The 143,585-nt window shown below is 39.7% G+C and overlaps 2 protein-coding genes across 14 annotated transcripts; both read left to right on the top strand.

Moving 5' to 3' along the window:
• Window positions 1-12,394: 12,394 nt before the first annotated feature.
• On the top strand, window positions 12,395-105,007 carry OSBPL3 (oxysterol binding protein like 3). 9 transcript variants are annotated; one of them, XM_071805027.1, is made up of 25 exons: window positions 12,395-12,590; window positions 31,302-31,427; window positions 32,782-32,861; window positions 55,288-55,530; window positions 65,110-65,229; window positions 65,434-65,487; window positions 65,693-65,806; window positions 66,287-66,457; window positions 70,262-70,388; window positions 71,193-71,296; window positions 71,445-71,537; window positions 72,134-72,290; window positions 74,777-74,907; window positions 77,570-77,677; window positions 80,515-80,649; window positions 81,356-81,449; window positions 84,431-84,681; window positions 86,603-86,740; window positions 89,450-89,513; window positions 92,466-92,544; window positions 94,644-94,788; window positions 96,087-96,231; window positions 97,112-97,238; window positions 97,802-97,924; window positions 99,435-105,007. In XM_071805027.1, the coding sequence occupies exons 4-25, from the start codon at window positions 55,438-55,440 to the stop codon at window positions 99,529-99,531; spliced, it is 2,670 nt and encodes an 889-aa protein (XP_071661128.1). In that variant the 5' UTR covers window positions 12,395-12,590; window positions 31,302-31,427; window positions 32,782-32,861; window positions 55,288-55,437; the 3' UTR covers window positions 99,532-105,007. The 9 variants fall into 9 exon arrangements, with proteins under 9 accessions (XP_071661128.1, XP_071661126.1, XP_071661125.1 ...); XM_071805025.1 differs by lacking the exon at window positions 32,782-32,861 and having other exon boundaries at window positions 12,395-12,603; XM_071805024.1 differs by lacking the exon at window positions 32,782-32,861.
• A 10,233-nt stretch (window positions 105,008-115,240) lies between these two features.
• Window positions 115,241-141,826, top strand: GSDME (gasdermin E). Of its 5 annotated transcripts, none has more exons than XM_065832085.2 (11): window positions 115,241-115,497; window positions 115,962-116,074; window positions 118,543-118,773; window positions 119,912-120,104; window positions 128,718-128,889; window positions 130,030-130,150; window positions 135,131-135,319; window positions 137,288-137,415; window positions 137,531-137,717; window positions 139,229-139,302; window positions 140,108-141,826. In XM_065832085.2, the coding sequence occupies exons 3-11, from the start codon at window positions 118,563-118,565 to the stop codon at window positions 140,336-140,338; spliced, it is 1,506 nt and encodes a 501-aa protein (XP_065688157.1). In that variant the 5' UTR covers window positions 115,241-115,497; window positions 115,962-116,074; window positions 118,543-118,562; the 3' UTR covers window positions 140,339-141,826. The 5 variants fall into 5 exon arrangements, with proteins under 5 accessions (XP_065688157.1, XP_065688155.1, XP_071661133.1 ...); XM_065832083.2 differs by having other exon boundaries at window positions 115,241-115,475; XM_071805032.1 differs by lacking the exon at window positions 115,962-116,074.
• The last annotated feature ends 1,759 nt before the right edge of the window (window positions 141,827-143,585 follow it).

Here is a 143,585-nt window from a genome sequence, read left to right on the forward strand (position 1 = left end):
TAAGAAATCTTTGGAGGAAAACAGTATTTATATGACCATGTTCTTTTTAATCTTTTGTGTCCTAACAGCAAAGGAATGTACAAAAGTCACACAAGCCAACACCATCTGTAGCCCAGGCAGTGCAGGTCACTTTAAAAAGGGCAGTGTCATGGGCAAGGCAGAGTAAATGACAACCCATGGTGGATCTGGGAAGTGGGGTTTACTTAACAACCAGCAAGATTAGAACTTTTACCTTTCTTGATTATTTCAGAGACTAACCCACTCCTGCCACCACCCCACAGTTATGTCCACTAGGTCTCAACTTCCCAGCAGGGACATCACCGTGCATCCAGAAAGGCTGAGCAGAAAGCTGTGTCAGTTTGTGCTGTGCTGCCTCTAGCAGATACCAGTCTCAGATGTTAGTGGCCAAGGTCCCTGGGCATTTGCCAGCATCCACCTCCACACATCCCTCTGGCCTCCAGGATCTCTCCCCACTTACAGGATCTTTCCTCTAGCCAAAATCTTCACTTTCCTTTATCCAGGACATCTTCTTTTGATTGAGACCAGCACTTTTCAAGAACCCCTCATTTTACCACTCTCCAGAATGCCAGGGCCCCATTTTCCCCAATATAAACAGTCAATAGGCAGAAGCAAAATGCTCATGTTCATGCACATGGTGGTTCTGTCTCATGTCTCTTCATTAATAGCAGCACTCAGGATATTTCACTTCTGTTTTGTCCAGGTGTTGCCAAAATTTACCACCAGCTAGTACCAGTTGCAGTTAGTAAGCGGCAGGCTTCTTTCAGAAGTTCAGCTTCAAACATTCATCCACACACACATACACCCAACTGTTAGATTTCACAATTTCAGATATCTGTTTTCCCTGGGGCAGAAGCTTTTCAGATTCCTCACCCACTGCATTAACTGGGACTGGGATTAAAGGGCTTGGGGCGAATGCTTGAGGACAACTAGATTTTAAATTATAACTGCTGAATTTTGCCCAGGCCCTACTGGAAGAAAGAATCTAGTTGGGAATAACTTGTCATTTCTGTCTTCCCTGGCAGAGTCCACAAAGGCCACCCATAGGTTGCTGAGCCAGAGTCAGGAGCACAGTCCTACCAAGGTAGTCATTTGGGAGTTGTTAGGATAAGATGGACAAGACAATAATAACATTACTACGAAACACCAGTAACACTTGGCATCAGCACATACAGAGATTTAACAGTAGACAACTCTGCAGTACAAGGTTCTCTAAACTAGCACAAGCTCAACTCAGTAAGTCCTAGAATCCATCCCCATGAGAACACAGGTATATTGCGTCCAGATTCAAGCTGGCTCACCTGGAGCCCATCCATCTCTGCACTGTGAGCGCAGTTATCATGCCACTCAGTCAACTCTCCCCCAGCTAACCAGGACACTGTCATTGTTTCTGCTCTGGATGGGTTGATACCAACTAAAAACCGCTTGCCTGTATTTCATACAAGCTAAAAAAGACAAGAATGACTGGATCTGGTGGCTAGGATGACAGTATTTTACCAGAAGCCTGCTCCGTACTTGCAATGATTCAACCCAACTTTTATTAGAGATTCCTTTGCCTTTTTCTTCTTTTGTATTTCTAGGAGCTAATTTCAATTTAGAAATTTATTCCAGCTGGATCAGATAACTAGGCTTTCCTTCTTTTAAAACGCCTGAAAATTATTTAAGTCTATTCACTGTGAAAAGAGCCCCTAGAGTGTTAGGCATTCACAATGGAAAACTATTTTTAGTCTGTTTTCTTAAGGAAACAATGCCTACTCAGCCAGGCTGTTTGTTCATCCATCTATCAATTTAATTCTAGTAACTATGAACCTGCAGACTGATTTCAGCCAGATTTGGCAAATTTGCAAAGTTCCTGCAAAACATGTAAAAAATAAGTGGTTAGATGGAAAAAGCCTATTATTTCTTTCATGATGCAGGAAAAGGAGTTAAAATTCAGTGATTGTTCTTTTGGGTGAGAACAGGCTGGCTTGTTAGTCTGTGCTAGTAACTGACCAGGTGCAGAGCCCTAATTCAGCTACAGCATATCTGCTCTCTTCCCTGCCTGGTAATTAGAGGACCTAGAGTGAGGTGAGACTATTGTAGGATACATAGGAAAAGGTGAGGGAAAAACTGGGTTATTGAGTGGGGCTTTGTAGGAAATGTGTAGAGAAACAAATCTGTAGGAGGTCAGACTTCATTAGTTCTGCTACCCATGAAACATGGTCTTCTTTTTCCCTCTGGAGTTTCTTTCTCTGAACTTTTTTTTTTGCTATTTATATTCATAAATCTCACCTGAATGACTCAGATCTTTTCAGCTGGCAGTTTGAAGATGTCACTGCCATTCAGCCTACATTTGCAGGAGAAAAACGACAGCCACCTTTCCAAGCACCTCCTCTCTGAGCTACTTTGAGAGCACAGAAGCCCAAGCAGCACACTTCATTTCTCCTCACCCCATATTGTGTCACTCTTCTGCCTTTTCTTATTTTTGAGAGTGAATATACACCTCACATTAACACTGGGCAACTTTTATGATGACAGTCATGACTTGTGAAAGTGTCAGCTGGTTATGTCTGGAACATTTTCTTTTAAGTGTGAGATCTCAAGGACGGAAAGTATAGTAAGTTTTAGTATGTAACTGCTATCAACAAGGTGCTTTTCAAATTCAGGTTATTCTCAATCTCAAATATTAATAGGTATAGAAGTAACAGGATGGCCACCTGAGGAGGTGAGAGGGGAAAAATACAGGAAAAACAGTAGAGGGAATGCTTGGGTCTGCACTTGGGGTACATCTGAGTCTGGTGAAGGAATGAAGGAGAAAAGAAGTGAAACAAGGGATTGAGAATGCAAAAAGCTGCACTAGAAAGCAATGTGGGTTGACTTTGAAAAATGCCTTTAAGTTTCAAGCCTCCTCTGTAGCAGCCTTTTGTTAACTGACAAAGTGAAGACCAGAGGAACACTGCATGGTGCTATATTGTTTTCTTTATTACCTTTAATTATCTTCTTACAAATGATAATACTCTACTCACTTTTCACCATCTGCTGAGCACTTCGATGAGCTGTCAGCAAGCACTTGCAGTTTGAGCACCACAAACTGATTTGACATTTTAAACAAAAATTGGTTACAGTCAAGACTGAAGTCTATCTTCTCCTTGCCAAAATAAAAACCTGAAAAACACTGTTCATTTGACACAAATATTCCATTCTGCCTCAGAGAAGGCTTTGCTTAGAGGAAAAGTGGAGGAACATATAATCTAATCCTCCAACAGTACTGTCCCTTCTTTTTCAGTGAGTAAGTGCTTACCCAGGATGTGGGAGCCATTACTACCCATCTAAAGCATTTTCTGGGATAGTTGAAAGGAGTCAAGGGGGGGTTGGCATACAATTAATCAAACACACTAGGTCAGGTAGAGGCATTAAAGAACTGCCCCTTCTTGAGAACAGTTCAATCACTGCCAAAGTCAGGGATTCATGTACTTTTTTTTTTTCTTTCTCCGAGTAAATGAAACCCCTCAAAACACACTCGCCTTCCTCACAGGGCAGAAAGGGGAACCAGGTCTCCCCCATCTTTGCTAAGTGTTCCAGTTGTTACTTCACATTTTTGAATCTGGCCCTCAAACATTTATGGGTCTTTTCTTGCTGAAATTATTTGGCAAAGTCAGTTCATATTTGCAAACAGTCTTGAGATGACTGCAATCACACTGGCAGTTCTACTGGTGGTTTTTTACTGGTCTTCTTGCCAGTTCTCCTTAGAGCTGTCCTTGGAGGTTACAGTTCATTCAGACCCCTCTGCACACAAGTGTGCCGCAGCCTATGTTCCTTCCAACAAGCCTTATCTTAAACTTCCTCTGCTGGCATTTCGTTTACAATTATATTACTTCCAAATGTTTATAGTAGCTTTATTAGATCCATCTGGTATTCTTCATAATCCTCCCAAACTGTGCCAAATCCAAATAATCTGTATCACAAGCAAATTTTACTACCAGATCGTTCATCCTCCCAGACTCTGAATAATATATGGAACACTGGCTCCAGCTGGGGTCCTTGGGGCATGCAGCTATTAACCTTTTTCCATTTTAAGAGGTAGTAATTTATTCAAGCTCTTCGTAGTCTCTCTCTCTCAGCTAGTTCTTAATTCATGACAGAACTTTACCTTTCACTTCTGATTCTCAAGTTCCTTTAAAGCCTCTTTCAAAAAGACTTTATTGACAGTGTTCCAAGGCTCTGAATTAATTGCATCCCCTCATCCTTCATTAGTCATTATTTTAATATTGAAATAATGTTTATGTCTTAGAAAGTAAATGCTCTTCCCAGTGTTACAAGTGACTTTATTTTGGCTTATCGAAACCAGTGCATGGGAGGCATATTTGTTTGCTTTTCTCCCCCTATTGTTATGACTGTTTGCTTACACCCTGTAATAGTCCCCCAGTTGCATCAGAAATCTACCTTTAATTCCTTACCTCAGTACTCAGCTAAAACTTTATAACCTGTATGATTCCTAAAATCAACATGAGTTCCACTTTAAAGACCAAATGCTATGTTTTTCATTTTCTCCTTGCAAAGTAAATGTTTGCCATAACACATTGCATTAGCTCTTTGAGGTCAGATAAACAGCTCATTTAATTCACAGTGCATTTTTCATTTTGCGGCATGGGTTTTCCTGCATTCAGCTGCTTCTTATTTTAGTTCTCACTAGGTATTCTTATGTCACCTGCTCCCAGTTATGTAATATGATTTAATTTCATCTTTTTAAAGATGTCTCCAGGAATCTTTGCCTTTATTACTTCTAAAAACCAAGATAAAACTCTGAATTCCCCACAGGTAATTTCCTGCCATTCCATAATACTAACTAGTGTGATAATGAGTGTACATAAACAGCTCCATGTCTATGCCAAATATTTTTCTTCTTTGGTTATGAATGGAGGACTTTCCCTTTTTAAAGACTTTACACTTGCTGATTCTTGGTCCTACATATGTACAGGCCAATGACCTCCAAATTTTTCCTTTTTTTTTTTTTTTGCTTAACTTTTCAACAGTACTTTTTAAAGTTTAATTTAAAAATAGCAGCTTACTAAAATAAAAAAAAAATCTCAATAACTGGTAAATCCATATCTATTTGTATTCCAAAGGACATTTTTAAAGTGTTTGGCTTTAAAGCCTTGTAGCAATATCCCTTTTCCACACCTCTTCTGGAGGCAGAGAAGTGGAAAGGCAGCTGCACATCTCTGTCATGGTTGAAGGCATTGTTAATTGAATTCGTGCCAAGTGACTATTTGCTTGATTAGAAGCTGACTGGATTGAGGTGACCGTGATGAACTGGCTATACCTGAGCTGTAGGTGAGTAAACTCCATTTCGTGCCTTTTGCTAGTGACCTCTATATTTGTGTTTGCCCAAGGCAGGCTGGGTGGGAGGTTTGCTTTTCCCCTATTTTACTTTGTTAGTCAGTCGTGTCAGACTGCGGCACTTATGCCATAAATGCTTTTGTTCTACTCTTTCTCAGCAATCACCTTCAAGTTCAACTGAAGGCTTTCATTGCTTTATCATTGTCAAAACTTTCTTAACACAGAGACCCATCCCTCATTAGCAAACCCTGAGAAAAACGGCACAGATGAAAGGATGCATTGAGCAATGGACTGGGTACCCTGTCTTGCCTCAGTTGTCATGGGGTAACAGCGAGGTGAGGCGGTTGTCCTCCCAACAGCTGCCTGGATTCTCACCAATGTCTTGAGACGTGAGGGAAAATCCCAGCCACTCGACATTTGATCTGTTGGGTGAGGCATCTGACCCAAAGCTCGTTGAACTTGAAGGATGATTTTTCCGTTGATTTCAACAGCACTAGATCTGGTCTGACGCAGCCACCTGGAACTGTAATGCTACTTCAAATAAAGGTGAAGATTTCATTTCTTGGACATCCTTTCTGTCTGAAACTACTGCTAGCTTCTGGGGGAAAAAAAAATAAATAAAAGAAAGAAAAAAGAAAAAAAAAAGAAGCAAATCTGTCTGGACTTACTGTCTTGTTTTGTGTGTAGTCAGGGTTACAATGTCTGGGAGGTTGTATTTTTCTGTCAGATAAGGTTTGCTGGTAGCGTCGAAAATTGTGATTAAGCCATACTAGCGTGGTTCTGAACTCTTTTAAAACACTGTCCACGACACTAATGGCTGTGGTACAGAGAGAGGAGAGGCTACTACTGTAGGTCAGCAGAACTCAACCTACCTGTATTAGCTTTTCCCCATTTTTTTCCCACTGCAGCTTGGCAGCCAGACTGAACAGTTTTCCTGTTGGAAACCTCCTGATGCAAAACAAACAGTTAATCCACACCAACAACAGGCACACTTTCTGCTCTCCCCTAGTGAAATTCTGAGCTAAATGTGTACATCTAAGAGCTGTGGCAGTGGATAGGTCTGGTACAGTAACTTTTTACTGAGGTGCAGGTTTGCGGGTGCAAAGCATCACTAGGCACAAACTGGCTGTAACTGTGCCTCATCTGAGGACTGGAGACTGTCGGATCACTGGAGCAGGACGGCTCTGGAACAGCTCTTCGGCTGGAGGCCAGAAGCCCAACTTTCAAGTCAGTGCGAGGAGAGTCGGTTCTCTGCTCTTTCATTCTGATTTCAGTCAGGAATAACTGTTTGCTAACAAGTTTAATGTCTGTAGCTGGACTTGCACATGTTGTCAGGGTCATGCTTGTTATTGCCATTCTTGACCCGTGTTGAGTATCACATGCACTCAAGTGAAGCACTAGCAACTTCAAGGACTTCAGACAACAGAAAACTCCCACCCATGCTGGCAGGAAATGTACCTTGAAGGCACAATTTACAATGTTTGAGCAATATTATTTATTTTTACTTTGAAGTGGAATGCAAAGGCATCAATCCCATATCCCTCCATAAAATACTTTCCAGATATAAATTCAGTGCCTTATCTTACCTTGTACTTTCATGGTCCCGAAAGAATGAAATAACTTGACGTCAGCAGTTTTTGTGCATTAACGTTTCCACATTTTTTTCCTATTGTGTGCATTCAAAGGAAAAGAATACCCAATCTAGCCCTAATAAGAGAAATCTGGATCCTATTTTCACTGCAGAAAATATGACACTCTTCAGATAATACAGAATCTATGGGTAGTTCCTCTGAGAAAAGCAGAGCAGGGATCTAACCTCAGTACTTGCAGAGCTCCACGCTGTATGCAACAGTTACAGAAAAAGAATAACACAAGAGATACGCCTGGGCCTTGCCCAGAGCTCAGTGAATTAAGTAGAAACTTTGGTTGTGATGGACAATATATTAAGTCTTCCAGCTGCAACTACATAATACCTTAGAAAGGCAAAAGACCCGTGGGTGTGGAGTATCTCTGCTAATCCTTGTGCCCCACAGGAGGTTTATCTCTCTCCTGCTCCAGAAAAAAACCCTCACTAGCAACCCCAACGACCAGGATTGAATCAGCAGGGAAGGATAATCTGGCTCACAGTGCACTGAATTACACTGTTTCCTAACAGCTGCATTGCCCTCTGCCAACTGAAGAGTATCTGGATGCCAGATTCTGCAAAGACCGGTCTCGCATTGCTATAAACACGCTTTCTGAATATAATAAACTTCCATGTACTTTGATACTTTCTGCCTTAAGTAATGTGGAAAAAATATGACTATTTTTTTTTCCATCTGACTGCATTTTAGATAAACACCAAAATCCCAGAATACTTGGGAGAATGAGTAATAGTCACCAATGAGGAGGAGGGGGGTGAATGTTATAAAACAGCGTCTGGTGTGTACGAAACCAGCACTAGACTGACAAATACAGAAGCTTCAACTGCCATTTTGTTTAGCGTTTCTTCTTAAAGGAAAATGCTACTACTTTTAAAAAATCAGAATAATTTTATCTTGAAAACTTTGGAGTTGCCTTTCATTTCCAAGTCAGTATTAAAGTTACTGCTTGGAGCATGCCCTTGCCTGTATGAGGCAGAAGCCCAGTGATTCTTAAATCCCTGTTTCTCCAGCAGTCTGGACATTGGATTTGCTCATTCACCACATGGTGATCACTTTAAATTCACCAGTTCGCCTTCAAATGGAGTAAGCCTGGGAGTCAGACCTAATACAGCTGGGCCCTCGAAGTTCCCCTGTAGCTAAATGGAAGAGATAAATGCAAGTCAAATTAATAGCAAGAAAAGTACTTTTAGTACCAGTGATGAATTTGGAACTCAGCTATTTCTAAGGTGCTGCACAAACACACACACACAAAAAGACTGGATTCTCCAGAGTCTGCATTTTTGGCTTATGTTGCCCTCCTTCTCTATTTCTTTGGTGTGCATTGGTGATTTTCAGAATGGATCAGCAGTACTGTGGAAAGAGGCTGTAAAGCTATCATGTGTCATGTTTACCCACCAGGTATACATTATGCACAGTCATGGCACCCACAGTAAATCTGTGCATCTTATTGATGTTTGCTGCCTGGTATATTGTATTCCAGCTTTGAAAGTCTTGGGCCAGAGTGAACTTCTTTTCATTATTTGACAGAGGGACTTTCTTGAAGAGCAATTTGGGTATTGGAAAAGGAATGACTGCTTACTTTCTTCACTGTGGTACACTCCACAGGGATAATTCCTTGCTGAGTGTCAAGCTGGTGGATGTTAACTCCTTTTCAGTTTTTTGCTTTCCCATTTTGACTAACTTCTGGCAACACATCTGCTTTGCCAACATGGAAAGACTGTAGGACTTCCTGCTCTGCCCTCATCTGAATGAGTGAACTACAGCCAGTTAAGCAGTTTGTAAGGAGAAGAAGAGTAAAGGTTGCTGTGTCAGCAGATTTACTTCCCCCTACAGCTGCAGAGCTCTGATCAGCATACAAGTGAAGGGCAAAATAGAGACTGCTAAAAGTATTTGCAGCAATTAATTAATTTTACAACACATATGAGATGCTTTCACATGGGCATCACAGCATGAAGCACTTCAGAGGTAAACTTGGTAGCTCAGGGGTATTCAGAAGGGCTCCAAAGGGAATTTAACAAGGCTAATTCTAGCTGGGAAGCCAGACAAGCCACAGAAGAAGGTCAAGTCACTACAATGATGTGAAAAGAGGCCTTGGCAGATTAGGGAGACAGGCAAGCATTTAGAAACAGCAGCAAGAAAGACACAGGAAAGGCAGTGACAGTAGCTTATGCAATACGAGCCTATACATGCAACAGGACAGCAGCAACATTTGCCAAAGTATTGTTGATGAGATAGAAGACTTCTCACCAGTGACCGAGAATAAAATAAAAGGTACTGGCATAAGGACAGAAAAGATATGATGGGGAGGGCTGGTAGAAAGAGGAAAGCAACCAAGGACAGATACATTTTGGTGCACAGGGAAAGATGTTGCTGAATTTCAAGACAGATAACTCCTGCCCAGGACTAAAGATATATGTGCATAGTCATCAGAAGAGAAAGATAGATTAATCCAATAAATTTGCAACGTACACCACTCTGCTGCTGCTCCCACCTTCTCAGCCACAAGGACACTGATAGACACATTCCTGTACTCTAAATGTAGGAGCTCTTCACAAGTCTTATTTGTGTTAGTTGTTCAACTCAAACCACAGGACGTAACTTCTGTCTCATAATGAGGCTTTCTCTGTCTGGTCCATGTACCTGGTATGGAAGCTTGCTCACTCATACAAGACTAAGATTGCTTAAACATGAAACATCATTGCATGTCTTTGAGTTCAACAGAGGTGCAGTAATTATTTTCACCTAATAATTAAAACAAAACAAACAAACAAAAAGCTTGAAATCAAAAGACAATTCCTTTCATTGCTCCACTGGAAACATTATTGTCAACTGTCTTTACAAAGCCACAGGAAAGAGTAAGCTAAAAGGACACAGAGTGGTAGAGTTGTAATTCAGGCCATGTAATTTAATTCTGAATTATATTAGATCAAAGAGAAACTGAATTAAAAAAAATACATGTTGCATTATGCAGAATGGAGTTCCTCTTCTTAATAGCTCTAGAAAGATTACAGTGTCACGAGGCTCCATCAATCAGAACAGAAAAACCAAAGAGCAAGGATAAATTGAAGGTTAAGTGCATGGCGCTGAGGAACACCCTAACCGCCTTCCTTTTACTATTATGAACCGGATGGATTTGTGTTGATGGATCTATTAAGGAGGGAAAACAGCAATCTATATTCAGACAGAGGCTTTCTGCCTATATATTTACCTTGCGGTACACAAGCATCTTGTATTTTGCCATCCCAGTTAACAATGTCACTATTTCTTAATGTGTTGATTTTCTAACAGAAAGGATGATCTTATTCTCAAAGGGCTGCCTATTAATTTATTTCTAAACTTTTCTTTAGCCCAGAAAAAGAGAGCACTCCAATATTTTTTTTCATTTTTTCTATTCAACAGAAAAGCAGAACAAAAGGAAAAGAAACAAAGCCCCAAATCCATAGAAAGATAAAACTCCTTCCTACTGTAACTACAGTGAAATAATTTAACACAGACTAGAGATGTCCTCAGTCCATGTTTCTTTTCTGTGATGAATACAGGAACAGTAAATGTTCTAAATGTTTCAGGAACCTCAAGTATAACGATGTCTATAGGGCAGGATTCAAGATGGAGATTTTGGTCTGGAAGAGAAGTTTAATTTTGTTTTGTTCATTTCCTTTTCGTTGCAGGCCTTGGAGACTGTATATCCTCAGGGAGACACCCAGTGCCTTTCTAAAACAAGAGGTGATCCAAGTTTGGTTTCAGTGGGAGCTGGAACAGGCCACACATGCATGGGAAACATACTGTTACCTAACAGTATGTTATTACATCATGTGATCACTGGAAAGATGAACCATCAACATATTCCAGTTGCCTAATATTTTCCTTAACTGATTTGCTACTGCAAGCTATTTGGTGCATTCAGTTAAACAATTGTGGTTTTTAAAAGAACAGTGCTAATTTTGTCCTAAAACTTGTATTTATAAAACTTCACTTTTATAAAACTTGAAACCTAAGGAACTGCTGTATGCTATTTTTAAATTCCAGTTGCTTGCAAACTGATAAATACCTCCTGGCAATACCTGAATTCCCACACAGCAGCAACTTAAAGCTGTACTAAATAACATAATCAAAACTAAAACTGCTTCTGTTGCTTTTCCTTGACTTCGTTGCTTGACTCTGACCAAAACATCACTGCTTTAGTTTTCATTGTGTAGGCAGCATCTCCTTAAGCTGTCATTGGGCTTCTTGGCTACAGGCAGCAGCAGAGACAACGGAAGGCCTCTTTGATGTAGTAGCACTTAGGCCAGCTCTGAAAGCAGCATTCAAGGTGTTTGGGTCACTTTGGCGCTTACGGTTTGGGAAGCCTTTGCTGGATAGCGTTCCTAATAAAAGTGATACTCTGGTGTCTCTCACACACTTACAAGATTTCATCCCAAGTACAAGGTCCTAGTCTACTCCCAGGTTATGCTACCGCAAGTTCCCATCCATGAATACCCTTCTTAGCTTTTGGGACGTCACTTGAACTTTTCCAAGTGCTTCTGCTCTTTTCTAATGCAGGATAGATGGTATAAATGAAGAAAAGGGTTTCTGTTTTCTATAATCACTCCAGCTGGGAAAAGCAGAGAGTTCTGAATGGAACGGAAAAGCAGCTGATCAGTTTTGAGCACATGAGGCTGAGTAGGGAAACCAGGGTGGTTCTTCCCACCCCCCTTCCTTTCTCCTAAGTAGGGATTAAATCGCACTTCGTAAATAAGAACTGTATGCCAGGTCACATCCCATCTGCATCCTCAGAAGAGGTAATAATTTTGGAAAGATTTAGCACACACACTAAAGGGTTCGTGGAAGCAGTCCAGAGCACTTCTCATGGCTTGGACCTAATTAGTCATTCAAGTTGTTTCTTTTTAAATAAGACTCGGAGTAACACGCTAGTTTTAGGATGCCGGGAGGAGACGGAGAGGTGTTTCTCTCACACCGGAGGAGTCCTCCCAAAGGCAAGGCGGGGCGCGGGGAGCGCTTCTCGGTCGCCGATCACCTCAGGCCGCTGTGGGTGCGGCGTCGCCCCCGACCAGCCCTCCCTGTGGGCACCACCTCGCACTTCTCCCCGAGGGCGCGGCTGAGGAAACCATCGCTCCTCGGCCCCGAGGCTTCCGCTGCGGGATTAGCCCCCAGAACACCGCCTGCCCTGCCCTGTCCCGGCCGCTTAAGGCGGGCTCAGCGCCGGCTTAGCCCGCGGCTTCTGTGCCCGCGGCTCCTGTCCCCGCGTCCCCTCCGGGACCGCGCCCCACCTGTCCGCCGGGTGCCGCCAGTGACGTCATGGAAACACCCCTTCCCCCGCCTCAACGGCCGGGCGGGAATCACGCCCCTCGGCACGGCGGAGGGGCGGGCGGGTGCTTCCCGTTGGTAACGCCGGCTGCCACTCGAGCGCGACGGCAGCTGGAGCCATCGGAGGTGTCGCCCCGCGCGCCTCCGCCTTCCCCGCCGGCACCGGCGCAGGTAGCGCGGTTCTTCATGGTGGCGGCTGCCGCTCTCGCCCGACTCCTTCCGCCCTCCGTCCTGCTGGCTGTGGGGCGCCGCTGCCCGGGGGCCATGGCGGGGGCGCTCGGCGGGCGGTAATTCGACCAGCGGCAGGTGAGGAGCTCAGGTGTGTGTCCGGGCGGGGTCGGCGCCCACGGGGCCGCTTCCCCGCCGCGCCGTAGGGACGGGACAGTGGGGTGGCGGGGCGTAGCCCCCCTTGCTGAAGCGCTGCTGCGTGTCGGTGATCGGCGGGGCGGGCTCGGGGGGTAGCGGCCGCCGGCGAACTCGGCGTGCGAGAAAAGTGGCCTTCCAACCTCAAGAAAAGCAGCTTTCTGGCCGGGCTCGCAGCGAGAGCCCTGAGGGCTGCGGGCGGGCGGCTGCTGCCGGCACAGCTCCTCAGCCCCCGCGCCGCCCGCCCGCCCCGCCGGGCCCCTCTCCGGTCACCTCCCGCGGTGTCTCTGGCCGCATTGTGACAGCCCGGCAAGGCTGTTCCGGAGCGGCAGCCAACTAACACCCCTCTCCCTGCAAAGGGAGGTGCTGTGGGGGCTGCTCGGCATTTATTTAACTCGCGGTGCGCTCCGTGTGGCACCGAGACGGGGAGGATTCCAGATCAGCCGTGATGCACCGGGCAGCTGTTGCCCAAGGGCGGCCCCGCCAGGGAGAGGCGGCTCTCCCGGAGCGGTGGGCAGGGGCGGCTATCCCCCCTTGCTGCTTGCTCTGCTTAGGGAGTCGAGCTGGCAGCCAGCGGGCTCTTAAATGTAACTTCAGAAATCTTGGGCATGTTTGCAAAGCCGTCACTCGTCTAAATCTGCGGTTTTCTGTACTCGTGTAAAATAAAATATGCCACTTCTTTTTTTTTTTTTTGGCCACATCTTCAAGAAAATAGGTTAATTAAATCCAGCCACTTAAGTTTCTAGGTTTATTTAATTTTCCTTTAAGGACAAATTAGGCAATATGAACATTTAAATACTCCATTGCTTAAAAACTGTTTGGTACAGTTCACTGACAGTGAAGTACTCTTCACTGACAATTGCTGTTTTAGTTTTACTAGGGGGATACCTGGAACGGCTAGAGAGAAGGGTGTTTAATAAATTAACTTCTTCCTTGTAAAGTAATTTGTCTGCCTTACACTTTTGTCCTAGGCCTCTAATGGTGGTAACCGTGTTCTTCCTTCTCTGCCTTCTTGAGAAGGGACACAGGGAACAGTTGGTTGCTAGTTGGTTGTTGCTTCATCCCTTGACTTTCATCAATTAATCATAGAGTTCAGAATGTTTCACTCTACTTAATTTCAGCTTGTAAGTGTGGGTTGGGTATTTAAAGCAGGTTTTTTAATGGACGTGTTCTGTAAAGCCACAGCTAACAAGTTTTAATTTCAATGAGCTTTGTTTTCATTATTAAAAATATTTTAAATAAAGGTTTAAGTAATATTCCCTAGCCTGTACCCCAGCAGATTAAGCTAAAGATTTTCCACTGTGGCTTCTAGTCCATTGACAAAACAATAATGTTCACAATTCTTTGTTCTCTTTTTCTTTACCCTGATATTGCCCCACATACTGTGTTAGGCCCATTTGTGTCCTCTCTTATCATTTTGTATAATATCTGGGTTTGCATGCAGGAAAGGTGGGAGGGGAATTTTAGTGATTGGAGGTGTTCTCTTTGCATGTGTGTGCACCAAACAGTTGTGGTTGGGCTGAAATTACTGGCATGTTCACCAAGGACAGGAAATGATGGTGAGACTCAGCTGAAGCCTGGTTGTTGCAACACTGCATGCGTAGCTGGATTGTTCGCTTTTGCAAATGTAAGTGTGCTATATTTTATACAAACCCGTAGTTTTTTAGTAGCTGTGTGTATGTCATTGTAAAGAATTTGGTCTATTTCAAACTGCATCTATTACAAACAGATGCATGTCCGTCTAACAGCCCTTCTTTCATTTGTTGTATTCCGTAGGTCTTGCTATATGCTGTGTAGAAGCTAGAGTGTAATATGGCATTATTCTGGCACTCTTGGATTTTATGCTTTTTAATCTAAAACTGAGTTTTCAGTTGTTACAAACTGTACTCTAGGCTACAAAATCAGAAAAGCCTTCCTATTGACAAGGTAATTCACATGTAAGTTGCTACTATATTTTAGGCTTAAATTTGATTTGCTGTAATGTGCATTTCAAAAAAATGCTTTGATGAATGAGGCAGAATGAGTATGTTACTGTAGTCATGGGGTACTTTTATATGTTAGAAGAAGCACAGTGTTTATATTGGTGTATTTAGATGTTATTTAAGTAAATCTCAATCGATTTCAGTTATGTTAAGATTTGACTCACTAAAGGTGCAAAGTTTTGCTGGTAAAAGGCCAGGGGATGGATACTGTGATACACCACTGCTAAGGCAGCCAAAGAAAATTAGATTCTCCTGCAAGTTTCTTTTCCTGTGCCAAGTTTCAGATAACAGGGTGCAGATATTGTGAGAACTGAGAAACAACTCTCCAGACTGGGACTAATGTGTTTTTGTTATCAAGTTTACCCTGCTCTGCTCTTTGAGGTGCTGTATTTTCATATCTGCCCTCTGCTCCTGTGGTTGTGTTCAAGCAGCATACTTTGGGGGACAAGCATTGTTTTTAGTCTTCTGCAGCTGCCACTTGAGGTATAAGTACATAAATCCTTGAATATTGTGCCTGGAAATACATGTTTAATTGCTTTAGTTTCTCATTTATCTGAGAGACAAGGAGGTTTTGTGTATGTAACATTGTCCTGTTGTGTGTACTCATCTTTATTCTGCTAACGTAAAATATATCAAGGTTAACTAATTACCTTAAAGCAAAGCTTGCTGTCTGCCTTCAGAGCTGAGTGATGTAGGGTGTTGATGCTAATGAATAGAACAACCTCCGTGAAGTTGGAAACGTAATAGGGAGGCACAGCTGTGGGTCTGATCCTGGGAGGCAGGATATCCCCAACTCCTCCTCCTTTCAGTCTGTTTTAGCTTGTTGCTCATGCAAAGTTTTTGAAGCTGCTTGTGGCTTTCACATAGTCCGTGTGTTCAGAAATAGCAGATTCTATTATATATGAAGTTATGGCATGAATTAACACAGTGGTGGAATAGTTTTGGAACTCACGGAACATTGTTGCAGGTTGCTTGAAACATTAGAAAAAAAAAAAAAGAAAGTTGGGGGCTGCCTCAGCAGAGGAAGAAAACAGAAAACTTGCACAAATTCTTTCTGATTTTCTCTATTCAGGTGTCCCAACTGAGATATTTGTTAGATGATCAGAGGGTTTTTGTTTGGTTGGTTTTGTGTTTTTGTTTGTTTGTTTTTTATTATTATTTAAAAAAAAAAATTGTAAATGCAATTCTGGTACCTGCCTTGTTAGCAAAAGCAGTGAGCACTCCAAGAAGTGCCAATTGAGCCTGAGAAACGTGTTTGCTCAGCTCAGGCCAGCGCAGCTCGGCCTCCCCCGTCGTGTCCGTCTGCTGTGCCGGAGCCTCACTGACTCAGTGCAGGCTCCTTAGGGTAGAAATCACGTGTCAATGTGCAGCGCTGAGCACGGCAGCGCTTAATCCTATTTCAGTGTCTGATGATGCTGACCACGAAAGTACGGAAGTACAGTTGAGCTGCTTTTGATGTGGAAGGTACTAAGCAATTTTTGCAATGTGTGTTTGCTAATGATTCAGTCTTTGGATGAAGGCTGTTCTAGACATGGCTCCTGAATCTTTTTCTGTGGAAAGTAATTACTGATAAGCATGACTTGACAGGAATCCCTGTTCTGTGCAACAAGAGGGAGGAATAAGCATGAGAACTGACTTTCATTGACCTCTAAGCCCTAAGCTGATGTAGTGCATTGACAATTGCGATGAGTTTCTGGCTCTGAAAGAGGTCTTCAAACTTACTAACTGTATATCTGGCTGTAAGACAGCTTGACATACAGATAGTGGCTGCCTAATAGCTTCTGGTAAGTCACAGAAGGAAGGCTGCAGATATGATTCTTTATCTGCCTCTGTGTGTTGCTTTTCAGATTTCTAACACTGTAGACTGAATTTGAAAAATTCTTTCTTTGAAGTGATTGAATAGTATATCTGCCAAGCTCTGCCTTCCTTGTCTGACCAAGAGGTGTGTATTTATCTATCTGTGTTTCTAGGTTACTCATTTTCAGGTCCAGTTGTTAAATTACAAGTACTTGAACTGGAGATTCCCTCTTCGGTTGTTGAGTTGTGGGGTTTTGATGGCTGAATCATATTTAGATTGCCAAACACAGCTGCTGCCATGTCAACACTTAATTATTTCCCTCTGGACGTTTTCTTTGGCACTTATGTTAACATGGGTTTGCACACAAATCTCCCTTTCTTCTGCCTTCCAATGCAATGCATGAACTGGGAATTAAGGACATTTTTCTTTTCTGCTTTTCAGAAGAGCAACTTTTTAAGCAATCCTTCAGATTCTGCCCACATGTTGGCTGAGCTGACACCTAAAAAAACCATCATGGCAAAAACGTGTAGTATGTGGTGCTGCAGTTGTCATGCAGAGCATGTATTTAACCTCTGTTCTTAGAATGAAGGCAGTAACAATACAAAATAGTAAGGGTGAGAAACTAATCCTTGTTTGTACCAGTGTTTATGACTATTCTGTGTTTACTGTAATTATACCTGTTGGATTTCAGTAATGACTTTGTGTTGCCATTAGGAAAACCTGAAACATTGGCTTTCTGACCATTCGTTGCATCCTCTGATTAATACTTTTAGGGTAGAAGTCTGAAACGTCTCCCTGGCTGAATGTAGTCATGCTCTTTCCTCATCTTAATTTCTGCCAGTTCTGCTGTAACTGCTTACAATGATGCTGCAAAGATTTTACTCTCACAAGTGTTATCTGTTGTGACCATCACTTAGGTAATTTTTAGGTCACCTCTCTCTGATCTGACTTATACCAGTTTTGTGATTCTGAAGGCTTTTCCTAGTCACAGTGTATGCATTTTTACTGTTCTAATTTTAGTCTCTTCCATTTTCTTATAGTTGCTGGTGAAAATGAATGAAGTTTCTGGTCTTAATGGTTCCCATAAAGAACAACTTACATGTTTACTTCTTTCTGCACAGAGAGTAGCTGAAACCACAGACAAGACAACTTCTGAACAGCTTGTCAATCACCAACAGAACTGTCTATGCAGGAGACTTTATCCTTCTCAGTGCACAAGACCATCTGTGTCACTGTTAATTCTGTGTTACAGTTTAAGTCCTGCCCTTCAAGTTTTTACATGAGCAGAGTAAGATAGAGGTCTTTGGCACTACTTCCATCTTGCCAACCACCCATGTTAAAAACATTCTGTTTCAATGATTCCCTCTTCGTCAGTGTGTCTAGAGAAATAGCCTTGAGAAGGGATAGAGAGAGTTTCTTCATACTCTTATCTAGCCAGGTGAAATGTACAATTCTGTTTTTTACAGAACTTTTGCTGTCCTGTCTGCGGTGGCAACAGATGTTGAAACCAGCCTCAATAAGTTTTGTTTTCCAAAGGTCTCTGCCGCTGCCTCAGGCTGCGAGGCATGATAGCAGCTCTTCCCCTGAGTATGATGCAGAACACGTCTTGCTCATCCTGGCACCTGGGACTGTGCTGGTTGCAACTGCATTGTTAGAAAAGAAGCTTTTTAAATAATAGTCTTATAAAACACTGTATTCTGAAGGACAGCGAATGGTTCTATAATTTATTTCTATATCCCTTGCTCTTGACAAATGCACAGTTTATGCTCTCAAAGCTTTGTCCAGGGGATCTTGGCGCTTGTATTTAAGTGCAGCTTATAATGTAGAAGGGGAGGAGGTTTCGCTATGAATGTGATTCAGTCACTGACCGTCTCACATACCTTAAAAAAAAAAAATCAGCACGTGTCTGCTGGTCTTCTGTGGTACTGCTTGAGCGCTTTAAAATGAAGTGTAAATCACCAGTAGCAATGGGGATCCCGAAGACATGCTAGTGATGATTGTCTGCACGCTGGGGAGCTGAGGAAGCTAACTCCAAAGGATGTGGGCTACTGAGTCTTTGCTGATTTAAGATGACTGCAGTAGGAGTTTGTGGTGGCTTTTTCAGGTTTCCTCCCTCGTCCCTTGCTGCTTGCCAAAGGTTGGCAGGCTGCTACTTGTTGAGAGAGATCTTCCTACAATCTGGTAACTGTGTGGGGTGTCCCCCGCGCAATCGGATGTGTCTGTGCAGCTCAGTGACTTCTCGTTTTTTGGTTTTTTGTTTTTTTTCTTTTTTTTTTTTTTTTTTTGGAAGCTATGCAGCCATTTAGGTAGCAGATATTCTAAAAACTTGCTAGTCTTTTTGTCTTTTTTTTTGGTGATGATTTCACCACCTCAAAAGGAGCAGGCCATCTAGCATGCATCAGGCTATTTAGAGCTGGCATTATTGCTAAAAGATTGTAGGTCTTTGCTTTTTACATAAGTGATAATGGAACAAAGAAACAAAAAATAATAAGCAAAAGGTGTTATTGAGACTATGCCTGGAGATTAGATTTCTCCCTGATTATTTTTTTTTTTGCTAGCAACTAAGAGTAATTTATAAAGGGTTCTGTGATCTACCCTGGTGCTGTGATGTTCTGCAGACTTCTCAGAACTGCATCTTTCTTGCAGTTAGTCTTAAACAGGGTTAGTTGAATCACTTGGAACAGCCATGTTTAGCTTCCTTCAAAGATAACGTTCTGATAATGGTTTTGTCACCTCTTGAAATACGTTAACAGGACAGGACCAGAGGCAATGGGGACTGAAACACAGGGGGTTGCCTCTGAACATCAGGAAGTATTTTTTTTCTACTGTGAGGGTGACTGGGCACTGGCACAGATTGCCTGCACATGTTGTGGAGTCTCTCTCTTGGAGATATTCCAAAGCCATCTGGATGTGGTCCTGGGCAACAGGCTCCAGGTGACCCTGCTTGAACAGGTGGGATGGACCAGATGACATCCAGAGGTACATTCCAACCTCAACCATTCTGTGATAATTCTGCTAGTGTATTTTGAAGTTTAGCACAGTGCCACTCTGCCCTTCAAACTCTGTTAGATCTAGAAATTATTTTGGAAAAGCCAGTCAGCATCCTGGTGTTATTTTCCAGTCTTGCCTGGGGCTTAACTGAGCCAATAAGCACCCTTGTGGTTGGGATACAGGTCAACTTTCATGCAGCAGGGTGCAACCATTGTTGGAATAGGCTTCTTATGGAGGACTGGTGGTATATGTCTGACAGAATTGGACTTCTAGAAAAAGAAGAGAACTAAAACTAATGGGGTTTAATAATTTACTGAGACTAAGATTGGATAACAAGCAATTTGTATATGAAAAGAAGAAAATCTAGGCTAAATCTAGTCCTGTTATTGAACTCTAGTAACAACCATGTTGGGAAAGAAGAGTTGATATTTCTTGTTTGTTTTCTGATTGAGGTCAAACAATGGAAGGAAAATAATTTAGGTGTTGGTCTACAGGACTGCGTTATGTCTTGGCAAGAAGGCTACTGTTTTTTAAGAAGTTAATTCAGTAGGTGTGCCCTTACTAGCATCAACAAATACATCTTATTCATGTTATTCAGTAAATAGTATCATGGGCCCTCATTTGCTTACTGCTGTGGTGTCTGTACCACTGCAAGGCTGAGCAGGCACCCACCTGGGTTTAGATTACTGTGCTGGCTATTGGGCTGTTTGGTCATGTCCAGGAAAAAAAAAAAAAAAAGCCCAGATCTAAAGGGAAATTAAATCTTAAGTTTGGGTATTGAGCGAAACACTGGGCCAAAGTATTATGATTGCTTCTTGTCTTCCTTAACTGAATGGTACTGATTATTTTTTACTGAGTGACCTAGCTAGGAAGTAACAGTTCAAAGCTCTTACGCTGCTACCATAGCTGCCGAAATTCAGGAAGTGTAAAACCCATTCATTCTTTCCTCTGTGTGTGGGTTTGGTGTGGTGGTGTGTTTTTCTAAGTGGCATCACAGAGTTCATTTGCAGATTTGTTACTGTCTTTCAAACCCACCTATCTCATCTGCAAAGCATTAAAACCAAAAGCACTCAATATTATGATAACCTCATAAAACTAAGGCTGACTTATTGAAAATCTCCAAGTGCTTGGAGAATCACAAATTGTTGAGAAAGTAGAACTTACTGAGGTAGGGAGCTGCCATTGTGAATAAATAAGGTTTTTGCCTTTTAGCTGATGTCCAGTTTATTTTGTTGAAACAAGCTTTTTAACATCCTGTTTCTTAGAATAAGAATAAAACTACATTGCTGAAATCATGTTTTTTTCATGCAGTTCACTGAAGAAATACAGAACTTCATTTCAGATTTGCCAATAAGATGTTAGAATTTTCCACAGGATAGCTGAATCATAGGCTTCTCTCTCCCTCCCCACTTCATGTCACAGCTTATTTTCCTATGTATTATGCTATATTGTTCTCTACTCTTTGAAATTCAGCAGGAACAACATTTCCACTTGAAAACTAACAGCAGAGCCATTCACAGGATGTCATTTTGGCAGATGACTTGCTACTTGTTTGATTCATGGGGGTTTTTTTAGTTTTGTTTGTTTTTTTAAGAGAAAGGAGACAAAGTGTCAGGCTTTCATGAAATGGAGTATTTGATAAGGATGACTTTTTTTTTCCTTTATTGCAAGAACACTTAAGTATACAAGGTCATTTTATTCTACCATGTCATCTGCATGCAATCGCTGGTGTACTGAAGATCCCTTACTGGTGATAATATTACATTTTAAAAGATCAAATTTAAAGTAATGGGACACCATTGAGTATTTTTAATTCTGTACATGGTCATTGTTTTCATCAGACAGTATATAATAATTTGCTTTTAGTTCTAATTGATTAGTTTGAAAAGCTAAGCAGATAAGATACAACTTGCCATTTATTGCTATCTGTATTGTCAGCCATCTCTTTACTTTTAAAGAAGTGGCTTGTTTAATTCCCAGGTAATTCAGTGGTGTAGAATACTGACTGCATCTGAGTATAATCAAGTGACTGAGCATTCTCACTTTTGGAGACATTTGTGGGACTTGTCTGTGGTGGTCACCGCTTCCTCCTGCAGAGGCTTAGGCGATCTTGGTTTCCAAGACAGGGCTCAGCATTTGAAAACAGCCATGTTTTCCTAGCTCTGGATGCCATTTCAATCTTGATAATCCAGACATAGTGACAGTTTACATTGACCTACCATATGCTCCTCACTAAATGAGCCTGCGTTATTGACTTCAATATGACTAGAATGCATGGGTAACATGAACACACCCTCTATTCAGTGCAGGATGAGAGCTGTTTGCTTCTGTTTTTCTCAAATAAAACTTTTAAATAGTAGGTCAGTGTGCAAGGCACTTCTGCAAAAGGATCATCTTTGCTTGCTGTTAAGTGAATTTTATGTTCTAAACAACAACAACAAAAGTTTATCCCCTGAATATTAGGAAGATGTAATGCCTTTCTCACTGTGGTTTTTTTCCCAGCACTCACATCTTGCAGAACTTGAATTCTTGAGGAAATTTCATTCTTAATAATTGCTGAGCAGTCCACAAGTGCATTACCACTTGATCCACCTGGTGATGGGTTACTTAGGGGAGAAGGAGGTATAGACTGTGCATCTGTTGTGCATTACTTTAGGCTAGGCTCACATAGATTTTATTCACAATGCACTTACAGCTAGAGGAAGGGTGGTATTGGTAAGGGAACCTAGGGATAAAGAGCAGGAAAACAGGTTTTTATTTATCAGTGTATGTAACTTCAATTCTCACTTCTTATTCTGGTTGACCAAACTGCATTTTTACTTTCCTGTGGTTCTTTTTGGCCCTTGAAAATAGTGGGGATGTTCTGAGTAAATACAGGCAAGTTATCTTACAAAACTTTTTTGTGCAGTCTTTGAATGCCACTGAAACATTTGCATGCAAGAATGTTTTGTAGAATGTAGGAGGAGTGCAAACAAAAATCACACGGCATAGGTTGGCTTAGACTTGTGTTTGAATTGGCTTTGTTGAAGAAGGGAATTGAAGAAAACTGTTCTGATCCCCTTAATTCCTGCTTGTACTGATATTCTGAAACACTTGTTTCTGTGTGTCTGAGTCCTAGAAGTCTGGAAACTGCAGTCATTATCTTAGAAAAGGCATGGGCATGCTGAGTATTGACATCAAATGAAGAAAATGAAAAATTTTATTGTCAGAATTTATGTAGTAGAAGCTACATGTGTCTGGTAGCCAAAATATAGATTCTAAAAAGTACAGTTTCCTTGATCTACCACTTTTTGAAATCAATATTCATTTAAAAAAATGCCACACCAAACCTTCGTTCATAAAATATGTGCATATAAGTGAGTAAAGGTGAAGTATTTTTTTGTTATTAATGGAAACTGTAGAGTATTAAGGCAACGTCAATTTGCAGCCAGGTTGACTGAGCAATAGTAATGTTGATAAATGGTATATGAAGACTTCCTTGCTGAAATGTTGGCTGTACTGACGCATCACAGGACTGGAAGAGAGTTCCTGAATACTCCTGTTCTATATTTGCTGCATTTAACACATATGTATATTCCCTGTTGTAAAGTGACCAAGTGTCATCTTAAAATAGTCAGAGATTTGTCCCTAGGCATCCTGTTAACAAATTATTTCAAAGCTTCTCTTCTTTGACTAAAACTGTGTTCCAGGATTCTGGCTAAATGTATCTATGACCAGTTTATACACCTAGCTCATATTTTTCTCTGTGTTTATAAAAGAATCTACATTCCCTCTGAGTCTTTGTAAAGTGGTGAACTTTTTGCTCCATTCAAATTGGGGTGACTCCCCATTTCCTCCTGTCATTCTAGGAGACATGTATTTATAATTTGAAGAGATGCAGAGAATCTTGTGATGTGGCTGACTAGGTACACTTGTGGTGTTCACTTCAGGAAAATATTCTGCTGTCAGTCTTTCTTGCATAAGCTTACATTGGTCTCAGGTGTGTCTTAGGTGCTATTTTTTGTTTCCTCAGCAGATTAGATGCTGGCAGTGCCTTGCACAGTGAGTTTTTTAATGCTTCCCTATATGTGTGTGTAGGAAATACCTTTATGTCAAGGGATAGTTTTGTTCTCTATTCAGACCTTCATCAAGTTGGCAATGGAAGGAATATGTAATTGGCTCGTACATGCAAGTACCTTCCCCTCCTTGGTTGCTTCCAGCTGTCATAGCAGAACTGCGTTTCTTACTTCTGAGGTCCTGACCTTGCCTTCAGGGCTGATGAGCTGCATTCCTTGTCACTGCTTTTGTTCATGTGGTTCCTCTCTACTGGCGTTCTAGTCATTTGGTGCATTAGAGGTGCCTCTATTTGTTAGCAGCAATTTTTATTAGGCACCTCAATTCCCTTGCCACTAGTAGGACTGTTAAATAGAACTAGCCCCAAGATAATTTTTGGCAACCTCTTCTGCTGGTCTGTGTCCAGCCTGATATCTTTCATGGCCAGTTACTTAGTCACTTTGCAATTCTTCTACTAAATAAGATCATTGCCAGCTGTATTAATTTTTTTTAATGCAGCTGTTGTAAGGTCCAGGTGAGATCTACATATTTGCCTTGTCTTTAAGTTTTTGAAAGAAAGTTAACTGTTACCATTAACTTTGGTATTTCCTTCTGACTCTCTGACTTAATCTGGAATCTTGCATGTTCCTGATGGTGGTAGGGCTGATTTTCTTTTCCCTCTTCTCTCCTCACTTCCAACTCTAAAGATGGGTATTATGTCTGCTCTCCTGACATCATGAAGTACCTCCCACTGGTTTGTGTATCTTTCTTTGTGTTTGGGGTTTTGCTTTGGTTTGTTTTTTTGCCTGCTTAAAAAGTATAGATTGTGGTTTTTAAATGTTTATGTTGGCTAGAGGACAAGTTGGTACAATAACTTGGGAATGTACGAAAGTTTTATTTGCAGATATAGTTACAGCTTAATCCATGTTTTCTTTCAGAAATCTGTAGCAGTATCTCGTTTCCTCAGCTCATGCTCAGGAAGCTGTTACTTGTGATTCCATGCTGGTTGTGGTAGTTCCAAGGCTTGTTTCATAGTAGACATCCTGTCTTTGTTTCTTTACTAAGAAATTTTCACTGCCAAGTTACTTCTTCACTTAGTTTCAATGTGTTGTTGAAGAACTTTGTTTAATATCTTTATAATTTTTTTTTTTGAGAGTTTTAGCTTTATTCCACACTTTAAAGAAGTTGTACCTCCTATGTTGATAAACTCCTTCCCTGGCTGTTTAGGAGAACCGGGGAAGCTGTTTATCTATAATAGTTATGCCTGTTTCATCTTGCAAGTTGTCTACAGAACACTGCATCCCATGAGGCATTTCCAGATTAGTTTCTGCACATTTAATGAAACAGCAGGTCAGCATTATCAATTTAGAGAGTCTGAATTCCTCAATCTACCTGGCTACTTAAACTAGTTCCTTTTACTTGTTACTCGAGTCAGAGAATGAAGTAAAATCTCCTACCAAAGCTGGTTCTTGAAACCTACTGCAGACTCTCAGCACTCTTTTTTTTTTTTTTTTTTTTTTTTTTTTTAAAAAAAAGGCTTTTTTTGGACCCAGACAGATTCCATTCATTCTTTTGAAGTGGTGTGTTTGGGTTTTTTTATCTGTCACAGTTCTAAGTGGTGTAAATATGGAACACCCCACCTCGACTGGCTTTTATGAATAAATAGCATGTACGTTTCAATATGTGTTTTAGCCAGTAAAACTCTGTCCCTATGAATCTAGCCTTGTGTTTAATACCTAATTCAAATTCATCTGTCTTGTAGTATAGACCTCGTACTCTTACTTCAAAATGTTTTATCTGGTCATGCCTGTTTGCTAGGGCAGATTACTTATCTGCTTGATCCGTGTTCTCATCTGTGTTAGGACTTTCAGTCCTTTATCAGAAAATCACAGATAAGAGTACTTCTTGGCCACATCCTCATTTTCCTTGCGAGTGCAGTGAGGTTAGATGTGGAGATTGCGTGGGTGCCCGGCAACTTTCACTTCTCATTTTGATCTTTAGATCCCTTCTTGGGTGTGTCACATTGTCCTAGAGTGTCCTTGTCTCATGAATGAGTCTGAATACTCTGTTTCACCCATCTCTTTTTTTCTTTTTTTTTTTGGGGGGGTCAATTGTTTGAAGTCCCACCATATAAATATTCTTTAGATTCTGCACCCCATCTCTGTTCTTTGACCGTAACTTAAGTAATCTTGAACACCCAGGAAGAACATATTAATAGTTTCAGATCAGCAGGGAAATACCTAAAGTGCAAGGAGGAAGAGGAAAGGCCAATATATGTGGAACATTTGATCAGATTCTGAAAGCGTTCACTTAAATGTGACTTCATTTATATCTATGTCAAAACAAAAAAAAAATCAAGTTGCATTTCAGTTAATATATATTTAACTGAAAATGTTTATATATAATTTCCCCATAAAGTCACAGATAAAGTAGTAGCTGTTGCTGGAGTTTTTCAGCAGTTATTACTACAGCTGGGGCAATTTTGCAGGTCACTGGATGTAGAGAAAAGCATCTGGTAAATAAATAGATTCTGGAATCTGTAGACATCATAACTGGCCACATCTATTTCTTTTTTTTTTTTTTTTTTTTGCGGGGAAAAAATTCTCAATCAGAGAAGATTGAAAACTTACTGTGAATGGGCTGCAGCTTCTGCAGGATGGTCTGTATTTATCCTGAAGGATGGTATATATTTACTCTGATGGATGTTGTTGCTTTAACATAATTGCTTTTTAATTAATGCTTCCATGGAAGTTTTGTGAACAGTTTGATCTTAACAGTCTTGACCTGAGGTGACTGATGTGCTTTTTTTTTTGCCTTTTTTGGTGGGTTTCTGTGTGACACTAAGAGGAAAAGAAGACAGGGTTATACTTACGTAGGTGCTCCAGATTTGGATAGGAGAGTAAAATCTCTCCAGTATTACTGGTGGCAAGAAAACAAATAATCTTTTTCTGGTATCTTTTTTTTCCTGCTGATCCCCAGATCCAGATTTAGTGGACAGTCATGTAATGCTACTGTAGCCGCACGCTTGCTTTGTCAGACTAATGCTGGGGTGGCTTTGGCTGATCTCCACTGTTCCTCCATCCTTCTGCTTGTGTGAGTTTTGTCGCTACTAATTTCTTAAAGGACAGCATGCGGTATGTCCCTACTGACTGCACCTTACATGATGGATTTAGACGTGGGGAGAGTGTGAGAGGTGGTTTGATGCTCAAGACCAGTGCAGCCACACCTGGCAGCTGCCTGTGTCTGGTGCCGCTGCCGCAGAGCGGGACAACCGAACTAGAGCTCTGGGTCACTCAGCTCTGATTCACGACAGTGAACACAAAGCATTGACAGTGTATTTATCTGTAGCGGATGCATGATGTTGTGTATTTTTTTTTTTAATTCATCTCTACCATCTAGGCTGTTGTGGTTTTTTTAAAAACAAAAATGCCTCCTGTAAGAGGGACACATGTAATATACAAAGTGCCTCTGGTGTTGAACCCTGTTTTTGATGCTGTTTATCTGCATTTTGGTGTGTTCAGAAGGAAAAATTTCAATGGCAATGAGTGTCATGATTTTTGTGCCTTATCAGAAGTGGATCCATGCGGTCTGTCTAACACCTGCACTGACAGTGGGGAGCTTGTCTGTTCTCTGGCAGCTCAGCTCGTGGTACAGCATGGATGTTCCAGGGCAGATCTGTCTTAAACAAAAAAAAGACGTATTTCCTTTAACTTGTTTTATCCAGCCTGGTCTGCACCTCAGAAAACAGTAGGTCAGAAGACAGAGAAAAGCTGTGGCATTACTCTTGGTCTTACTTGGTGTAGTAGGTACTTTCTGGCAGACCTCTAGCTGGTGCTCCTGACAGTGCACACACAGCTCTAACACAGGCAAACCTCGGGTCTTAGCTGGTCTGTCTCTTTAGCCTCAATGTCACATTCAGTAATTCAAGTGGTAGGGGGCAAAAGCCAGGTGATGGTTTGAGGGTGGAGAGAAAGGGGTTTGCAGTCATGGCTAGAGGGAAAGTAAAAAGTCTGTCATTGTAGCAGTGGCTTGGGTTTTGTGGTGGTGGTTTGTGCTTTTTGTTTTTTTGTTTTGTTTTGTTTTTTTAATTTAACTCCCTGACTTGTAGAAAAATTGGAGGCACTTCAATTATGTAATGACCTCTAAAATGAAGGTGAACACAAGCGCTGAATCTGTAGAACAACATTTCTAGCTGTCAGCCAAATTTTCTGCCTGCAAGCCTTTATCAGCTCAGAGAGGGAAACTGAAGCCTGCTATGTGAAACTCTTAATTAAAACTTTCTGAAATCCTTATTGTATATAAGAAGGCAGAAGAGAGAACTTGTTTGCCTTTATCAGGGTGCTGCCATAGCAGATTTTGGACCCCTTCTTGTATGTTGTGACATTAGAAGGGTGGCAGGGAAGGCTCAGGCTGCATGTGTGTGCAGGAGACTCACTGCTCCTCTTCCTCCCCTGTGGTGCCTCGCTGGGTGGCACAGGGACAAGCATTTGGGTACCAGGGCAGCTTACTGGTGAAGGGAATGACTTGACTGGAAACATGGGCTAAGCAAGATTCAGTACACTCTGCTAATAAAGCAATGAAATGGCTTAGTTTGAAAAAGGTGCAGGTATGTGTGCTTTTGTCACCTGTTGCAACTGGAATCAGAGTGGTGGGATAGGAAAGCAATTGGTCTCTTGAAAATAGGAGTTCTGAACGAATGTTGGAGCCTCAAACAACCATCTCACTGGTTTGCTGCCTGCTTCTCTGTGGTAACATGCAACTGTGTGTGCCTGTGTGCTTTTTCTGACGAGAAGATTTTTCTCTCCTTGCAAGACATAAAAGCTGAGGGGGAGCTATTAAATTCTGAAAGCTATATTTAGCTTGGAGCAATTAAAGCTAGCACTATATAATGACACTTGTAACTAGCTTATCCATCATGCAAACTATAGGGGTTTTTAAATGTTTTCTTTTGATCAGACTTGACATTACTGACAACTTTCACTCACATGCATCAAACTCTGACTTTTAGAAGGCACGTGTGTTGCAGGTTGTTTCAAGCAAGTCACTTGCTTTCTTACTGTTTCCCTGTCACTGTGTACCTGTTTCAGTTTTCAGTGCAAACCAGTATAATCCTGTCTTACTTCCAAAAGGAGCAGTTCAGCTCTACCCTTCTTTCTGCAGCTGCCTGATTTGCTCATTTCATCTCCAATATCCTGGTAGCACATTCATGCAGTGAACTGGTTCAGAAAACTGTGTGGCTAAAAAATCTGGTTTTTTTTCCTGTTTGGTTATTTACTGGATTAATTTTTCACTCCCATTCCACTGCATAGTTGTGTTGCAACTGGTTTTAGTAGGAGCTGCAGCAGCAATTAAAGGCTAACTTTGAGAAGGGAGAAAATTGTCTGGTTCTTCCCAGGGGCCCAGTTCTGCTTGCTGCAGATTTATACAAAATTACACTCTATTGCCAGATTAGGTATTGGTTACACTCCTGGTAGCTTCTTCCAGAAATACTTAGAAATGTGTAGCTTCTTTGGGAATAATACAGTACAAAACAGCTTAATGAATTGCTGTAGAGTTGTTAAAAAGGTCAATTATTGCATGTTCTTTTTTTTTCCGTGGGTACCAAATAATTAATTTCCTGTGTTCTGCATTAAATGAGCATCCCTTTATGAATCTCCTATGAGCTGTAGTCACCAACTGTGAGATGTTTATTGTTCAACTTATCCTTCTATTCCAATGCATCAGGCTCCAGAATTTTTTTAGTATCTGTTTGCAAGTATGTCTGTACAAGTGTGGATTACATTTTATTTCACAGGCACAAAAAAAAAGTTATAAATCAATCAGCACTTCTCTTGCATTGTTCATGTAAATAACACAAAGAATTGAAGGCACTATTTTTCAAAGCTAGTTTTTTTAATTCATTTTTTCAAAGGTGTATCATAAGGTGATTTTGTTGCCTTAACCACAAGAAGCTTTTAGTATATGATTAGTTGGAAGTTTTAAATGTAGAACAGCTTAATTCCTGAGTTACTGGGAAAAATGCCAGCCATAGATTTGGGAAAGTCTGAGTAATAAAATGGTAAAGCTGGTTCATCACTCAAATATGTTATTACTTCAGCTGTGTCTGCCCACTGCATGCTCCTACAGGCTAAAAATGTCAATAGGCTCTTACTTTAGTAGCTATTTTGGGTCTCTAATCTTAAAAGACAGCACAAATGAAGGAACCTTAGATTAATATAAAATATCAAAGTTAACACATCAGGTGTTATTTCTTACTCTAGTTTTAAAAGCTTCCACCCTTAATATTTGGATTATCATTAAAAATACACAAGTTCATACATTTAAAAAAATCCATTCCTAAAATTAGATCACAGATGTTTAGACTCCAAACCAGCTGGTGGTGATGGTATTTTCAGGAATGTAACAAGTAGAAGCAGCAAGCAGTTGAGTGTAAACATGAAATTATGAGTTATTAACTGCAGATAACTGATAAGTGAAGGCAAAAGTATTGCTTAAAACTGAGTTGAAAACAGGGAAAAATATTTCCTTTTTCCTTGGAAAATATGCTAACACTTTAAGAATAATACTAAATAAGGGAAGTAATCTCAATAATCAAAGAAATTCAGAAGAATTTAGTTCTGTTACTGACATGAAGCTGTGTGGTCTGTTGACAGCATATAGAAATAATAACAAATAAAAATGTTACATTATAACTGCTGAAGCTATTATTTAAAATAAAACCTGCAAAATACACAGTGGGTAACAGTTTTGAATCTAGGGTGCAAATAGTTAGAGGAATTCTTTGTTTCTCATTTTGATCTCAAAGATCAGGAAAGCCTCGGACCACTGGGAGAAGCTTAATGATGTGCTAGTTTTTATAAACAGTAAATTACATGTGGTACCAAGACACTGGCTCATCTGGTGCTGATTACAGACTTCTGGAAAGATTGTCAGGCTGATATGGGAACTGACTCAGTGCAACAGAAATGCAAATCTAATAGTTGGAATGAAGAACCGTGCAGTCTGTGAATATAGAGGCTAAACTATAGAGCCTTTTTAGCTCAAATTGAGCATATTAAGCTTTGTTATAATCCACTTCTCTTTGCACCATCCCTGGAGACATCCAAGGCTGGGCTGGATGGGGCTCTGAGCAACCTGGTCTGGTTAAAGATGTCCCTGCTCAGAGGGGTTGGACTAGGTGAGCTTTGATGGTCCCTCCCAACTCAAGCTGTTCTATGATTTTACAATTGGTAGCATTCATGTTGTACGGAGAAGTCCTGCAGGCTTCTAAGACTGTTAAATTGGATTGTCGTCAGAAAAAGTGCTTTTGACCAAATGTCAAAACTGCATGTTGGTTGCTTCAAGCAACAATTGAATAGTGATACAAGTTTGTCAAAGAGTAGTATGCACTGGCATCTCTTTCTATGCAGGCTTCTTCATTCTTTGTGGTTTTGCTTTTTTTTTTTTTTGTGCTGACAAGATGTTTGATTGGGTTCCCCACACCCTCAGAGTTACACACTTGTGCAGAATTTTTGGGGCAAGAAAGATTTCTGTCACAAAATACATTGCTCTGTTAGTGTGTTAATAGGCTAAAACTTTGTTGCTTACTAACATAGGAGAATGTTACTAACCTGAACTTCTAACACATCTTTCAGGAGAGGAAGATGTAGTTGTACATGCTGTGTTTTAGGGAAAGACTGGGGAGAGGCAGGGAACGAGCAGGGGAACCCACAAAAAAGGTAGTAAACTTTCCAAACATTAATATATTGTATTCTTTACCTCCCTTGTGCTTCCCAGGTATGGAAGGACAATGCAGCATGAAGTCTTATTTTTCATCTGATTTTTTTTTTTCTTTTTAAATTTGTTTTTCAGAACTGACACCAGACTCATGTGAGCTTGCCACATCTTGCCTCATGGAATTGCTCAGACTCTCACTGCTGTAAAAGAGGAGGAGATTTGGATTCTTCCTAGTTAGCACTGAGAGACTACCCACTCACTGTAAGTCAGTCTTCCTTATATCATGGTTGTGGTGCCCTCTCTACAGGAAAGCAGAAATCAAATTGATCTGGAGCCCGTTTCATCCTAGAGGGGACATGATAAAAGAAGCTGTCTAAGAAGCTTCTTGCTGTGAAGAATCACTCCATCAATGGACAATGGGAGATGACTGTAGTATAGCTGGCATAGAGCAAGGACTTTGAGGATGACACATTGTGCTTAACTTTATGTCTAGAAAAAGAATTGAAGGATGTAACAAAGAAATAGACTAGGTAAACCTGAAGTTGTGGAAATGTAACCATATATTCTGCTGAGATGAAGATACTTGTTCAAAAATACCTCAGAGCTTGAGGTAACTGGAAAAAATACTATTTGTTGGGTTGCACTGTGTTTAGGCTCCCTTTAATCTTAGGCTTTTGGGTTTCCACTGGTTACCTACCATGCCAGGAAGGGACTCTGTTGTACACAGAAGTCCTGCAACCCTGCCATTGGACTCCTTGTGGTTTGTGTCTCATTATGAAATGCTCTCCACAGACTGCAGCCAAAGACAGGACTTTAGCAAGGTTGAGATTATGTTACCGGTGATATTGAAAAACTTATTGAGTAGCTGGTGGGTGTGTTTTTTGCCTGAGTGTTCGTGGATTATGAATTTTATCATTAGGAGGAACTTCTATCCTAAGTCTTATTGCCAGTCATGGCACTTGTGGTGTTTTACCTTCTCCACTAGCATGTAAATGTACCCACAGTGTATCCTGAATACTTAAAAATTTCTGTTTTGAGGTACAGATGGTGATAATGCACTTGAGCTTTCTGGCTAGTTGCTTATGCTGCACTGTAGCGTTTTTAAAAAATATTTTCTTGGCCTTTTTAACCTGTAGGTATTAAATTAGTATTATAGGGCACATAGGACAGGTAAGATATTGTAAGTCTTACATGCAACTTACATATTTGCTTGTGGTTGTGGAAGGTTGGATGTTCTGAACTGTGCAGTTCTTACAGTCCTGCAATTGTATATGAACTAATGTTTTGAATTTAGTGTTAACAGGCTCACATGAATCTTTTACATGTAAAGCAGAATATAGCACTGCTATTCTGCAATAATTTCCCATATTTGCATCTGTGTTTGTGTAGGCTTAGTCACTGCTTTAAGCTTGATGAATTCTTTTAGGTTAAATCTCTCTGTTTCTATTGTGATTGTGTAGAAGGTATTGCCAGCTGTTTATTGCCCAGTAGGACTGACTTTCCTCAGGGAAGCTGGAGATGTGTCATGAAAACTGAATTATGTAGCAGGCACAAGGGTTGAATTTTTGCTAGTGTGGCTGCTATCAAGTACATTAACACTGATGTGTGTTTTCAGTTTCTACAAACTAGAAGCTGAAGAAGACTGAGGAGGAGAGCAAGGAGTGGAAAATACTTCTACTTGTTTAGTTTGTGTTGGTAGGTACTGCCATACTGCTGCAACAGGCTCTCTCTAGGAGGTGCCCAGTTGCTATAGGATTCTTTTACCTATGCATACAACAGAGTTTGTCAAATATTATTACAAAATAGTTAGCTGATTATGTTGGGAAGTTTTATGTTTAAGTAGCAAAGCAGTGTTGTTGTGATTGTCAAATGACTTTCAGTTTCAGTGTACTTGGCAGAAATGAGCACAGAGCTGTCCCACCCCTGTGTCCAATGTGTGGCTATTTTATTTGCAGAGCTGGCTGCTGTGGAACAGGTATGTTCATGGCTTCATGTGGAATTGTGCAGGAAACCTCACTTTGCTGATCCTTTCCAGGGCGAGAATATTTGCTATTGAAAATTTTGATAGCTGGTGAAAGGAAGGGTGGTAGGTCTACAGGGATATGAAACTAGCATACTATGAACAGTTACTAGATAGGAAATTTTCATTGCTCTTCTAACAGCTGTAGCAGAAGGCCACAATGAGAACTCACATTAATCTCAACAATATTGTTGTTTTCATACTGACATAGAACATATGCCAACAGGATTGCAACTTAGAATGCATTAATACTTTGTAACACGTTTAAGTTATATTAAATCTCACACTAAGACATGATGTAATTGCAATGTATACTTCTATGCCTTTGAAAAAGGAAAGAAACCGTACTTAATGCTCGAAGTGACTTCACCTTGAAATGAAGTTATCTGAATTCATTTTCACAAAGTCAAAAACTGAATCTATGGCTGTTAGAGAATCAGTTTCCATATGCTGCTGAGCCTTTAGAGGAATTCATTAATGCTTTTTTGAATGCAGTAAAATTCAGTGAAAGAAGTGATCCTCATTCCTTATCCTCATAAATTTCATTTAAGAAACTTAATGGAAGCCCTGTGTATTCTTTTGTTGGCATTTCCTCTCAGTTTTGCCAACTTAAAATTCCAAGCTTTGTTCTTCAGTGGAAATATTAAGTACGTTGAATTTTTGTTTTTTCTTTTACTTGGAGCACTGACATAGTAAATCTTGTGGAAGGTATTTAATTTTACTTTGTAAGCTGTATATTGACAGAAATGTTAAGAATATTGACAATTCAACATTGTCTGCTGGCTCTTTACTAACTGTCTTACATGAGAAACTCTTTGTACAGAACTAAAATCTGTGCTAAAATGTCATGTAGTGCTTCCTTCAAAGGAAAAGGAAGTAATTTTTAGCCTGCTTGTACTCACAAATGCAAAAAATAACCAATGTGCACAACCCTAGCTTTTCTTTGTGAACAAGTGCATGTCTATGAACTGAAGCTATTTCTCTCAGATGAATTCAGAAGCGTTTCTTGTGGATTTAGTTATGGATACTTGCGCTAATGTACCTGATGGCTAGTAGCATAGGCAGATGTTCCTGCAAAAAGCTAAATTGGAGAAAAGGAGGAAAGGGATGTTTGTTAACCTGCTGTCTTACTAGTTGCTGTTGAAACAAATTAATTTTGTTACCGTTTGACTAAAATAAACTATAACTTTGTGCGTCATGGATGTTATCTATGGAAGTGGAGGGGTGAAGAAGCAGGATAATTTTACCTCCTAAGAGCATAATTTGTATTTTTTAGTTTTAGTCATACGTACTTTGATCTTAAACAGGTAATACCTGATCAGACAGAAGAACTGTTTGAAACAGCTGGACTGCTAATTTAGTATCATTACAGAAAAAGTAATTTCTAGAATTTGTGTCAGTAGAAATCAAATGTTTGTGAAATTATGAAAAGGTGGATCAAATGTACATGCACAGTTCCGTCTATACAGCCTTGTAAACCAGTTGTAGCTTAAATGCATCTTTTAGGGCAAATTGTCACTTATAAATGTCAGATGTATGTCAGGCTGATGTTGGGTTTGAAGTGATGTGAAAAGGTTGTGAATTCCTTGGTCCTGCACTGTCAAGGGCACAGACAGTTCCCCTGCAGTAGTGATGCAGTATATCTCAGACATGAAAATTCAGATATTTTTAATAGTTACTGCTTCCTACCTTGGGAGACACTATGAATTTAAGTGCTTGAAACAGGCAATTAGCATAGCCAAAAGTGACTTATAAGAGAGGATCGTGAATCCTGTCTCCTGTTACTCAAACTTTTGATTCCTTATGCTTATATGCGGAGAAAAGTAGCAACTGCTGTGTGTCTCACCGTTCCAGAAACAATCAGGTTTGTCTGCCTTCATTTTGGCAAAAGAAACAAATTGCCTTCTTACTGGCATTGCAAGGAGGATTTTACAAAGCGAGATTCTGCATTTTGCTTCCAGACAGTGATACAGATAGCCCAGATTCTTGTCACTGAAAATGTTTTCATCACCCTCTGGCTGAGCAGAAGCACACATTTTCATCTGGAGGTTGTGAACTATAAATCAGTCTTGTGCTTGGAGAAGCCATGGAAACTTGCACCTCATTTTAAAAGTAGCTCTAAGATACCATCTCTGTCTTTCAGTATATGTTTGAACATGTGTTTCCATCAGTTTTATCATCTTTTTAGAAAGACTGGGTAACTTTTTCCTGTCTTTGTTTATGTAAAACATGATAAGTTGCTTATTTGTGCACCAGGTGAAGAATGAAAGTAATGCTTTGAATACATCAGAAACCAGAATATTTGTCACATTTCAAGGGTGGCCTTAGAAATTTATTTATGCAGAGCCACTGTTGTAAAGCTTCAGGGCCCCTTGCTTTCCAGTAGTGCAACAGCAGAAGTTTTGCCTGCAAGCTAATTGCATGGAGGGGAAGAGAAGGTTGCGGTTGTTGGTGGACTCCTTTAGGAACATGGTAATGAGGATGTGGGACTGAATCTCCAATCCTGGCATGTGTAGTAGTGAATAAGGTATGCTTTTGGCCTATAGTGACCGCTCACTTGCTGACTCCTAGTTTAAATGCCTTATACGCCCATTTGCTTTTGGGAAAAGGTCATATCTTTATTTTAATTCATAAGTTCTTGTAGCAAGAGATATTTGAAGAAGAAACGAAAAATACATTGTTCCTTTAGGTTTGAAGAAGCTTCCTACACTAAGTAGAAAAATATAAGGATTATTGAAGTAGGTATGTTTCAAGGAGAAATAAAGTTTACTTTATAGACTGAATAAAATGATAAAAGTAATTTTTTAAAGCCAGCTGTGTAAAGTCTGCAATCAATGTGCTTCTATAGTAACATGTTTTAATCTTGTTTTATCCTCACATGTTGGTCCAAGCATGTAATCTGTTGTGAATTTTTTTTTTTTTTTGTTGCACATTTTGTCAAAGCATATATATGAAGGATAAAAAAAGGTCAAACCTGACCAAGGATAATTATCAGCATTGATTAATAAACAGGAATGTATTTATGAAAATGTAACGTTTGCAATATTTGTTTAATGAGGTTTTTATAGCTTACTGACTTTATGCGTGTGCCACACACTTAACAAAAGAAAATGTCTACTGTGGAGACACATGCTTTTTAGTTACAAAACCACAGCGAGAACTTTTGAGAACAAAAATATATTTTCCTGTCAGCTGAAGTTATGTTGAAAGAACATTAAGACTCTGGCAGAAAACCAGGCAAGGTCTTATCTGGTAGGGAGTAAAACATGCTGCCTGGTAGCCTGCAGACACAATAATGAGCATCAGAGTGATACAGTATAAAATGATTTTGAAAAGCTTTAAGAAGACTTCAATGCAGCAAGATGTTCTACTGTACCTTTCAGTGGTCTTCCCTTCTGTCCAGGTGACTTCTGTGCTTCCATATTTCCTGGAGGAGACATGGGTTCTGCTGCTGTATTTTTAGAGAATGGCAAGTCACTAAAGAAAAGGACAAGCTCTTGATCTAATACCAGATTTCATATGCCTTACCTTACAATGTACCAAAAATTTTCCTTCTTCCCCCCCACCCTCCCAAGTTTTGTCAATGTGTATGTTTATCCCCAGGAGTTTTTTTACTCCCAGTACCTTAAACCAACTGTCCACGAGTGTGTTTGAATGCACTGCAAATAGTAGCTTATTTTAAACAGTAGGAGTCATGCTTTCAGAAAAATCAAAGAAATTTCAATTATTATTCTACTTTAGAAGCCTAATACTAAGGGATTAATGAAAATGTTGATAGTAGAAAATTGTCCTTCTGTAGCGCAGCAAGTGTTTGGAACTGCTAACAATCTGCCAGGTGCTACAAAATGAAATAACTTTAATTCTTGGGGGCTCATAGGTTAGCTAAAAGGTAGATGCTGTCAGCTCCAGTCATAGTCAGAGACAGCAGTGCTTGCTGTGGCGTCAGGGAAAAAGCCGAGTGTGTTTCTGCTTGAGAGGCATCAAGAGAATCTGGTGTAGCTGTTGAGAAGGATAAGGGGGACTTCAAAAGTGGCCTGTCCCTTTATGTGTGATTTTAACGGCATCTTTTAGTGGGCAGCCACTCTGCTTCTAAAGGTTGAAACTGTTCGTTAATGCAGTTTTTAACACTTTAATGATCCACCAATCCCTACCTGCTGATTTTATTTTTGTTGTCACTGGACGAAATGATATTAACAAGTGGTTGGCGAGGTAAAAGGTACCCTAAGATAAGCTAGTTTGTAGTTTTACCTGCCATACCTTCCAGCGTCAGGCTCAGCAGCTTTTGAAAGGAAACGATTGGTTTGGCGAAGAGGAAAAAACATTCATCGTTTGGCTCGAGCTTTGGGACTCTGGAGGAAACTGGGTTCTCCACTGTATGGAGGGAGAACGGGCTGCAAAATTCAGAACCAAAAGGTTCAGTGGACTTTGACTTGTCATGAGGGTAGTATAAATTTGCAAATTTTCTATGCCTGTAGATGGCTTTTATAGCTAGTAAACTTCTGACTAAATTTAGTGTGTTGTAATGAAATGGGATGTAAAAATATAAACAGAGCAGACTGTGTTCTCTGCCCATAAAGAGGAAACATGCTACATATCTCTGTGGTCATGTAAATTAACATGATACTGGAAAACTACAGAAGTGGCCCTTAAATCCAGAAGAATTTTTTTTTTTTTTAGTTGACTTTAATCTTTCTGTACATTTGCTTTTTATGAAGATATGGAAAGAATGATTCTCATTAAAACCTAATGAACTGTATGTGGATATTTGGTAGTGAATTTAGCTTAGCAAAACAAAGTATATTCACAGACAGCTGTACCTATTTGCTTAATAAAGTAATAATTTATATAGCCTCACCTATTTCTAATTCAGATTCTTAGCTTGACACTCTTTATTGCTCTTGGAATGGTAACTAAGATATTCTGTGTGTGATCTGTGGGAAACTGCATTTCCATGGAAAATGGTTAATATACTGAAAAAGTAATTTTTAAAATTCAAATTTTAAAATGTGCAACATTCCTAGAACTAATTTACCAAACCAGAAATATACAATTGTACCTGTGTACTGATTTATTTCTGATTGTACTTCAGAAGCGTAAAAGCTGTTCCCTTGCATAGTTTGTTGGTATTTTGTCAATTTATTAGGTGACAAATAAGCATTTTTTTCAGTTCCCATTTGTCTTCCCCGTTTTGAGTGAGCAATATACAACACTTGAGACTAGGCAGCATATATTTTCTGAGGAAGATGTCGCTACATAGAAATTCACATTAACTTTCCAGAGCAGCCTTGATTCCAAGTGAGTGATTAACAACTCTTCCTAAAACGATGGTTAGAGACCCGTTAAAACCTTCAATTTAAGCATATGCAGCTTTGATTTACTTTTTCAATTTAATTAATGTTTACTAGACTATTGTCAGGGAGTGTAAGCATAACTTTAGGAATAAAATTTCAAAGCTAAACATTTTGACAAGATTATTTTTTGCTGGTCCTTCAGGCTGTCCGTAATGGCCACAGTTTCAGTTTTGCTGATGTTCTGTCCTCATCTGGGGTGACAGAATCCACCCGTCCTCTGAGAAACAGAGGACACAGCTGTCCTGTCTTCTTCCATTCTGTTCTTTTAATGGGAAAGACAACAGGACACAAAATATGCAAAAGTTCAAATTGCCATGCTCTAAATAACAATCAGTCATTTCCTTCCAATAATACATTTTACAAGGAGTAACTACCATAGACTCTTAAGTCAGTGCTAGTTAAACTTGGGGTTTATGATCTGTAGTGTTATAGTTTGGGAAATATATTAATGAATACAATGGTTCACTTTTCTTTTTTAATTTAGTAAATATAAATTAATGAAAATGTAAATAAAAGTGAGAGATTTTTCTACAGCAGACCCCTGAGCCTGGAGAATCTCTTGCACATGCTGTATTTTTGCTGTATGACCCACTATAGAAGTGTACACATCTGTGTCTGAAATGTTGATAGACTTCTTGGTCTGGTTTTCTTACCAAACCAGTCCTTGACAGCATGCATTTTTATTTTTATTTCACTTTTTATTTCACTCGTTGTTGTTGGAAGATGTATTTAAGAGAAGAAAATGAAGATGAGCAGTGAGCAAGGGAGGACTGTGGCTGGCTGACTGTAGGGAATATGGGGAGTTTACTGTTCTAGTTAAATCCTCTTGGCTCTGTGCAGCACAGGTTCTTGTACAGAAGCTGTCTTGGGCAATTTTCCAGAGAAATGCTTGGATGTATCTAATTTAAAGACAAGGTTTCTTTCCTTACAGGCCAAATCCTGGTGGGGGGTAGTTGAAAGCAGGCAAGTGAACTCCCTCACTCTTCAAAGTCATCCCATGACCAGAAATTCCAAATTTCTTGAAAGTGCAAAATTATTCTTCCCTCAGAGCATGACTCATGCTTTCACTTAGACACCGAGTCTAGAATGCTGTTTGTTCCGCCTGGCCAAACTGCAGTTTATATGTAACTTCTTAATATTTTTTTTCCCCAATGCCATACAGTTATCGAGGAAATCTGAGAGAAACCATTAATTCAGAGGTGGTGATAGCTAAGGAACAGCTGTTAAGGGCATGATTCATTATCTGCTCCTGCAAGTTGTGAGATTTCAATCTGCCCTGTATTCGCAAACTCTGTGGTGAAGGAGTGCTGGTGACCCAGGTGCAGGGGCTGCCACGATAGGTGTCCTCTGTGCTGCTCTGACTGTCTCTGGCACTGGCTGGTACCAGATGCTTTAGAGGAAAAGTGTGTCAGTCCTTATCCTGAGTAGTTATAAAACATTTGCGCTTTTCTCAGACTCTTCTTATAATCTTCATCAGGTAGACTTATGATCTAGCATGAAAAAAGGCTGTCTTTATTTTTTTCAAGTTTACAGAAATTGCACATCCTGTTCTAATAAGCATATACCTTGACGGTATGCACAGAGCTAAATAAATTTATGTTATAGGGGATGACTTGGTCTCTTTTCAAGGGTGGTGTATATTACTTCTACCAGCAACAATTGCCATGACCTACTGTATCACGTTGAAAAATAATGCGCGTTTCATTTAAATAAAGAAGTGACGCTACAAGAAAGAAAATGCCCAAACACTGAGCTAAAGAAAGCAACGACTGTAATGAACTGTAACAGCTGCAATAACAAACAAATGAAGCTGGCCCTTGAAATGAAAAGTGGGGGGGGGGAATAAACACTTCGCTTGCCAATGAAGTAGCTTTACACTGTATCATTAAATTTCACTTGGCAAAATTGAGATGTTTTCTTCAAGACACAAGAAACTTCATTTTTCATTGGAGGCTTTTTTTTCAGCACCAGAAATGCCTGCAAGATCTCACTGGGTTTGGCTGTGCTCTTAAGTTTTTCTTCTTGCAGTCCTATTTCAGATGGAAGTTGTGGTTTCTTTGTTTGTTTGGTTTTTTTTTTAACAATATCACAGAAGTATTTATGGAAAGAAGAAACACATAACATTCTTAAATACTGAGTATCTTTCAAATTGTCAGTATGTAAAAATGATACCTCTGAAATGAGCTGTACTTTAGTATAAGCGGATGTGTTGGTAGGACAGCAGCAGCAGGCATCAGGAGTCACCACCTCTGTATGGAGGTGGGAAGTACAGAGGACAGTATGGCTGAAAGACATAGAGGACAGTGACTATAGAGGCTTTAGAGAAATATAAGGAGGAAAGAAATGAGCGATAAGGATTTCTTACAGCTTTGCATTTCTGCACTTAAAATCTGATATTGGGCTTTGTATAACACATGTAACTCTCAAAGCAGAAGCAGCAAAACATTTTCAAATCATAAACAGGTTTCGGGGTTCTGTAGAACATAACCAGGCTAAGATCTTATTTTTAAATGTATTTAATTTTATTCCTGCCAGTGTTGTCTTACCTCTCTTTGAAATAGAAACTTTAAAGGTTTTGAAAACACCCATTAAGACTAAAATGCAATTCACTGTACATGACTATCACTGTTTTCTTCTTTTCATGAAGTCATAATGGAAGAGGATATAAATAACCTCTGCAAAGTTCAGTTGGTCAAGCCACAGGTTATGTACATGCATTCAGGCAGATTTGAATATTTTGGGATTTATCTTGTTAGCATGTTCAGACTTGGTTAATTCATGACTAGCAGCACAAAATTTGAGGAACGCTTCTGAAGTGGGATCTTTAGCTATGAACTAGAGGCCCTTTTAATAGTGGCTTGTGAAGAATAAGAAACCACTAACGGTGTCTTTTGCCTGGATGTCTGCCTGTGTGAGGGATGCTCCAGCTGTGCTGTTGGGATGATAAATTCAACTATGACTATGACTATGCATCATATTTTAACTTACAGCCCAGAAGTATGATCACAACATACTAGATACAATGTATGCATTTAAAACACAATGGTGTTGTCATAGAAAAAATAAATCTGCACAGTAAGACTTGATTAATAAAGGATCATTAGCAGTTGAACCAGGTGATAGCATCACTGTAGATAGAAAGCATGTAAATAAATGTGTATATACTTTGTGTAGGTGTTGGAAATAAAGCAGCTTTATGACCAGTGAGAATTGTAGGTTTTGGCATGGAAGGTGCTGCAGAAGTTCTCAGCTTGACAAATGGAGCCCAGCAGCTGAAGGTGTATTTGGCAGAGGGGAAGGCTGTGGCCACCTGAGCCTCTCAGGCAGGTGGCATAGTGAAGGATCTGAGTATAGTGGCCAGCTCAGAAAGCCCAAGTGATGCAGGTCTGGAGTGAAATGTCCAGATCTGTGTGGACTGTGCGGTGACTCAGGGTTGGGCGGCTTCTGCCTTGGCATCCAAGTATGCTCTGTCATGGGGCCAGTGTAATTGCATAGACAGTGACCTGTAATTGTCCTTCAGCCTTGCAGCATCAGGCTGCAACTGCCACAATTGAGTATTAGTCAGTAGAATTCATGTTGTTAAGCTGGAGTCTGAGAAGAACAAGCCTTCGTTCTCTCTTTTTTTTAGGGATAGCTTTATTTGAGGTCTAAGTGTCCTTTGCAAGGTATTTGCTTATTTAGCTGGTGTGAAATGAAGTTATGTTACAAAGTGTGGGGTAAGGAAGATGTACCTTCCTTTATAAAGAATATTTTATTTCTGTTACAAAGGTACTGATATTTCTGCAGACTTTTGTATTTCAGAGTACTCTGAAATGATTGTGAAAACCAGCTTTTCTGATATTTATTTATTTTTGTTACCTCTGGTGAACAAGTCCTGATTCAATGCATTACAGGCGAACAGAAGGTTGCTTAGTAGTTTTGGATAAATTGTGGAAACCCAATTTGAACTGTTTGTGTTCACACTATTTATTTAATTTGCTACCTGTGAAAGATCCTGTTTCCGTGCATGTGGACATGAAGGCTGATTACTCTAAGTGGATGTTGTTCATATAGTATATTGCTGCTTGCTCAGCTGAAGAAAAGTCAGGCCTGCAGCATCCCTGGAGTTGGTTCTGAATATAAAAAGGCCAGTGGTTGACTGGGTACAAAATGTTAATTATTGTTCTGCTCTGTTCAGACATAACTAATGTGTGACTTAATTTAGATAAATTATCTGAGAATCATTACATTCACATGGGAAGAAATGCATTTGTCACATGTATTTACTTTCTCATGCTTAAGGCAGAATGTCCAACTTGACAATTCCTGCACTCGGTGGTGAGTTTAAGCCTCTTAAATTTGCTGTATACCGTGGTTAAGCTGCTGGTTTTAACTAATGCTTTGTGCTTTTTCCACATCCTTGCCTAGCTCTGGAGAAGTATTCTGGGCACAGGGAATGGGGTAAAGAAGACAGAGAGAGATGGAGCTGTGATTGTGTGAACTGGCAACGGGAGATGTGAGCTCTGTTTGAGCAGTTTGTGGAGCCCACAGGCAAAATAAATACAAAATCAGATCCCTCTGTACAAGGCAGCAAAAACAGTGCATTGCAGCCTTTACTGGAAGCTCTAATTACTTTAAAGCACTCTATGCTGGAATTGTATAAACAACCCACAGAACAAATTACAGACTTTTCAAAATGAGTTGCTGGACACCATAGGGAGTAAAGGCAAATTTACATCCCATCTTTGGGAAGGATCTTTAGTTTTTGAATAGGTCTGCGATAAGTCAGAATTTGTATGGCTGGGTATGCTATCGCTTAGGTGAAAGCAAAACGTGAAGTGTGAAAGTTTAATGCGGTTCCAGGTCAGTCTAAATGAACTGCACTTTAAGGTGGGTGTTTTGGGAAGCATGAAGACACAATCAGCTTTCGCTGGATGCTATTCAGAGCCTGGCATGTGGCTCCGCATTTGCCCCACTTTCAAAATCTTTGCTGAAAAACCTAATGATGCTGAAAGGAGTGAAAGAGAGAGATCAGAATCTTTAAGTAATGCAATAACTTTTTTGTACTTGACACAAATATAAATTATTTGGATTTTGATGTGTGGGCTTCCTAAATAAACTGGCATGCAGCTCTAAAAGCATTTAAATTTACCAATTTGAAGACACAGAATACAACACCAGGTGACTGAGGCATGTGTTGTACTGCTCTCTGTATTTCTTGATTTTCACCTTTAAAAGTCTGATGCCTATTCAGCATGTTAAGTGATCTGTTCATAAAATCATTTCTCTAGGTGATGCAAATGATACTGGAGTGTTACAGGAGAACTTGCTTGCTTGGTGGCAGTATTTTATTTTATCGTTTGGTTACTGACTTGAAGCAATTATCACCTTCACTGTTTGTCTGCCTAACAGGTGATGTAAAATCACTCTAGAGAACAACCTTTCAATTGTCTCACTGGGCACAATGTAGGAACAGTTTTAACAACAACTATATTATTCTCTAAATTAGTGCAAGTTTTCTACTTTAGAAGATCGCTATAATGAGGGACATCAAGGTGCTGGTCCTAAGTCAAAATAAGAACTGTTTGTCCTTTTGATTCACTGTTTGTATGTGCAGGCTTTCAGTTTTGTTGGGCAGTCAGGTATATGTGGTACTTTTCTTGATATCTGTATGTTGGTAACTACAAAATGCAGCTCATAAATTTCATCCATAAAGAATCTGTTAATAGAAGCTCCATCTTCTACTCTAGGAAAGGCTGTAAGTCTTTCCAAAGGGATATTTATGCAGCAGTCTTTCCACAGCACATGAAGTGAAAATATGTTCAAACTACCTTGCTCTCTTCCCCAGAGGCTGACGAGCAGCTGGGTGAGTCCGTGTGCCTGAGAATGACAGCGTGAAGCAGGAGCTGGGGGACTGCCAGCTCCTGCAGCCACCTTGTTTATCTGCTGTTGACATGTTTTTGTATTTTTGAGTACAGAAAACTAGAAAACTGCAAATGCTGATGATGTAATTTCTCCAAATGTAATCCTTCCATTTGCCATTGGTCATTTCCAGATTTATCTTTCATGTGATGTTCCATGTAAATCCTTGTCATTTTGGAGTGACTACAGTACAAGATTTGAATGTTTTTGACGTATTTTATGATGTGTTCTCAAAACCAGTATACAATAAAGCTTAGAAAAGATTGGATACATTTAAATGGAAATTTTAAATTTTCTTGACTTAAGTTATCAACACAGTAATTTATTTTCACATTCTTCCTCCAGCTCTTCACTTTTTACAGGCATTTAATTATTCTACCTTTTCACAATTAAATGCATAGAATAAAATAATGAAATTGAGTTCAGTGGTTGTTTACTCTGTATGTATTTTCTGTAGAAGAAAGTGTGAGTTATGAAAAGGCTTCAATGCCTGCAAACTCCAAGTTTTGTGGCCAAGACTTGATGAAAACTTTGAAAGTAGAGTTCAAGTCTTGACCAGCCTTTTTATGTCAAAAGGGCAATTTTATGGCATAAACTTTATAACAGTGTTTTCCTGCTTTGTGTGCTCTATATTTTATCATGTAAAAAAGACATACTTGAATGAGTTTCTCAGACTTTTTATCTTAAAAGTACCACTTGCTGGCAAAATGCTGGAAAACACGGTCAGTGAAAGATGGTAAATAAAATTTAAGGAAATATATGTGGATCATCATGGGGAAAGTGGGCATGACTGCCATCTCATAAGAAATTAGCATAGGAAATAATATTTCATACAACTTCATATGTTATTATTATTTTAGACATATTTTTACTTAAATCCTTTAGCACCTTCATCTAAGAAGTTGTGGTGTGTTTGGTTTTATGTTGTGAGTTTTTGCTTGTTTGGTTTTGTTGTTCTTTTTCAGAAATCTATCAAGTGTAGTATATGAAAAATTGTGGAAAATGTATTTTTAAGTATGTCAGAATGCACCTTACGCTTCCCTACTTATAATTAACCACAGGTTTAATTTGGTTCTGTCTTGTAAGTCCTGATGGTCTAGAAAAGCCAGTACCATCCATATGCCAGCATTTTAGAAACAAACAGAAAAATGACAAGAAGTGGAGAGGAGAGAGATAGAAGGCTAAGACCAAGAATAGTGGCACTCTTCTAATATCAAGCAATTTAAGGGGAATCTCATCACTTGTAAATATTTCTGCTTATTGCTACTTTTATAGCCTGTAATTAAAATCAAAGCTGTTAGTTGCTGTTCAAGTATAACCAACCTCAAAAATGCTGTGAAACAACCAAGACGTGAGACTGCACATACTGTAAAACGCTTCCCGCTGTTGTCTGCTGTCTCTATAGCCCGTTTACAACCACTGGAACTGAAGTGCAAAATGAGGGTACTCATTAGAAATAACAAATACGGATTGTTAAGTTGTGGCACCCTTTCACTGGGCTCAAGTCAAGTTCTTTGTAAATTATTCATTCTTACGTATTGCTGAGGCATCCTAATTAAACACTTCTGTCTTTTAAACTTCTAAAAATGCTTGAGAATCGGAGTGTAGCTGAAATGGGTTTTTTTAATAATGCAGAATTTCTTTTGTTTTTAATTAATTTCAAATAAATAGCTGGTAGCTTGCACTAACCTGAATCTAAATGTAAGATGAGGGACAGAGTATCTTTTTTGAGGTCCGTCTGGATCAGTTCACAATGATACTGCTGCTGCTTTCTTCCCTGAAAGTTGGTGCTGACCACCCCTGCATTTTTGCCAAAACAAAGTATGTGGACTACCCCCTGTAACAAATGACTCTCCACTGCAGTGGATTAGGAAGGGCTCCTGTGATTATTTGTTTGTTTGTTTGTTTGTTTGTTTGTTTAAAATGAGGGAACTACTGATCTCCAGAAAAGGGACAGTAAAGAATTCCTTGAGAGCAATAATTTCTTGTTTTGGTGGTTCTAGAAGTGGGTATGAATTTGAGCTCTAACCTGCCAGCAGGGCCACTGGGCTGCTACTGAGACCCATATCAGTTCTCAGCAGCTTTGCATTGACTCCGAGCCCCACTCACTGCTGCAGGCAGGCCATGTTTTACATTGGGATGTCATACTATGGTAGCCTTATACGAACAAACTTACTGCATTAGAACTCTATACATCTTCCTTGTTCTGTGCTGTCTGTAAATGTGTTACATTATTCACAAAGTCTTAAATGAAGCCTTCCTTTTTGGCCGGTCTCCTAACTTGCTTTTAGATTTTGTTCCGCTGCAGTTAGGCAGCAACAGGACAAGATCTGACACGAAAGCACTCACTCTGAAATGGACCTTCTGTCCTTCCCAAGCATGGTTGCTGCTTCTACAGCTTCGTGTTCACTTTCTTCCTTTTTCAAGGTCAAAAGTTCTCTCACCAGCCCTGTGCAAGTAGGGCCTCTAAGGTAACCCTAGCCTAATTCAGGTTCTCCTCCGGCATTTCAGAACTTGAGGAGGTGGTGGTGGGGCTCTATCATTTGAGAAGGGGAGAAGATCCCTTTTATGGTCTCTTTCCTGCTCAAGAGCAACCCTGTTAACCTGATTGGAGACCCTCATCTCCAGCCTGCTGCTGCTTTTGCTGACCAAGCTATTGTGATAGATATTTTCTCATTCTGTGTTACTTAAGCAAAACATTGCATGTAATTATTCAGATTCATTATCTAGTTTCCCATATCTTGCATTTCTCTGCTTCTAGGTCTCTTTGAGGTTGTCTTTATCCTATGCCATCAGGATAATGTTGCACAAAACCTGATCCATGGAACCTCTTTCCTGGTTCCCATTGTCAAGGTGTTCATCACAGTCATAAATATGAATGGATTTAAGACCAGCTGTGATGCAGAATCTGCCAAGAGCGTGGTTCACTCCATCCACGTCTGCTTCTCACAGTTCTTGTCAACTGTGTATGTGATACATGTTTCTAAGCAAAAGGACATTGCAGGCATTGTCCTGTCTCTCCTTGAGGAGCTCCAGCCTAGGCCTTAAAAACTTTAATTTTTATTTAAAATAAACCCATTCCTCTGTACACTTTTTAAAATTTATATTTGCATTTTTAATTGAAAGCTGAGAGTTCACAAACTCTTACCTTTTGGCATTAATAACAAAGATACTTAGCATTTGTAGTACTAATTGTCCTCAGTAGACTTTAATTGTGTTAATTGATTCCTACAACACATCTCTAAAGTATCAAGATTTATTCTCATATTTCATGTTCAGAAACACCATATTGGGCAGTTGGTGGCCCATAGCCTAAGATGATGTTAGAAAGGATTAACAATGATGCGCTAACACTGCCTGCCATTGTTCAGAATACTACATACCTCTTCTGATGTTTCAGGCTCTCTTAATATGAAAAAACTTCTGTGAAGAAATAATTGCATAATACATAAAAGCTGTAGCTCTGTCTGCATTCATAAATACTAATGTTGTGAAGTATGCTGAAAAAGGTGTACTGGAATGGACTTAGAGACAGAAGCCTCTGAAGCTGATCAAGAAGAAATGTGACATTTTCATAACTCCTGGTCATTAGACTTTATAAGGTGTGTAAATGAATTTCTGTGTATCATAGAAGAAATGAATCTTGTAACCACAGTCATTAAAGTTAATGATATTTAAATTTTGAGCTAATAGGCCTGCTTATAAAGGAGAAACACTAATCATTCTCAGAGGGAAATGCTGTTTCCTTTGTAACTTTTATCTTTTTAGAACAGGGGCGTAAATTTCATTTTCACCAGGGACCACATCAGCCTGCTTTAGAAATTAAGTGATATACACAAGACATACAGGACAAATCCAGTGTATTATAGAAAAACAGGTATCTGGGAAGGGGACCATAGGTTTTTGTGGGGTTTGTTGTGGTTTTGTTTTGTGGTGGGGGTTTGTTGTTGGTTTTTGTTTGTGTTTTTTTGTTGTTGTTGTTGGTTGGTTTGGGGTTTTTTTGGAAGGCAGATGATGCCAAAGTGTGAAAAGGAAAACTCTGAATCAAAGAGGACAAAACAGGCTTATTGGATTATGCCACTCTTTAATGAACATCTAGTTTTCCTGAATGAGATAAACAGTCTCTGCATTGTGTTTGCTGTTCATAGATAACCTATGATGTTTTTCTTCAGACTTTGGTAAAGATCATCCCTGGGTCACCAAAACTCTTCCAATAGTCTTATTTGCTGTTCTACTTGAAACCAAAGGTGGTTGGGTTTGGGTTTGTTTCTCCATAGTTAAACCAACCATGTCAGCTGGTTTAATAAAATACATTGCTTGATGTCAACCTTGGTAGATTTATACATCTTACAGCATTATGCAGCTTATCAGGTCATAAAGAGGCAGTCTGATTCAAAGTTCCTTGGATGCCTTCAATGATTTGACAGGAAAGTGATGTCTCTTTCTTGATGTACAGACAGGGCTGTCTTAAGATCTTGAATTACTACATGCTGGCAGACTGACAGATACTTCCACAAGAAGGCATTGGCTTCCAGAACTAACACTGTGACTATCAAAACTGATCTAGGAGAAAAAACAGTCTGTATCTCAGCAATGTTTTGGTAATAATGAGTGTAGTTATAAAAAGGAATAAGCCTTGGGGTGCCAGTAGAATATCTTTGTTTTAGCAAACAAAGCAAAGCTTTAAATAGTAACAGCAGAAAAATTAAAGGCAACCAAGCTCGTACCAAAGTTCTGATGGTGATGTTTCCCCTCGTACCACCTCTCGGACATTATCATTAACAGATGGGCCTCTCTAAGGTTTTTAGTACAGGCTGTAAAATGGTACCATGTGCCTGTTACTTCTCTTACTGCAAATGATAATAAGCCTGAGCATTCTTTGTCTTTTCACTTTTAAGTTCTTCGCTAGATTAATGGCATTTCCAGTGCAAACAGACCCACTGCTTTTTTAATTGAGCAATTCCATTAGCACTGCTGCATACAGTGTGTGTGCTCCTAGCACAGGCTTTGGTCACAGATCTGAATCTCTTATTTTTGGCTCTGTCCTCTTGACAGGGAGACTGTGGACTCCTCTGTTACTGGGTCACAAACTGGTTCCTATGGTCCCCCAGCTTCTGGCTTCTCAGTTGTGTGTGTGCGCGAGGGTCTTGCAAAGAGCTGGAGGGGGCACGTGGGTCGCCCCTCAATCTGGTGGCTCCTGCTGGAGAGCTCTGAGCTGCTGGGCTGTAGTTAGAATCACAGAATCATTTCAGCTGGAAGAGACCCTCACGATTGAGTCCGACCATAACCTAACTCTGGCACTAAACCATATCCCTAAGACCCTTGAACCTTAGTCAAATCTTTTTCTGAAAGGGGTGGGGGAGCAAGGACAATTATTCATTATTTAGGACCTGCCTGTGAGCTAGGTTAGTCTTGTTAGTTATGTTTCTCAACTGCGATTAAAAGTTGAGTGGAAAAGTTGGTTTGACAGCTAACTAATTACCATAATAATACAGACATTACTGCATGTGTTTTCCTTATTACTAGTCACCAAGATTTTTAACATATCTGTCTAGAATATATGCGCAGCAAATTATTTTTATAGAAGTGTTTTCTATTGCAGACCTCCTGGGGAGGTAGAGATATTGTCAAGATTATGCATTTAAAGTGAATCATGTTGCATGCAGTATTACAGTCAGTTTCTATGGATGTAAGTGAAAAGTGGTATTTTTATATAGACTTATATTTCAGGATACTAATTGACCTATTTCTAAATTTATATACAATTTTTATAATGTAAGGATTGGATTATTTGCCTTAAAGGCTACTAAAACAGCAGATATTTGCTTTGCTTCAGGAGTCTGACTAGACTTGATATGGAAGCATGGTGCTCTTTGATGTCTTCCTTGGGATGTATTCTGCTGGATTGTTTCTGGTTTTTTGGTTTGGATGTTTGCTTTCTCTACATTGGAACATGCAAGATTTTTCTTCATCATGAAATGAACATTATATATGAAATATAATCAGGTGTTAAATGGAGTATATTTGTAATTTTTCTACCTTTTTCCCTTTCCCACTCTGTGTAGCTCTTGATGAGGCAATTCAGAGAGTTTAGTTTGAACTAGGTTTTCCTCTTCTGGGTCAGTGTGATTTAATTACTACAACAGCCTCCCTAAGGAGGTGGGCTAGATGGAAATAACTCTTTCTTTGCATCACAGACCACTTCAGAGAGCAGCATGTTTCTATGGCTAATGGAAGCATCTGCTCAGCAAAGGTTGTGATTTGGTCGATGTCTGGAGATGGCGCCGGTCTGATGGTAGGCAATTCTGAAATACTTCCTGTTGTTTGAATGTTTGCTTTCAAAGATAATTTAATAACTTAGTTGTTTTAAACCATTTTATGCTTGTTCCTGCAAGTTTTCTTCTGCAACACTACAGCATTTGTGCACTTTGCCCTTCAATAATATGAATCTTATGGTAAGTCAGGAACAGCTAATACCCTCCTCAGAAATACACATCCAGTAGTTATACATAGCATATCTGTAGTCTGTAAATAATTCTTGCCTTTTTTCAGCTAGATAAGATACTAGGAGAGATTAAAGCTGACAATTTGAAGTATAACAGAGAAAGCCATGGAAGCGTTAGTTAGAAAAGGCTATTGTTTTGTTGATTCAGGTGGGCATGAGTGAATGTAACTCAGTCATTTAATAATAGCTACAGAGCAAATGTTTCAATACAGATTCTTTTTCAATTCAGTGACAGTCACTCAGTGTTGCTGGCAAGTCTGATTTGGATTGCTCGGTCCTGTGCTTGCCGTGTCCACATGACTCTCATCAGGCTTTCTGTTGTTCCCATTCTTTTATCCACAAAACCTTAATTGACTACAGTTATAGAATGAGATGTACGCTTCCAGTTTTGGTGCTCACAATCTCTCTTCAGTGTTCTTTCACTGCTGAATCAGCTCTGAAGCAGCTGTTAAGGCTTTTTCTTCCAGAGCTGTAATAAGAACTGCATAATGTTGCCTTTTTTTTTTTTTGTGCAGTTTTCCATTTTTTTTTTCTGAATTTCTGCTTTTCTTCTTTTGTGTGAGATATGGAAAAGCTTGGATTTTGCTGTAATCTTATTGCTTTGAGAGTTGCAAGAGATCAATTGTGATACTGAGAAGCTGCCTTGAATTAGTGCAGTTTTAAAGGTTTGAGGACAATTTAGGACGGTACTTTTTTTTTAAAAAAAAAATAGGTTTTCCTGTTGTACATAGCATCATGTTTGCATTAGCTTTAATTGATGTAGAATGATAAGGTTCTTAGTACCAGATGATAAGTAGAGATAAGTGCTGTTTATAAGTTTAGGCTGTAGTTGCTGTAAATAACACTTGCTATTCATGTATTCTTAATTCTTTAAAATGTACCTGGAGAGGTCATTTGTGAAAGTACTCTCTTGGCCTACTTTTGCTGCTGTTGACTTAATAATGAACAGTTAAGCCAATACGTAGCACCTGTGAAAATTTCCTGCCCTAAATTTATTTGGATTTGCCTCAGTCTCATACCTTTGCTTCGTCTTTTTGGAATAGACCAGAGGAAGTGGTGCTGTGTGCTCTGCAGGAAAGGTGGCCACAAGCACGGTGTGGCTTGGGGGGGAGCAAAATGTATTGCACCTGGATTATAATGGCCTCAAAACATTAATTTTAGCTGCAATCTTAGCTTAGTTAGCATAATACTGATTTTTTATGTCTGCTTTACAGTTGTAATTGCGCTTGTACCTGGTAGCCTTAAGTTCCACCAGTAATGTAAAGCACCAGTTGCCCTAGAGAGGCCCAGTCACTGCTGCTGGCAGTCAGAGTATGAGAGTCAGTTTGGGATGTGAGATCAGTGTTTTCGCACCTTTCAGGAAGAATAAATGGGTTATTGTTGAAGGGCAACCACGGTTTTTCTTTTTTTTTCCTCTCTCTTTTTTTTTTTTCCCTTCCCCTGAACTTGAAGAGATTTTTTTTTTTTAGAAAAGGCACAAAGTAGTTGCTGGAGCGTGCAGCAGTTTTCACAGATAAGCTGGGGCTGTGTTAATTTTTCATATGCACTTGCACATTCAAATCTGGAAATCTCAAGGTAGTAGGTTAAATTACTGGGAAACACAAATAAAATAATAAAACAGTTTGAAGAGAGGGCATACTTCACTCCTGACTTCTTCAGGGCTGGTACTAAAAGCTTTTTCTTCAGCCCATGTAGTAGGTAATTTGAAGGAATAAAGGGAAATTCCAAAGCCCCATTTTGGAAGCAGACTGACAAAATACTTGAGGTGCTCTCTGTCAGATTTACCCTACCTGTCTTTTGCTGCTCATTTAAGCACCTCTGGTTAGGTGGCTGAGTCACCTTCAGCTTACTTGAGCTCTGGAGAAGTGCCCATCTCTCTTTCTAATTTGAGAAAGACAAATGACGCTCCCCAGGAGATGTTAAATACTTAGGTGGTATAAGTCTGTGTCTAGTTGATGTCAGTGTAAGCAAGTAGAGCAGTGCAGTAAAAGTGAACCTTTGTAGGGAATCAGTTAAAGGTGAGGACCCAGCATCTACACCAGGATGAGACTAGTCAGGACTAGCTCTAGTCTGGTGCTGTGGACTCAACGCTATGAGCACTGGATGTGCTCCTAAAGCACGGTTCATCCAAAAGGGATTTGCTTTTCATGTTCCAAGGCTGTCCTGTGGTACAAACCTCAGTGTTGCAAGACTAGGGGCACCAGGAGATTCGCAGCAGAAGTTCCCTTCTGCTCTGTCCTAAAATGCTAATACAGCCGCACCTTAACTTCCTTTAGACTCCACACCACAAATGTGATGATAGAAATACTCTTCTGATTATATGGATTGCTTTTGTGTTAAAGTCCATGAGACCTCATTTTTTTTCAGTTGCCTGACACTTCCAGGACATCACAACCACTGTGTTGTGTGTTCAAACAGGCACACAGTGTGTCCTGAAGATACACCCTCAAGGTACCGATGATAACAACTTTCAGTGCATTTTACTGCAAGTTAGAGCCTGTTTCTTGCCGTACACTCTGCCAAGCTTTTCCAAAAAGCCAGATAGTCACCAATGAAAGCCAAGCGATGAAGTGGTCATTTTGGATGTGGAGCAGTGGAGAGGACAGGCGGTTATCTGAACAAACAGAGTGCCAAAAAAGTAAAGCACTTGCTGCATGGTACGTGCAAGGGGGTATCTGAACGATGAGTTTGCAGGAAGTGTGTTTCCATTCCTGTGGTGAATATTTGACCTCTGCTTGTTAACAGAGATGTTATCATTAAACTCTTTTACTAAATGCAGCTTGAGACTAAGCAAGAAAGTTTTACTTTATGCTTACTCTAAGGTTCAAAACCTGCATAAACTGAGAGAAATCTAAACCTGTTAAAAGTGCTAGTTCTTAATGAAATGCCACACAAATTTATCTTTTAGATAGGAAGTGACTATACCTTCTCCTAAACTCACTATTCCTAATCTCAGTAGTAATTTCAGTGTAAAACCTGTGAGAGTAACTGAGTATTTCTAACTAGATAAGGTAAATGCTGTGAAGAAGGACCTTGTTGCAGGTGAAAAGAGGGCATGTTGGTTGAAATGTTACAGCAAACTATATTGCCAAAGAGGCAGTGTGGGTTGGAAAAGGTCTTTGTTTGGAATTTGGGTGCTTCAGACTATATCATTATGGAGAGAAGTTTTCCGCAGCGTACTGTTTTCTTCATTTTAAGTCTAGCACCTGGGGTTTGTTGGTTGGTTGGGTGTTTTTGTGTGTTTTGTTGTTTTTTTAAGAGAAGCGAATTCTGAAAATACATAAAGTGCTTTACTAGAGATCTTAAAATGCTGCTTCTGTTAGAATAGGTTTCTGAGCCTCTTCAAGAAAAGGTGAATGGCAACTCCAGTAACCAGTGAGCTCAGTTCAGGACTGTTCTGATACTACAAGCAAGAGGACTGTGAAATATTTGCCTCCCTGTTTCAGCAAGGAAATTTCTCCTCTCTGTGTGGAAACTTCCTTATCTTCCTTGGTGGTGGTTTTTACACTTTTCCTAATGTGCGAATTCCTTGCCTAAGAGAAAATCTGAAGTAACACGCAATTCACAAAGCCGCTCTGCCACTCCAGGTTTTGGAGAGCATCACCCTTGTGTTATGTCCTCTGTTTGGTTTTCAAAAAAATATGCAGTTACCATGACAACTCCTGCCCGCACTAGAAATCCGTTCTTGGGAGTTTCTGGCTTGGCTTTTATTTGCACATGCTGCAAACAGCACTGTTATTAAACAGACTGTTAATTATTCTTCCAGTCACTGACTGAGACAACTGATGTGACAATAGTTAAAACTTTCTGATTCTAGCTAAGAGCGGTCATGCAAAGTGAGCTGAGTTTGCATGCTCACTGCTTTTATGTATTGCTCGTTTATATAGAGAGATTTATTGTTTTTTCTTTACGAGTTGAAGCCATGCTCACTTGATTAATTTATCGAGAAACTGGGGAAAAAGAGGGTTTTTTTTGATTACTCATAATCTTTGTTTGGGAGGTATTTTCTTAGATGCTTTCTTTACATTTTGAGGATGTTTTGTTCCATTTTATATAGATATTTATTGTACTCTGCGTCTTTATTTCTTAAATAATTTAATATTTTAAAATATGCTTGATACTGTACTTTGTCCTCTGAATAAATAATGACAATTGAAGCATGTGTTTAGGATCCAAAATTCATGTTGTTCCTGTTTGAGACTTAATTGCTAGATGTGTTTCTAATAATGTACAGTGGTGCAGTCAGCTTGCATTACTGAAGGCTTTATTATGATTCATGCTACAGAATGACAGGAAGAGACAGTATCTGATAACTTGACTTTTTGTTTTTCTTTTCCCTTTTAGGAATTTCCCTGGGATGCAGATCATGCCACTGGACTGCATTTGGGTGAAGGATGAGTTCTGCGTTTCTCTCAGGAGTCTTCCAACACATTTTCTTAATTACCTTTTAATGGTGTTCTAAGTGAGCTTATGTGAAACAAACGGTATTGCATCATGAGTGAAGAAAAAAGCCTTGGTGCATCCCAGAAAATGATGTCTCCTTCAAGAAGTACTAGCAGCTGCTCCTCCAAGCAGGGAAGTCGACAGGTAATACGAACTTTTTTTAACCAAACTGAAAGCATTACTAAGTCTGGCTGTTACTTTTGCTCTTGAATATCAGCAAAACTCTAAACTCTCTTTTTCTGTTGCTTGCTTGTTTTATTTCATCACTTCTTTGTTCTCATTACACTCTTTTCGTAGTTGGTAGCTCTGTCTTATTTTGAGTCAGGTGCATTAAACACGTTACTGAAGAGCAGGCACTTGTACAACTGGAATGACAACAGTGACTTTGAATTTCTGCCACGTTGTACGTGTGGTGTCTCTATAGTGAAATACTGCTGGTGTAAAGGCTTAGTCTCAGTGATTTGATCCTAAAATCCCAAATCTTCCATGTAGGATACCACTTTTGTGGTAGGATATTGCATACTTGCTCTGCTTATCTCAGGTTTCCAGGGAAAGGTGTGCCTGCGTGCCTGAAAGAGAAGGCATTTTTCTGGAACTTGAACTAGGGCCTCTTTGACAATGAAAAAGTGCCTGTGAATGCCTGTGTGTGCTGGTTGTTGCTGTAGAACTCTAGTTAGGAAAATAAGTATATTTGTAATGTGGTGCATCTGGGTGACTCATGCAAAGGATGCTTTGTTTTTTGCAGAGCTGATGCTGTACTTTAAACCTCACAGTTTTAAAAGACATGTTTACGAGTGTTTGCACCAGACTGCTGAAGACAGTTTTTGTTGGTGGGCAAGAAACATTGACCTGCAGCCACATTGAGAATTAAGCTTAAACACACTCAATTCATGCTTGCGAAATCATGAGCAATGTGCTCGACATAAACTTTTTTTATTTGTACAGTTTCTGGCTTAGTGGAGCTCTTGAAGCTGGCTCAGGTTGAAATATTAATTGGAATTGAGCATCCAAATCCCCCTAAAGCTTTGGAGACCTCAGCTGTGTTTTGAAATAGCACCTGCTTTTCTGGGACTTCTGGCCCTCTACATAAAATTGGCAAGGCAGACAAATCTCTGAACAATTTATGCCTTTTAAAGTGCTCTGCTTATAAGAAATGCTGTGCATGTCTAGTATACTGGGCAAAGAAATACTTGCTTTTGGCATGCCTTTTTTTGTTTTCCTGCAACATTATTTTTTGTATCCTCAGTATGAGATTACCTTTAAAAAGTGTAATTTGAAACATTTGTTATTTTCTGTTTCAACAGTTTGTGTCTACTGAGTGTCATCATGTAGTATTTTAGTAATAAGATTTGCATGAGCATGACTAAATCCACTGATGTGTTAAGCAGCCTGTATAAGGAACCATATTTCTGCAGAAGCAATTTCTGCAAGAACCTCGCTTATTGCCATTTAACATGATCAAATCTGTTGGCTAGCTCAGGTTTTTGATACTATTATAGTGGGTTCCATTTCTTGTCCATTTTGTCGTCACCTGCTCTCTTTGGAGAAAATGAATAATTCAGTAAGGTTTAATGTTATCTTGTCAATCCTGAATTTCTTTAGTCTTTGATCCTTGTACAAAAATGTGAAGTGTACCCGGTCAAGGTGAGAGCTGCACCTTGGTGTTTTGCTTGTGTTCCTGGTACATCCATGACCATGCGTTGTAGCCAGACAGATGGTAAATTGCCTCATACACCTGTCAGATGAAGCTAAATGGATATAAAGTAGGTTGTTTCCTGATGTATATCGAAGAGTGATACAGTTGATATTTCTTTGTGATATTATAAAATGGGGCATCATGATAAGTATCCCCACTTTGATCAGTGTTTCAATGTTACTCTTTTCATTGTCAGTCATTGCAATACCAATAGTATACTTTTGCATCTAGGGAACATAAACTGGTTGACTGGCTGTCCAGGTTTTCAGGGGCTGGTAATGACAGAGGCAAGACCACGGAATTGGGGAGTTTGTGTGACTTGTTATGTGCTGGGAAATGATCACTAAGCAGGGGTAGAAGCTCTGCTTGGTTGCTTTTTCTACATAGTCTGAAAATTTACAAACATGTTTTTCAGAAATTACATGTGCTTTTTAAGGTTCAACTGGTCTATTATTTTTATTTTTAATTAGGAACTTCTAATATTTGTAAGGAATACTTTAATACTTTATTTCCTTCTTTACCAAGTGCAGGAACTTCCTAGCTTATCCTATAACTTTGTTTGCATCTGCTAAAGTGACCTATTTCAAATTAGTAAAATGTAGAAAGAAAAAAAAAAATTGGAAGTTACAGTTTCTTTCATCATTATCAGTGTTTATGTGCATGGTTGCGTATTGCTGTTCCTTTGTTAATTCCCTGGTGTTTTTCACGTGGCTGGTTTTTCACACTAAAGTTGTCTTGTAGTTTACAGAACAAACTGTTTTGCTCGGGAAAACAAAGATTTAAATATCCTGTGCAGTATACACTCTGGATATTTACTTAAAAATAACATGTGTGTAATTTTCCCTTGATTTTTTTTAAATTTATTTGTTAATTCCAGTTTTTGACGATAGCATGTTTCAGTGGATGTTTTGTTAGGTGTACTCTTCTGTGCTGCATGTGGAAAGAGGGACGCTTAGGTCTAACAGAGGCAGTACTCTGCAAGCCATACTGGCCTGGACGCAGCAGTGCTTTGAGTGAGGAATGGATATCTTCTCCCTGTTCCTGCTCCCCAAAAGGCTCTGGGCTTGCAGATTATAAAGATCTTTACCTTGCTAGATAAGACCTCTCTTTAGTGGTGTAAACCACACAGTATAGTATATTTTTTAAAATCTAAATTGTCGGTCTGGGCAGTGAGGAGGTTGAGATTTCTTGTGTCCTGTTCCTTTGCTTCCCCCTTCCCACACAGGATTTGTCACACCTGATCGAGCAGTTTTGTTTATTCTGTTAATTGCTTCTTTTCTCACTCAGCCTCCTGTATTGGTAAATTGCAGCTTCACAGTCCATCCCTGCTAATACCCACCTGCTCAGGGCTGACAAAACTGGGCATGAGTGATACCACTGTCTGAGAGTTATTTAATTTGTTTTCCATCTGTGTGTTAGTTTAAATGACAGCACTTTAGGTGCTCTATTAAGTTAAAAGCAACAATCTAAAGTTCTATAAATCTGTTAAAAAAATCCCCTAATTTAAAAAGTACCACAGAGATTTTTTAATTTTTTTTTTTTTTTTGCAAAGCCCTAGTAGAAAATACTTTTACTAATACTTTCTTATGAATAGTACCATGAAAGTTTAAATCATTTTGCCATATGCTGTGCAGATTGAGGAGTGAAGTGCTATGATTTTGATATTTTTTCCTTCATCTTCCAGCTCCACAGAGGGCATCTTGTTCCTCCTTCAAACACTTGTGCCTCTCTCAGGGACCTTCAGAGCTGGGCTTGCTGCTTGAAGGTTAACAACAGGTCTTCCTGACAGGTCCTTTTCTCCGTGCTGCTGATGTGACACAGCAGTTCTTTTAATCTGATAAAGTAGGAAGAAATTCTGAGACATGCAAGGGAAGGGATCTGGACAGTTCATTTGTTTTTCTCCCCAAAATAGTGAGATCTGAGTTTTGAGTCTCTCTGATTTCCTAGGCACAGACTGTGTTGTGGGTACACACTGGCATGAAATAATAAGCAGCTACCCTAGACTGGGATATGGAACCCCAATAGGACAAAGTACAAGTGCACCTGTCAGTGGTGTAGAGTATAAGTCAAGTCCTGTGATGCAGAAGATAGGCCATTGTGCCAAAAATGAACTGACTTAAGCAGAGCTGCAGACCTGGAGGGGCCTGCTCCTTCCTTTGCTAAACTTGGTGCCCTTTTTCCGCCAGATGCAACACATTTGCAATGTGAACTGAAGATGTTAACAGTTAATCCTGTTCCACTAAGTTCAACTTCACCTTGAAGGCCCATAGCAGGTTGGAGGCAACTGCCACATCCCACCTCTGCTTTCCTCTGCTTTTCTACTTCAGTCATTGAATGGGATCTGTTACACAAACCCATAATTCAAACTCTGTTTTGTGAGGAAGGAAAACTGATATTGATCTTCTTTAAATTTAAATTGACCTGTAAGCAGAAGAAGATATATTCTGGTAGGTTTTTTTAAGTCTAATTTGTTAACTAACTTTTAAAATAGATTCAGTAGGGAAAAGCTCTATGTCAGGAGAACTGCTTAAAAAAGCTTGTGTTCTAAAAAAGAAAATTAAATCATTTCTGCCAGTTTTATGAACCGTAACGAATGCTGTAGTTGCAGCTGATGCCAACCCTTATCCTCCACAAAGTGGGCTTCTATTTTTGGCACTTTAAAATATTCGGTACAACTGACTGCATTTTACACTGGAGAAAATCTGGCGCTGTCATCTGTTTCGTTCAGGGAGCTGCAAGCACAAGCATCGGTCTGAGAGCTGTTCAAACTCATAACTTTGTCCTGTCTCCTGAAATAATTTGCTTTGAGGAGCTGTATGGTACAGAATATTGCAAAAAATGAGGAGGCATTTGTTTTATTAAATAAAGAAAATGACTACTGTTACCTAATGGTAGACTTATCTCTGTAGACCAAAGTGTATGGTTTTTGTTTTGTTTTATTTTGTTTTTTCTCAGCCACAGAGCAGGTATAGCCAAGTAGCAACTACTGCAGGATGAATTTCCAGTGCTGCAAGGGGCACCTCTGGACCTGAGAAAAGTAAGGAGTGTGTTCCTCCCTCAGCCTCGAGTGAAACTTCTGCCCGGGCAGCAAATGCAGTGTTGATCGTTTTGTGCATATATTGGCCCCTAATGATAAAAAAAATCTTTTGTAGTGTCATAACCTTGACACTACCAATCTGGATATCAGGCTTATGCTGGAATTGTTAATGCCATTCAGCTGGGAGTTTGTTGTGTGTTTTTTTTTTCCTTTTTTTTTTTTGGGGTGGGGAGGTGGTGGTGGTGGTTTTTGGTTTGGCTTGTTTGTTTAATTTAGCACTGTGGTTTGAAGTACCTCTTCCAGTTCCCTGTTGCGGGATAACAACCAGCAAAATAGAGCATAACCTGAATTCTTCCAGTAGCTTTTAGGAAATCCTGTGTCTCCAGTTCGTTCCTCTGCTGTTTCAGACAGATGAGAGCAGTTGATAACCAACCAGCCTGATTAATTTGCCTTCATTTTACAGAGTAAGCAGTTTTCTTTTGCTTCTGCAGCTGCTCCCAGCAACAGCCAACTGACGCTTTTTCCTCATTAAATGAGATGTCAGATCTCTCGCTGAACAAAATACTGATCAAGACCCTGTAGGGTTTGGATCAAAAGTGAATGGATCCAAAACGAGTTGCAACAGCGGTGTTTTGAAAAGTGTGTGAGTTTGGGGGTTCAAGTGGGAAAGGTTGGACTTTTTTTGAGAGACATATGTGGAAGAGGACCAAATGCTGTTACTGCACTGTTGTACCATGCATATATCCAGCAGATCCCCAAAATGTTAATTCTCTGAACTATTCCTTGCTTTTCCTTGGGCAGCTTAGTTGATTGAATAGTCTAGTGCTTTTAAAAGGATTAATTTCTAATCCAACTAAAGCTACGTTTACATAAAGTTTGCAGTTGAAGTGTGAGGTTCCCAGGGCAGAAATGTGGGTAAGAGACTTGCCTTCAGCTGAGACTTGGCAGGACATTGGGCCTGCTTGATGGGAAGAAGTGCTCTCTCTTGCTTTTCTTCCCGCTTTCACGCTTTTTAATGGTGGAGGCACTTTCTTGGCCACTTCACTGACCTGAAAAACAGTGAGAAATGTGGTTCTTCTGCAGGAACGTGGGAGACACCTGGTGCCTGACTGCAGGAGTGGCCCAGACAAAATTTGAGTTGGAACGCAGGCCAGAATGTACTCTGTATTTTAAAGTTTTACCAAAACTATTTGACCCCATGTATATTCCAAATGGGTGCAAGTGGCTGAGTAATTTCTCAGCTGCTTCCTTCTGTTCACCTCTGCGAGCAGACCACTCTTATCAACCTTCAGTTGTTCAAGCTTAACTAGAGTCTCTGAGAACTTGATCCAAAGTTCAAGAAAGTTGCTTCACTGGATGTAACACTGGAATATTGAAAAGTATCTGCTGTTCACTAGTCTTGACTGCTGTCAGGTTAGTTCTCAGTGGAAAAGTTATGTGTTTGGGTACTGTAGTTTAATGTATTTCAGCTGAGGCAAGGGGAATAACTTGCTCAGTAATCAGACAAAACAGCTTTTAAGCTCTTCTGGCTGATTTCAAGAAGAAAGAAACAAAAACATAAACACAGCATTTTTCTCGAGCTTGCAGATTGTCCTGGTAGTCCTTAATTAGAATTATCTTCACTACTTCCATCAGGTTTCTCACTTTGTGAACCATGTACCTTTTTCTAAGTCTCCAGTTTGAAACCGGCTAATGTCAAGATTAATTTTTATAGTGGTTCATTTAGTGGATAATGTTTTCTGAGGAAAAGAGATTTCATCCACATGTGGACATCTAAGCAGCAGTAAGTTCAGCTGTTACAAGTAAATGGTAGCATTATACTATATTCAATGATATTTAAAGAGGCTGCTCTCTGTCGTCATGACAGTCCCAATCCTTGTTATCATATAAGGCTTCATCAGTAATCTTTAACAGGAAAAAGAAATCCAAGCCCACTATGGAAAGCACTTAGTGTCACAAAACTTTATGGCAAAAGAGGTGGTGGAACGTCATTTTTCTTTGCCTTTCAAGGTTTTGGACTGGAATGTTCTGTCAAAAAAAAAAAAAAAAGAGGGGGGAAAAGTCCTTAATACTGGAGGCTTAGAGCTGCCTTTGTACTTGAGTATCTGTCAAACTGCAGCTGGCGAGCTCTACCCGCTGTGTCTGGTGTTAGGCTGATGTACTGGACACAGCCTGGGAGGCTTTCTCCTCTTCCTTCAGCCCAATAAAGTAGTGGTATCCATGAGTAACTTCTCTGTTCCCTCATCTGATATTATAGTAATTTACCCCAAAGCAGAACAGGATTCATGATTATCGAGCATTTTAAGTAAGTCCCAAAGTAGTAAAAATACAAAGAATATGAAGTGTAACTTACGGTTTTCAACAGGAAAAAGATGATTTCCAGATCATTGTTTCAAAATAATGGTATCTAATGTGCTGTCAAAACACCGTTAAAACTGGAGCGAATAAAGAAGCTATTTGTTACAAAACTGACAAGGATAAAATCCCAACGTGCAGGGACAAAAAATGAAGTGTGCCATGATAACAATTTCAGTTAGAATAACTGCAGTTTTAACTTACCTTCAGGTAGTAGGACATCATTGGGTGGCCTATAGGGTGTTGAATGACAGGAGCTGCTCAGCGCCACATTTCTGCTGCTTACAGCCTGTTGTGTAGTGCTGGCAGGGAAGCAGAGCAGCTTTCCAGTTTGTTCCATGAAGTGCAGTGCAAGGAAAATAATAACAATAAAGGGGAATGCTGCCAGGAATGTGGTAGAAAGGAGATCAGATTCCTTAGGCTGTTTAGTGAATGTCTTTTCAAAGAAGGTTTACTGTTATGCCTTGTTACTCAAGTAATCAGTATATTACCTACTGTAGTTTGGGGTTTTTTTGTTTTGTTTTTTTCCCTAGGTTTATAGGGGTGAATTTTAATGATTCTGGAGATAGATAAATGAGCACATGTGGTGGGTTGAGCCTGGCTGGACACCAGGTGCCCACCAAAGCTCCTCTATCATTCTCTCTCGTCAGCTGGACAGGGAAGAGAAAATAAAATGAAAGGCTTGGAGTTGAGATAAGGACAGGGAGAGATCGCTCCTGCTCAGAGTACGATAATGAGAAATAAAACCAAATCTTAAAACACCTTTCACCCACACCTGCCTTCTTTCCAGGCGTAACTTTTTTCCTGAATTCACTACCTCCTCCACCCCCGCAGTGGTGCAAGGGGACAGGGAATGGCGGTTATGGTCAGTTCATCCCACGTTTTCTCTGCCACTCCTTCTTCCTCACACTCTTCCCCTGCTCCAGCGTGGAATCCCTTCAATGGGAGACAGTCCTCCATGAACTCAAACATGAGTTCTTCCCACAGGCTGCAGTTCTTCATGAACTGCTGCAGTCTGGGTCTCCCATAGAGTCACAAGTCCTGCCAGCAAAGCTGCTCCAGCCTGGGCTCCTCTCTCCATGGGTCTGCACATCCTGCCAGGAACCTGCTCCAGCTTGGGCTTCCCATGGGGTCACAGCCTGCTTCAGGCATCCACCTGCTCCAATGTGAGGTCCTCCATTACAGGTAGATTTCTGCTCCACTGTGGACCTCCATGGGCTGCAGAAGGACAGCTCAGCCAGGCTCGCCATGGGCTGCAGGGGAACCTCTGCTCCAGCACCTGGAGCACCTCCTGCCCTCCTCCTTCCCTGATCTGGGTATCTGCAGAGCTGTTTTGCTCACATATTCCCACTTGTCTCTCTGACTACAGTTGCTGCGCATGTGTTTTTTGCCCCCTTCTTGACTGTGTTATCCCAGAGCTGCTACCACCATTGCTGACAGGCTCAGCCTTGGCCAGTGGTGGGCCCATCTTGGAGCTGGCTGGCATTGGGTTTGTCATACAGAAGCTTCCACACCTGTAGCCTCCCAGCTACCATAACCTTGCCACACAAACCCAATACAGCCAACTAGCACTCTTGCTGACTTTTCTTTCATTTTTGTTTTAAAGTTTTTTTGAGTCAGTCAACTTTTTGGAGGGCAATACTTTCTTATGTATCTTACAGGGAAGACCACAAGTACTTACCTACCTGGGATAGTTCTGTTTTCCCCAAAGTGTTTCTTGCAAGTCCTTTTTCGTCATTAAATTCTATACGTTAAAGTATTCTTTGTATTTTTCAAATATATGGGGATGATACTAGCACATGCCATTTCCTGTCAGTTGTTTGTAATTCTAGATCTGTCAAATCCTACGGTTGCTGGCAATAAATAATTTGTGAGATCTTTGATCAGAAACCTTGAAACTCATGTTACATTTTCATTAGAGTTGATCCATAAATAAGAACTATAAAAATGTTATGAGATATATTCTGTTATGTTGCTGCAGGGTCTTTCTTTTAAGAGTTCCTGATGGCAAAAAAGAGACATCCTCTTTTAATTAGAGGTGTATCTGATGAAGAGGTTTTTTTTATTGTACTCTCCCTTTGTTATGTTCCTCATAGTACTCCCTAAACAGAGTTATTTCTCTGGCTTTTTCATTATTTCTACTTTAGGGAGGCTGCAAGTCACACTGAGCACAAAACCTTGAGTTACTGAATGTGAGCAGAGGAGTTTTATATAAATGGTGTCTTTTATTTCCGCTTCATAGCGTACAAAGCATGTCCTTTTAGCATAGGCTTTTTGTGCTTGTGATGGCAGAATGCTTCGTATGCTAAATTGTGACTAGGCTGTGGCTATACACTGTGTGTATGTATGTACGTACAGAAAAATATGCATATAAAATTCTGGTAAGCATGTATATTCAACAAAGCGTGATGTCATGAAAGTAGTGTTTTATTTCATTTGTATTATTTTTCTCAAAATTTAAAAAAAAGAATCTTGTCTCTTGGAAGATACATAACAAAGTGTAAAGATGGATCTAAGCTTAGATTTCAACGTTATTTGGGTTTTTTGCATATATAGCCTTCATCCTTTTGAATGTCTCTTAACAATTCTGTTCTTTTGAAGAAACAAGATCTAGATTTGGATTATCTTTTTTAAGCAGGACAGCTGGGAAATTGTAGAAGGACTCCGGGGAGCAATGAATTGTACTCAGGAGCCTCAGAAGCAGGAGGGCTGCTTGCTGAAAAAGAGGAAATGGCCTTTGAAGGGCTGGCACAAGGTAGGAAAGGAATGTTTGCCTGAAAGCTCAATGTCGTGTGAGTGGGACTTGCTTGGTGTGGTTTTGTGGCAAAAATGTTACTTAAGAACAGATAAAGTGTTTTCCAAATAAATATGGGGGGGGGGGATGTTGTGGTTGCTGTTTGTTTTTTTGTTGGTTTTGTTAGTTTGGTTGTTTTTTAATTCTCCACATTTCTGGTTACAGAGATACTTCTTTTTGGACAGAGGGATTTTGAAGTATTCCAAATGCCAAGGTGATGTAAGTGATCAGAAACTCTTTAAGGCCATTTTAAGGTAACAGCACTGTTTTGTTCAAAATGACAATAAATCTGTATTGTTGACAATGGGATGTAGAATTTCAGCAGTTGTAAATGGTAGGTTGAAGGAAGGGAAATTACTTCAGTAGGTAATATCTATCCTTTTGCTTTATTCTGGAGTGATTGTATTCTTTTTACTTTTTCCAGATAGAGAGAGGGAAGCTTCATGGCTGTATTGATGTTGGACTTTCTGTCATGTCTGTAAAGAAATCAACAAAATGTATAGATTTGGATACAGAAGAGCAGATATACCATCTGAAGGTAGGTCTTCAAGATTGTTATAACCTTGCTTCCAAAATAACAACATTAAGTACAGTGTAGTGAGAGGTCTGTTAGTTACAGTAATAACTTACTTGTTAGTCTCAGCAGACTAGTTTACGCTTTATAACTTCAGAGGCCTTAATGTACGGTTCCAGAGTCAGTAACCCTGTTCCAAATAGAAATTTCAAAGATGCCTCATGTTTAGCAGCACTCTTTTCACTCAGCACTCTTTTTGGAAAAGGCTATGCACTTGTTGCACAAGTGCTTTTGTTTTCAGTAGTTGTAGTTTGCTCTTTGTCTTACCTATAGAGGAAGTATTTTCCACAGTCAAATGTGTATGTAGAAGCATAGTGAGAAAAACTTTTCCAGTATTTTGCCAATAAAGGTCAGACAAGCTAGCTGTCTGATCAGCACAAAATACCTTAGTTTCTTTTTTCTGATTTTGAATGTGAATGTTAAAAACCCTGATATTTTGTGTAGGTGAAATCTCAGGAGCTGTTTGATGAATGGGTAGCGAAACTTCGTCACCACAGAATGTACCGTCAGAACGAAATCTCCATGTTTCCTCATGACGTCAATAATATTTTCTTCCCCGTGTCTACTACTGCGGACTCTTTCCCTGGTTTCTGTGATTCTACTCTGGGCAGAAAGGTAATAGTTATGATTTATAAATAATCAGCTTTCATCAGGAATTAAATTAGTCTGATTTGTGTTTATTAAGTAAAGGCCATAATGGAAGTTTGTGGTGGGACTTAAGTTATGATCTAAAATGTCAGGAGGAAAATTATATTATTTATTGATCTACTCCCAGCAGTTTTCTCTATGGTGCTGTAAAACTTTATAATATTGTTTTAATGCAGTAAATTATATTTTGTGATGACTTTTAAAACTGGATATTGAGTTAGAATTCTCATAACATTTGAGACGTATCAGTATTTGTCTGATATGTGCTGGTGAATATTGGTTTGGGTCCCAGAAGAGCACTTGTCTACTTTTTTTTTTTCCCTTTAGCATTTTTTCATTTACACGTTAGCTAATAAAACCTTTACCCTTTTACATTAATCAATCTGACTGTGCTTACCTGAGGACTATATAGGAATTATCCAAGAACCACCACCTGTGGCCACTATTTTTATTTTGAACTGAGGTAGAAGAATTATTCAAACCAATCCAAGGACCATTCTGTAGGTGGGTATGGCGTCTGGATGGGCCCGGTTGGCAGTGTACGTCTCTTTAGGTAAATTCTGTGACTTAGTTTCACAGATGACCTGACAAATGATCAGTCCAACATTATGACTTAATCTCTCAGATGCAGTCTCAAGAAAGAGTGATTGTGCCTGAAAACAACCTCTGTGCCTTCAGCAGTCTTGCTGATGTTCACCTAAAGAAGCTCTTCTGTTCCAGTCTAGAACCAATGATCTCTTCTGAGAATAATGACTATTTTGGTAATACTGTGTTACTTAGTATAACTCAAACAGCTGTTTCTGCCAAGTCCAGAAGAAGTGTCTCCTAAGCAGCAATCACCTCTTTCTCATCCTCCTACCTAAGTCTTTTTTTCCCTGGCTCTGTTGCTGTAGGATCTGAGTGGGCTTGTTCCCTGATACTGGTGGTTCATCACTTTGGTAGGACTATCCTTTCACCAAACAGAAATATGAAGGGCAACGAAGCTGGTGATGGGCCTGGAGCACAAGTCTGATGAGGAGCAGCTGAGGGAACTGGGGCTGTTTAGCCTGGAGAAAAGGAGGCTGAGGGGAGACCTTATCACTGTCTACAACTACCTGAAAGGAGGTTGTAGCATGGAGCGTGTTGGTCTCTTCTCCTGAGTAACAAGTGACAGGACAAGAAGAAATGGTCTCAAGTTGTGCCAGGGGAGGTTTAGTTTGGATATTAGGAAACGTTTCTTCACAGAAAGGGTTGTCAGGCACTGGAACAGGCTGCCCAGGGAAGTGGTGGAGTCACCATCCCTAGAGGTGTTTAAAAGACATGTAGGCATAGCACTTAGGGACATGGTTTAGAGGTGGACTTGACAATGTTAGGTTAACAGTTGGACTCAATCTTAAAGGTCTTTTCCAGCCAAAGTGTTTCCATGTGCCTGCACAGCTCTTTGCTGGTGGCTGAGAGTCAGAGGATCTGTGTGAGTGGGTGGCTGAGCAAACAGTAACTCACCGTGTGTCAGTAACGGGGCTGCTGTGCAAAGAGCTGCTGGCGAGCTCTCTGCTGTGCCAGCACCTCTGTGGCTCTGCCATCCTGCTCTTCCCAGGCTGTGTCTGCAAGGAAATGGCATACATCTTGTGGCCATTAGGTTATTTTCTCACAAAAAACAACTGGGATAGAGGAGGAGAAGAATACTGAGGACAAAAGTGGAACATTGCAAAGCCCCTGATATCTCTATGCCTGTGCAATCTCTCTCTCAAAAACAAACCAAAAACAAACCAAAACAAAACAAAAAACAAACCAAAACACAAGAAAAGAAAAATCCACGTGGCCAGCATATCTAAAATCTATGTTCCTTGTCAAGAAACTAACCGTTTCTTCTTTGGCATGAAATACTTTAATTCACTTATAATTTATTAATCCAGATTTGCACTGCAAAGAAGCCCTACTTATTTTCATGTGAAAAATAGAACGGGATAGTTCTTAAGCTGCAGTTAATCACCTTAGCTCAGCTGAAGCTAAATGGAAGTTTGCCAATTTACACTAGCCCTAGCTTGATGTTAGTTGATATCAATCCAGCAGTTAGGTTATTTTGAGAAAAATGTATCAAGTGAACTTTGCATTACATTTTATTTGCCTTTAAAAACACATGATCAGTTTTCACTTTTTTTTTAATTTTGTTTTTTTCAGTTGTTGTTGAGAGGTAGGTTTATCTATCTACATACGTTTATGTGGAATGCTTGGATTCTAAAGCTTGGCCATGCTGATCAAAACCAAAACTGTGCTAGCTGGAGCTACACGAACTCTATTTTACCTGTTTCTTGGTAATGCCTACTTCCTTCTGCCCTCCTGCTTGTGTGCCCTTCATGTATATGAATTCTGGAAAAGCTGATTATATGAGCTCCATTTCTGGAGAGATAAATGTGGGATTTGTTCACAAAGTGCCACTACAATTGCTTATCTTTGAATTCAGTTTACTTGTGCTTTTAAAGGTGCTGGTGTTATTATATGAGTATACATATATAGATAACTAGAGCTCATACAACTTCATGTATGAATAAAACAGCTAAGCTACCTAGATTAATTTAAAAAGTGTGCTTATTGCATACTGAATATGTATGAATTGACACCATACTGAATGACATCACGTGGATAGGGCATTTTATTTTATTCTGCAACTCAAGTTGGAGCTTGTACTGTAAATTTTAAAAGACCAACTAAGAAAATGGCAACTGACTGAGATGTAGATGATGTTTCCTATGAACAGATTTAAAATCAGTACTACCTAAGCTACCTGAGTTTTGACATAAAGTGAGCAAGGGGTAACAAAGTTTGTGTTTGCTTTAGAGAAGAGCCAAACACCTTAGTCAGCTTTTCTTATAACCAGTAGAACAGTCATGTAATAGTAGTTTAGATGGAACATTGTAAAACTGATTTTAAACAAGATGTTGACAAAGCATGTCATTTGTGCGACTTCCTGACACAGACGTTATTAAAGATGAAAGGTTTAGTAAGGTCTAAAATTAATTAGGCATTTGAATTGCTATTATTTGTAGTTACATTAGAGAAGAAGACATCATTATAGGCCACAATGAACTGAGAGTATTGAGTAGAAATTTCTTCCCACTGGAAACTTAATTGTACTGCTCAATGAGCTCTTACACAGAATTTCCAGCATCTCCTGAAGCACCTGGTAGGGGTACTGCTGAAAATGAGGTAAGTTTGAAAACGGTCACTGAGACGTTGTAAAAGGGTAGTATTTACCCAGATGAGCTGCATAGTCACACATGTATTAAGGCCTGTCAAGCCAAATCACATACTACAGTCATATAACCTTGAGTAAATTTTTTAAATAACATCTAGTAGGTCTTGCTATCTTCACTGGAAAATAGCATGAACAAATACGTGCCTGTTACATTTAAGCTACTATGGAGGCTTCTTTGGGGAGCATGGAGAGGAAAAGAATGTCCAGCTTTGATCCTGTTCAGATATGTTTTTTTAATTGTATAAAGTTTACTTAATTGATGCAGAATTTTGCTCTTCCTCAAAATTCAGTTTTCAGCAATTTTTTTGGTTCCTTTAGTATTTCCACTGTTCATGGACAGCAGTTATGTTAGATATCCTGACGTTATGCTCAATGACTGTACACCTAGTCTTGTTCACACACTCTTTTTCTTCCATGTTATTGATGCCTTCAGTCCTTGTCCCCGATTGTGGACCTCAGCAGTTGGTTGTCAAAATTTGTGCATACAACACTAAAATATCATTTGTTACTTATTCACTTGTTCTTATTTGGAACAGATGGGCGGCTTGACCAAACAGAATTCGTTGTCAGCTGGAGGTAACTTGTCATTTTCCTTTTCGAGTAATGAGTCCAGGATTTCATCTTGGCTACAGTCTTCTGAAGACATGGAAAAATGTTCAAGAGGTAATGATATTTGAAGGAAATTGAAAATAGGCTAATATTTACCCTAGTTTTTATTGATAATGAGAGTACTACACTGTAAGAAGTCATTATAGTTACAAGTTTTGTCTGCAACTGGAGGGAGCAAAGGGGTGGTTGTCGATTAATTGGCAAGTCACTTGATTTCAAAAGGACTAGTGATTTTTGGATGTTGGGGTATCAATTGTGGGCACCTCTTCAAGGAAGCAATATATTTCAGTACATTTTCTTTTATATACAAACATCACCTTCAGTAGTAAGTTTTGAACTTTCTTAAGCCAAGCATTCACAAAAGGGAAGCACCCAAAATCTAGTCATTTAAAAATCACTAACTGTAATTCAAAGTCACTTTCTGCTTTCACACTTTCCCAAGAGCAGGAAGATCTTTCTCTTGTTGGTAGTGTCTGTGTGATACTTATCTGGGAAAGTTCTAACCACCGGTGAGTTTCAGCTCTAATACAGAAGAGCCTCATCTTTAGCTCTGACTGTACAGTTCAGTCTTGATGCCACGAGGAGCTCTGACTAGTCCCAAACTGCAGTAATGATCACATTATTATTACTTTTCTGCAACCAACTAGGATAAAATATAGTGATCATTATACACACCATGTGGATGCATTTCATATTTTGAATTTGAACTTGAAGATAGAAGGATACAAGCTTTTCATCCAGCCATCTAATGAATAGCTTATATTACCTATAATCAAAATAAAGCTAACCTATGAAGAAAAAACTTCCAGTGTGTTTGTTACTTTAGAGCAACTGAAAATATTCTCTTGTTCAAAACAGACCTCTCGAACTGTCACACATATTTACTGGAAATGAACCAACTGTTACAGAGCATGGATGTTCTTCACAGGACATATTCAGCGCCTGCTATAAATGCTATGCAGGTTTGTTGTTCAAAAAACAAAACCAAAAAAGGTTTTCCCTTGCAATTCCAAAAAACAGCCCCAAATCCTTAAGTGTCAATATATTTCTTCTTAGCTCTGCTAGTTTTATGGCAATCTGTAAAATCTTTGTCCTGCATGTTGTTAAAAGGTTGGACCTTTTGAAAGCCCGAAGAAGGAAAAGAGAACACACAGGAGGTGGCGGTCCAGAGTTGTTGGGAAAGAGGCTAAAGGAATGCTACAGGTAATTTAAGTCCTTTCAGTTCCCATCTTTCTCCAAATCTTAGTTACTGATCACTTCTTGGTGTAACCAGTTTAGGAAATATGAATCTTTCCAAGCAGTGTCCTGTGCTACCTCATTCTAAGTGATGAGACGAAACACAAAAATGTTGTCATTGGTATCTGCAATAGTATCTGCCCTGTTACCTTCAGGAAACCAGCCATGTGTTTTACCCATTTTTTTCAGTCTGTCTCCAGTTTGGGGTGTTGTGGTGTTTTTTCTCATCAATATAGTTTTTTGCAAATTCTCCAGATAGTTTTGTACACATTTGCATCCAGAGACCATGTGATAAGTTACCTATAAGAGGGGCAGAATAGTATAGTGATATGCTACAGCTCCCTATGACTTATTTCTTGGAGTTTTGCCAAATCTTCAATTGTGACATCTTGAGCAAAGTTGTATGTATGGTTTCATTTGACAAGTGTCATTTCAAGCCTTTTGGTAACTATCAGTAGTTTTTCCATTTTTGGTGTCTCCAACATGTAACCCAGGTGGGTACAATAAAACATAATCGTCTTTACAGTTTATAAAAACGTCACAAATGGCCATCCTCCTTACAGGTGCCTTCAGTATTTTCTGCCCCTATGAGACTGCATGCTTCCAATCCTAACTTATCAACAATAGATTTTGTAGAGGAGAAAAATTACTCTGATGGCTCTGAAACATCATCAGAATTTACTAAAATGCAAGAGGACTTATTTCACATTGCACATAAAGGTAAATGAAATTGTCTTTTGTGTGTGGTTTTATATCGTCACAATTTAAATTTATGATGTGAATTCTGAGAATGCTTCCTGTTTGATGTTTAGGAAAAGCAGAAAATGCCCTCCCTTCCTTTAATTCTCTTGAGGAATTGCAAATGTTGAGATCTTGACTAATTTGAAAAAAGTGACTTTAACATGTTGGTTTTTTGTGTGTGTTTGTTTGTTTGTTTTGGGGTTTTGTTTTTGTGTTTTAAATTTTGTCTGGTAAAGGACAGCCCTTTGTTTTATGTTCTAAACCTAGGTTGGATTTTTTGCCAAAAGATAAAAATCTTAAACTCAGTTGCTATAAATACAACAGTAGATTTATACTCTTGTCTTTGCATGCATGTGTGTATGTGAGCACATGTATGTTTGTGTATTTGGCGTGCTTCACTGTGTTTCGGAGTCAACATTTGTTGGTGATGCAAGGGTTGCTATGGCAGTAACCTATTTTTAGTGAATACAGAAGAGTAAAATGATGTAAAGCAGCCAGAGGGGCAGCTTGACTAGAAATGTTTTCTTCTCAGAATCATTTTTCATTAGCAGCCCTTTGCTCCATCATCCTCGCACCAGAAACGTTTTTTTTGTTTAAGTGATCTCTGTGAAGAAGGCACTTAAGCATTCATAGACTTTTGGGAGTATTGGCTTTGTCCTCTTTTACAGAAGAAAATGATTGATGTTATCAATAAGCATTCTTTGCTTGTTTTCCCCCCTCTAGTGCTGATATATCTTGATTCTTTTATGTAAGAAAAGTATCTAAGTAGTAAACTTTATTAAGTCAATTATAGTCAAAACTGATGTATGTTTTCCAAAACAAGAAAACAAGTGGGGGTGGGGTGCAGTCAGGAAACTTGCTATTAAGCAGAGCAAAGAAATTGCCTGCTCGAGATTGTCTTACCTAAAACGTCTGTGCTGGAAATTTTGGTTAGACTGGCCCATGCATCGAGGGGACAATTGACTTGGTGCTATTTAATACAGTATTGCTTTATTAAGAGTACAAAGACTTTTTTTTTTTCCCCAAAGGGACTTTATAACACACCCCTTCTAACAAAGAGTAGCGAAGACAACTTTTGCTTTAGCTTTTGATACAAGTTAAATAAAATGTAACATTAGTACTTTAGTATGTGATAATTATTGAAAATTTAACTACTATACAACTTATTAAATTACCTTTAAGGTCACTGAAGATTTTGACACGAAAGGCTAAGATAATAAAATAGATCATAAGATAATAAAAGATAATAAAATAGATCATGGTGGATACATCTTCCTCTCCACTCCCTGCAATACTGTTAAAGACTTCTTCAAATAGGTTGAAGCATGAGAATTAGCTTGGGTAATGGTTTGCACTGTTGGAATACACCTAAGAAGATTTTCTTATAAGAGTAAATTAGGTTACATTAAATAATGAAGTGGTGATGATTCAGGTTAGCTCCGAGTGGATGATTAGAAGAGGTATCAGACATTCCTTGCTCTTTGCCCTTTCCATGCATCCGTGCTCAGATTTCATGTTGTTTCCCTGTAGGTGAATAGATTTTTACATTGCCCATTCTCATGACTATATTACAAGGCTTAATTAGACCTCCAGAAATCCTCTAATTCTCCAATTGAATATGAATGTTGAAATCCTGCATAAACAAATATTACTCGAATACATTTTTGGTCCTTGTGGTTAAAGAAAAGATTAAAAGCCTTAGAAGTAAACAAAAAAAAACAAAAAAAACCAAACCAAAACAAACAACAAAAAAAAAACCAACAAAACAAAACAAAACAACACACAAACAAGGAAAGTGCATTTCCCCTTTAAAAATCTAGTAATTTTAAAATTGCGTGATCTGTTGTCTGATTTGAATGTTTCAGGCTGGTGATACTGACTCAGGAAGGAGTAGAAATAGCGTAATGTGCACAACATTCAGGATCTGACCCTTTGAGTCACTAAATCATCTAACAAGCTGAAATTTCTTTATCCCAAAGAGATAACAAAACTCAACACCACAGTTGGCTTGCTTGTGGGGAAACTACTAACCCTATAGCTGTGGCACAGTATGTGTTATAGCTGCTTTTTGATTTTTTTTCTATTTCACTTTTTTCTTCCCTCTCTTCTTCTCCCCCACTGGAATTCTTAAAGGAATGTGGAATAGAGTCATGACCATCTGAAGATTCAAGCTAATTGGGGAACAAAAGAAAGTGAAGAGCAGATGTGGTTAGTTAGCTTTGTTGCCATCTGTCACAAATAATCGGAGTAATTTTGACTGTGGCTAATATAGTCAACACGGTAGCATTCACCATAAACATTTCTTCTACTAAAAAATCTACCCTATAACCTTGATTAATATGACTTGTTTTTAGTAACCCACCCTGGATCTCTCAAACTAAATTCTTGTTTCTGTCCTCATAAATGATGTTTTGTTGAAGTTTTGTAGCTGTTTTTAACTGTCACTTTTTATGAAATGGTTCTAGTTTACTTCACCTTGAGGTCAGCGTTCAGCACCATATCTACAGAGAGAGAAAAGCTGAAGCAGATGCTGGAGCACGATGCATCTTCCTCTCCATCTGCACAAATAGTTGGCTTGAAGAATGCCTTAACATCTGTAAGTGACATGCCAAAGCCTGGCAAGCTTCATTGTCATCAGATACTACTTCTGTATTTCATACTAGTTAATTTCTGTTTCTTTAGTGACTATTCTGTGCTAATATTTGCAGTATTGAAGCATACTAAGTCATTATAGATGGCGTTTTTCAAAGACTCTTTCCTAAATGTTAAAGGTATTGTGAAGTCAGTGAAGTTGATAGATTGATTTAGGTATATAATATAATCTGTATCATTTAATGTTAAGAATCAAAGGGCTGCTCTGTGACAATGAATCTACTTTCTCTCAAAACATAAAATGTTCAGTCACTCAGTTCTGGTAGACTGCAGGTTTTCCTTTCCTTTTCCTAAACAGCACTCAAGAATTCACACTGTGACTTGGCATAAAATAAAGATGATAGTGGCTGAAAGCACTCGGCTGCCCTTTGTAATGCCCTAGAGCTTAATCACGCTGCACCAAGACACCACAAAGCAAATTCAAGCACAACTTGTTTATATTGACTTCCAACCTTAATTATCTGTAGTCACCTAAAAGCAGCAATGGAGCTGTTAGGGAAGAGTTCTATTATAAATGACAGAAGATTGTGTTCTTTAAAAAGGCAGGGGGTTTTGTTTGGTGTGCTTTTTGTAATTGCTTGAGACCAGAACTTCCAGCTTGGTCATGTTGAAACATGTCAACCAAACAGTGATCTGATTTCAGAGCAACAAGGGCCATCATTACCATGGTCTTAAAATTTTGGTGTTTGTTGCAAATTCCTAGTCAGAGGCAGGGGAGACTCCTTGGCATTGATAAATGTGATATAGGTCATCTTAGAATCATTTCAGTATGCAAACTTCTTTTTGCTTTAAAAAAGCTATATATGATTATAGCTTTTTAGGCAGACACTATGCCTCTTTGCCTAAATCCTTAGAGGCCATGATGTCTTCAGAGTATTTAGAGAAAGCTGAAACCTGTTGCATGATAATGATACTCACTCACTTGCACTTCTTTGTTTTTGGCTTTCAGATGTTCTACTCATTGTAGTTGAATAGATGACTTTTGTTTTTCCAGTCTTATTTGTCTACCATTTTATATCAAAAATTCTGTTTTAAGATTTCTGAACTCCATGAACACTCAGCATGATTTTTTTTTCCTGAGCAGTGAAATTCTGTTGACCATCTTCAACCTCTAAATGTTGTTTTAAAAGTCATGCTTTTAGGTCTTATCTGATACTTAATAAGCCTTTTGTAGCCAATCCAGAAGTCACCTGTGAACCCTGGCAGTTTCAGCAGAGGTTAACAGCTGTGAAAGCTCTTTGTAGCCTACAGATCTGTAAAGCCATGATGCCAACAGAAAAGTTTCACACCTTGTACAGCAGAGCATCCTGCAGGAGAAAGGAATAAGCTTCTCTGAAGATGTATGGAAGCACAGATCTGATAAACTTGACATATTTCTAGGACTTCCTTGCAAGAGTCCTGTGTTGATGACTTTGACTTTGTTTGTTGTTGTTTATGTCACTTTGTTTTCTGTACATAAAGAACAAAAAAATCAAACATAACTGTTTTGCTTTCGTTAGCCTGGCAGGGGAAGAAAAGTGAACAGATTTAAAGTGGATAAAACACCACAAATGTGGCATCCCTGCCTTTGCTTCTCCCTCATTAAGACAGGATCCTTGACCTATACACAGTCTAAGCAAAGCAAAGACAGAATGAGAAAAAGTACAATGTTTTTATTTCTGGGTGAGGAAGAAGACAATAGAAGAAGAACACACTATGTAGCAAACATGAAAATTGGAGAATACTACTATAGGAAAGCTGTGTTAATTCTTTTTTGCACTCATTTGTTGTTGTGAGTGTAATGCAATGCTGTCCACTTAAATACTTGACAGAGCAGTGATTTTTGGCCTGTATGGCGAATTCAGACCACACTCATGTAAAGCCAGAAATTACGTTCTCCCATCACCACTTTGAGCTTATTGTCTTCCCTGCCCTCCAGACTATTTCCAACAAAAATTACTGTTGAAATCAGAAGCATCTGTGGGACAAAGCGGATGTGTGAACAGCAGGGTTCTCCACATCCTGGTATTGATTCAGGTCACTAAAATGGGCAGTAAGTCTTTAGTATTGTTCCAAAGTTAGTAACTCCATCTTTTTTTTTTTTTACAGATATATTTTCATTGCAGAGAGGGTTGCATTCTCTTCCTATAAATATAATCTGACACCTGTCCATCAGATGCACCCAGCAGGAGAAAATAACGTGAAACAAACATGACTTTGCAGTAGAGGCTTTTTATTCTGATCACTGCTGTTATAAGCTGATAGGACACAAATTGTGCTTCTACCTGTCTGAATTTAAGTTGTGTTTCTCTGCCAGTGGAGGGAAAAAGGAACTGTCTGTAAACGAGGCTATTGGCAAAATCAAATGGTTTGGGATGTGACCATCTTTGGCTTTTTTTTCTCCATTTATGTGTTTTTTCCCTCACACTGAACAAAAATAGTTTTGAGAGCTAAGGAACAAGGTTTGAAGCATTTATAGTAAATGATTTGCTGAGCCAGTAAAAAAATCACGTGGTGGTGTTTTATGCTGCACTTTAAATACTCTTCACGCCTTTTTACACAACAAAGCCCCATTCCAGTTAGTTGAGAGAACTTTATATCCCCAATATTTTTGTTAAATATTCCAGGCAATAGCACAAAACACAGATCTTAAAGACCGGTTACGCAGAATACATACCGAATCTATGATCCTTGATTCAGCATCTAATGCAAAATCAAGTCCAGATTTGGTGAAGGTGGGTATGGATTTCCTCTTTCAGTGGTGTCTCTTCCTCAAGCCCCCACATCTAGACAGTGCTGCGTTAGCTGCGCCTTGTCCTGTTCTTCGTGTCCTCCCTATGGTGTGTCGTGTTAGTAAAACGAGTCTGCTTTCGTGGTCATGAGTCGTTTCTGATGATGCATTGTGAAATATGTGATTTGAAAGACTTTCCTTGTGAGCAGTTTTCCTGAGCACATTTTCATTGCTTTGTGCTGCCGGTTCCCAGTGTTCTCCCCCACCTTCCATCTGCTTCCTATTCAGCATGAACAGACCTGCCACCTTGATGCCCTCGTGCTGCTGTTTCTCTCCCCCTTATTCCCTTGTTAACTTTCAAGTTCTGCAGTTCTTTCTGTTGCCTGTCTAAATATCGCTAGCTCAGAATGCTGGTTACCGCTGTGACTCTCGTAAGGTTTAGAACAACTACCAGACATTTCTATGAAGGGATCAAAGAAGCAAGTCATACAATAGCCCTTTCAGCTGTTTCCCTGTTTTCACACAAAGAAAACCAGTCTTCCACATATCCAGTTAGACATTTGGGACATGCTGATGTTCAAACAGTTTTTTGGCTTGCTGTAGAATGCATGCGAGTCTGGTATTTGTATACGATCTGGGTGTTAACGGTGCTAGTGAGGGAAGCAAGAACGAGGTTATTTCTGATGGGTTTTCCTAAATGCTAACTCATATAGAAACTTCTGCTGTGCTTGTAGGATAAATCTTTCATTAGAACTTGAGTGGATGTTGATACTGGGAGTTTTATATAACTTATTATTTCCCTTTAAGGACAGTTTAAGTGTTTTGGCTGTTCACTTCTGATTTAGTTTTGTTCTAGTAGAACTGTTCTTTGGTCCTATTTATATGTTTGAGATCATTTGGTGTGGGTTTTGTTGTTGTTATTTGTTTGTTTGGGGTTTTTTAAGGTATTTAATCATTCTAATGTCTTTTGCTTTTAATCTCAGGAGAATTTGAACAGCACTTAAACTGCTCTCCAGACAAGCATTAATGTATTGGTTTTTAATGTCAGGAGTTCTTTATTTTCTTATTTAGTGGAGGTCCTTGCAATGACAATGGATTATTTCTGAAACTTGTTCTATGCACTATATATATAAACACACACAGATGAGACGAAAATAGCTTCCAAAATGTCCTTGAGAGGTTTCATTCACAAATTCTTTCTGGCATGGTTTGGAAAGGAACTTAAGGATGAAATCACTTACACTGCAGAAGTTTAGTTTTAGATTTTTCTGAGGACTATGACAGAGTAGTGCTGCTGTGAGGAAGGTGGGGCCACTGCACAAAGTGCTGCTCTAAATGATACATCAGGTGCTATGATAGACCTGTGAAAATTGGAACAATATGAACTAGTACCTCAAGCCTTTGCATAAGGTAAAAGCTTGGTTTGTCTATTGGGCAGTTTATTTTGTAGTTTAGCATGTCAGGGTGGGAACGTGGAAGAAGACAACCTGAAACTTTCATGTGATAAATATAAAAACCTGCTGTTCTTTTATGAGTCTTTCCTGCTCACTTTCCTTCTCAGATTCAAAATAGTATTGGAAAGAATCCCAGTAGCAATGCTCACATGTTTAAGATTTTTTTTTTAATTTGTAAGCTCCTGTAGCTGTCTTCCCACACACAGAAAATGTTGAAGTTTCCTCTTTTCTTGCTGCTATATCAGAAGTATTTTTTTAAAGTCTATTGTATGATAACAGTTTGGTTTGTTACCATGTCACCAATATCAGCCCGTACTGAATAACATTCCATACTATCACAGAATCTATCAGCAGAAAAGCTCTGAAAGACTTGTCAGCTTGATTATAGACTTGTCAGATTGTTCATTATGTTGTTTTCAAAGTAAAACACTACGATTCCGGCAACATTATGATAGGGCAGTCACAGTTACAGGTTAGTAAAGCATCTCATGCAGAAAAGGTTGAGAGCAGCTAATACACTCCTTCGGGGCAGCCAGCCCTTTTCCGTAGTTTTGGTGGAGTTATCACGGAAAACAATTGTGCACAGTGTTCTCCAACTTTTTTTACTGCATTCACAGAATGAACCAAGTCTCACTGGTCACCCCATCTTTGCTAGGCCACCTCTTGGAACTCTGCTTGCGCCAAACATCTGTAGAGCTTCCATGGGATGAGTTACTGAGATGTCCGTGACAGTCAAATGTGCCTGCAGCAGCAAAAGCAATGTCACTTATATGGCTTTGATAATGTGCTGGTTTTGGTAATCACAGAGCTATCTCAGGCGTGGATATGAGAGAAAACTGCCCAAAGAACAGCGTAGAAAATTATCTGGTGATAAGACAGAGAGCTAGGAAAGTATTGCTATTATAAAGGAAGCAACTTTGCCCCTCTGAATTTTTTATGCCACTGCATCACAGGCTTTCCATTAAGCAAGGCTGGGGAGGAAAAGACGAATTCATTTGCTAAGGTCAGAAAGGAATGTGAATCTAAGATGTAATATAAAGGGATGGGAGTTTTGTCCTTTTGGGGGCTTTTTGATGATACATTTGTGTATATCTGGGTGAATCCCTCAAATATCAAGCATTTTTTCATCCTTTTTTTTTTTGTTTTTTTTTTTTAAACTGATTTACTGAATAAGCTTTGCTCTTTTCCTTCTTTTTTGTTCTCTTTGATCTGTTTTACTCTGGTTTTAAATCCCTCTTTGAAAGACATGCTACCTTTTACTAAATAGGAGGGGAGCATGTGCAATCTTCTCCCAGTGTTTTGCAGCCCTTTAAACTATGTGACTGTGGAACTGCATGCATGAATGCTATTTGTGGTACTTCTCTCAAAACTTATTTCTTTTAAACAGGAAAATTCAAGAGAAGAAAGCAGAGGTCTGGTTCACCAGGTCTCCAATGAAAGCAGACTGTCTCTTGCTGACTCTCTCACAGAATTTTTTGATGCACAGGAAGTCCTGTTGTCTGCTAGTTCTTCAGAGAATGAGGTCTGAGCATTAAGATTGACATCATTCTGATGTAGTTTCTTATTTGCCACTTAACGTGCCGTCTTTCTGAGTGCTAACTGTGCATCAGATGACTGCTAGAAAATGCATATTTTCAAAACGTTTAGAAGCCAACATCCTGCATGTATTTACTTGTTGACATTGTCTCTTCACAGTAAAATGTAGCAATTATTATGGAGAACACTTATATGCACATTAATGCACATGGCAATTAGGTAGCTAGTATGCAGTTACTCCGTATAGTGTACTGTCTGCCTTGAGTCATTATAGAGGTGCTTAAGAAATTGTGCTATAGAAATATATCTTCATACTTGCCCTTGTGGTATTTGTAGGTACCTTGGGGCTCATGTCATGCATATTGAAACTTAATAACTCATTTTGCCACCTCTTCCTGGACTCCATAAAAACCTTGGCTTTGATATAAGGAAAGGCTTCTTAGCTGTGAGGCCAAGAAGACGAAGAATGTCTCCACTAAAAGAATAGTTGAATTTTCAGTGATGGTGATCTCTCCCAAACTCAATTGTTTCTTCTTAGGACTTCTTAGTACTTTCCCATAGTACCGAAACAGAGCTTAAATAGTTCAAATCTATTAAAATAATAATTTCAGAGGAAAGTAACAATTTTCGTGTGCATATGGGGTTATTTTCACGAGTGGTGTATCTTGCTTATTTCTCCACCCCACACTCAGGTATCAGATGATGACTCATACGTAAGTGATATCAGTGATAATGTCTCAGAAGATAACCTAAGCAATGACATAGAGAATGAACGACAAACTTTAGGTAAGTTCAATGTTGTTTTGTATTTGTTTCTTTTTTTGGGGAATTTTTTTCCTTCTCTTACTAGAAATAATTTGATATTACAGGTTTTGAGATGTAAACAGCCAGCTATTTTCTGTTACAGCCTCAGTTTGGTTTTGAACAGCACATTCTGGCTAATCTGATTAACAGCGCCCAGGCACCATTGATGCAGCAGGATGGTCGTTCTGTATCAGCAGAGAAACCTATTTTCTTGGCTGCTTTGGTGCAGCTCCCACTTCTTTTTAGTTCTTTTCATGGTCACATGATTTTTCAAAGTAGCAAAGCCTAGCTACTTTTTTTTTTTTTTTTCAAAAAGTAATTTTCCATTTGTCATTTGTTTTTTCCAGTTTGCAATTTAACAACCACATTCAGAATTCTGTTGCTTTTAGCAGAACTCAGTGTTTAAAGGAAAACACTGGGAGGCCTGATGTATGACTGTAAGGATTTTTTTCCTTGTGTTTTTTAATCATGAGAGTCTTGTTAGCACAAATGCTTGTTTAATTGTCTTGCTAATTAGAAACAGAACAAAAAGAAAAGAGGGAGAAGAATTTGTCATAACAAGCTAATTGCCTTCAACTCCTTTCAGTAATCTCAATGTTCTTCCCCCTCTATCAATATATTTTTAACTTCAAAAAGGCTGAACTATGGTTTCTCACTAGCAGCTGTTTCCTGGTCATCTCCAGGGACCAGTGGATCCCTGTGAACTTGGGTAGTTTGAAATGCCTGGAGATCTGTTGTATTCTCTAACTGTTTACAAATGAAGATTTTATTGAAAGAGAGGAAAGAATACATATCAATTTATCTGTTATCTGGACCTTAGAAAACTGTGCTAACTTGACTGTTCATATTCTCATAACGAAGACCATCACTGAAGCTCTTCCATGTTAGCAGCACCTCCACATGCTTCTGGTACCTGCTCTCTGTGTGCTTTGAGCAGCCTGCCATTCCCACTAGTAGCAAACTGGAGGCCTTTTTCCTACAGGGTATTAGCTTAATCATTAATTGTGGGTTTACTATCAAATGCTCTGGCCACTGTAATGTAAAAGGTTAGACCAGATGATGATAATGGTCCAGTCTGGCCTTGAAAGTCATTGAGTCTAGGTGGAGGTCAGATGTCTAAATCTCTTTCAGTATTGTTGCTGGCCATTGCAAACCAGATCTACATGGGCTTCTCTTTTCTTGGAGAGATGGGAAAACTTGACTATATAGAAAATATGGTATCTGAATATCTTAGTTTTTTATCATATCTATTTTGTCACCAGATTACCCCAATTAATGGGCTGGCCCAGAATATGTAGTTCAGTCAATTAGTATTCTACTTTTAATCAGAAACTGTCAAGGGATGTAACCAAATCCCATTACAGAGAGCTCTTTTGAACAAGGATGAATTTTTAGCATTTACCTTCTTCCTCTCCAGATATCTCCCCGTTCCTGAGGTATCTAAGGGAGCATCCTTCTTTTTGGCCTCTTCTTATTTTCAACAATCTATTCCAGGATGGAAGTATAGCAGCCAACCTCTTAACAGTATATTTTTTTCAGGTAGATTTTTTGATTCTTAGTACCCATGCCATTTTTATGCAAAAAGAAAGGGTAACAGCAACTCGGTCACATGAGTTATTAGGACTTCTAGTTTGTGAGTGGCAGGGAAGATGGAAACTTCTTCCTCAAAACTCTGGGGCTGCTGATTACACTTGAAAACCTCCATGTGAGGCATGGGCTAGCATACATGGCAGTGATGGAGGAGAAATTAGCCCTGGTGGTTATTTGTACTTTGTCACTGTTGGAAACTCTTCTGGTATCATGTTCATGTCAGTGGAACAACAGAGGAAATACTGCTTGGAATTCTGCATTTAGGGGCAGTGATTCACAGGAAAGATGTGCTGCCCAGTGCTGGTTTAATTCTTCCAAGACAAATCTCTGTGAGGAAAGCCAGATGAGGACAAGGGTTGACAGACTAGCGCTCTACATGAATGCCTCTGAATGGCAGCTGATTCTGGGGCAGGAGCTTCCTAGGTGCTTCTAAGGACGTTTAAAGATAAAGTATGTTCTTGTAGCAGCAACTATATTCCTCTCTGAAGTGAGACTGATGTACAGATAAGCCAACATAATCACTTGAGACTAGTTCCTGTTGCAGAAGCTTGTAGCTCTATTTTAATCATGCCACAAATCATTTCATGGCACACTTAGAACTATTTATCCTGTTCCAATTGCTTTGACATAGCAACACAGACCTCAGATATTCATGTCAAGGACTCTCCACATGAATCCTTTATTATAATCTTCAGCAAACCCATTAGCTCCACAGTTGCTTCAATTTTTCCACCTTTAAAACAGGCCATTTCTTCGCTAATGTATGGCAGTCTCTAAAAGCTAACATCACTCAATTTTTTTTAAATGCTAAGCACTATAGGGAGCACTGTGGAAAAGCCTGAATGTAAATCTATGGTGTAGTACATTTCCCTGGTAGGACTATTCAAAAACGTCAGAAAAAGTAGGTAGGAGTTTGTTATTATGCTTGGATCTCTAAGTTATGCTTTGCCTTCTGAGAAGTGTCAGCTTAATTGAAGCTCTGTCAAGGAGGGAGGTTTTATGTCACTTTAACAGATAGGAATCTGTCTCTGTTAGAAATAAAATATAATATTTACTCTTTCAAACTCAATGGAAAGCCTGAGCCTTTCTTATAGCTTTTAAGGGGAAGGAAGGTCATTTTTAATGCATCTTTTGTATCTGGCATTTACCTCAGTCAACATACAGAAATTAAAATCTTGTTCTTAATTTTATCGTTTTTATAACAGGCTATCTTCAATCACAAGTGAAATACTTGCATGAATTGTGAGGAAGGAAGTTTTGCCAGAGGAAGGAAGTTTTGCCAGAGGAAAGATGGTTGCATTTCAGTGTATGTTTGCAAAGGGGATGAAATTAAGTAAACAGTGAATTGATTTGTTCTGCCACTTCTATTTCAGACTGTATTTCTGAAAGTGGAATGGGATGCAATTCTAAACGGAGAACATGTTTACCAGCTCCATGTCCTAATACGAGCAACATCAGCCTGTGGAATATCCTGAGAAACAACATAGGAAAGGATCTCTCCAAAGTGGCCATGCCTGTTGAATTAAATGAGCCACTTAACACCCTTCAGCGTCTCTGCGAGGAGCTGGAGTACAGTGAACTACTAGATAAAGCAGCGCATACGCCTAACCCATTTGAACGGATGGTAAATATTTTATTCCAAGTACCTAGTAACATTCAACATGATTAGAATAGAATAAATATAAAAACAGTCTACCAAAGTAGTGAAGATGTTCTGTTCTATTATTATTTTCACCCAGCTGAGAGAGGCAGACTCTCTGAATGTGTGTCTGCATATACTTACATACTCACTATTTTTGACTCTTCTGCATAATTTGTGTTGCTTTATCAGCAAGTCTCTCTCCTCGAGTGCCTCGCTGTCCTGCAAGGTTAAACAAAGTAGTTTAGTTCTGTTTTGCAGCTCTTACTCTGTAAAATTAACATTTTACAGCAAAAAGGGAGGAGTGTTGAATTGATGTACTTCCGTCTTGAGTATGAAAGCTACAGTATGTCTTTTTTAAGGGTGTCTAATCCGGTAATGCATTTGTGCATAGAGGATGGTGGATCTTCCAGCCCTACACCACTGTGATGTCTTTATATTAACTAAAAGAGCTCCATTTGTTTTATTAACTGGTTTTGTGAAGTTTTGGGGTTGATACAGAATGTTCAGGACCTCAAAACTAGGCCATATGAATGCATGTTCAGTACAATAATGGTGTCATCTTCTGCCAGGGCAGAACGCTGAATTCAGCATTTGGCAAAAGAATACGAGAAAAATGCATTTCAGTTCTTCTGCTTCCAGGTGCACAAAAGCTACTTAATATGTGACCTTGTAAATAAAGGATTAAGAACTCTCTAAATTCTCGTAAATGGAAGCTATAGATTGTCCCTTAAACTGAATTAAGCCTTTGTAATTCAATATATCTTATATTAAAATGAGGTTATTAATGGATGTAAATAGTCATGTAATAGACACTGTTTGAAAAGCCTCCTGCTCCATTCTGACACTCTGCAAGGGTGACAATTTAGTGTGAGCTCTCAGGACAGAGGGTCTGGCTATTAACTGAGGGGTTGGTACAGAGCTTTTTTTGTTTTCTTGAGAACATACGTTAAAATGAAAAGGAAATGAGCAGCAGTTGTTCATATGGGAGTGAAAATAAGCCTTTTCCCTCTGTCTCACACTTAAGCATCTGGAAATTACCTCAGAATGGAGTATTCTTTGAGAAATCCTGAGGCAAAATTCTTGCTAGCTGTTGTGAAGTAATTGCAGTAGTTCATGAAACAGCCATTCTGAAGTGGATTCAGTTTCTGAAGTTGTGAAAGGAGAGCATCTACTTTTTCACAAGATGAGGAAAGGGAGAAAAAATGTACAAAAGAGACCTGAACAGACAACCCCAAATTCTAATTCCTCAGGTTTAGGAGAAATATGCTTGAGTTGACCACAAACATTTGGAAGGGTTACCCGTGTCTCAGTCATACTCAGGAACAGTTTCATTATCAGGTAATAGCACACAGCAGGTAAAATGCAATTCAGTTTGAACTGCATTAGAAATACAATAGCAACTTGGTGAAAACTCATCCAGTGCTGCCTGTGCCATGTTTAGGGAAAGAATAGTTCGTAGATCCTTAGAATCACAGACCACAACTATAAAAGCCAATTATAATACAAAATCTAATAGTGATTTTTGAGGGTACTGTTTTGAACTGTGTTGCGGAATGCTAAGCTGTTTCAAACTTCAGAAATGCTGTTTTCAGTTGATGAAATTTGCAGTGTTTGACCCTAATAACTCCATCCTGGAATGACTCTCTGAAAAGTGAATAATTCTCTAATATGTGAGCTAGTGCTTAACTTGCAGGAAAAAGGTGTGTTTATAGCCTGCAAATGATGGGAAAAATAGCAGAATTTGATGTCAGGATAGAAACCATATTTTGTTGTGGTGGTATTTTTGGTTTTGGGGGGCTTTTGGTGTGTGTTTGTTTTTCCCCATTAAATCAGAATGTATAGCAAAAATTGTGCATAGCTGTGGCAAATTAATTAATCAGAATTCCACATATGTTATTCCCAGGTGTATATAGCTGCATTTGCAGTATCTGCATATGCATCCAGTTACTACCGAGCTGGAAGTAAACCATTTAATCCTGTGCTTGGAGAAACCTATGAATGTATTCGTGAAGATAAGGGTTTCCAGTTCTTTGCGGAACAGGTATTGTATGCTGCAGCCCTTAGATTTGCTACTTGACACACTGTTTAATTCTAGATGTATGGCCGGAGTCCTCTGGAATCAGTAGCAAAATACAAAATTACTTCACATATAACCTGGGCCAAACACAACTCAAGGGATGTTTCAGAATTATAAATGAAGGAAATTGTTTTTGAGGGAAGTCCAGTAACTCTGGGATTGAACATGACAACCAACAGCTGACACTCGAGAAGCCAAGGCTGGCAAGCCGCCCTCTCCGGTAACTAGATAACCTGGTTAAGCAGAGTGCAATTCCCCATGCGGAAATCTGATCACGACTGCAACAAGCATTCACATTCTTGTCACTTTCTTTTGTGTGTGATCATTAAAAATAATGTATATTCAGCCATTTAATGTTTGTTTTTTTAAAAGAAATATATACCTCGTGTGAGTCAATCAATGACTAGTATTTTCCATGGCACCATAAATATTTCTACTTTCTGTCGAAATACTTGGTGAGCTAAGCCTTTCAGATCTGCTGCCACAGTTTAGTAGATGAAGAATGTCTACAACACACCAAGGTCTGAGTGTTTATGAAAATAATTCCCCAATAGGAGAATAATTCCATAAGTATGGGTGAAAATTATTAAGTTTAAACCAGCCAAGTTACCAAAATTGCCAAGCTTGAGATGTATGTTAGAAAGAGATAAAACTTAAATCATTTGGTGCCTAGCAGAGTAAGAATGATTGAAAGCTGTTTCATTCTGTCCAGACAAAACAAAACAAAACAAAACTACAAAAAGTGCAGTGGGCAAGGGTGTAAGAGGCTTCTTTTAGGAAAAGTGTTTTTACCACTTCTGAAGATACAACATTTTGTACATTATGTTTTAGAACTGACAAAAAGAAGTGCTATAATCTTCCCTTAGTCTCAGGAAATGTCACAGGCAAGAGTTAAAATGAGGAAAAAAAAAAGGCACAAAACAATCAAAGCAAGAATAAAATTTAAAGGTGAAGTAAGATATCTGGTTCTTCATTGTGTTACTTCAGTTCTAAGGTGATGTATACACTGCAGTTACCAGTGTAACGTCAAGCTGGAGTAACAAAGTGGTGAATAAAGGTTGGTACTGAGCTTAATGTTAGACTGAATTAAAGGAAGTGAATGTTGGATAAATCAATACAAAGACTACTTTTTCTAAAGAATTTTAATACATGAGGGGGCTTGGACTGTTAACAACTATTATTCTAATATGTGCAGTAAGCGATGTGAGTTTATAGAGTGGTAAAGTTACTGTAATAGTATGGGGTGGAGGAATATTAGGAAGGGAGGGCAGTATAGGAGGAAAGATACTTCATGTAGCTTGCGAGCATTGAATATTTCTCTTTGCATCAGCAGTTGTTGCTTCTTGCCTGTTTTCGCAAGCGTTTTGATGCTTACTCTAGGTAACTTGTTAGTGCAGATAGTATGCAATCCATGGCATAGACAGGCAAAATGTATAAAATAACAGACATTCTGCTCTATTACTGAAGTGAGTTTAGAATAACTCCACTTAGCACCATGACCTTAGGCTGGAATTATAACAGTTTAAGTGAGAGCTAAGTTTAACCCATGAATTATAGTGACATCTGGGGTTAATCTGGGTGCAGTATGTGAGAGAGAGTGTGTTGCTCCTGGTGGATTAGGGCACAGCTGAGAGTAATTAGTACTTTTTTTCTCTCTTTTTTTTTACACCAAGATGTTCAGTAAATAACTGGATGCCTGCACAATAAATGCTTGATAACAGATTTGCAAAATGAGTGACAAAGAAAAATCTAAAACTGCATATGAGCCACGTGTTGGTGGTCAAGAAATTAAATTCATAGTGGGAAGTAGTAATTTGACTTGAAAATGAAGTTGTCTTTGTCAAAAGAACAGACATTACACATCAAAGAGTTGGTCATGGTCAGGTGTTAGTTGTGTTCGCCCAGAAGGGAGAATTTACAGCGGAGGAGGAGTGGCTGCTTTCACTTTGTGCAGTTACTATATTATTTACTATTTTCTTTTAATAGTCTGCATTGTGTATTTGTTTATTTACTCACAGTCCTTGTTTCGCTGTTTTGGTGGTTGCCCTAATTCATGTATGTGCTGTTGCCCAAAGCTGATAAAACACTGTGGATGTGATTAGAGTTTTGCACTAGAAACGCCGGGGGTGTCACTACTGCAGCAGTAAGGGTTGCTGGATGGAATTTCATGGCTTGATTTTTACTGCCCGTGGAACCCTCAGAGACACTGATCATTGTCTCCTCCCTCACAGTCAGGTTTTTGTTGGTATTTTATGTACAGAAGAATTTGGCCCTTTGTGGGGTTTTGTTTGGTTGATTTTGTTTTTTTTAAATTTTTGTGTGTGTACTCGAAGTGCAGCTTCGGTTACTCTGTGAAGGGGTCCTAAAGGTAAATGTAATTATAATCTTAGAGACAATGTACACATATGTAGTTAGATTTTCACTCGAGGAACAAATTCAGTGGCCTTTTAAGTGCTTCCCATTTCTTTGAAGGCTTCTTAGGTCTCTGTACCTTATTAATCTCACTGGCTCCCTCTTCAGGAAACAGCTGCAAAAGGAAAGTAAATGGAATTTGAAATGCCAGATATGAATGAAAAATTAAGGGGAAAAAAAAATAAGAACCCAAATCAAAATGCCCGTTCAAGTGTTAATATGTCCATCTTTTTTTTTTCCCCTTTCATGTCTTGCTATTAGGTCAGTCACCATCCACCTATTTCTGCATGCCATGCTGAATCTGTGAACTTTGCTTTTTGGCAAGGTAACTCTTCAGTCTATCATATTCTTTTACAATGTTCATAATATTTTCAATGTATGTCTAACATGAAATATCCAGAAATTGGGAAAAGTTGAAATTCCGTGCTTAAATTGTACTAGAATGGCTTTAAGAAATGCTGGCCTATGCTTACTTGCACACTTCTTACTTAGATATTCTGCCATTATAGAAATGTTGAAGTTTTTTCTTATAACATTAATTGATTTTTCTTTTAATGTAAAAATATCTGCATTTCTTTAAAATGAGGTTTGTTTGGAGTGGGGTTCTTTAATAAAGAAGAGTTGTACCTCAAGCTTGTTTATAAAACAAACAAGCTGGAACACAGCTTGAAAAACTACAAGTTAAATGTTGAGCCTTGGCAAATCTTGTAAACCTGTTCTGAAAATAATTTCTAAAAATGAGCATAACAGCAAGGATGAATATAATTACCTTTCTCTGCTGGCATTATTACAGTATGTAAGATTTTGTGCTATTTGACTACTAACATTGTGTTTCAAAAGAAACGTGTTGGAGCTTTGTTTGCTCTGTAATGCTGGTGAAGATGTCAGCCAGTCACAGTACCTGTGTGGTTAGATATTTTTGGAGTGTACACAGGACATAACTATGTCTTTTAACTCAGTTAAAATCCTTCACCCAGAGGTTTGTCAATTCATATTGTAGCCATATTATAACCTTTAATTCTGTTAGGATTGACTCTGCTGCCTTGATTATAGTTATTACAGATGAAGCCATACTGAACAGAAATGGAACTCTGTCATTAGTCTGGGTTTCATTATTCAATATAATTCTTTGCTTTGTAAACAAATACAGGGACAAGAGTTCTTTTGTTCTCAGCCAAATAGCAGAGATGACCGAAAATTTATTCAGTCACTGAAAACTATAAATAAGACTAGAGAGCACCCTTTCTTAATAAAAACGGGTGAGACTGATTTCTTCAACAGATCATGACAATGGTTATCACTCAAATATTTTAACACTTGCGTTTAGAGAGCAAAGCTCTTCCGTAAAGATGAGAGCTGAGAATTTGATCAATGAGAAAGAGTACGAGATTTGGTCTGGATGAGCACAGCAGACTGAGTGAAGGTACTGCAGTGTTGTTGGGGCTGTTTTGCTTTGTTTTGTTTTTAAGTGTGGCTAGCTGAGCTTATGGGAGACCTAGACAATGATTTTTTTTTTCCAATGCAAAGGCAGTTTGTAAATGCTATGGCCTCTTGTTGTGGGGCTATATTAACTTACATGGAAAGATTAACTTGAAGTTAATCATAAAGGCAGCTCGTCAATGAGGTAAGTTTTTTCTGGGTGCAAAGATCTTTTCATTTACCATATTAGCTCCTCAGCCAAAAAAGGAGAGAGTCCTCAGCAGCATTGCCAGAGTAGTGCTGTCATTCCACCAGACACTGACCTTAGTTCAACTGTTTCAATGTCAAGAAATCTCTTGATCATCTCTAGTGAGCCAGAAGGCTGGGTTCTGACAGGGACAGTTCTTTTGGAAATCATTTTCCCTGACTTATGAAGCTGACTCTGCTTTTGCAAAGAGTGTGAACACATCAACAATGGAAATTCAAAGACAGTTCCAGCTATTAAAGCATCTGTGCACTTTTCTTAGCTGTCCTAAAATGTTTGCATGATCAAGTTACACATTGCTTCCCAAGATGTTTCCCATGTACTGATTTCCGTGGCACAGCTTTGCCATTTATGAGAACAGAGAATGTAGCAGATTTTAGCTGTTAAACTCAGCAGGGTGTGCCTTTGCCCTTTCTCTTCCATCCCCCTGCAGAAGAGAGGAAGCTAGTACAGAATTGAGCTCAACAATGTCAACACCTTTGTAGTACAGGAATCACAACAGAATTGCTGCCACTAAGGAGGCTGGGCCAGCATCTAGCTTCAAATTTATTTTGTTTTTCTAAGTCCTTTTCTCAGGTGATAAGAAGAGGGTTACTTCGTCCATGAGGAATTCTGCCCTATGTCCCATTCCAGCTGTTGCGATGGTAGGCAGCTTGGTGTGACTCAGTCCTGTCACCTGCACATATATACTCACGAGATGTGTAATCTCCTAATTACAGTTTGAGCATCCATCTCACAGCCAGTGTAACAGCTGCCCCAGACAACTGCATCAGGAACAGTGTTTTTGTTTTCCTTGTGCTAGTACAAGCATCTTTGTGAGACTGGAGATTAATTTTTCCCTCTTTTTCAGATTGTGCAGGGAATGGGGGGTTCCTAGTGTCCAATACAGCAGGGATACTATTCCCCTGAGCCCTGAAGTTACTATGAAAGCTACTGCCTGATTATCTAACCAAATTTAACTCTATACCCCTTCTGCCATGCTTTTCTGTCCTTATTCTTTCTCTTCCAGGTGTTTTTGCTCAATAAATTTGTCTAAACTTGAACTGAGATTTTTAATCTTTTTTGGAGAAATGGTATGAGGCTTTGACATGTCTCTGTGATTCAGACAAGATTTTAAAAGGGCCAGTTAAACTTACAGAAAAAAATGGACTAACTCCCTCTGTAATTTTGTGCCTTTTGAAACATTCTCTTGCTTCTGCACTGTGGATGCTCTTATTTGCTAATTTTTTTGTGTTTTAAATTCTGCTTTTCTTTTTGGAAATGTCTGCATTCATTCACTAGCAACTGCGTTGCAGATAAATATACACTGTCTATAGCTTACTCAAATTCATCTGTTTCGGAAAAGGTTTTGAGAAAGGACTTTTAAACCTCTTGTGCTCTGCTATTTAAATAATCAATAATGTAAAGAGGTTGGGGGGGAAGGAAAAACAAAACCATGTTTGAAGGTCCACAGCATTCTTTGAACACTTTTAGTATGTTGCAGTTCGTTATTTTGCATTTCTTGACAATAAAATAGAACCCAAAAATAGATTGGTTCACCCATGCCTATGACTAAACCTGTCTCTCTCTTTTATTTTCCTCTTCCTGTTTCAGATGTAAGATGGAAAAACAAATTCTGGGGAAAGTCCATGGAAATTGTTCCAGTTGGTACAACACACGTAACCCTTCCAGCGTAAGTGCTGCAGTTGTGCATTGCTGTTCACACACAGGCACAGACATGCCTGCACACACAGGAACCACGATCATGTGGATAAGAACAAGCTGTGCTGTATTAAACCTGTGGAAGAATTGGTGATTATGTTTTAGTTAAAAAACAAACAAACAAACAAACAACTGTGGTGGGGGAGGAAAAAACCCACCAAACCCAAACCAGAAGCATAAAACAGAAGCACTAACTCTTATAAAGGTTATAAAAAATGAAAGATGAGATTAAAAAAAAACATCCCTCGTGTGTATATTGAAAAAAGCAAAGTTGGTGTTTTCATACTTCAGATGAATTTCATACTTCATGCATTTTAAACTCACAGGAAAAAACTGCATGGTAGAGGAAGCTATGAATTCTTTTGTCTGAAATATGGACTTGGGGGAAGGGGTGTTGTTTTTGTCTTCTGTACCTATATTTGTATGGACCTTAACACCATGGGGTCCTGGTCTGTAGGTGAGGCTGATAACCATCATCACTGCATAAATAATTATGGTAAGTGATTAAAAAAACCCAGTTGCATATCTGGTGTTTATTATCCAAGGAAGTAAGCAGCTATTGTGGGTCAGTGTTGACTATGGTTTAATATTTTTTTAAAAATAAAAATCTGCAGTGTTCCTATGCTAGCTTGTCGGAGTGCCCATTATAGATCAACAGTTAAAATCCCTTAAAATTTGGCATGTATCCATCATGTTTGCAGAACCAGAGGTCTAAAGGTTAAGCAGCGTTCTAATTAAATCTGTTTTCCAAAGAGAGTCTACAAAATTAATTACTCTGCCATCTGAAAAAAGAAAAATGACCCAAGAACCTAGCACTTGTCAGACTAAGCATGCTTTTTTCTTAAGTGGGTAAAATTGTGATATAGAAAGATAGTATCCAAAAGGTAAGGTATAAAACACATTGTGTTCATAGCAGCTGGCCTGAGCAGTGGAGTGAAAAGGCTTTAGGATGTGAGGGTTCAGAGACAAGGTAACTAATGGATTAGGGCCCCTGGTTGGCTGATGACCTGGAAAATAATCTGATTCATATGTGTTCTCCACATGCTGGTTTGTATCCCTGTGTATCTGATAAAGAATTGGGTACAAAAAAGGTACTGAGGCTATAGGCAAAAATGAAGCATTAGTATTAAGGTTATTCTTGGAGCAAATACAGTATTTTTAGCATGCATAAAAGAGCATGTGACCTGCAAGTAGGGGCAGGAAAACAAACTACTGTGGGGTAAATTGGCTGCATATCTGCTAGTCTGTAAAAACTCTCCTTGTGCATGCTCTTACAAAGCAGCAAGTGGAAGGAAGTGGTAAAGAAGAGGTAAGGAAAGATTCTAATATCCTCACAGGACCTGTGTGTGAGGCAGTTGCTGTGGGGAAACTGGTGCTTTATAAGCTTACCTTTTCAGTAGCACCGTAGCTATTGATGTCCAGAACAAATTGTAGAATAGATGTCTTCACAAGACTCTCCTTTTCCTGAGGATTTATAAAACTGTTTTATAAGAACATCTACTATTTCAATAAAAGGTAAAATGTTGTATTACCTATTGGTATTTGTTCATCTCTCCCTGTCTGCTGTCTTCCAGTTTTCAACTGCATCTTGAACTACCTGGTGCAAACTTCTGCTCTTGCCTGAAGCACACACATAGGCTCAGTCTTGAGAGCTTGAGCCAAGCTCATTCTAGTCAATAAAGAGTCTTCTGACAACTCCAGTGGCCCATCTCCTTGTGTTTTTCAGTTGTCACTGTGTTACAACCTGTGAAATAGGCATTCCAGCCAGTAGAAGATACTAGAATGATTACTTTTGGAAACTTAAAACTGGTAAAGAGGGGCGAGTAAATTGAGAGAGAACTGAATTCAAGAGCAAAGTTTATAGCAGAAGTGAAAAGCATTTTCTGGGAGACAGGATTGTTGTCACAAGGTTTGTTTTTGAGAAGGTGTGGGACATGAACATGAGGCATTCCAGAAAAAAATTGTTTTGTGGGGTTTTTCTAATCAAGTTCTCTGCAGTTTTTTTTCCGCAAATTTATGAGTTTGTTTGAACACAGTATGAGATTTTCCCTGTGTGTATTTTTCTTACAGTTTTAAAGACCATTTTGCATGGAACAAGGTGACATCTTGCATCCATAACATCTTAAGTGGGCAAAGATGGATTGAACACTATGGAGAGATCATCATCAAAAACCTTAATGATGATACTTGCCACTGCAAACTGACTTTCATAAAGGTAACTGCAGCAGTGAGCACAGCAATGCTGGCAGTGCCTGTTCTAACAGACACAGCAGCAGGTGGATGCTATCAGCAGAAGCTCAGTAAGACAAGCTTTATCTATCTATAGTTCTGTAATTACCTGTGATTTTTTGGGAAACTTAACTCTGAAGGGACTCCCACTCACTAGGCAGAGCCAGACAACAAAGAGAAGCAACTGCTTTCTTAGGTGATTCCACTTGAGACACAGGCAAGCATGGGGAAAGGAAGGGAAGAAATACGATGAAAAACCTCTTCTGTGTTTTATGAGAGAGGTGCACACAAGGTGTCTACTAACTGGTTTACCACATGCCTTCATTCTGCAACTGTAGAACCAGTGCTTACATGGGGTGCTTCACCCAACACTCTGTTCTAGCCCTTTGCAGGTACTTGGAGGAGCTTCTGGGAGAGATTGTGGTGTTACTCATAGCTTTTCCTTTGGTACAAGGCATCAAGATATGACTTCCTCAGGAAATGCCCTTATAACTGAAATTAAAATCAGGTTTTGGCAACAGATGACTTCTTCCTGGAAAAGGAAAGTCATTGAAAACCTAAAATGATGCCAAAATTTCTAACCTGGGAAATAGTTTTGCAAAGCATGCTAGGAGACTTGCCTTCTCCTGCATTTTCTGTATCATTTGATTGCTGGAGAAACGCTGTGCTTTGCATAGAAACAGACTGTACAGATACAAGCCAAGTACTTCACTGTACCTATGCAGCAGGGCATGCTCAGCAGCAGAAAGAAAGTTTCCTTTTCTGATTTGTTTTCCTGAATACTTTGTGCTTTCTAAGAAAAATTAGGATGATTTTTTTTTCTTCAAGTACTTACTTGAAAGTAATGTATTTACTGAGTTGCAGTGGGTGTTTAGAGTTCAAATTTTAAAGACTAAGAGCCCGCAAATCTTACACCTTTGATATTGTACATTGCCTGAACTGGAGATTACTGTATTGGTTCTTTTTCTTCCTTTTCTGCAAATTTGGGAAAGATGCAGATAGCTTAGGACTCAGTGTTATCTGTCACTGAGCAAAATTCAGGGTCAGCTATGCTTCACCTAGTACTGCCCCTAAAAAAGGCAAACCAAAATAAATATGATTCTTAACATTAGTGTTTTAATAAGCTGATTAACAGTACTGGCACCTGTTGTTTGCATATGATATTGTAACGTGCAGCTAAATGAATGGTTCTCATTTCAGAAAAGCACTCTACAGCATGGTGCTACTGACACAGCAAAGTCACACTTTTCTCCTTGTTTTTCCCCTTGTTCCTTCTAATTCTAGGCAAAGTATTGGAATCCAAATGCACATGAGATTGAAGGCAGCGTCATGGATAAAGCCGGGAAAGTTGTGCATCGACTCTTTGGGAAGTGGCATGAAAGCTTATACTGTGGGACAACTTCATCTTCAAACTGCATATGGAGAGCAAGTTAGTGATCAGAATGGCTAACGTGCAGAACTTATAATTTGTTTGAGAATAAGCTTATTATTTTCATCTCTTTATTAGGACCCAACTTCTTGTTATTTCTATGTGAAATACTAGATTCTTGTCAAGCATTTACAATTTAGACTAGAATAATACATTATTTAATTGAAATAATATAATCGAATCATTTCAGTTAGAAGAGACCCTCAAGATATCGAGTCCAACCATAACCTAACACTAAACCATGTGCCTAAGAACCTCATCTAAACACCTTTTAAACACCTCCAGGAATGGTGACTCAACCACTTCCCTGGGCAGCCTGTTCCAATGCCTGACAACAGTTTCCATGAAGGCTTTTTCATAACATCCAAGCTGAACCTTATGGAGAACTTAATCTCATGGCTTCTTTCATTTTCTCCATTCTCCCTCATTTTCAAGTTTGGGCATGAAGTGGATATTGAGGACTCTAAAAGGAAGAGCAAACCAAAGCCCCCACTGTTTTTGTGTGGAGAAGTGTGGTGTATTTTATGTATTATCCATTGGAGGATAGCCCACAAAACTCAGTTCTGTAATGACAGCTATATCTGAACTTCTCCCAAACTCGTGAGTTTTAGTCTACTGTAGTTTGAAAAAGCACTATGATAATGGCATGGTCTTCATCACAGTTGTGCTCTGATCCAGCTGAGAGAACAGAGATCTGTTTTGCTGCAGTGCAATTATCAAGGGGAATGTTCTCTTTTGTCACACTATTAAAAACCTCTCATTCCCCTGGAACTGAGACCGTGGTTCAGATATGAACAAATGACTGTAGGGAGCTTGGAATTTTACTTCTAAAGATGAGAACATTTAACTGGAATTCCGAATGTACTCTTTTCTTCTGTAGATCCAATGCCTAAAGGTTATGAACAGTGGTATGGATTTACGCAATTTGCACTGGAGTTAAATGAGCTGGACCCGCAAACCAGGTCATTACTCCCATCCACTGATACACGTTTTAGGCCAGACCAAAGGTAAGAAGTGTTAACTCTTGAATGTCTTCCTCAAATAGTTCTTAATCTTCTGTATGCTTACTTTGCCCTAAGATCAGGCTATTTTGTGTAGATACCTGCAGTATGTTTCTATTTCTGCATTAACGTGCATCTGAAACAGACATTTCAATCACTTATCAAGAGATGGTCTAGTTATTATGGACCAATGTTTCCTAAAATTGGCTCATGGATGCTTCTAGATAACTGCTTTTCCAAATATGTTAAACTTCAGTACTTCAGGTACTGGATGTTGAGCGTACTGTGTTTGAATAGCCAAAAACTAAGACACTATAAATTTATTTCTGCAGTGGAATTTCTACTGTTGCCAGCTTCCAACTAAAAGAATATAATATAACGATGACTCTGAGCTTGTTATCAGTTACTTTTCTTTAAGTGCTTTTGGATAGTACAGTTGTCTACAGATGTAGCTGTTTACCTTTCAAACACTATGAACTATAAAGATTAAATTCTGGAGCTCTAGAGGACCTGGGAAAGATGGGGGACAGGAGGATCAGTTGTGTCTCTTACCACTGCTGGTGCTACAGGTTTCTAGAAGAAGGGAATATTGAGGGAGCTGAAATGCAAAAGCAGAGAATCGAGCAGCTACAGAGAGAACGACGGAAGGTGCTGGAAGAAAACAATCTGGAGCATCAGCCTAGATTTTTCAGGTACTATATAATAATTAGCATACGCTATCCTTTATTGAAATTCTTATTATAGATCTGCTTCTAAACTGCCGTAGAGTGGGCTCCAGTTTTTTCCAGATTTCTTCTCTATTCCTGATTTTTGTACTTTGGCAATGTAGAACACTCCAGACTTAGTTAAATCTCAAGATTATATATTGCTTTTTCATTAGTGCATCCCTGAATTTCTTTCTGATTTTTGTTGCCTTGATGGTGATTGGTATTTATCCTATGTTTGAATTTGCGTGAGTGAATGAAGCATCTTTGATTCTTTCAAGCAAGGTGAAATAGCTGGATTTAGCTTAATTGCCTCTGCTGAACTTCTGCTGAAGTGTGCAAAGTTGGAGCCTTTCATTTTAAGGGGTGTTTTTGAACATTTCCCCTGTTTCATGGAGAATTATCATTCAGAGGGCACTTTATTTCTTCTTGTTGTAAATCAATTAATGGGAGACTTCAGCCATTGAAAAACAAAACTGAACGCTGGTGAGGACATGGCCTTTTGCCCTCCAGCTTCTCTGTTCTCCTGCAATGAAAGAGGTGGAGCCCAGGTGAATGTTGTATGGGCCTGTGTGTCACAGTTAACAGATGTGGGATCCTAATTTTTTGCTGGATAGATAGGTACTGTACTTCTGAGGAACACAGAAACGTTCAAAATAAGTGCAAATAGGTGCAGAAAAGGAATGGCTCAGATCACTACATGTTTAATGAGCTGGTGAGCTAACTCATCACATGTCAATCACACCTACTAAAGAGAAGCAAATGTTGCTTCCAGTAGGATAGAGGCAAAGTCTAACACTTCTTAATTAGACATTCACAATGAGAATAGTGAATAAGGATGAGAATTTGAGTCCTCACAATGAGGATTTGAAAACTGAGATTTGTGCTGTAGATTTAAATACCAGAATAAAGAATTTAATTACTATATAGCAAAGTGTTACACAGTGTCAGAGTAGATATGAATTATCCATTTGGCTTTTCAATAGTGATTTCTCTCTTCAACAAATCACAGGCCTGGATTTACTTAAAATAGTAATTAGATGTTGTGCCAAAAATGTTGCACACTAGATTAAAAGCAGGCTGATTCCTTCAGGGTACGATACCAAGTGCAATGAATCTTGCCTCTTGACTGAGAGCTATAGGCTCTCTTTCTGTAATAACTGTGGTGAGCCATGTCTGGAGGGGTAAAAAGTTTCCACTTCCCACTCAAAACTGCCTTTGAGACTCTGAAATAAACCTGGACTGTAATTTTAAGTGCTAAGCCTTGGCATGTGAAGTGGAATAAGTGTGTTGATCTCAGCTGAACCCAAGGCCCAGTGCAGACACACCAGTTCCACTCTCCAAGATCTATCGCTTTGTTTGAAGGATGAACTGAGTTGCACTGCACCTGGTTCATGGGCTGGATTGGGTACCTCTGCACAGCACCACATGGCATTACACAGCACATGTACGGCGAATATAAGCTTTATGTTTAAGGCATTTGTTTTATCTTTGATAGGAAATCCAGTGATGACTCCTGGGTGAGCAACGGAACCTACATGGACCTTAGAAAAGAACCTGGTTTTTCCAAACTGGACAATCCTGTCCTCTGGTGAAAGAGGAGCTACATGAGGATATTCTGTGCTGTATTCTCAGATCTGATTTAAAAGAAGTATATGTAAAATGTATCTATATATATATAAACCTATATACATATATATACACACACGCGCATATATGTGTGGGGCGTGTGTATGTGTGCAAGTGTGCATATCTCCAGAATTGTGCTTAATTTAGAATCTGATAATTCTTTTCTTTATTCTGACTATCGCCGTGATTGTTTGAATGTATAAATACACTGACTTCTTTTTATAAAATATTTAATAAATAGGACTGAATGTTATCAGCGAGAGGGAAACGAGGAGCTTTTACACTACTTTTCCAATGTGTAATAATGTCAGTTCTGAGTTAACTTATGCCTTACTGAATTGCATTGGAGAGAGTAGCATCAGCATCTCCTAAGCTGTGCTGAGAAATCAGAGTGCAAGCCTTAGTAACTCAAACTGTAAGTAGGCTTCCACAGTTCGAGTAGTTCAGCTGACTCTAGGCTGGTATAAATTGCTAAAACAGATTTATCAGCTGGTGCTGGAATCTGAGTATGATCTTTTGCTGCCTGTAGAAAAGATTTAAATAAGCTTTTGTTTCTTTGGCTTTCTTTTTAGCATTATGGAAGAGGTAGTTCTGAGCTCACATCAGTGGTTCTGCTGCCTTATACATAAATTGTACCCAGCTAAATGTAGTGCTAGAAATTCAGGAATCGCCAAAATCTTCTGCTGGGAATCTTCAGATTTATAGCCCCCAACAGGGCAAGAGGAGGGAGGAGATCCTTTGTATATACTGCTTGAGCACTGACTAGCTGAAGATGCTCTCTCTTTTCCCAGTAAGTAAAACCTATACAGAGCACGAAATCCTGTGCTTCCACAGCTTCATTTGTCTTTATTAACCTAAAAATTGCAACAGTAAGACTTTTTAAAAAGTAAGCAAACTGATTGTTTTAAGCTAGAAATTTTTTCTTAGTATTTTGATATTTTCTACCTCTTAAGAAATAAACAGCATATTTAAGATCTTATATTTAAAAAAAGACCATCTGCCTTATGGAGAAATGTATGGAGTCTTTGATCTTCCTCTGTTGGTTTGTTATGTTCAGATAAATATTCAAGTGTCTTGCACTAAATCAATTGCATCTCTTTCCTCTAATTTTATACATATGTCTAGATTTGTGAAACTACTAAACTGTAGGTCAGAAATTTAGCAGAAAACAAATGTAGCACTTTTGAATGAAGATTATAGAGGTGTGCAGTATTTTTTTTCCATCAAATCATAATGTCATGATCATTAACAGAATAATTTGCGTTCTTACCTATTTGCAACTCAAGCCTGACCCATGATTCTTCAAGTCTGTTCCATGTGTCTGTGACACTGGCAACAATATGGTTTCCAAGTTACAGATCTGTATGTCACCACCACACTGCCCCCCCACTTGTTTTTTTCTTACATGCCACTTTAATGGCACAAAATAAACCCACATGTTGTTGGGATGTTTAACTGGCTTATGACTGGAACGGTTGGACAGGCATGGGCAAGGGAGACTCCTAGAGGGACTAGTAGCTTAAAAAGCTTGCACTTTACTGTGTGCTGTGTTGTTCTAAACAAAACCTATTAAAACCAGATCCATGTATTATATGTAACATGAAGGAAATAACTCTGAATGCTTCCATTTTAAACCAAATCTGTCAGAATAGATGTGTATTTGAATTTTGCTTTTTGTTACCTTGAAGCCCCATTGTTGTGGAGGCAGACAGATGCTGTTTTCACCATTTTTCACTTTGCCCAGGAACTCACTATCATTTCTGTAATTTATAACCAAAGAAGTTAGCATAATTATTTCATTTAAATGTGTCTTTTAAAGACTGGACTACCACGGCAGCAGCTTACAACAAGACAAGGTTCACATCAACATGAAGACAAAATCTGGGCTTTGATTCCAAAGGAAATCTCAACCTTTGGGAGCAATTTGACTTTTCAAGGAAAGTGAGGATCTTTCATGGCTTGTTTCCATCCTGTGTTTTATTCTTGTATTAACTGGCAAAGCTTGGCACAGAAATGAGTTGATATTTGTACTTAACTTTGTTGTTGGTAATTATCATTTGTACTAAAAATAACATTCATTTAACAACAAAAGAAGGCAGGGGAAATAATTAAAAAGAAAATAAAAAGCTTTCCAGAAAGGGAGGAAAATTTGTGGAGGATGCATTAAACTTGCTTAACATCATATTTGGCAGCTACTGTGATTACTGTCTATCTGATTGCTGGGTTTGTATTTTCTGTATATGGAGAGGATTTTCCCCATACTTTGTCATATGATCTAATAGTTGATAGCATCTGAAATTTAAAGGATGGAGACCAAGAGTCGAAGTTTAAAAACTGTAATGCATTAAAATCAGCAGATATTTAATGAAACTAATCTCATTGGGGTGCAGGAGTCATGATTTTTGAGAACTCAGACTGGTAGTGTTGCCTTCCATTTTACAATCTAAAATATCTAAAATACACTTGACTAATGACAAGAAGCATTGGGCAGAAGAGTGCCTTATACAAAATTTTATTCAGCAAAATTTCCATGGACTTCAATATTTTACCATTGTCTTGAGAAAAGCGCCTGAGAATAATCCAAGGCATTTCTTAAATACATGAAGCAAAGTCTCCTTTTGTAAATCTGTGATACACACCTGCAAACCTGGTGTAACCAGTTGTGAATTATCTCATGTTTCCAACTGCAGGTATGGTTGGCCCTGCTTACTTTTGTACAAAACAATTTGGTTTAGTTGTTAAACTTCTATCAGCTGTATATTAAGAAATGGAAGAAAATTGTCTTGATGTTACTTCTGTGTATTTCTGCATACAAATATATTCATAATTCACAAATCTTAATATACCCTATACAGTTATTCTTGGTAAAATGTGAAATTTTGGTAATTTTCTTCTCCAAAACTTCAGATGTGTTAATGGGTGCAGAATGTACATTAGCTTTCTGCAATATAACTAAGACAGCTGTTGTTTATAATAACTGACATGGAGGGACTTTTTTTCCCCATTTCCACCCTGAATGGTAAAAAGAACTTATTAGGCAACTTACTGGCTCCTTTCTTGTCCAGCGGTGATCCCCAAGCTGTTGAGCTCAAAGGATCACTCTTAAAATTTCCTGATGACCATTGCCTGCTATGATGGCTCTTTATTTGATGACTCTATAAATATTACTTAATGTCATTTTGGAGGGCACTTTGAGAAACACTCATCTAGCACTGCCTTCCTTTGTGTACCCATTCACAAAGTCAGAAACTCACTATGAACTTACGTTGAGATGATGGAGGAGCTCAGGCCTTTGGGTATCAACACACTGGCTCAGTTTTCAACTTACACAGCAAAGAAAGAAAAAAAAAATCCAGGGAATTTACGTTCATAGAAACAGAAACCCACAGCTCTACTTCCAGATTTGCAGTTTCTGATTTTTGTGCAGCGTAAGTTTGGGTTTATGAAACAACATAACTTGTTTAGGAGGCTACTCTTAACAGCAAAAAGAGCCCTTCAGAGTGAGCGAAACTGGAAAGCACCATTAACCATTGTCATTCTTTCTTAATCTCTGCTCTCTGAGACGTGCTTTATATGTTAGTTTGCCAGCACATATCCACTTCTTTTAGATGCTTTTTGAAATACAGATCCAGCAAAGTACTTTATGCAGAACTTGGAAAATAAGATGCATGGAAAGAAGAATGAAAACAGCCAAAATTTTGAGAAGGAAACATCCTAGAGATCTTTTCTTCTACCGCCATGTTTTCTTTGAAGGACTGGAAGCAGGATTGCTGCTTTCTTTTAAAACTTGGCTCCTGAAGGAGGTTGTGGTTGCAGACACGGTCACCTTATCATTTGGTAGTGTAGTGTTGAGGCCAGATCACTGTACGGAAAGGAACACAAATTTGTGGGGCCAGGACATACAACTGGGGACAGCTTTGGAGTTGGATGAAGGTCCAGTGCTGGTCTCAAAACAAAAAAAACCCATCCAAAACGCAACCTAATGAAAACCTCACCCCTTCCCATGTTGCCTGCTTTCTCTCAGCTGTTTACGGTTCTGTTTATGTTTTCTCTGTGGCCCTTCATATCTGAAAGTCCTTATCCAGTGTCCCATTTTCTCTTTATTTAAAGACATTCTGAAGAACAGGAAAACAGTTCATTCTAACACACTTTTAAATGAGAAATTATGCCTAAAAGCTGCAGTTAAAACTAAAAAACCAACACATTGTGTCCTACTTCTGTGTGCTTTCCTTGTTCCTGAACAAGACTTCCTTCCCACTTGCACTCTGGAGTCAGTCAGACCACAGCCTGATAAGGATGGTTACAGAAATGTGCAGCTACATCTGCTCAGCACACTCCTAATTAATGTTCTTACATCTGCTTTTGTGGAAATCTCTACTGCCATCTCTCTAGATGACCAGCTTTACAGAGCAGGACATTTTCAGCATATCTTATTTTATTGTGTTCAATACAACTTTTATATTTTTTGTGTGTACAATTTGTACAGAGGGGGCAGGCTGAAGAGGAGTGTGAAACTCGGCCCACAGCGCATATGTAATAGAGAGAAGGATGAAATCCAGCTTCTCCGCACAGCTGAATACATCTTGCAAGGGCTAGAATCAGATGGTGCTATTCAGAGGAGTGAAGTTAAGATGGAAGGGATTTTCTTTTTTTGTTAGGTGTGTTTTCATTCATGGATTATGCCTGCTATAAATAAATTTCACAATATTCACTAACTCATCCTTTCTGTTTTCTAGCTACTGGTGGGTGCAACTTACACCAGCAGCATAAGGAACTGCACGTTACGTGGTTTATCTGTTGAAACTTAGTAAATGCTGTAACTTATCACCATATATATTATTGTACTGCTCAGTTCTTAGATACTGTTCTTGCGGCGGCTTTTGAAAGCAATAAGATACATTTTCCACATAAATAGTTGCCATATGTTAAAAAGTTATTTTAAGTTGTTCCTTTTTTATATAAATTGTGGATTTGTTTTTTTTTGCTGTCTAAAACAAAACTGTATCAAAGCTTATGAGAATGTCTGGGAGGCTGACCACAAGAGGTGACGAGCTCCTTCAGCTCCACACCTTTCGGATGGCTGCTATCCCTGAGAATCAGGCAGTTTCCTATTTATGTTAACAGTATTTTACTAGTTCCAGTATCGAAAAAACATACCACTTATATGAGGTATTACATATGCAAAGCTGCTAAATGCTGGATTTGTTTGTTTTGATAGGGCATTAGTGATTTCAGAATGAAGAAAGGTATCTTATGTGTTAGAATTATCAGTGGCTTTCAGATTTGTGAGAAAACTTTCTGTAGTCAGGATCATTCCTGTTTTCTGCTTCACTTACTCCAAAAGTTTGTAATAATGTTGAAGCACCTTGATGCACAATTTGATTTATTATCTTTGTCTCTGTAACCAATTTAGTTGGATGTTAATAAATCATACTTGCAAAAGGTCGTAGAGCACCCTGACTTTTTCCCAGGGGTTATAGGCATCTTTCTTCAAAGGTTGTTAGTGACAGCTGAAATAAGTCTAGTTGCTGTAGCGATCTGTGTTTTTTACACTTGCGAAAATGGCAAGTATGAAACAGATTCCATCTGCCAGGAGCTTTATTTATCACTTTTACAACCTGTCTGGGAGTTGTGCAATGTTCTAGTTGTTTACCAGTTATCTGTATGCACGGTACAGAAGTGTCGCATGGCCATTACACCAGACGCTGGGGCAGGGCGAGGGGTAAGTGGATGGAATTCATTTAGAGCTGGAAGCTGATTCTTGCAAGCAGTTTTTAGTAGGCAGATGTGCAGCATAAATGTTATGCTTTAGCATGAATCTGGAGACCATAAACCGTGTGTTCTCCATAAAACAACTTTAAAAACAAAGAAACATAGTATTTACTGGATTAAATAAATAACTGGAAGGAAACTGTATCAATGTGGTGTTTTCTCCCTCAGAAATGGTGATTCAGGGCAGCTCTGCTAATCACATCTCAACTATGTCTCATGATCTCACCGTATACGTGTAAGATACAATACGGATGGATTAGGGTCTTGAAAACCGTGGGAGTAGAGTGAGTGTAATTCCTGGCCAACCCATGATTCCTGATGGCAGTTCTGCAGCACTTTCCAGGCTTGGTCTGTACAGAGATTCTGTGGGAAGGAGCATGGAGGTTCCAGGAAGAGCTGGGAAAATTGGATCGATAAACCTGTTACCACACAAAATATCCTCAGCTGTTGTACATGGCACAATAAAGACAGAGGCCAAAAGAACAACAGTTTTTGTAGTGGGCAAGAATCAGGTAATGTTTTTTGAAATCCCGCCATTTTGGTTCTGTATTGGGCTAAGAACTTCGGTACTTGATCATCATGTCAGTGGGAATCACATCACTGCTGATTACGTTTGTCGAATCACAGAACAGTTTGGGTTGGAAGGGACTCTGAAAGCTCACCTAGTCCAACCCCCCTGCAATGAGCAGGGACACCTTCAACTAGACCAGGTTGCTCAGAGCCCCATCCAGCCTGGCCTTGAATCTCTCCAGAGATGGGGCATCTACCACCTCTCTGGGCAAATCTAATATGCTTTCATTGGTACCTCAATTAACTAGCATTTTGTTCAAATTGCTGGGAAAATAGCCATTTAAAGAAGCAGCAATATTATTTTCATAAGTATAAAAAGGAGAGGAAGATGGTACGGGATCCTCATTATCGATGCCCAGATGATCAGAACTTCTCTTACAGAAATCAGAATATAGGGTGGATCCCTCATGGTTACCCCTGGTGGTAATAACATGCACCAACCCATAGCGTGGTCAGCACTACCCAGGCAAAACAGCCTGTTTCTGCTCTGCAGAAGTGTAAGGTAAATTTGGCTCCTATAGACCTTGCACCCAATTTGTGTTTAAGCTCAGTTGTCTGTTCATTTACAGTAATATCCATTTTAAAGTCATTTTGCTTGTTGCAAGATGATTCAAACCACCATAGCGTGAGGAAAAACACTGACAGCTGAGCAAAGCTTGCTCTGCATAGTAGCTGTCACATCTTGGCTTCTTTTTCTTTACATTTTTTAAATGCCTCTGTTACATTTCTTTCATCTGTCAAACATTGCTCTCCATGCTCAATTTGTTGATTTTAACTTAGACCCCCCTCCCCGCCACCAGTGCAGCAGATGCATAAGAATTTGTAGGGTTACTCTCAGTTTTTTAAATAAGGTTAAAAGCTGGCCCGCTACCAAATTCTGCTGTATACTTATGAATTTGTATCTTTGCTTAGTCTGTACCAAGGAAAATATTTGAAATTGCTATGTGTAAACCCTCATTCGAGGTAAATCAACATTGCTCTACTGAGCTAACTGAGGCTTAAGTTAACCAAGAATTTGACTCTGTGGGTTCATTGATATAAGTTTTTACAGGCTCTTGAAACAATAATAAATTCCTGGAAGACAAGATGGTGTGTATGAACATCAGCTGATGTTTCTGCCCATAATTTCAGAGACTTCAGGAATTATTTGCTTTCTCAAACATATTAGGCCACTATTTCTCTTTGAGGATTTTTTTTTGAGCTGATATTTCACTTGCTGTATTACTAAGATGGGCTGTTAGAATTTGAAAACATTTTTTGCTTAGTCAACACTTTATTAAAATTACTTTAATACAAAACTGCTTTCCTAAATTACAAATTTCTTACCTTTTAACTTGTGTTAGTAAAAAAGAAGCTATGATAAAGGCTGCAGTAAATCTAGTTTGAATTACTGCAGTACGTGCCTTGAAAAATGCTTTCCCTCTTAGGTTTTATGAGGATATGTCTGGCATGCCTAGATTGCTGCCTAGAGCAAGGAAGATTATGTAGATTTATCAAGAGATGAGAACCTGTCTAATAGCTGAGGGAGATTTACTGGTTTGTTTACTCTTAGGTTTGTTATAATTTCAGCCACTGACAGACTGAAGATAGAGTGAAGTCAAGAGATCATCCTGCTTGTATTCATTGTTTGCTACTTGCAATAGTAAAGTGAAACAAATCTTGTGAAAGCAACTAGAGCTATATGTTATAATAGCAATATCGTTTTTTGGGATGGGAAAATAATTTTTCTGATTAAGTTCAAAAATAGTGCACCAAATTCCAAAGTTCTTTCATGGCAAAAACTTCCGATGAGGACTTTGCCTGAGAAAGTGCAACACAAGTAGGTCAGTTAGAAGAAGCTTGACTTTTTCTGAGTTCTCTAGTTACCAGAGGGTAGTGAGCGCAGCCCATTCTTAGCCTGTTCTTTTTTTCATTTTGGACAGAGAGTAAAACTTCAGTCAAAGTTGATGGAGGGTGGAAAGCTCAAGGATGTTATATTCTCACCTTTTGTGAATATCAGAAACTGGAAAAGAGATCTGGATGTGCCACATCACAAGAAAGGCCATAGTAGGAGCTCCATTATATTTTATTCAGCTGTAAAGCTTCCTGAAGCTCATGCTCATGTGAATATTTTGGTCTTGATACCAACAGGAATTGTTTGTTTGAAATGATGGAGGAAAGGAATGAGAGGAAAGCATATATATTGTTGAAATAAGGTTCTCAGTATTGAAGTGTGCAGTCCTGAGGCCCCAGACAAAAGAATGGCTGCAGTTCATGCTTTCCCAATACCAGTTGCTCATCGTTTCCTTTCATATTAACGCTTCCTCTCAGGACACAACTGCTCTTCCTCCTTTCTTAGGAAATGCATTGCTCACACCATGGTGTACGGGCAGTGCTGAGGCTGGGCAGGAACTGCGGAAGAGCAAAATAAGCCCCAGATCAAGCTGACTGTGGCCAGTTCTGTAAGAGGAAGCCCATTCCTGTCTCCCAGTTGCAAAGAGGGTAGTACTGGCAATAAGAAAGCCATCCACCCAAGGTCACTTGCATCACACATTACAGATGCTACTCACCCAAATCAATGTGCAATTCAGACGAACAAGGGCAGAACAAGCAGCAAGGACAGTGGTTTCAGTCCTATGATAGAACAAATAAAATTAAGTTTTTAATTGTCAGAGAACAGGACAATTTGTTTCATATGTGGGTTTTTCTTCCAGCATAATGCAGACCTGGACTGTTTGTAACTCCAGTATAACAAACAGCATCAATGACCTGGTGTTGTGTGACTCCAGCCCTTGCCACCACTTGTACAAATGTGGAGGACACCACGGGTGCTCCCTTGCTCCATGTTTCAAAAAGAACTGTGTTCTCTTCACCCTGTGTCCCTCCAGTGGGGAAAACCCAGGTATGTTCTTACCATGCTCTCTGTAAGACACTGAAAATAAAGCCCTCTGTGTGCCGAAACTAGGAGGCAGCAGCAGCAAGCTGAAATATGAAATGGCTTTAAAAAGAAACCTTAGCCTTCATACCTAATGGGGTTGAATTAGAAACAGGGTAGGTTTGGGGTTTTTTTCCTTTTGTTCCCCCTTGTGGTGTACATTTCCACTGTTGAGGATGCAGACAGTGCCTGGCAGCTCCTGCTGCAGAGAGCCTGGGGAACCCCAGGAGCCTGGACTCAACCTGTAGTAGTAATGCAGCCTCGCAGCTCCTCAGAAGCCTTTGCAGCCACTCAGTTCTTTGTTCTTTGTGGTCTTCTCCTTGGTGCATCTGCTGCTTTTGTGGGCCATGGGCTGCTTCAAAGATCTCTAAATAAAATTCTCAATTTCTGTCTTTGTGGGTACTTAAAAAGTACATTTACTTTGTTCTCCTAGAGAAAGTAATTTCAGAATGCCCTGGGACAGGAATTAGCGTTGTTCAGTTCTGAAACAGAGATGGAGCTGACAGTAAACAGGTAATGAGAACGGGGGTTAAGGAGCTGCAAAATAATTGGGAAATAAACAAAAGGATGTACACATGCACAACCCAACAACAACAAAAGACAAAATGTGTTTTAAATCATAATAAAGTTATTGCTACAAATGTTGTAGTAGATAAAAACACTTGTCAGGTGTTATTCAATGAAATATTAATGTTAGCTTCTGAACATTTTGCAAGGTTTGGCTGTGGCTGTGCTCGGCTGCCCTGCAAGGAGCTGCAATCGCACACTGTGGATTTGTTGGACAATTCCACCCAAATAATTTGCTCCCACAGTCAGACAGTGAGTGTTTTGGAGGGCACTTGTGCATACACATCCATTCAGAGGATACAAGAGGAATTGTGTGAAGCAGAATAAACCTGGAAAGCTAATCAGAGAAAATTGTTCCTTAGAGACAGTTTTCCTCTCTACAGACAGCTTCAGTCACAGGCTCTTCCCCATGGATCATTGAACTCCTCTTGTTTCGCCAATTTTGTTGTGAGCTTTCTATGTATTCCTTAGATGTGCTTTCCTTAGTTCTTCCATCCACTGTAACTTCAAGGTTATCTGTAAATAACAAAATCAATATGAACTGCCCTAATTTTAGGATCACAATTTCATCAATCTGAAAATGTAACAGTGGAACAATAATGAGTGGAGGTACCATCTACTAAATCAATGTGTATTATGTAATCATTTACAATCAGTTGCACCTAGCTGCCTGTAGTACCAGGCACTGTACAACTGTACTTGTGCTATACAGCTATATGCCTTAGTTATATTTGAAAGAACCCTGCCAGAGTGCTTACAGTCTCAAAGGTGTTTGTGTGCAGAGACGGAATGATGAAGTTCCTCATTTTTTCAAGGCTCAGTGGCAGGTATCCTCTGTCTGCAACGTTTCATCAAAGAAAAAAAAAAAACAACTAATATTTGTTATTTTAATATAATTCACCATTTGAGTTTGTAGGTCCTGTTCCAACCAGCTGAGAACTAAAGATGAAAAAAAGAAAAAAGTAAGAAGCATAGGGAATAAGCTTCATTTCAGATTTTATTACTGACACATTTTTATAGACTTTCGTAGTTTAATGTGGAATAATATGCTTTTAAAATAACTGTTTATATAGGACATAGACAAATGTTTGGGGCTCCTACATAACATTTTGATAGCCATTCCTTTTGGCTAATTTATGACGAAGTCCTATGACTGGATAGCTTGAACAAGATAGCAGCCAGATGGATTTTGATAAAACATTAATGAGAACAGATGGTTCATAATAAACTATTACAGAAGAATACTTTTGAGACACGCAAGAAACGTTATCTATTCCTAAGTCTTCATTATCATTATTGTAAAAGAAATAAAGTTCTGTGCCTGCCATCTAACCTATAACTTCAAGTTAGAAGCGCTTAGTTCATGCAGTTTCATGCAAACTGTCGTCCATAGATGACACATTAGCCAACCACAATATATCAGACACAATCCTAACCTAGTCTTTCTGACAATTTTCTTAAAATAATGTGGAAAATAATTAAATAATCACAAGGTTTTCGTAGGCGGATCTTTAGATAAAGTTTCAGGTACCCTAAACCACAGTCACTGCACCCTTGGCACCCTCCCCTAAGCAGAACGCAGTCACTTGCTCTTTGCTAAGCCTATCACCGGCTGCTGGCATGGTGGCAGGGCTGGTGACAGCCGTACCAGCGGGATTGCCGGAAAGCTGTTGTTTGCAACAGGAACTGTTCGAGAGGACTGAATGGTGTAGGCGAAAACCAGAGAGCATCCCACCAAAACAGGAGATGAATTTTAATGTGAAGCATAAATAAACCAAACCAAAAAAAAAAACTGCTCAGATCTTTTATGCTGTTAAAAGGAAATGGGACAAAAAGAAGCTCATTCTTTTGCTGGCAATTTGGCTTGTGTTGCTGGACACCTTTAAAAAGATTTGCTACCCCAAGCATCCCTCTTTTCTAAATGGGAGCCCAAAATACTTTCACACTTTTTTTCCTATTTCCTCCACAGAACTGAAGCCAGCAGACCCTTCTCCAGCCAGCAAAAGGGTTTAACAACCTCCTGACATGTCAAGATGCAGGCTGGATTTCAGTGAGCGCTTTCTAGCCAGGCTGGATGCAGCCTGAAACAAGCCACTGATGGCTACAAGGCATTATATACCATTAGTACTGCTGTTAATACTGGCTCCATTCAAGCATATAGGAAGTTTTTTAAGATAGAGACCAAAAAATACAGCCATTTAAGAAATTCACCTTTGCAGACAATTTTGGACTTGCATCTTAATGTCAGTTGCTGAAAAAAGTAACACCAGATTGTACCATCAATCAAACAAAGAAAAACAAAACAACAAACAAACAAACAAAAAATCACACACACACACACAAACCCAAACAAACAAACAAAAAAACCCGAAAAAAAAAGTCTAATGCCAAACCTTTATAGGGCTTTTTCTGTACGTGGTAGGAATAACCATTCTGCAATGCTGACACCTTGTGGTGGCCTGCTCAGTGATTTCTTATATTACTACCATGCCTGAGGAATTTCTCACAGGTGTTTAAGCAGCATACAACTATTGTGTGTTTCTTTCAGACTACTATCTTTCGTGTTATTACTCACTTATTATTTGCATTACTGTTTGTTTGCTTGCTTGTTTGTTTGTTTGTTTGTTTGAAGTCATGGCTGTGAAGTTCTCGTGTTGATTGTCTCACTTATCTATTTGAGGTAGCCAAATCTTGCCCCATACCAAAACCAGTTTGTCGCAGAGGCAAAAGTTTCTGGTTTTCTCCCTTCTGCTCTTTCTGTAAGAGGATCTTCTAATGCAGGAGGAACACAGAAGGATCTTCTAAGACAGAAGTGTTACACTTGGTGCTCCAGCTCACGAGATGGAGCATGTGCCTGACAGATCCCAAAGCAGAACATGCTCATGATGTGTATCTCTCTGACACAATGTTCTGCCAGTCCCTCCTGAAGTAACCGCCTGCTGTGACTTTGGACTGTGCAGTGCACCCAGAAAGCATTTCCATGCAGACTGAAGGCTCAAGCTGGGTGTTCAATCCTAAATGTCTCCTGTTTGTGGCTAGTTTTGATAACAGTCTTGCAAGCCTTTAATAGCAGCATAGCCCAAAAACTCTCTGCTAATACCCAGACCTATGTTTCTCTCTTCTAATTAATGAGAAGCATCTGGAAACTATGTTGGCTTGTGGGTTTCGGGTGGAGAGATTTCTGCTCCCAAGTTTTTTCTTGAAAAGATGGAAACATTCCCGGTGTGAGTACCCTTTATTTGGTGCACACACAACCACCAGTAACATCCTTAAAATGCAAGTTTCACTGTTCTTGTTTGTGTCCTCCCTCCTCAGTGAACATTTCCATGGCAATGCGGTTCAGTGCAACTTCCTGGCTTGATTTCTCAAAAGAAGCTTTAGCAGAGACTTGCATTTGAAATGAATCACGCATTGCCACTCCCTGGAAAAACACATGATGGCTGATGAAATGTGTGCTATTACTGTGGGAGGTCGCTACTGGAGTGAGCAATTCTGCAGCACAGCACTGATCCTAAAAAGACATCTCCTGAGGATGTGTGGGCACTCTTCCTCAGGACGAGGATCTACGAATGGAGCTTTATATTTCATTTTTTAATAGTCCATAAAAAGTAAATTATCACAAATGCAGCTACTTGCTTAGTTCCATTCAGGCTATTTGTTCAAATTTCTGTAAGAAAGGGAAATGTATTTATTGATTTGTTATCAAGGATGTCACCTGGGGGAATCAGAAATGGGTGATGGATTAAAATCCCCTGAAATTAATTGAGATTTTTGGATAAGGTACGTAGCTAAATAGAATGGAAGAAATTAATACTACTTCAGCTACACGCATTAACTGTTAACGTCTTACCCAGGACTGTTCATTTAAGGACATACAACTTGTTATTCTACTAAGATCTGGTGACACTTGTGACTGTACCCCACAGCCTCAAATGCCTTCTCTTCAAACCACAAGCACCTGGCCTGTGGCATGGTTCACTTGAAAAATATTTCTTTAATGTTTATTATCTTGGAAAAAACTACTCCCTGGGTTTCTGCAGACTCATCTATTTCTCGCTGGATCGATCCTTTGGTATCGTAAACAACCAAGTTGTTTTATTCTGGGTTTGCATTGTTTTCAGAGGGCTGAGCTGCAGTGACAGAGCTCAGTATTTCATAATGTGGTTCATGAACCCGCCCCTGTGCTCCATTGACCACATTTCTCATTTTTCAACTCCCTGGACAGGGAACTGGGGGCCTTGGCTTGGAGGTTCCCACTCAGACCCCTGCGACCACACAGGGCCAACAGCACCAGCCCTGAAGCTGCGACCCCGCAGCCAAAAAATGTGTTGGGGCTGTTGCTTCCAGCAGATTTTGCACCGACCCTCTGCATTTCTGACCAGATTTGAGAGGATGTCACAAAAATTTCTTTTCTAGTTGTGCCATGAACTATCACTCTCAGGCAATTACCACTAGGCAAGAGAAGCTGCCTGTGTTGTTAGACTGGAATTAACCGTGTAGGACCAGCTGTCCCAACCCCTGGATGGCAGGACCCCCAAGCTCTGCACCTCAGCCCCTTGCAGGGCTGCACTACTGAAACGAAGGAATAAACTTAACAACAGAGTCAATTATACTGTTAAGTGGAATTCTTTATCAGCACTGCAGAGCTCTGGGGATCATCCTCCTTAACTGCTCCCAAGAGTGGATGCTCTTGCATTGCTTATATTCACATAAACATTACATATGCACTACAATTTTTGAGCATTTTGACATACATCTATACTAAGAAATAATTGACGTTAGTTATAATTGTTTAGTTTGTTACTTACAATGCATCTATTAATTATTAGTTAAACATAAACTAAGCACTCTACTTCTAAACAATATTATTTTATCTTCTGTCTCCCTCTTCCTTGCAGAAGGATCTAAAACTTGAATAATATCCCCTCATTTTGCAGGTGGTCAGAAAGCATTTATCATGCCAATTGTTTACTGATGAGTACGCCTTTTGTAACTTAATCACAGTACACGTTCTCCTTCCCCTCTACTCTGCCCTGGTGAGACCACATCGAGAATATTGTGTCCAGTTCTGGGCCCCCCAGTTGAAGAAGGACAGGGAACTGCTGGAGAGTCCAGTGCAGGGCAACAAAGATGATTAAGGGAGTGGAGCATCTGCCATATGAGGAAAGGCTGAGGGAGCTGGGGCTCTTTAGTTTGAAGACGAGGAGACTGAGAGGTGATATTGTTTATAAATATGTAAAGGGTAAGTGTTGGGAGGATGGAGCCAGGCTCTTCGCGGTGACAACCAATGATAGGACAAAGGGAATAAACTGGAACACAGAAGGTTCCATTTAAATTTGAGAAGAAACTTCTTCACAGTGAGGGTAACAGAGCACTGGAACAGGCTGCCCAGAGGGGTTGTGGAGTCTCCTTCTCTGGAGACATTCAAAACCCACCTGGACACATTCCTGTGTAACCTCATCTAGATGTTCCTGCTCCAGCAGGGGGATTGGACTGGATGATCTTTTGAAGTCCCTTCCAATCCCTAACATTCTGTGATTCTGTGACCTTCCCTCTTCCTTGCAGAAGGATCTAAAACTTGAGAAGTACCCCCTCATTTTGCATGTGGTCAGAAAGCATTTATCATGCCAATTGGCTACTGATGGGTACACCTTTTGTAACTTAATCACAGCATACGTTAATTTGGCAGCTTCTCTTCACCACCTCGCAGGGCAGCACCACACGGACACCCCAGCCCAGACCGCCCACCCCATGTGCCCAGCCACTTCATGACAGGATTTGCAGCCCCCGGGGAAGGTGACGCAGCCCCGGTGCATCCCCTCCCATGTATTGGGCAGCCGCCCTGCGCAACAAAATGGCGCCGGGGCGGCCATCGCGCCCCCCCGCCGCTCCACCTCAGCACCCGGGCGGGGCTTGCGCTCCCTCAGCCGCGCCGGCAAGAAACCCTTTCGGGGTCAGGGCTTCACCCCCGGCTACTCGCACAGCTTCGTCCCCGATACCTCGCCTCGGGGCGCGGCGCGGCTGGGCACGCCCCACGGGCGGAGCTCCACGCATCCTCAGGGCACGGTGGGGTTGGCCCGGAAAGCCGTGAGTACGGGAACGGGCAGTTGTGAATATGGGAGTGGGCTTGGGGGAGGTGGAGGCCGCGTCCTTCTGGGGGGCACACGGCGCGACCAGGCCCCGCTCCGCCCGTCCGGGCGGAGCGGGGCCTGGTCGCGCCGTGTGCCCCCCGCAGCAGCCTCTTATTCATGTCGCTGTATGTGTATTTGATACTTTCCCTTTTAATTCTGTCAAACCAAGTGCAGCTCTAACAAAATTTCCAGAGAAAGGAGCTCCAGAGGCAAAGTTTTCTAGTGCTGTGCCCATAACCATTCCATATCCATTCAGTCAGAATGCTGTCAATCCTAGTAGCTCTATTAACTCCCTAATGTTGGCTGAAGGCACGTTCAGTTGTTTTATGTCTTTATGAATGGGTGAAAGAAGGTATTTGGGTGTGTTTTCCAATCTGTGTTAAAGGCACTATAGCCACAGAGACACAAACAGGAATTTGGACAGAATATTCTTGCTTCGCAGGTAAGCTGCACCAGCAAATATGCTCCTTGCAAAGACGTTTCTGGTACAGCAAAGCGTGGGAGATGCTGATGGTGTTGTTCTGAGGCTGAAGATGGTCACATCTCTCCTGCCTGGTGAGTCTCTGCAGTCCTTGGACACACTCTCTGGCCTTTCCTTTTTGCTGGTCAAAAGTGTGGTGACTGGAAGCAAAGACAAACCACCATGAATCAGAAGTTTTATAAAACGGTGTTAATGCTTCTTTTCGTGAGATTTAACGAGTGTGTAACAATACCAAGTCATAGGAACTGTGTTTTGCATTTTGGCTTATCATAAACTCCTCAGAAATTGGTGGGCCCTTTTCAGAGACTGTGCTCATGTGAGTTGGTTGTGTGGGACTGGGAGCAGAATGAGTGAACCATCATGTAAAGCATAGAAACGTTTGAGGAAGATCATGCTGGGGAAGAGCAGCTCATGCAGGCAAGAAGGATCTTCTTGATGGGCCCCTCTGTTACAAATCAGTCATGTAGTTGATTGTGAAATACAATGTAATGCAAAAGAAGTCCCAGGGAAAAGGAAGACTAGTTTTTGGGGCTGTTGGGGGTTGGTGTTGGGTTTTTTCTGTTTTTTGGTTGGTTGGTTTTGTGTGTGTGGTTTTGTCTTCTTTTTTTTTTTTTTTCCTGCTGCAGTGAAGCTGCATTGCTTATTCTGTTAAAGTGTTCTCATTGAGATTAAAACTGTCAAAATTAAGGAAGAGAAATTTAAGAATGCAAAATGAGTCTCAGTTCGGAGTCTAGGAAAAGCTCAGAGAACAAGGAAGTCAGTGGCAATGTTCCCAGTGCATGTAGCTGGGGGTGCGATGTATGTTTGTTTTAGCCACAATTACAATCGAAATCCCAGAAGACTCTTCAGTAAAATGTTACATGACTTCGATGCTGTTCAAATCGTTTCTGTGCAGGTGTTGTTGGGAAACACCTTTACTTGCTTACATAGAGAACTAAGAGTAGGCCATAGGGGTTTTGTGAGATGATAGATGCTTTAACATGAATTGGTAAATACAGTGGGAAATACCTGAAATGGGATTTGGGAAAAGCTAATGGAAGGGTAAGTTCTCAGCTGCAAAAAACTTGTGGTTTTTGTTGTTTTTTAATTTTTTTTTTCCTCTGTCCTTCATCTGATGTTAAGACATAAAGCCTGGGGTCCAACCACTGATAGTTTATTCAGTTTACCATTTTCTCTTGATAACTAATACTGCAGTGGGCACTCAGGATTTTTTTTTTCTGTTTGAGGTCTGTTCTAACTTATTCTGGCCTGTATTTGTAAATGGCAAATCTAACATCTCTGCAGAGCAAGATAAGTAACTAATTGTGAGCGTGTGGATGACTTGCTATGACATTTTACGCTCTTAATTGAACATTCTAGCCAGTGTCAACTGTGGGATTCAGCGGAATGCTACCAACTTTAAAAAAACTTATTTAATCCTGGAAATATCATTAGATGAAATAACACAGAGTGAAAAACTAAAAATAAAAAATTAGATTTATTTTAAAAATAGTGTGTCAGAATTGGTGCTTCGCACTTGCGAATGGTTGTTTTTACCATTTCTCCTGTGAGTTTAGCCAGTTTCCCTGATTGAAAAAGTTGCTTGTAAATACAGAAAAATGCATTGCTTGGGATAAAGAGAACCTGACACAGTAAGAAACACCAGTATTTTTATATTTAAGATATTTAAAAGCTAGAATAAGATAATGGATGTAGGTGTTTAGCGGATATGAATAACAGTTGCAAATAACATGTTCAGTGTAGCTGTAGTTATGCTAATGAGAAACAGAAAATGGGAAAATATTGGTATAAAGGTTCAGAAAGGCAAAAAAAAAGATTTTGGCTTTTCAGGGCATAGTTCATAAACAGAACTTAGTCACAAAGAGGCCAGCACAAGTATTCATTGCTTTTTATAGCACAGTTTTTATCATATGTGTTTACTTGGTATTAAAAATATCGAGATAATTTTTGTGACTAATACCCAATGACCTTGTTTGGAGTAAGATAATTCTGTGTTGGGTAATAAAAGGAGGATTCTGTGGGGAGGCAGGATCTTCTGCCCTTGCACTGGTGCTCTCGTCCTCCCAGCTGGTCTCTGTGGGTGCTCATTAGCAGATGCTTTTTCTTAGCACTTCAGGTAAGCTGTGTAAGTTTTTTCCTCCCTAACAGTTTAATTACCTCTGAATGTTCCTTAAAGGAACTTTTCAGCTGTAGATTGGAATATTTTATTTTCTCACACTTCTGTGTTTTCTTTGTTATCTGCATGATCATTAATTCATGCATTGTTGTAATGTTTAACCTTGCATTTTGTGTTTGCAGTGCATCCTTCTTTGCTTATTTACTGTTGCTTATTTAAAATTTTAACTAAAATCCTTTTGTCTGTTAATGTGAAAACCTTTGGGCTAAGTGGTTTGAACTGTCGTGATTCAGAGTGGAGAAGGTCGAGTGAAAACACTTGGTGTTCCTGCATTAATACCAATACTATGAAGAACTTCTTAAAGTAACAATGTAAATATTTATGCTTCCGAACTGTAGTTGTTGAAAAACAAATGTATTCTTTCAGAGTTCAATTGATTCCCTGAGATGTTTGCAAAAGCGACAAAGAATTTTGTGAGAGAAGCTGATGACGGAGGCGACTTGATCCCTGTCTCCCACCTGAACGCCTCAGACAAGCTGCAGCTTCTGGGTTTAGTTACGAAGAGGAGGAAATTCTGGTGCTGGCAGAAGCCCAAGTATCATTTCTTGACAGTCACCCTGAGTGATGTGCTTACTGAAGACAAACCGATAAAACCAGGTAAAGCCATGCTTGGGTAGCACTATTAGTGCAGATAAAAAGAATGCAAAGCCTTATCTTTTTTATTAGTATTCTCAATCATGTTACTGGAGACCTTCTTTCAGGGGAATGATCGGAAGTATTCTCCATTTGTGGAAATGAGATGGGTGGATCTTTTCTCACTTGACTATTCATTTAACTAAAACCAGTAATAATGAATGTTTGTTAAAAAAAAAAAAAAGTTTTGCTTAGATAGACTACTTCAATGGAGTGCTGAAGGCCAACAAGCTGTACAGGTTTCTTGTTTAATAAGAGTGCTGTTTGCAGGCACAGGAGCTCCCCTAGAGCATTTTTGGGTGATTCCAATATGGGATAGTAGTGTGAAACCACACTGTGCTCAAGGTCAAAAAGCTCTGGATAAACAGTGTCTTGTTGGTGATAGCAGCCCAGGGAATGCTGGCACAGGCAAGGCCAAGCAAGTTTTAACGCTGTTTCCTTTCTTCTTGCACAGACTGTTGGAAATGATTGATCCTTTTATGTCTTCCTTCATCCAGCTGCAGCAGTCCTAACCAGATTTTAGGATTAATGAACTGGAATCTCATATTTCAGGGAATGTCACAATTCCATACAGGAAGATAAAATTCAGATGTTTATTGTAGCTGACTTGGAAGACTAGCTGATTCTGAGCCGTTCTTTGGTTTATAGGTGTATAAGATTCAGAGTTGTTTTAAGCCAATTAGATGCTTCCACAGGTTTCCAGTGAGCTTTGAGACAGGCCTGTAATGAAATATGTCAAGATAATGGCAGAATATCAAATATTGCCCCTGTTGTACAGGCAGATCTGCTTTGTAGTTTTTCCTTGTAGCTGAAAAAAGTTTGTCATTATAAGCCTTCCATAGCACTTGAGTTCAGCATTTCAGTCACCTTATATTTTCCTAAAATGGCAAAATATAAAAGATAGCAGAGCAACAATGATGAAAATATGGAGGAAGCAGAAGTAAGATTTGCAGAGCTGTAAATTTCATTATTTACCTGCTCAGTACTGTTCTTTGCCTTCATTGACTTGTCATATTTGCTGTAAGTTTCTGGTTTTTAATTACTTCAAGACCATTTCAGCACTTTCCTTCACAGGTTGAAATTACTTTTATTGCTTTCCTAGTAATTGTGGAGTCTGACTTTGCAAAATATATGGGGAAATTTGAAGATTCTATTCAAGGAAGTATTGGAGCTTCATTTGGAAAGATCAGCCTGGGAGCTGGAGGGAAGGGCTATGTGGAAAATCAGTCCTCATTTGGAAACCTGAGGAAGCAGGAGATTGACTTGCAGCAGCTTATGAAAGACGTCAAGGACAGGTATGCTTTTAATGTGGGTGTTGTAATGGCCAGGAGAGATTACTGAGATGAAAATACTTTGGCCAGCTGTTATCAAGTTCTCGTTTTCAAGTGATAAGTTAAAAATACCAAAACAAAAATTTGCCAGATTTCAAAAGCTTGGGAGTCAAACCTTTCCCTTTCATTTTAAAAATGTCTCTCTGCAATTTCATCTTACACATTTGCACAAATTACAACATGGAACAAGAGCCAAATCCTTCCTTTTTTTAGTGGACTGTAGTGAGGTGAGAATCTGGAAGAAAAATGGGTTGTTTTCTCTCTGTTACTGGGGCAAATGCTATGGGAACTAAATTCAGAACTACCAGTATTCTTGTAAGCAGGCTTTATAATTTTGTGAGTGTGTGTGTCAGCGACCATACTAGAAAATCAGATTGTTTGAAGTTGAAGAAGTGGCAAAGGTGAGCAAGAGTGGTCAATGCATGTTCTAGTAGCTGAACAAAATGTAGTTTATAGATCTGTTGTTCACTGTTATTCAGCTGAGTGGCAAACCTCAGATTTTCCAAACTGTGATCTTAATTTTACAAGGTATGCAATGCCTCCTGTCCTGCCGTAAAATGGGATTGATTTAATGTTGCAATAAGACACTCATAGACCAAAGCCTATTTGGCAACCAGCTGACAAATCAGGGGGCTACTCTGTATTGCAAGTCCTGATTCATGGGAGAGGAGAGTGTTCTGTCTGTGACAGCATTGTACCCCGGGTCTGTGGGAGGTGGTGTTGTACATTTTAGTAGCCTTTTCTGATTCTCTGAAGACAAAGATGATACATTTTTGCTATCAGGGTGAAAGTTGTTGGAAGCTGTGTAAATTTTCTTTAGATAATACTGATGTTGCAGAAATAATCAATTCTCCATTTTCACAGGAACAAGTGCCTGCTGTTCTTTCTATTGTGAGCATTCACAAGTCAACAAACTTGTTCTAATAAGGCATCTTGCCATCTTTGTACTAAATGTCTTGTTGAAAACAGAAAATACTGGGGTAAATGTATGTACCAGGCCTTTAAAATTAATATGCATCTAGTATCAGAAAAATAGTGTCAGTTAAGATTTAGAATCTGGTTCTAACACTACATAGAGTCTTATGGAAAACCAAACCAGAATGACTTGTATTTAGATCAGTAAGCTCTTATGTAGTTTTCTGCAGTAAGTTACCTACTCTATTCAAACAAATAATACTCCCATAGCATATCACATTTACTTCAGAACATCTTGGGGTTATAGTCCTGAATGTAACTAAGTACTTAAAAGTATACTATTTTATTTTGAGCGTGGAAAATCAGTAGGTCTACACCAATATTAACCTCATTTACAGTTACGTTCATGTCTGTGCATCTTTATACAAGTAACTAGTTCTTAGTTCATAGAAAAGCTTCTCATAGCTTGTTAAGGCTCATGATGCAAAAAGTATAATTGATGTCCAGTCGGTCTGGCTTCTGCCAGGTCACTGAAAATGGTAAGGACAGCAGAATTTTTATTTTGGAAAAATAATAGCATAATGCTGAGGCTTAATGGCAATTGTGGCAATAGCTTACAAATGAAATTCCAGTTACTCATTCATAAATATTAGGTGATTTATGATGGATTATGTCCAAACTTCTAGCTTCCATTTAATTCATGGAGCATTGTGTGGAATTCAGGAATTCAGCATTCAAGAGTGCTGGTGCCTAGAAGCCAGTGATTTTTGGATGCAAAGCATTATGGTACCATGAAGATGTTTGCTTGTCAGTCCTGAGATGAGAGTCAGCCAATGTTCTCAATTTCATCTCATGACATACGTTGCTTGTGCTTGTTAGATCAGTTGCTGGTTTTTGTATTATTTCTATAAATAATAGCCTAAATAGTTTACTTTTTAAAACATTGTTCTTGTATTAGGCTGTTTAAGTCAAATAAATAACAGAAAATTCTAAAAAAAAAAAAAAAGTCAGAGCTGATATGGCATCTAAATTAAGTCCTCAAGGTTGAGCAAGCTGAAAGTGCTGAGTGGCAGCAAATCGGTTTCCTGTCGTTTCTCATGTGAACCTTCTGAAGGCAAATCTGACTGATCTTTTAATTAGATTCCAGATGCCACATGGGCTCTCCTTTTCTGAACAGAGATGACAGCTGAAGGATGTGAGGTGTGATCCTTCCTGATTTGCAGAAGCAGTGACACTTTAAATGCAGAACACACTCATGTGCAATATAAAATTAAAGTTAAATGGTACTTTTAGGTATATAAACTCCGCATATTTTATTTTACGTTATTCTTGCTTTCGTAGTGCATTGTGCTTGCTAATTGACAGAGTACTGTAATGTACTGGTTTTTGGTCAGAGTCGTATGCCTTTAATGCAGTGAGACTGCTATGGATTTAAGAGTATTTTCCATCTTCTATTTTAAGGCTTTCAATACTGTCTGCCATGAGATCCTCATAGAGAAGCAGATGAAGTATGGGCTGGATGAGCAGAGAGTGAGTTGGACTGAAAACTGGCTGAATGGCTGGGCCCAGAGTGTGTTGATCGGTGGTACAAAGTCTAGTTGGAGGCTGGTAACTAATGGTGTATCCCGGGGGACAATACTGGGTCCAGTCCTGTTTAACATCTTCATTAGTTGGCTGGGTGATGGGCTCAGTGAGTGTACCCTCAGCAAGTTTGCTGATGACACAAAATTGGGAAAAGTGAATGATTCACCATATAACTGTCCAGTTCTGGGCTCCCCAGTACAAGGGAGAGGAAGTCCAGTGAAGGGACACAAAGATGATGAAGGGAATCCTCATTTCCACATTTGAGGAAAGACTGAGGGAGCAGGGACTGTTCAGCCTGGAGAAGAGAAGGTGTGGGTGGGGTGGATCTTGTTAATGTATATAAATACCTGAAGGACAGATGCAAAGAGTATGGAGCTGGACTCTTTTCAGTGGTGCCCAGTGACAGAACAGGAGGCAGTGGGCACAAACTGAAATATGAGTCTCCATCGGAACATCAGGAAACACTTTTTGACTATGAGGGTGACTATGAGGATGGTCACAGGTTGCCCAGAGAGGTTGTGGAACCTCCTTCTGTGGAGACATGAACCTCAGCAGCCTGCTGTAGGTGGCCCTGCTTGAGCAGGTGGGTTGGACAAGATGACCTTCCAACATAACCATTCTGTATTCTCACCTCCAGTGAAAAAGATTAGGAGGTTATAATCACTGGAGTTCTCAAGGATTAACACAGTCACTTGAGTTTTTTGTGTTTTGTTTTGTTTTTTACCATCTCACTAAGTTGTGTTAGATAATTGAAGTTCTGAGAAGACAGTGGCAGCAGAGAGAAGGAAACAGGGCCAAATGGCAGCAGTCAGTTCACATCAGCAGAAAAGTTTGCCTATCCTACTTCCATCATTTTGTGTGAATGATTTCTACCTCTATGGTTAGCATATTAGAAAAACAGAGCAAGTGTTATTAGTGGTATACTCTGACATGATTGAAAGGTATTTTTACATTATTGAATAGTGCACTTTAATATGCACTTCAATTGATTCAATTATTGTCCTCACTGAGACAAAAAAGGTGCCTAATCCTAATCTGAGTACAGTGGAAATTCAGCCCGTTTTGTTATTTGTTCTTTGAAACTCCTTGAGCATTTCTGCATATGATGAGAAAGCCATTCATTCTTCTACCAAAGGTGCTACACGGGTAATATGAAGTCACACAGTGTTATGAGACAGGATTGAATAAAATCGTGTGTGTCTGTGATTTAAAAAAATAAGAAGGATGCTGAATAGAAAATAGAGGAATTATCTGTCACTTGCACTCTTAAAAGTCTTTGGCACTCTTGGGAAAGATGTTCTATGAAGTAATTGTCAGGTTATTCTGTAGGGAAAATGGTGAAATGCTGTCAATAAGCTGACTGTAGCAGATACTGTGTTCTGGTATGACTCTAAGAAGTAGGTCAGAGAGGTTATATTTGAAAGGGATTAACAAAAGAAATATTATGCATCTGTGCTTGGTGGAAAGTGGCAGAGTGATGTCTGGTGAATTTTCCTCCATGGCGCTGATCTAGAGGTCGCTGTTAGAGAAGGAACAAGCTGGGTGAAGGCTCTCACTGTGCAGCAAGCAGCATTTGTAGGGAAGACATCAGACTGTTGCACATTATAAATAAGTGGAGAAGACTGAACAAGCTGAGGAATTCTGGCCGAGCAGTGAGAGATGTTTTCAAGTCAGTCACGTGGATGTTATGGAAGAAGCTGCATTTGGGTGAGGCTGTGAGACACCCATGTGTCTGCAGTTGGGACAGGAGCTGTTGAGGTGGTCTTGACCAGTGCAGGACTGAAAAGGTTTTTCACTTATGTGGGTAGTTTGGACTAGTCAAAATTTGTGCAGGTAGGCAAAAGTACTGACTTCAGTGTGAGCATGAAGAGTTCTCACTGCAGTAGCCATTCTCTTTAGAATTCACAGTAAATTGGCAAGCACCTTGCCTTGAGGATTTGTGGGGCACAAGACTGAGAAGACTAGATGGGATTTGATGGAAAAATGGTCCTAGCCCCCTCCTTTGTGGATAGTCTGATCAGATTCTGCTCTTGAAGGAAAGACCCTCAGTCTCAGCTGTGGGTTTTAGAGCAGCCTCCTGCTCTCTCCTTAACTGTGAGAGCCTGCTCTCTTGCCAGGTGTTGTCTGTTTTCTCTTGCTTTCCATTACTTTGTGCCTTTCTCCTTTCTTTTCTGTTTCCATTCTGCAGCAAATTGCCTTTGTGTCTATTCTCCAGTGCTTTCCTCATAAAAGAAAAAGGTTGAATAAAAGTGAGAGAAGCCTTTGTATTATAGGAGAGTGTGAGTGTTTAATCCAATTAAATGTGGAGAGAGTGAGACCAAAACTCAAATTATTTTCTGTTCATGTTTGACCCATAGAGCTTACAGCATAGTAAATCATTGACCTCAGGAAAGTTATTTAAACAGAACAAACAATCAAAACCCCATAATCCTTATCTTTTAAATGATCTTTATTTATACGGTCTCATACTCTGTGTGTTGATAACGGGACAGCTCCTCGTATGTTGTATAGTGTTACTTTTGAGTACTTCAGTTCAGCTTCTCAAGGTGGGAAGGGATACAGTGATGTAGTGCAGGTCACACAAGATCAGCGAGGGCTCCTGTACAATAGATGGTGAAAGAGATGATAAGAGTGGTTATAGAACAGAAATAAGAGCTCTGAAATGTGACCTGTAGAACAGAAAAATGCAATTTGTGTGCCTGCATGCATGTATTCTCAGGGATTTAACTCAAACATCTCTTGTTATTCAGACACATACTTGATATTCGGGGTGTTATGCTAGCAAATGATTTCAGCTCTTGCAAAAACACACTTAGAGATTCAGTGGCCATTGCCCTGCAATACTTAAACCCTGCTCTGATTGTCAAACTTTAACCCTATTGCATTTTTCTCTTGATGACTGTTTTCAATGATAATTTAGATAAGCCTGGTATTTGCTTACCTCATGTTGTCTCCCATTTGAGTCACTGAGAACAGCACAATGCCTTGCCTTGTGCAGGCTGCGCCCCAGTGATAACTTGTGATATGCCCTCACGCAGTCCTGGAGTCAAAGGGGTTTTATGATGTTCAGTGCCAGAAGTCTACAGGAAAGCATTTAACTGTGCTGTCTTAAAATAAAAAAGGTATTTGTAGCTGTTGGTAAGGGTATGGGTGGTGTTCATGTTGCTGTGTGGCCTCTGGTGCTGCTGCAGCTCATCCAGCACTGCTGCCTCAGGAATTTCTTCGCTGCATCCCGTTGCATGCTCAGCTATGCCTTCTGATTCTTTGCTCTACCTCTCTGCAGTGAGTTCTACATCTGAACCTCAAAGCCAGGAGCCTGAGGGGGTCTGAGCCAGTCCCACCTTGGGCAGAATACTGTAGAAGTAGATGGAAGAAACAGTCTCTTGAATTATTTTGATCATTTGTATAGAATTAAATCATATTCTGTGTGCTGCTTTTGTTAGCACTCATTCAGAAACAGCAAATCTATATTTAATCTGTATTTCTCTACCTTTGATTGTTTTGTTTCATTTGCTCTAACTTTTGGGAATATCTGGTGTTTTGTCATTCCAGTAAAGCAGACAAAAAATATATCACATGAAAGCAAATGATAAATTGCTCTTATGCTGCTTCATTGTACTTCTTCCCCTGTGGCTTCTTGGGTCAGAAGTTAAAATTGCAAGTTCTTAGTGCCTTGATTTGTATTTTCAGGATGCTTAGCACACCTCTTCAGAACCATAAATAATTATTGTGAAGTATGTGATAGGCTTGGTGGTCTGTTATTGTGATAACTAATAGCTCTGCTTTGGCAGGCACTTCTAAGAGCGGCAGTGTTTGTGATTGCTTGACATTTCTTCAATTTTTGCTTAATCCAAAGATTCATTGCATTCCAAATATAAAGCATGGTTTTGCACCACAATAAAAAAGTTATATCTCAGGAATGCTTGGGGCTGCTTTTCTAGTGGCTGCTGCATTGCTTCAGAGGAATTTTCTTTCCCTTGTTTAAACAATCAACTTTAAGGATTTCAGACAGTTCATTCCAACTGATTGAACTTTCATACGAGCATGTAACTCTCCAAAGATCAAAAACTGCTTCAGGATATTTTTAATTTAACAAAGAAGCAAGCTGACTTCAGACTTAGAGGGACTGCATAAATCCAAAACTCCAGAATCTAATAAATCTGAAACTTTTTAATTAGAAGTGGAGATATGTCTGATTCCACTTTATTTAAATCAGGATGTCTTTCTGTCATATTTTTGGGGAATTGCCATTTAGCCCTATGAATAGCCATTTACATTGCAAGGGAGGAGAAAAAACTGAGCAAGTTGAGCCAGGCCTAGCAATCTTTTAATCTTCCAGCTGTCGTGCTAGAGTTATCTGTTCATAGAAAATACAACTTCTCATCTGCGGACCTCCAATGGGTATTTTGCAAAAGTGTGATATAATTGAGTGTAATATAATTGGAGTAGGGATGACTTGTGAAGTTGGAGGCATGTACTAGAGACTTGAGGTCCTTCCCACTGTTAATTTTGTTTGACTGTAACAGTCCTGGTCATTAATTGTAAATTGTGATGTTATACTGATTAATAACACAGAAGTTCATAGCAGGCGTTTTTTTTCATTAATCTGCAATCTCAAAATCCATTAAATCTCTTCTATGTTTTCTTGCCCAGCCCTTTGAAGTGCTGAGTCAGTGCTGATCCTACTCAGCCAGGTCAGGTTTGACGTGGACACTGCAGCAGATCCACAGCAAGCTGTGAGCTGTCACTGAGATGTCTTGCTCTCACTGTGCTGTTCATCCCTCAAGGAGAAATTCTGGTGACTCAGAATGTGGCAGTGGTGTGTCAGGGCACTGCTTTGCACATGGGCCTTCAGAGGCCAAACCAGCATTCCTGACGGTGGTTGCCTCAAACTGTCCTAGTCCAGGGTGAGTCTGGAGCACTTGGGCATGAAGGAGCCCATGTCACCTTTCCTGTTGAGGAGTGCCTGATGGCACACCTGCAGCAGGTGGAAGGACATACAAAGACAGGAGTCACAGGACTAAATGTTGACAAGGCGATAAATGAGACTGAGTTTCGCCAGGTGACTGGAAAGTGGTGACAATGAACTGGGAGAAGAAGTGGAGATCAAGTCTGGGAGTCATGAACAGCTGGCGTCATCTAAGGGTAGAAGACAAGCAGAGAAACCACATGAAGTGGGACTGGCAAGCTGTCGGTGAGACAAAGCTGAGCTGAATGAGAGGGAGGGGGAACAAATGGGACTTGATCTGGTCAAGTAAGAGAGAGAAAACCAAGAACTATTGTAAGGAAAAGCGAGGCTTGATTGCAAAGGGAGATAATAAGCAGACTGTGAGATTGGTTGCTATGCATTTCCTAACTTCCAGTAGCTTGACTGCAGTTTCAATCTTTCTAAGCAGAGCTTTGTGATGTATGGATTGCATTACATGCTTATTATGTATTATGAAATTAGAGGTATTTTTATTGTGTGTGTGCATGCATAATGCAGTAGTGTGCTAGGCTGCAGGAACTTCATAACATGGACCGTGAGCACAGGTCTTTTTGTAGTCTCTGATAACTTCTTTGGTTGAAATAATTATTTGACTAGAGACTGCAGGATGTGAGCTGTTGACTTATTGTAGTGTTTGTGCTGATGTGAGACCCAGAAGGGAATGGTTAACCAGCATCTCCTGCCATGGCCGTGTTAGTGTCAGCGGGAGTTCACAGTAGCAAAAGATTTGGTCCAGTGTCCACAAGCCTGGCTGGCTGTTTTCATTATACACTGGACCTTAAAATTGTCTTTAGTTCTCCCTTGTTTGTTTTTGGTTTGTGGTGTTTTGTTTTTTTTTTTGCTTAGCAGCCAGACAACCACCATTTTTGTTACAGAGTAAGAAATTAAGAATTCAATATGTGTGTTGGGACTTACTGTGGAATACAGATATTTACTGCTAGCAAATCACAGAAGAGGACATAATAATTTTGAGGAGGCTGCTTATACAGCCATCATTGTTATTTTTACAATAAAAGCTTCTTCAAGCAATTAAGAAAATGTTTTTTCTCAATTCTAATATTTATGTTGCTAATGACACTTTTCTTTTTCAGAACAATAAATCTAAACAGTAGTTTACTGCAACAAGTAATAGAAAGAAAACGTGAAGTGCTGTGCATCTTGAGAGAAAAGATAATAACAACTCAGAAGTGTACAATATCTGAACATATCCAGACAGAAGAAAAAGTCAGCGGCATGGTGGGATTCAGTACAAAAATAGTAAAGGTAAAAGTTATTATAGTCTACAAGGAATACAACATTTTGCTGATTAACTGAGAAGAAATTATGATTTCTCCAAATAGATTTCAGAGTATTTTTGCAAGAACTCACTGTACTGCTAATTGTGAATGTTTTTTTCTGTTGCCTTACTAGCAAAAGATGCCGTATTTTAGTGTGACCCTGGACTGCGGTTTCCATCAATACTGCCAAATTGTGATTCAATTTCTATGTAAATTCCCACCTAGAGCACAATGTAAACCAAATGTAACAACTGAGTGAAAGTTGAGGAGCAAAAAGCATTGCTGAAGCAAATTTGTTCAAAAAGCCAGGTAGTTGTTCATCAAAAATGTTTGCAGTGTCTACTGAGTTTTAATATTTATTAAGAAGCTATTTTTTTTTAAAAATCATGGGAGCAGACATTATCTGCATCATGAGGATGTCTGAAAAACTGCCTGTGAATTGAAAAAAAAAAATATACCAAAGTCAAAATACATGCTAATTCATTTTAAGTTGTGGGTTGTTTGATTGGTTTTGTGGGGGGGTTTTGTTTTGTTTGGGGTTTTTGTGTGTGTGTGTGTTTTGTTTGTTTGTTTCTTTTGTGTGTGTTGGTGGTTTTCTTTTTGGCTGGTGGTTTGGTTTTTTTTGTTTGTGTTTGGTTTTTTGTTTCGGGTTTTGTGTGTGTGTTTTTCCTGGGTTGTGTGTGTTTTGTTCTAAGCTGCAGAGGAATCACTTCCATTTATAGGGTGTCTCCAGTAGGAGAAATCTGGGAGTTGCAGTTCAACAACTCTCTGTGCAAGTGCCACTCTCCTGGTACCAGTCTCCAACTGGGCTGAAGGGGTGTCAGGGCAGGCTACAGAAGTGGGTGCCCATTTCCTAGTGACACAGTGTTTCACGCATGGCAAAAGCTGCACCTGGAGCTCAACTTTGTGCTAGAACAGGGTAGCTGAGACTTTGGGAACTGCCCTTGGCATTGTACTTCCACCTTGGTGTTCGTCTTGTTCCTTTCATAGATGTCAAATGTGCTTTAGTCACTATGGAGAATAAAGGACATTCTTTCTCTGTATTTTTTTTTTCCCCATAATTAAGTCTGTGCTTAGACTACACAATAGCTGAATCAGATGAACAACAAATAAATCTGTCCTCTAGGTTTCAGTGAGTGAAAATGGAAGTATGATGAAGGATTCTAGTGTGATCCTTGAAATTCCTCCAGCAACCACTATCGCCTATGGTGTAATTGAGCTGTTTATAAAGAACAGTGGCCAGTTTGGTAAGTATAAAGCTCATTTTCTGTGGCATATAGATTAGCTGTGGACAGAACTGTTTGTTGGGGAACAATTTTTGCGTTTCTGTGTGTATGAAGGTGGTGATATTGTATGGTCTCCATTCCCTTGATGGTTATTTGTGCTGTGAAATGCTGCTTGTCTGATTTAGTAATGTATTTTCACTTGTTTGAATAAATCATAAACTCAGGCTAACTTAGGTCTCAGGGGACCGCAGGAGGCTGTCTAGCTTAAGAGGCAGCTCACAGCAGGGCCCACTTTTGAAGTTTGATCTAAGTTCAGATTTATATCAGATTGGTCATATCCTTGTCTATTCAAATTTTTATTCTCTCCAGAGATGGAGATTCCATAATTCATCAGGGCAACTTGTTCTTATGTTTGACCACCATCACGGTGAACTTTCTTTTTGCTTAATATCTAATGAGAATTTTCCTTTCTCTAATTTTTCTCCTCCATTTCCTGCTATCATCATACAGAAGAGTCTGGCTCTGTCTTCATGCTTCCATTGGGTAGCTGTAGATAGGAATAAGGTTCTCCCTTAGCAATGCAAGGTGTTTTAAAAAGATGGACCAAATTTCAAAGGTATAGTGATTTCTGGATGTACCTAGTCTCTCAGCCTCTTCTCAGACATGATGTTCTCCAGCCCTCAGCCGTCTTGGTGGCTGTTTGCAAGATTGCTCCAGGATGTGAATTTCTGTTTTGTGCTGGGGGAGTCCGAAACTGGACAGAAGACTCCGAGTGCAGTCTCCCAAATAGAAAAATCACTTTCATCGATCTGCTAGCCACACTCTTACCATTGCGGCCCAGAATGCAACAAACTTCAATAGCTGCAAGGGCGTGCTGCTGATCCCCTTCAATTTGTTGTCCAGATCTTTTTCTGCAATTTTCCTTCTGGGCTGTTGCCTTCACCTCTTGGCAGGGAGAGTGAACTGAATATAAATCAGTGGTCAACTCAGGAATGTTTAAACAACAGTCATTCTAAGAAAATAATTATAAAGTGTGGCACTAGAATTTAAACTTTTCTGTCTGTTTTAACTTTAATATATAGATTGCTCTCAGAATGGTTGCATAAGTGTCCTTGTCATGTTTTCAGGTCATACTTTACTTAAGTCAAATACTTTCAGGTCTCAAGTTAAAAAAAACAAAGTTGAAATTAGCTTTGGGGGGAGTAGTAACGCTGCTCTGCAGAATCACCTGGGTTTTCTTTCCTATTTATCCTCAGTTAAACTCCCTGAGCTAGGGGAGGTTTCAGGGGATGTTATGCAAGAAGGAAGGAAATCAGATGGATTGTGTGGGACTGGAAGTTGGAAAGGACTGATGTGGAGAGAAGCAGGAGATAATTGAAGTGCAGTTGAGATTTGAATCCAGGATGCACTTTATTTGGATAAGAAATGTAGAAGTTACTCTCCATCATTCTCCTTCAGCTGACTTCTGATATTAAGGAAGCCTATAGGTTCAGGAATGTAAGTAAATATAATCTAACCTGTAAAAAAAAAAAAAAAAAAAATTGAAATGTGGAATTGCTGACATAGAATCATAGAATGTCCTGAGTTGGAAGGGACCCACAAGGATCATCGAGTCCAACTCCTGTCCCTGCATGTGACAACCCCACAGTTCACACCATGTGTCTGAGGGTGTTGTCCAGTCTCTTCTTGAACACTGTCAGGCTTGGGGCTGTGACACCTCCCTGGGGAGCCCATTCCAGTGCTCCACTGCCCTCTGGGTGAAGAACCTTTTTCTAATGTCCAACCTAAACCTCCCCTGGCACATCTTCCTGCTATTCCCTCAGGTTCTGTCATTGGTCACCAAAGAGAAGAGATCAGCACCTGCCCCTCCTTCTCCCCTTGTGAGGAAGCTGTAGCTGCCATGAGGTCTCCTCTCAGTCTCCTCCAGGCTGAACAAACCAAATGACTTTAGCTGCTCCCCATATGGCTTCCTCTCCAAACCCTTCACCAACTTTGTGGCCCCCCTCTGGACACTCCAGTAGCTTTATATCCTCTTTATCCTGTGGTGCCCAGAACTGCACACAGTGCAGTTTCAGTACATAGACCAAACACAGAGATATACCGGGGGGCATTGACTTTATGGTCGTGATAGAGCTGTAATTCAGAGTTATCGGATGCAGTTACGGCTGTCTGACTCCAAAGGTGTACAGGTGGTAGCCTGCTTAGGTGTTTTCTGGATGGGAATTCCAATGTCCTGCTAGCTGATAATGCATGGGTTTTGTTAATCTGTATTTTTTTTCCACTTCTTTTCCTTTTTTTTTTTTCTTTTTCATATTTAATGGTACATCTTTGAAGCTTCAAAACCAGCACAGCTTGTTTTGTGTTTTATTTCAAACAACCTTTTATCTCAAACAACCTGTGTCTTGTCACCTTTTTAAATAAAAAAATATTTTTGCTCTCTTCCATTGCCTGACTGTCATTGAGAAAGTAAAGTGGAGGAACTAACAACAAAATTAGGGATTTGCCAGCAAGAAGTAGTATGGTGGAGCCTGACCTTCAACTGCTTAATGTCTGAGCAGTGATCAGGGTCTTTTTATTGATATAAAAATAACCTTTGAACTTAAATCCAGAGACTAATATTGTCCTTTCACATGAGTCTGAAAGTGACCAGTAGCAGGTGTAAAATAATCGAATTCTCTTCACAGAATTACAGAATAAAGTACGTACAAGGTTTTTTGCTTGTTTCTTTTTCTTTGCCACTGATAGTGCTTGAGTTATTTATAAAGAAGAATGGTTTATAAATATTATCTAAAACATTCTGGCTAATGTGACTGGACATGCTTGGACATTTTTATAAATACATTTTAAAAAGAAAGGAAAACAAAAAAAAGGTCTAGTCCTTTTCTGATCCCTTTACAATAATGTTTTCCTGTAATCATTCTGTTTGATTTCTACAGGTTAATTTTCCTCTACATGTAAAAGATGTTCCTGTTAAAGGCTTTGCAGTTTTGTGTCTCCACACTGCAAGTCTTCTTGTTCTTGCTTTACAAAACAGGAGGTATAGTAGCACCTGACTTGATTTGCTTTGTTCTGTTCATTGCTGTGTATGTGCGACTTATTTCCTCTTAAATGTCTGTAAATTAAACAGTGTGAATCTTTTCAGCTTCTCCATGCAGAGGAGTCTCTTTGCCTTTGATTGCTTTCATTGATCATTTCTGCTTTTCTTCCATTTTTGTTAATGTTTCTGAATAACTAACAAGATCTAACTGCACTATCAGAGTTTTGTCGTTGATGGGTGTAACAGAATTCAGTAGCAAAAGTATCACAGTATTATCTATATTCTTTCATTCACTTATTTTCCATTCTCTCTTTTTTTAAAGAATATGACAAAAATACTGTTACAAAATTAATTAACAGTCCTATTAATACAAAATTTTCAGAGTTCTGTGTTTTTCTCTGAATCAAGTCTGATTATGAGATTTAACAGCAGAGTCTGTATCTCTTAAAACCTGTCACATGCTGCTGTGTATTGACTTTCCTTATTAGCATCATTCTGCCTTAGGAGCGCAGGTAGTTTATTACTAGAATCTTCTTCCTTCAGGGTTCATGTGAAAGCTGTGTTATTATCAATGGAAGGAACATGAGCGTCTTGGCCTTAAGGTGCCCGAGCTGCTATGCGGAGTCTTGTTGCTTTGGGAAGTTCTTTAATTTGTGTTAATCGCTTTCGGCTCCCCTGTAGCTCGCTCTTCTCTGTAGAGGCTTATGGAGGCATAAAGGTTGCTCTTGTATTTCTCTATGGTGGAGAGTTCTTTGTCTGCTCTCCCTTTGAAAAAGCTTTTTGCCGATGGATTGCTCTCTGTGCTTTCTCATCTACTTTGAATGTCCTTAATTTGGTGAGACAGACACTTACAACTGCAGGAAGGTTATATTTAGGTTTTGTGCCTGGTACATGTGAGCACTGTGCTTGATTATTACCTTTTCTTTTCCCTTTGCTGTCAGGTGTTACTTTAAAATTGAGATCCTCTTGCTAGCCTGCCTGCTTTCTCCTCAGACCTGCTGCAGGGTGCCAGGGGTACAGCTTCAAATCTTGCATTTGAGCCCATAAAAGGTCACCAAAATAATACACAGGGCTTTGATTATATTCTGCATCTTTGGAGCACAATATTGCACACATGAGCACAGAACCTGATAGTCCAGGTTTCTCAGCGTAACTCTTACAATGAGTTACGTAGTAGCTTCCAGGAGTCCCTTGGCTTCATCGAGTGGGAGGATTTGGGTGGCAAGAAATCTGCTGTCCTAGTTTGGGGAGTAGGTCAGTGCTTGCCATGAAAATGAGGCAAAGCAGAAAGGGTAATCCAGCTAGGGTGTGGTATTTTCTCCACAGAGTTATTGCAGCAAGTTATTGCAGGATGATTCTGTTAGTGAACGTGGCTGGGTGAAGTCCTTCAGAGACCTGGAAATGTCCTCTGCTCTCTACTCATCTGGAGATCTTGAGGATGAACGTGTGGCTTGGCTTAGAAAGAAGAGGGAGTCTGTCAGCACCATGACCAGAAGCAACTCTGTGAGGGACTGAGTCTGGATGAATCTCAGAAAGTGCTTTGCTGTGTCTTCATCGTGAGTGGATCCTGTAGCTGCCGCTACAGCACATCTCTTAATTGCTAGAAAATGTGAGGGATTCTTACCCACATCTCATGCATGCAACATTCAGATATATGGTGTTGGTGAGAAGTTTTCATGTTATTTGCTGTCTAGATTACTTTAATTCACAGGAACTGGTGTCACATTTTGTAGTTTGCAGCTGCGCCGCAGGACCTTTATCTGCACACACTGTACCAAACATCAGGGCTGCAGTAATGCTCAATAATTCGTATACGTATCAACTTTTGGCATTCTTCCCATCTGGAAGAGACGAGATATGGTGAAATCACATGCAAAACCACTAGATAATATAAGCTAGCATCTCTTTCGGTAATTGCTTATGTATTTTATTAATTTTTTTTTTAATTGATTTTCTAATTGCAGAATTCTGTCTGCTAGATGAACAGCAAGGAGGTTTTGAAAAAGAAAGCACAGAAGGCCCGACATATCACCATTCAGCACTGTTCAGAGATGGTTCATTTCTCTATCAGCCAGATGCTGTTGATAATGAGATGTACTCGGGGGCTAAAAGCCTCATTCCCAGTGATGCTTCTTTAAGTGTATTGAAACAAGGTATTACCAGCAATGCTTTACATGATTACCTTACAGTGAGTTAGGCAGCATGATAGGAGGAAATAATCTGGTACAACAGTACATTAAAAATTACGTTAGTTCACTTTAATAGCCCATATCAGGAAGTCTTGGTGGAATGCACTGAAAGAATAGAAGAATTTACTTCTGCAATGGGTATATGCAGTAGAACATTCTGAATCCCTTTGTCATAAATGTGATTTTACAAAATTGGGTTTCTACGCCAGTTCTGTTACATTCCAGATAAGCTCCAAGATCAGTGATGATTTATGCTCTCATTCAGAGACACTGAGAATATTTTTTAATGATTTGGAAAATGCTCAGTAAAGCTGTTCAGTCTAAGCTTATTTTCAGTCTCAAAAATTACAAAGATATCTCTCTTGCCTTCAATTAGTCTCATTATTTTCTGAGAAGCTTTATAGACATCTTTGGTATCAACTGCAGCTGCTGAAATTTAAATGTGATTTAAATGGAAGTTTGCAAGTTGGTATAATAAGCCAGGCACAAGTTACTTATTGTAGGGATGCAGAAGGAAGGGGCAGGATTGTCACCAGGGGAGTGAAAAAGGGGAAGACGAATTGAAGCCTCAGAAGACACTTTACTTTTCATCAGTTCTTGGTGAAGTTCTTAGAGATTGTTCTAATGAACATCACTTGTGTTAACTCGAAACTTTGCCCTTTGTCCTTGGCTCTTCAATACACTGTGACCAAAATAGGTATTTATTGTCCTGAAATAAATTCTGTCATTCTCCAATATAGACTTGTATAAAAGAAATGACCGTGTCCCCATGTGTGTATAAAAGACACTTACTTGTGAAAGAATGGTATGCCACTGTTTTGGGTTTTTTTGTTTCAGCTTGACGTATCCGTGTGCTTTTCTTGCCTAAAAGGCTCTGAGGTTTCTTTTAATGAATTAATCCAAACTGTTGGAAAAAACTGAAAACATTCTTTCTGCTGAAGCAATTTACAGTAGGTTTCCTCTTGTGTTATTTGTGTGGACAGTCATACAATTGTGTCAGGTACAAAAAATGCCCATGGCTGAGCTTGAGCTTTTTCTTTTTCTTTTTTTTTTTTTTCTATGAAATAGTTTTTAGATATAAAAGGCATCTTCAAAGAGAGCGTGTTTCTTGACAAGAGTGACATGAAGGGCAATTTATTTTAAAAAGGCTAAGAACACTTGCATGCCTAGATATTTGGAATGTGGAAAACCACATTCCAGCCTTCCAGTTGGCATTATTGACTTGAAAATTTATTTTCTTTTAGTGAAGTGGTAATCTGGTGTCTTAGATTGGGTCATAGATTGGGTCAAACTTTGCTTTGGGTCATAGTTGAGTTGTGGAGAAAGAAGTGCAGTTATGTGTATCGTAATGGACTCAGTATTTCTATCAAAAAGAGATTTTTGTCCTCATTGTTGTAATACATCTTTTTAGGTCAGGGGTGCCAGGGTGTAATTCTTGGCACCTGGTGAAATACGAGGGCAATAACAATTTAACATTGCAACAGGAACTTTTAATTCTTTGTGTGAACTCATACCATTGGCTTTGTAACTCATATTAACCGTCAGATTAAGAAGTGAGGTTATGAGCAGAACTCTTATTCTGCCTTATAAAATAACATTCTCTGGAGATGAACTTTCAAGTGAGAAACCTAATATATGGTTAATTCAGTTAAGGTTAAAATACTGACTTCTAAAATATTCAAAATACTGAACAGCAAATGTTGATCCTTGGTAGCTGTTCTTTTTTTGAATTTTCATTGATGCTTCATTGGCTCATTAGGGAAATATAATTAGATGTCTTCCAGCCTTGCATTACAACCTGTGCTAATGGAAATCTGGATGTCAAGATGTGATAAATGAGCTTGTGAAACACATAACAAAAATGTTAACTGTTTTTACTGCCATTTGTGCAGAAATACTTAAGTTCTGCTTTTTACTGCTTTCTCGGGAAAGATCTGTCACAGTTGAAGACTCAGTTCCAACCCTTTGTGAAGCTGCCGGAAGACAAGCAAAAAGCTTTATATAAAACCCTTTGTGAACTCCTGCTCCATGAAGAAATGGTAGCTGCCCTGGAGGACACGGTAAGATGAAGAAACTTTGCTTGCTTCCTAAAAGTAATTTCAGAATAGAGCAAGCATTCTCTTTTGCTCAAACTTTTCTCTTTTCAGGAAGTTTTACTTATTCTTTTCCTTGCAGTTAGATGATATCTGCACAGGAGACAAGCCAGATCTGAAGGAGTTAAAGCCTCCACAACAGCAAGACCTCCTTGGCTTCTTGCAGCTCTTAGGGTGCAGTTTACAGAGTGAGCTGCTGTTAGAGAAATACCATCCTCAGGATGAAGAACTCTTCTCAGCTGCTCACCTCCTCATCAGCGCGATCTCCGGTATGTTGTGAATGAAAAGAAGAGCTCTTTTTTCCATTTTCCTTTTAGAAGCTCCCTCTCTGATACAGCATTTGCGTCTCTTTTTGAGCAGTTGGTGAGCTGAGTGAACATGATTTGTTCTGTTCCTTTTTATGGGTTTCGTATACCATACTTAGCATTCCTGGCTGTTAATTAAATTCAGCCCTCAATCACTCACAGATTTTGCTTGTAGAATACACATTCCCCCGAGATTGCTCAGCTCCGCTTTCTGCGGAGTGTGGGCATTTCCAGTTTGGCAAGCTAATTTCTGTTCTTATTGGATACCAGAGTCCTTCCCGATGAAATGCCGAGAATTGCAAATTAGGTGTTTTTTTCAGTGTAACAGCATTTATTGTTGAGGTGCGAACTATATTTAGCAGAAATGAATTTAACATAGAGATGCTTCAATTAGAGGGTTGTTTTGCAGCTGCTTAAAAAGGAGATTAAACGTAAATGTCAAACAAATGCCATGCTCGCCATCTAGTTGGCACCACAGTGTTAATTAAAAGCTACCTGCAAAGTCCAAGACAGATTCCTTCCTGGCTTTTTCTCCCCTCTCTCACATATGAAGAATCTCCTGACATTAAGATAACGCAGGGAAGTCTGGTGTGGTGTCAGCAAAATGTCAGTGTGCATCCGCACACGCACAGCACCCAGGCAGGAAAGCTTAACTCGTTTGCGGAGACAGAAGAGAAACAGAAAACAGAAACCTGCTGATGTGGTAACGCTTGTCAGATGCTATTAGCAGCAGGGCACAGTTAATTGAGTGTGTTGCATTATCACCTGACTTTGGACATAATGTCTGCTGCTAACTTCCAGGCGTCAATGTTGTTGGATCAAAAATCAAAAGCTGGTTTATGCCTTTTGCTTCTATTAGGAATTATGGCCTTGCAGGTACAGAGTTGAAGGGCACCACAGGGATTGTTTAGTCCATGTTGCTGCCCCAAGGCAGGCTCAGGCTCTGTCTTTTCTCCTTTCCTGTGTTTTTGCTGAAGTCAGCATCACGTAGATTTTTTAGAGTGGAGGTTCTTGTTTTATTCAAGGCCTAAATCATTCATCCAGCCTGCAGACTCGGAGTAGAACACTGGGAAGACGCTTAGGGAGGAGGCAAGAACAATGGGGAAGGAATCTTCTTTCTTGCAAGCTGCCTTCACTTGAGGGCAGGGACAGTCAGTGTGGGGCTCATACCCATCACCCATCCCATTTTATTTTGTGCTCTGGGAAGCAGGCAGGGAAGGGCTGGGTCAGACACTTCCAAATGTCCAGCAGAGCCCTTCTGGCAACTCTGCTCCTTCTTGAATTGCTTTGATCTCCAGTGTCCATGTCACGAGGTGCTGTACCTGCGGGTGGGCCTCAGAAATGCAGCTCCTCTGTCTTTGCTTAGCAGGAGAACCTCGTAACAGAGCTCACTGTTAAGAGAGTCCCCTTTCCAGCAGCCAGCCTCATGCAGTGTTACTAGAAACAAGCTCTCCTTTGTAACATTTCCTCCCCAGAGCTGCCTGATTACACGCTGGTCCTGCTGCGTGCCTGCTGTGATCTTCAGGTTGTTCCGGCATTGTGTTCTTTGGTGAGTAATCGAAACGTGACTGTGTCTGTGTGGGGCCCAGCAGCAGTAATGACCGTGCTCTCTGCCGCCTTGTGTGGCTCACCCAATAAAGAAGATGTCAAGCTCCAGTGCGAATTTCAGCCCTAGGCAAGGTCAGAGGCTGCTGGTGACAAATCATGCAGGTAATTTACTGCAGGTGGACACCTGCCTTGTAAAATGTTTCTGTATTTAGGAGGTTCCATGAGCTGTGAGCAAAGGAAAATTTGTAATTTAAGCTTGAATTTTAATTTAGTAATAGTCTCGGTACCCAATTTTAAAATCTCAGTATCAGTAATCACCAGCCCTTAGGAAACAAATCTCAGTTTGATAGCAGCAGTGCTTGTGCCTTGGCAAGTTCTGAAGTTCCAAAACGCTGAGGCCATTCATTAAACCTTCTGAAGGAATGGGGCAGGGCTGCCATTCTCCATGAAATTCTGACAAAAATAATAGTAAAAAACCTCTTAAATATGTGGGGGCAAGGGGAATGCTACTGTTTTCTCAGAGTACAAGTCATAGTTAAGTGTGATCTGCAGTGAGAGAAGCTGAACTGGGGGAAGGGACACAATAGGAGAGAGATTTCTCTTTAAAGGGTGCCATAGACGTTTGGTTCTGGATGAGTACCTTGTACTTATCAAGCCCAATAGTAAAGGAATCTCACCCTTTTGTAGCTGCCTTGTAGGCTCTCTGGTGGTTTTGTAAGGAAGAACTGAGCTGTGCAATGGCAGGAACAGCACTGCTTGGAAAACCTTTTTAATGTGTCTGTCTTTTGCTCTCTCTCATGATACAGCCTAACATCGCTTCAGCCGATGGCACTGTGGCGCTGAGCAGTCCTTTGGTGGCTTCCCTCGCTGACAGAGGGAGATTTGACATCGTGCAAAGGCTGTTTGCTTCATCAAACATCAATTTGGAAATGACTGAGTCTTCTGTAAAAGCCGTAACTATGAAAGAACCTAGATTCTCCCCACTTGTTCTTTATGTTGCATTGTACGGATTTTACGCTTTAGGTGGGAATGTATAGGAGCTTTGAGTGTCCAGTTACTGCTGTAGCCTGTTCTTTCTTCTGTAGCTCTGCAGTGTAGTGTCGGTGTGTTTGAACTAGCAGGAGAGCCACTCAGTTGATGCTCATCACTGTTCCACCTACGGCTGTGGGGTCAGGGTGGGCTCAGTGTGCCCGGGGTGAGCACTGCACTGCTCTGCTGTGAACTGCTGCTCTGCTGTTCCGCTGAGGTGTGTGTCTGCAGTGGAACGTACGTAAACAAGGGGTGAAGGGGAGAGGAAGTTAAAAAAGACAAGGCTGGAACAGAAATTATGTAGCTCTTCTGGTAGTTGTCAGATCTGTGTGGTGGTAGAAGCCTGATTGCCTGCATTAATATGCGTGGGAGAAGACGGCAAAGTACAAACTGCTTTTTGTAAGCAAGTAAACAAGCTGTGGAAATCTGGGGTTCTGCAACGCAGGAAATGTTTGCGTATTTAAGGCTTGATGTGCAGAATGCATTCACTCTGAGGCAAGTGGAATGGAGGGCCCTCAAAGAGGTGCTTGATTATGTTTTTATTTAGTAAGTGTAGTTTGGCTTTACGGACATGAACTGCATGCTGCAGGAAACAAAAAAATAGCCTTTTTCAAAAACTAAGACCACCTTAGGGATTTGTGCCTCTGTACAGCATTTCCATTTTCTACTAAGTTTTTACTCACCTTAGCAAGTTTTAGCTGTTTAAATTGTATTTTGAACTTTGAGGTACGGTGATGCCTTTTGGTGTGTGCACATGAAATGTCCCTGCTGCTCTCCACAAAATCTCTTGTTTTATTCACATGATGTTTTGAGTGCAGATGTTTTACTTGTTTCCTTGACTAACGGCCAAGTGTCAGTGAAGCACTTTGTGCTTTAAACTGCTTTGCCTTTTTTTGTCATTATTTTTTGTAATGATGCGAGTGGGACAGAAATGCAGCAGAGATCACTGCCAGTGTGGGCTCGGGAAGATGCTGTTCCAGGTCAGTGGAATATCGGTGCTCTCAGATCAGATTGTGAGATGACTGACAGACAAACAAGTGGGCACCTGTGTGTGTGGAGGTGATCAGTCACCAGGCCCTGCAGCTTAGCTGGTGGGTAGGAGTCTGGGGTTTGATTTTCTGCTCTCTTCCCATGTGTTCTTAAGCAGATTTCCCAAGGGGTCTTAAAAAACTAAGGTCAGTTAAGCTTTCCCTGACAAGCAGACTGTGCAGAAGAGTACCGTGGTACCTTGGTGTACCCTGAGAGCGCAGGGAAGCCTTGCGTGCTGAGCTGCTGGCCTTTCTGTGTCTCATCTGTAAAACGAAGCTGCTGGTGTTGCCTGAGCATTGTGCTGGTGTAAATGGAAATGGCCTCTAGGGGGATGGAAGTGTGTTACTCTGCTGCTGGGAGTGATGTGAGTTTGTAAATGGGAAAGTCTTCCTTTGCCAATCACTACTCAAATGTTGCCTCTGTAACTATTTTATCAAAACTTTCTATTAAACTTTATGTCAAAACAATGGAATAACTTATGAACTCATGCTTGTAATTACCTTTGCTCTGTTTTGGTGGGGGATTCCAGTAATTCCCATTGCCTCAAAAGATGATGCAGGCAGCAGATGGATGTTTGGGCATCCACGTTGTGCTGCTGTCCATGCACTCAGGTCTGCCTTAGAGTTTTGGTGTAAGCCTTATGTGCACTATATTGCATAACTGCCTTCAAGGTGTGCATCCTGTGCCGTAAATGTAGGAAAGGGGATTTGTTTGAAGAGAGGAAAAACAAAATAACAAACCCTAGGTGTTCTATAGAAATGTCATTTAAAAAATAAGAGGTTTTGTTCGTTTCCTGCTATTTTGCTTTCAGGGGTAAATTAGTCTTTTGCTTCAGCTAAATCCAGGGAACAGGTTGAGGCTGCTGACAAAGCCCAGGTGAAGGCAGGTGGAGGCGCTGGCAGTGTTTACTGTACTGGGGAGCCCTCCCAGCTTGACCAGCAGTACCTATACATACAGTACATACAGCTGAGGAGGATGAAGGCTCTGTGCCCTGTCACGTGGTCCTGCTGCCTGTAACCCTTGGATGGATGGAAACTCAGGGAAGTGTTACATGAGGCACCACCACTGCCGGATGGGTTTCTCTGCCACCTCTTGTGTAGGATCAGTGCACGGTGCCTGAGGTGGAAGCAGGGGAGGGGGTAGACACCCCAAAAGCAGGGGTCATGGGGCAGCAGCTTAGGGGGGACAGATGCAGGAGTTGGGGCAGCCTCATGCTCGCACAACATGAGACACTTGCACTAACAGTGTGCCAGGGCTGCCTGCTGGCCATGGGGAGTGCTTGGGTCTCTTGGCCCCACACCTCATCTGCTGCCAGATGCTTGGGATGGATCAGTTCGTCTGCAGCAACCATTGGTTGCACTTCGGTCTTGGCTTTTTATGTGCTCTTTGGAGAAGGGTTTCCCGGCTTTCCTCTATTTGGCAGCACTTGTGTGACCACAGAAGCTCCTCTAGACCAGCAGGCAGCCTGAGATGGCCTTTTTAGAATGAAGTGTGCAGTACAGCTGGGGGGAAAAAGAAACACCAAGGCAGTTCATGTGTTCATAATTTTCCCTCCAGTTACTTCTGTGCTCTTGAAAGCAGGATCCTTGTGCACATTAATATTAAAAATAGCTCAGCCTGGGGATATGAAGGTCCAAGGGAACAGCAGAAGCAGTAAGTCTGTCTCCAAGTAACTCTTGCCCTGCACTTCCCTAAGCTGTATGAGGAGAAACCTCTGCTGGGACCCAGCCTAAGCGGCACTGATCCAGATTAATTCGGAATCCACTTTAAAAGAGTTGGATGCGCACCCACTAGGTATTAGATAAAACAGCAGTTTCCTGTGGCAGGCTGGTCTTGCACAGAAAGTGCTTTTTCAAGGTTAGATGAGGTCTTCCCTAGAAAACAGAGGTGGTTAAAGGGCTGTAGGCTTGAGAGGGTTGGAGCTTGTCTCATAAAAGGTTTGATTTCACACCCTGACTTAATTCCCCAAAACGTTGTTTCCCTTTGCTTTATTTTTGCATTCCCCAGGAAGAGTGGGGGAGAAACCACAGCTTTGCAATTCAGAATTGGCTCAGGACCAGGGAACACGAGGTCAGCAGCCTCTTCCTGAAGAGCCTGTGCTGTCTGCAGGCCAGCAGGCTCAGCTGTGCTGCTGGTCAGCAGTGCTCCCCTCCTGCAGGCTGCAGCCTGAGGCCCCAGGGCTTTCATACATGGGCTGATCACTGTGTGGGCCCAGGAGAACAACTG

Source organism: Patagioenas fasciata, chromosome 2, assembly GCF_037038585.1.
Source record: "Patagioenas fasciata isolate bPatFas1 chromosome 2, bPatFas1.hap1, whole genome shotgun sequence".
In the NCBI taxonomy this organism is placed as follows: domain Eukaryota; kingdom Metazoa; phylum Chordata; class Aves; order Columbiformes; family Columbidae; genus Patagioenas; species Patagioenas fasciata.

Bases quoted from the DNA above. Each gene is read 5' to 3' on its own strand.
- OSBPL3 (XM_071805025.1), top strand. From the start codon at position 55,438: ATGAGTGAAGAAAAAAGCCTTGGTGCATCCCAGAAAATGATGTCTCCT. The intron at 77,678-80,514 runs GTGGGTATGGAT...TCTTTTAAACAG, and splicing joins CAAGTCCAGATTTGGTGAAG to GAAAATTCAAGAGAAGAAAG. The intron at 94,789-96,086 runs GTAACTGCAGCA...TTCTAATTCTAG, and splicing joins GCAAACTGACTTTCATAAAG to GCAAAGTATTGGAATCCAAA.
- GSDME (XM_065832085.2), top strand. From the start codon at position 118,563: ATGTTTGCAAAAGCGACAAAGAATTTTGTGAGAGAAGCTGATGACGGA. The intron at 118,774-119,911 runs GTAAAGCCATGC...TTGCTTTCCTAG, and splicing joins AGACAAACCGATAAAACCAG to TAATTGTGGAGTCTGACTTT. The intron at 137,718-139,228 runs GTATGTTGTGAA...TTTCCTCCCCAG, and splicing joins CCTCATCAGCGCGATCTCCG to AGCTGCCTGATTACACGCTG.